Consider the following 118,810-nt stretch of genomic DNA (forward strand, 5'->3'; position numbering starts at 1 on the left):
AATGTAGCGGTTATTAATCAATTTATGGATGAAATATGAATATAATAATTCATAAGGTTATGAATAAATTATGATTCATATATCGACCCAACGGGGGATTAAACATATATTGTGAATCAATTACAACGAATTATAATCAATTACATATATGATTAGTTCTGGTTTAATAATTATTTAGAGAAACTGTTCGTTTGTCCAGCAAACTAAGTTCCTCACAGAATATTATAAACAGAGTTATTATCTGGCCTTGAAAACAACCTGCTATTATAGCATCAAAGCATAAAGCGATCGAAAAACGTTAAAGTGACTTGGTTTTCAGCTGAAAGAACAAACAGAACAATCGAGCGTGAATAACGTTTTAATATATGCAAACTACGAATGCAGAGGTTATACATCTAAATATATATACAAGAAAATACACACCTATGTACAAGAATAGAAGTAGAGAAGGAAAGAGAGAAGGCAAGTAGCAAACTCACAACCAGTCCTAAGCCAGCACGGAAATCAGTTTCATCATCTAAGATTGAGAAACGGCAGTATACTTGCATTGGTTGTGTGTGTCGAATTTCAGGCTAGCGCTGGTGCAGTTCGTCGGCTTCCTCCGTTACGCGGGAAAGTTCGAACTGAGGACGAGAGTGAGTTTCGCTGGAAGATGGCGATCCCGAAGCTGAGCGCGATGGCAGCGCGTGGTCACCGGAGATGTCCGGGAAAAACGTGCACGAGAAGCTAGTGAGACAATCGGGAGAGAACACACTGGAGATTCTTGGTGTTCCTTTTTATGACAGATAGGCCGACACACCTCCTTGAGGTGGCATAGCCAATGACAATGATGCAAAGTTGGCGGGCAAGCTCTTTCTTTGTTGGTCTCCTAGCTGAATTTGCATATTTAATGACTATCAGATCGGATTTCATGCTGGAGTACGTTCTTCACAGTATCATTAAACACATCGAAAAATACATTTGTCAGCGGTGTGACATGTCTCAGTGAATAGCTCGTGTCTGGAGCTTTACAGAGAGACCAAACTCGACAGATCAGAAAGGCATAGACAAGAAGTTATGGTTTACAGACAGAATTCCACTATTAAAATGCACACTAGCACAAATACACTCATTTAAACACTAGGAAACATGCATAGGCCCTAAAATATATGAAATATATATTTCAGCATAGTGGTAGTTTACAAATACAGTTCAAAATGTATGATTGTGTATTTCTGTGTGTGTCTGTGTGTGTGTTTTTGTGTGTCCCTGTGTGTGTGGGGTGTTGGAATGTGGATCTGGTCAGTCTCTGGGGGGGTGCTCCTTTTGAAGTCACCAAAGTGAGGAAGTTGTCGTTTTCTGTTTACTCTCACAGGTCCACAAACCTGCCGAAAGTCACAGTCGTCCAGAGCCGAGTTAGTGATTAACAAACAAAGTTCATCAGGTTAAAAGCGTTTAAAAACTCCAAAGTTTATTGACTCTGAACGGATCCATCCAGACGTTACAAAATTGTAGTGTTGCAACTAATGATTATTTTGATAATTGATTAGTTGGACAAAATGCCTAAATTATTTTTTTAATTTATTAAAAAACCCACACTATTCAGCATCCTGCTCAATGCTGTCCTTCAAGCAAATGTACCAACTGAATGCTATGCAAATATGTATATAGTGAATATATCTATATCTACATTATATGCGATCAGCCAAATCGTCTGAGTCACAAGATTTAAAAATGGGGTAAGATTTTACTGTGTGAGTTTGTTACTGGTTAAAAGAATGAGACTTAAAAAAATGATCAAAGTTAAATAAGAATTGTGTATTTACAATATTCACAGGAACTTTAAAACAACACAATAAAACCAGGAAAACTCAGTCTGTTAAATATAATTACAGTATTTGTTTCCTAAATGTTTCATTATAAGCAATTGTTATTTTTTGCTGGTGTTTTGAAATGATAAAATGACTTGCATTTGAATAAGAGTGTTTTGTATTAATTGCTCTACACAGACTATTAAATTCTCTAAAATAATATTTGATCACACATTTCTCTGTGAATTAGTTATATTGAATAAACCAGCTTCATCTATCAACAACATATACAACTTTTTCTCATACCTCTCTTGTTTGAATAATGTCTTCATATTTACTGTAATGACTTTATTATTCCACAGGGTAGATCCATGTGGTGTGAAGTTAAAAGTAAAAATTGTCTTCCAGAAGTGCAATATCTGCTTGTAGAAATAAGAACTCACTCTTGAATGCACGCTTTGGTATATGAATAATGGAACCTGTCATCATGCCGATGGATCTATTGATGTTTTATGGGGAAATAATGTTTATGGATCAGTGAATGCATTCATGTTTTTAACATGACTGTGGTATAAAGTAGGGCGAGGCCGAGAATCATGGGCACAATTGCTAATGAGAGACAAATATCAGTGCCACATTCAAGTCTAAGGGGATATAAAGGAATGAGGACATTTAATTCTACCGAACTACTCGCAAAGCTGAAATACTACACACACAGATACGTTTTTTTTTTGACAAATTAGAATTGTGAGGTAACACAGCGCTGTTTCACTTGGTATAATGCTACCATACTTAACTGCATTTGAATGTGTTACAAGTTGTAATGTTATTCTATGTATTAGTTTATTGGCTGTACAAGACTAATAAACATATTAAAAACACATTTTAGTTCATATTTCATGGTGTCTCAAAATAGCACAGTTGAGTAGACTTATGTTCATAAGATTATCTTAAGAAGTACTAAAGAAGAATTTTTAGTATATTAAAGGGATACTTCAGGATTTAGCATTAAGCTTTGTATTAGCAGAATACCACTAGTATTTTCGAATTACCGTGCTTTCCCCCTTCATATCAGCCCGAGATGAGAGATTTATGCACTTTTATTCTGTAAAAAAAGCCTCTGATGACGCAAAAATCGTCATTTTGCGTCATCGGAGGCTTTTTTGGCCAGAGGCTTAAAACTACAGCCAGTAATAGCAGGTAGTTCCGCATTTTTTCACCACGTCCATACATATGCGCGTTTGAGCTCACGGACACAGATCAAAGATTTTATCAAAAGTGGGTGTCAATTATATTTTTAAGCTTACAGTAATTAACTTTATTTTGTCTGCACTACATCAGTGGTTCATCTCGCAAATTTATCGGTCTCTGCAGTCATCTCAACCAATACAGTAACAGGCTTTTGTGGTAACGTTAGCATAAATAGATAAATAAACTCAGTTTTACAGAACAGAGGCTTTACTTTGATGACAGTCAACTTATATGGAACTTATATGTAATTGTCTATCTAACGTTACTTTGCTAAGTTTGCAGTTTTACTGCTACCTACAACACTACATATAGGCTCCTGTGTTATCAGTCTAGTATCAGCGAGTCTTACCTCTGGGCGAATACGCTTAGTACCAGATGGCCCAGGCTGTTTGTCCTCTGGGAAAGTGAACATCGATGGTATCGCGGTGTCCTTCAGGATGGTTCTCTTCATTGCAAAGATATTTGGTTCGTAGTCCTCTTGCTTGAAATGGAGACTACATATTCTGCGTTTTTTTAGGTTTTCTATAACGGTGTCATCTCCAAACTTCGGGTGTTTGATGGCCCGCAGCCACTGTTTACATCGCTCCAAATCTTTAACTTAATCGGAAAATGATGGAAACTTACTTGTCTTTTCCTGGTTTTGGGTGTACATTCAGGAACAAAGCAATTTAGCACCATTTCGCTGTAAATGTATGAACTCACGATTTATTTGTTTGAATTTTCCTGGTAATGCCGCCTGTAACCGATAGGCGTGGTTTGGGCATGGCCTCGCAAGGGCAGCAAAACAAGTGCATTCTGGGAGTTGTTGTCTTTCATCCACATTAGTCAAAAATACATTTTCTGCCTTTTCTCAGTCTAGAAAGCTCCAAATTCAAAAATAATTTCACATTTCTACTACATAAATGGCCAATTTTAAATACACATTTAGCTTTCCAGGGGTGAAGTACCCCTTTAAGTACAAAATTAGTAAGTACATTTTAAGTACATTGATGAAGTGTACTTTTTTCACCTGGGAATGCAAACAAACAAGTGTATTCTATGGCAAAGTATGTACTTTAAATAATGTTTAAATGGTGTAATATTTATGAATTTTACTTTACTCATTTCATTGTATCTGCTGTGCTCTTGCCACACTGTCTTCTGATTGGCTGTGGTTTTTAATTTATTTTATCGCTTCTCATTTTCGTGTCGTGTGTAGTGTGAACAGTCAAATTGCTTGTCACTGCTCTTATCGCATCACGCCTGGTTAGGTCACGGTGTGACATTTCATCATGTTGAGCTATATAACATTGATTTGTCTTATGTACATTTGCTTACCTGTCTATGAAGTACAAGCGGAAACCAGGGATAACGTAGACATTACATCATTGACAGGCGACAAGTAACAATGGATGGGCACTATTTAAAATTGTGAATTTCTCTGAATTTACAAATTCTTGGATGCATTTAGGATAATGTAAGCACACAATTGAATGAAATGCATAACACTGTGCAAGTGCTTTTTGGATATTTTAATATAAAAAAAAAATTACATATTGTGCCTTTAAGAGAATAAGAAAATACGAGAATTTTCTGCTTAAGTCAAAAGGATTCTGCCCAAAAGATCTCTCATAAGCCAAGGATTAAGAGATATTTTCTTACTATCTCTTCTTTCTTCTTTATTTACTAGTACTTTTGTATTTGAGTCAAGGTATTTCACTTCAGATTTAACCAGAATAAATTCTATACTTTACTCATCTCATGAATACAGAGGTAACAATTCACATTTTCTCTAATTTAGACAAGATGCTCTTGAAAAAAAATAAAAAAATAAAAAAATAAAATAATAATGCCGCTGGAGGTCAAATGTGTGCAAAAGCAAAACAAAAGCTCCTGGAGACTCAAACTGTGCTGCAACTCCAGACTAAACCATGACTTGATCGAGCAACATTAGAAGAAATGTGACGAATCTCACCTTCTGCTTCTAAAGCATCCAGAACGCTCAGCTGCTTTCATGGGAAGAGCATCACTGGACTCTTATTTTCTGCTCTTTGTTGAAATGATTTATTCACTCCAGCTGAATAATGTTGAATCTGACAGATGTTGTCGAGGCTTCGTTCAGGTGGCCTGATGTTGGAGGAAGACTGAGACTGTTGTAGAGACATGAAGCTCAGAGAACATATTCTTAAATATCTGTGCTTCAGCATTATTATACAACAAATCAGATTTCAGCTGTCTTCTATCAGGAGAAATAAAGGAAAGGATCATAAGGACACAGAAATAGTGCTAATGACATAGAAGTGGCACAACTTACCCAACATTAGGGGTAAAGTATGTTGTCACTGGGGAATTTGAATTTAGAATAAATTAATAAAATATTAGTTTTTTGTGCATTATCCCATGACAGTCTTACTTTACAGCACATTGTTCAGAATGTCTACCATTCAGAATATTTTCCATGCAGTGAAATATCCAAATTATTCCAATGTTAAATTCTGAGACAACAAAATAAAGTTAAAAAAAAAAAAAAAAAACATTTTATTAGAAAAAGAAAATATTTAATGTTTCTCATTACAGTTTATCAAAATTTTGTGTGTTTGCAGAGAAATATTATCACATAAAAAGATCTGGATTATATTTGCCACAACTATCCTTTTTAGACACATTCTACATTTCATACTTTATGTAGAGAAAAGTTTGCTCACCAAAAATAGAAAAATATTTATTTTATGTTCTCACCACAGGTGGCGCTTCGAGCTTAATGGCTCTTCATCAGTCAGTGAACACAAGAGCTGCATCTAAAATCACATACTTCCCTACTATTGAGTAGGTGAAAAACACTGAGACAAAAGAAGTGTGTCTGAATTCACTGTACTCATAAAACAATATCAAAACATACCCGGATGACCTGCTACATCTGGTGAGATTCTGAAGTTTGCAAATGATGGACACTTTACTATCCCATGAGGCCATGGGAGAGGATATATGAATGGCAGTGAAGTGATGTAACGTCACATGGTAATGACAACATGGCGAATGTAGCATGTCCAGATTACATTCATACTATAAAGAACATATGTTTTATCTGTCGTGAAGTAATTACTCATTAAAAATAATTACCTACTCAAGAGAGTGTGTGATTTCGGATGCAGCCATACACTGATAAGCCCTTATACAGACAAACCTAGATCACATGATCCCACATGACAACAAAAAAGGGCAACAAACAAATCACATAACTAGAATAAAAGTGAAAACATCAATTATCTGAAAACAAATATATACATATCAAGAAATACCTGACTGCAAAAAAATTCCAATTAGAAAATGGCTGACTGCAAGAAAACAAAAGAAAATACCAACAACATAACGAACATAATGCAATAAATCCACACATACAGATCAATAACATAATTAAAGAAAAGGCTGAATATCAAATTCTTCATTGAGACCGTTAGATTATAATAGATTCAAAGTGTAAATCCAATATGCTTCACGTTTTAAAATCTTTTTTTAATATATATATATATATATATATATGTATAGTTTAACAGTATATTTATATTATTTATATATACATATTTTTATATTGATATATTCATTTAATAGTTTAAAATGTAATTTATCAACTTAAAAAAGTGTTGTTCACTGGACTTCTAGGGTTGTGATGCCTAATGACAATTCAATGTTCAGCAATATGAGTTTTAAGCTATCTGCTCGGTTTGTCCATGAAAATCCAGAAGGGCAGTGTAACTTATAAATGACATTTGCTGTTTTACAGGAAATCGTTCCTCGAATCTTAAAACTTTTTCATCTGAAAGATCTCAGTGCATAACCCAGAGTACACTGACCCTTCACTGATGTCTAGTCCACACTCCTCAAGATCTTCTTTGTAGGAAATCAGATTACCTTTCTCCAGCTGTTTAAAGGCCAGTTTCCCAAGATTCAGAAGAATATGATCAAATGACTTGGCTTTAGGTTTAGGTGCAGGATGATCATGGTATTTTGTTTTCATTTGTTGCTTCTAAGAAAGTAAGAATTTTTACTGTCCTCTGTAGTTGAGCCTTTGAGAAAGAGGAAAAGTGATAATAGGTCAAAGAGTAAGAGATCTCACAGATTTACAATATTGAACTGTGTTTTGACTGAAATGCCGTTACATTATTTTTTATATACATTTGTAAACAAACATTCTGCTAAAAGTCAGTTATTTAAAGTTACTATATACAGTTCCTATTTAAACCTTCAACACTATACAGTACCTTCATTGATCCTTGTTGGTGTATTGTGTACTGCAGGGTTTCAGCTGTAGTTGATGTTTAATGGGCCTGTGATAGTGTTTCTAGTGAGTACAGGAGCATTTACACTTGCACCTGTGTCAGCTGTTACACCAACACTGTCTCCAGTGGGAGTGTTACTGCTCATCTTCACTGAAATAGAGACAAAGGCACATATACAAGCTTCTTAAAGTGATTTCATGACATTAAAATTAATGATAATTCTCTTTATTACCATCCTTGTGTTTGTTCTCTAACTGTTTAGAAAAATAGTTCTGGTTCATCTTTCTCAGTGTCTCAACACACTCTGAGATGCTCCAATCAGGATTTTTACAGCAGATACTGATCTATTTAAATGACTTAAGAACATACTGACAACATCGAACGTTCAAGAAAGCGTAAGAAAACTGATCAGAGGCTTTAATAGTGTATGGTATTCTCTTGAGTGGGCTTTTTCTAAATGCAGTATGATTTCCATTTACATGATTGTGACTCACACTCAGTAACTATGTTTAGCGCTGCAGTTGTTCATATCGTGTACTTGTCTAATTTTCATTTTTGTAACTATATTGTTACAAAAAAATGTCTCTGTTACGTATGTAACCCTCGTTCCCTGAAGGAGGGAATGGAGACATCTCGTCGAAGAGAACCGATGAATTGAGATCTCGCTAGAGTGACCAATCTGCTTGCGTGCTGAAGTGATGTTGTTAAGTATCTCTTGGGGTAAGTCACCTAGAACCTCTGCGTCCCATTCAGGGGCCAGACATGGAGTTTCCAGAGGTCTGGGTGTGGGTGCCACAGGGGGCCCCGTCTCTGAGAAAGAATATCTTTCCTCAGAGGAATCGGTCAAGGAGGGGTTGTTGCGAGGAGCATCAGATCTGGGAACCAGGTCCAGCTGGGCCAATAGGGTGCAACTAGCAAGACCTGCTCCTCGTCCTCCCTGACCTTGCACAGTGTCTGTGCAAGAAGGCTCACTGAGGGAAATGCATATTTGTATAGACCCCGGGACCAGCTGTGTGCCAGTGCATCCGTGCCGAGTGTTCCACTGGTCAGGGAATAGAACAAATGGCAGTGGGTGGTTTCTGGAGAAGCATACAGGTCTACCTGTGCCGCTCCAAAACAATGCCAAATCAGCTGGACAGCCTGGGGATGGAGTCTTCATTCTCCTGGGAGCACAGCTCATGATAGCCAGTTGGCCACATGGTTGAGTATGCCAGGAATGTGAATGGCACAAAGTGATCTCAGATGCTTCTGACTCCAGAGGAGGAGATGGAGGGTGAGTTGCAACATGCGATGGGAGCGTGGACCACCCTAATGTTTGATGTACACAATTGCCACAGTGTTGTCCATCCAGACCAGCACGTCTTTGCCCTGTAGGTGCTTTTTTAGGAGGCTCAGTGCAAGACGTACTGCCAGAAACTGTTCCAGGGGTACTCCTGCCCACAGAAACAAGGATTCTGACCACGGCTAAAAGTTTGGTGACAGGCCGGTGTGACTTTCACCTGGTGACTGCCGCATTGCCATTCTTATCTCGGGACCCCAATGTCTTCATGAAAGTCACAGAGGCGGCCCTTGCTCCCATGAGAGAGCGTGGGGTTCACATCCAAGCAGTGTTACAGCTGCTGTGGCTGCCATATTCCCCAAGATCCTTTGAAAAAGTTTCGCCATCCTGACTTTGAACATGTTCAAGCAGTTTAGCACGTCCCTATGTGAGATGTGCTGTCCGTTCGACTGAGTCCAACTCCATACCGAGAAAAGAGATCCTCTGCACTGGCAAGAGTTTGCTCTTTTCCCAGTTGACCCAAAGTCCCAACTAGCTGAGGTGACTGAGCACTAGGTCCCTGTGTTTGAATAACTGATCCTGGGACTGTGCTAGTATGAGCCAGTCATCGAGATAGTTGAGGATGCAAACCCCACGCTCTCTCTTGGGAGCAAGGGTTGCCTCCTTGACTTTTGTGAAGACATTGGGGTGACAGGGACAGCCTGAAGTGCAGGAATTTGTACTGATATGCGCATGAAAGACCTGTGTCGAGGGAGAATCAAGAAATGTAAGTACACATTCGTCAGGTTGGTTGCTACAAACCAATCTTGGGGACGGATGCATTCAAAAATGCGTTTATGCACCAACATTTTGAACAGTAGCTTGTGTAAGGCTCAGTTCATAGTGTGTGAGAAGGCTTGGTTGTGTCTCTCACTGCTGCCCGCTGGCAACAGAGGAGAATGAGAGTGGTCCGGTTCTGCACCATCCACTGTTCTCTGTACCCTATTGGGACTAAGAGAGGAAGGAAACTGCTCTTTTTTTTGACAAAGTGGGAACTGCTGACTGTGGGGCCAGTGGCGGAAAAGGTATGCGTGTACCCCTTGACCATCCCACAATCGAAATTTTTTTAACCCCCTGAATGAGATCTGGGAAGCGCTTATCAAATAAATTTACTTTACCTGCCTCACTATTCAGACGTTGCTCGGATCTCTTAGGATTTATCTGATCAAGTTCATCTTTCTCAATTATTGCAGTCCAGGCAGACTTCTGATCCTCTTCTCTGATAAGAGTCATTTCAAAATCATTCTCCAGACGTGTCTTTACCTTGAAGAAGTTTGGGTCAGTTTCTCTTCTGAGTGTGATCCCTTCTTTGGGATGGATAGTCAAGGCACCTGGAACGTTAAGAATGTGTGGCGTTTTCATCCGAAATGGCCTGTCAGGTCTGGGATGCGGGATTGGGTAACTTGACTTTTCATTCTTCTCAACTTTTTCTTTTGCACAATCATCAACCGGAAAAAAGTAGACATGTAGAATGAGAGGAACTTTAGAACGCATGTAGAGAAGAAGATCGCAGTGTTCATCCACTCGCATTATCCAACTTATTATTAATGTTTTAAGAGAGAAGGATGGTTGGACAATCTTAGCATGGAATCGGGTCAACTGCACAGGTTCTGTTGTTATTCCCTCATCTTTTACGGTGAGGACTTTCACAGCATCTTTGAGAGAGGGGTCAGACTCTCCTAAACAGGCGTAATGGGGCAGATGAACTTCCTCCAGTTTCCCTGAGATCACCGTCACGTCAATCACTGGAGCGATCCGGTTACACTGCAGCCTCTTCAGCTCTTTGTTGAGGAAGTGTCCGTCTACAGTACAGTACTGAAGGGTAACTTCATAGTCACAAACCCATCGCATTCTGGTCCTGACACACTCGTAACGGCCTGGGTCAGTGCTGACCCTGAACTTTGACCCTCCTTCATCTGTACAGGCCGACGGCTCAATCTGAACCCACTGATCAGAATCAGCTATATGGACACAAGACTGACAGTTCAGCAGTGGGTGAATATTGAGCCCAGAAGGTTTGGGGTCAGAGAACCTGTGAAGAACCAGAAGAAGGAGGAATGAAAGAGTCAGATGGTTTTAAACAAGGTAAAAAATTAAATGATGAATAAACTAATAAATAAAACTCAATACTTGGCTGGTGACTTTATCTACATAAGTTAGCACAAATTAACAATAAAAATAATAGTGTTTAATCTAAGTTAATGTTAATTTCATTGTTTATTAATACATTATTGAAATCAAAATTTGTATCTGTCAATATTATTTAATGAACCTAAAGTAACATTAACTAACAATGAACAATTTAATTTTTATATTCCATTTGATAAAAATCTCATTAAAACCATAATAAAATCAGGTTAGTATAAAGGTAGTGTATAATGCTGTGACTGATGCCTGTTATGTCTGTCACTAATAACAAACATATATTTATAAACAATCATGCATTTTCTAAATGAAAACTATACAATAGTTTAAAAACAAATATAGTTTAATGAGGGTTTAAGATATTTTTTATGTAGGCTCTATGTTTAACTAGTCTGCATGAAATTTATGTTTAAATGAACTCTAAATATGTTATGTATAGCTAATTGCCACACCTGCTTAGCATTTATAACGTAAACAATCTTTATTGATATGAAAATACCCCAAATCAAAAGAAAAAACACACAAATCATATACTTTCGTAATTGTGTGTTTATTAGCTTCTTGTTTCACATGTAGAAATGTTTCCTCATTTTGTTTTTCATGGAGCTCAGAATGAGGAAGTGTGCATAACAAAGTCATGCAGGTATATGGTTATGCAATATGATTGACAGCTCCAGACCGATGCTCACTGTCATAATTCATGCAAACCCGGAACAGGAAGGAAAAATATATATTTATTGGTATTGTATGAAAATATATTGAAAAATATCATATCGTGCATCACTAGTGTTTAGTGATGAATGAAGAACAGAGGATTGAACTATTAATCACAGTCTGGAAAAATTCTTCACTAAGACACAGTATATTTCACTCACCCAGTTGTGTGTGTATCACTGTCGTTTCTCACAGGAGGTTGTTTGATGTCACACAGAAACACTGAGGAATTACACTCATAAACACCTAATCCAGCATAGAGAGATTCAGTGAACGTGGTGTTGAATGTGTGTAAGTGTGTGAGTGTATATATGTCAGAGACGCTGTAGAAGGACAAAGTGCCGGCCGACACGTCCACATACACTCCTACTCTATTAGAGGATGAACTGATGTCAGGTATCTTAGTGCTGTTCTTATTGTGACACACAGAGAATCCATTATCAGTGCAGTTCAGACTCCAGGATTTGTCATTGTATCCAAACACACAATCTTCACTCCATCCTTTCCTGCTGATTCCTTTATATGTCACTGATATTTCAGCATGTCCACTCCATTCAGCCTCCCAGTAACAGAGTCCAGGCAAACCCTCTTCACACAGAACCTGACACCACTTCTCAAATCTCTCTGGATGATCAGGATACGGCTGATTCTTTAACACACATGTCACCTTCCTGTTCTTATCAGACAGAATGAGATAAGTGTTTGCTGTGTTTGGATCCAGTGTGAGATCACAGGCATCTGAACACAAGAAGAGAGAAACATTTCACTAAATGAGACAAATCAAAATCAAAACACTGAATGATTGTGTGTGTCGACCTACATTTTTGTGGTCCTGCTGTAATTCTGCACTCTCCACAATGATCCACACTATATAAAAAAAAAACATGTCATTAATTTTCTAAAAGTAATACAAAAAAGAAAAAGAAACACTCACAATATGTTGTGTGACGCAAACTTAGTTCACCAAAAAATGACTGATCGTTTAGCCTGATGTTGTTCCAAACCTGAATGACTTACTTTCTTCTGGGGAACATATAAGACAAAAAAAGAGACATTTCTCAAAATTTCTCCTTTATCTTTATTAGTGTTACTGGATCTTAAGTGCTGCATTTGACACTATCAACCACAACATTCTTATATGTATATCTATACTACGACATATGCTCTTAATGACAAATGCAGAACAGTTAGTTCATGCGTTCATGGCCTCAAGGCTAGACTACTGTAACGCTCTACTGGGTGGTTGCCCTACACGCTTAATAAACAAACTCTAGCTGGTAAAAAATGCAGCAGCTAGAGTTCTTACTAGAACTAGGAAGTATGACCATATTAGCCCAGTTCTGTCATCACTGCATTGGCTTCCTGTTAAACATCGTATATATTTTAAAATCTTGCTTATTACTTACAAAGCAATAAATGGTTTAGCTCCCCGGTACTTGAAAAAGCTCTTAACACATTATAGTCAGGGGTGCACATACATGTTTTGGTCTGGTTCTCGAGGGAGCACCTGAAAATGCTGCATAGTACATACATACATGCTACAAGCTGCCTAAATGTAAACTAACACTATTTGCTCACTGTAGAAATTAAATATAGGTTTGTCGTTGTTAAAGCTGTATTTTTTTTATTTTATTAATATTAACGGCATGGATGACAGCAGGAATATTAGGCTGCTGTCACTTTAACACCAAATGCACAGACCGAATATACTGACACACATCTGGTTTCTTTCTCACTGAGCAGCAGTGGACTACAGTAAAATAACACACCTTCAAGGTGTGTATAATTTACACTACTTTATTAAATGAGTCCTAACTGATTGGCACTAACACTTTTCCTGAAACTCTAACCTTCATTAAAGCGCCAGGTGAAGGGTTGCCAGATATCACAAAACACCTAAACAAGCCCTTAAAATGTAATATTGCAAAACTATCAGTGGAACGAATATAAACAATATAACTAGTATTACATCCTACAAAGTTAAAAGGCTGGAAATGTAGTTTATTACAAATAGAACAGTTCAATATAAGATGTTCACATATTATAAACTGATTGAGGATGAGATTGAAAAATAATAATTCAACAAAACTTTACATTTTAATTATAAATTGTATTTAATATCAACCGAGGGCACAGGATTTCTTACACATGGGGGTGGGGCAAGAATCGATTTTGAGTCAAATTATGACCCCAAGAATCAATATGAATTGAATAGTAAGATTCCAAAAGATTCCCACCTATAGTGTATGTGTCCATTCAAGCGCAAGTAAATGTGAAAGAGGACTCAATAAGGTGTTCAAGCACTGTCTGAAATGTGTCTATCTCTCTCTGCGTGCACGGCTATGCGCACAGATAACAACGTATGAGTCCCAATTTCCACCTCTTCTTCTGCATTTAAAACTGTTAAATGTGTAAATTGGCAAGACAAAACATGTTCAAATGATCAACTTTCACTCCCTCATGTCCCATTTATATCTGAAGGCCATATAATTTCTGTGATGCAGAAGGAATCGCGGAATCCAGTCATGAAAATGGAATTTACAATATAATGCAGATGACACATAAAATGCGCAAATTATTGGATGGTTGGATGAATAATAATAAGTAATTAATTTTGCGACATGGTCTGTGAAAGCGCAAAAGACTGCTATATAAATATATAATTTGCTTGTTCTGCATGTCTCAGAGTGAATCAGTGGTGCTGTTTTATCTATTACATACTCAAGAATGCATTATGCTCATGATGTTTTCAGCATCTGCCGTCTCACAATATGAGGGCGTGAACACATGAACATATCCAGAGCTGCTCTGAGAGAATGCTTAATGAGCATTTCATCACTTTATTTGAGAAAAACCATTGTCAACTACACTCTGAAACTCAAAGGTCTTCATTACAACCTTTCTGGTGTGCAGACGCAATCGCACTTCGGCCGCAAGTCTTTGGGGCGGGCAAAGCACTTTCAACAGTGTTTATTACTACGGGACAAACAACACCAACACAGTTTGGCACAGAGCTCTTGCTAAAGATCAAAAAGCTATCTCTGTTGTGCCAGCGTCCCTTTATAGCTTCTTTGCATGGCGTCACATGCTATGTCATAAGTTAGCACCAATAAGGATTGGATTATTCATGCTTCAGGCACTCTACGCTGAGGGCATTCCCAAAAAAGTCTTTACAGACTTAGTGCAAGTTCCCTCACAAGAATTGTGAAAAGTGTTGATTTTTGCATTATATTTAGATCTACTCCTATCACATAGAAGGTTGCAGCAATGAGCATTGAGCAGATCTTGTGAATGTAGTTAAAAGTGCTTGTTTACCAACAGGTGTCACAAATTGTCTACTATGTGTGGCACATTTTCCATGTTATCTTTGTGAATGAAAATGAGAAATGTAGATCTTTAAATTGAATATTACTTCAATATAATGTTGATGTGAGGTTGAATTGTAAATGGATGTTGTTTGGATTGTAGTCAGAGATATAACCTGACAACATGATCATTCGTAAATAAAATAAAGGTTCTGAATAAAATATTTCATATTAGAAATTAAGTGTAGGTTTAAAGTTCTGCATGTAACACAAGTAATCATATTTTTATGAAAGCAGGGATACTGTTGGAATAGCCTCTTAATGCAATATAATGACTGTGTTCAGATGAGTGAATGTTTCTCATAGCCTATCTTGTGCTTTTGTTCTTGTTTATTATTTTTATTTAGTCATTTCAAATTCTGCTTTAAAATGGTTGCACAATGTACAGCATAGTCTACAGATTTGTTTTCATAGCCTTTATATTACAGATTGTTTGGAGAACAACATTGGGCAGGATGTGGAATAATAATAATAAAAATAAATAAATAAATAAGTGATTGAAATTAAATTGTAGTTTTGGGGTTTTTCATCTTACTAATCAAAAAAGTAATAGAAAAATTAATCAATTATCAAAATAATTGTTTATTGTGGCCCTATTACAAATCTCATCTCTCTGTGTGAATTCAGTGTTTTTGACTCCCATAGTCTGCCACTACAGGTTTACACCTACCTGGGGTCAGAGGTCACTGATTTAACACTGAGTTTAGGAGGATCGTACATGAATCGGTCACTCTTCAGAGACACACAGTGTTTTGTAGGTGTAGATTTTCTCTTTCTCTTCTCCATAATGACAAACTGACTTCAGACCTGCATATGGAAACACAGAGAACAGCAGTTTGTGGAGGATCATTTTCTTCTGAAGTCCATAAAGTACTGGTTTACTGACTGTGGCCAGATTTACTAACAGCTTGCGGTAGCGCAAATCCTCTTTTGGCATTAAAAACCACTTTCGGGATTTACTAAAGACACGCAGTGTAAAATCAGCGCTGAAAAGGTGTGGACTGAGTTGTTTTTGTGGCTGACCTTATTGCATGTGCATTTGTAGGAGTTTCCCTTTCAGACGCAAAATTTATGGGAGGAGAGTATTTAAATGATTCACGCAACGTGATTTACTAATGTTTCGCTCATCAGTTTACTGCTATTTGCGCCATTAGTTAATGCCCAAAAAAAGCATGTCTTAACCCAGTTTGCGACATGGCTGCAGTTGTTGCTGCTGGGAAGAGACACCGCAAAAAACAGAGAGCACGTGGTAGAAGGGAGAAATTATTTTCCACTCGTTTTCATTTCTTTGGAATAGCAGAGGAAGACGTTATCATTTGCCAAGCCATGTTAGTCTATAGATGTGTGCGTGTTTGTCAGATTACATGAAGTGAAATGGCGAAGAAGTGAAGTGAAGAAGTGGCGCCCGTGTCGACCCGCACCTGATGAGCATCAGCTCTGCTTATTTGCATCCCAACTCTCATTTGCGCTGCTCTTGTTAGATTGCGTTGGAGCCTGTTACACTTTTCTAATGCTTAATAGCTGTTCTCCCTCCACAATAATGAGTTCCAGTGTATTCAATTGATGCAGTTAAACAATCAGATACAAAAGCAACAACTATGAATCATAATATGATTCCAACAGATTTATTATCATTTGTAGTCAAGTCATCTTCATTTACGTATGTAGCACTTTTTACAATACAGACTGTTTCAAAGCAGCTACACAGTAATAATAGGAAAATTTCTTTCTTTACAAATTGACATTGCCAAATTACTTGTCTGGCCCACATAATACAGAATTATTAGTCGTTTCCATGGATCTATGTGAACTGTAATAATTTTGATAATGTTCTATCTATACATAGGGAAAGGAAAGGAGGCCTTTGCAGGGGATAGATTAGTTGACGCAAAAAAAAGACGACAAGCAAGTATGGCAGGTTAACAGGCTAGCGAAATGCAAGTGCGTTGTGCTAGCGATAATGATTTAGATTAAAGCTAGTGATTTCAGATTAATGTGATATTAGACAATATCTGATACTATGGTGATGAGTAAGCTATATTTAACAATATAAACAAGAAGGAATGATAGTATATAGAGAAAGCTAAACGGAGCTTACAGACACAAAAAAAATGTGCCATACACATAACACATTATCTGCTTCTATAATTCAATTCATGTAAATTGTTAGGCTGCATAGATGAGGTCAGCCGGAACCGGGAACACTTCCCATAACACCTGATGTACTCGCTACATCATAAGAAGAATGGCATCTACGCTAATATTAGTCTCTCTCGGTTTATCCTGAGGTTTGCCGCAGTCTGCCAGATCCAGGCCGTATCCAGATGAGATGAAGGACCTGCGCCTAGACATGATGAAAACGCAGCCCTGATGTTTCAACTAAATTATCCCCTGTGAAGGGGATGTTTCCCATTTCCCTTTCCTTTCCCTATGTATAGATAAAACATTATCAAAATTATTCCAGTTCGCATAGATCCGTGGACACAACTAATTTTTCTGTATTATGCGGACCAGACAAGTAATTTGGCAATGTCACTTTGTAAAAAGCGTCTGCGCACATACACATTCAGACGCACCTATAGGCTAAACACGTTAATGAATGGCAAGAACGCATTTAAAGTCTTCTGTTTTTAGTTAAAAGGTGTCATTTAAGCGGCCTCTAAGTTAATAATTAACGATTTTTACAACAGAACTGATTCAATCAACAACCATCTTTAGCTTTATAATAACTTTTCCCTAGAGCTGCTGTAGAGCCAAAACAATCTCTCTCCATTAATTTTCCTATTATCACTGTGAAGCTGCTTTGAAATAATCTGTATTGTAAAAAGCGTTATATAAATGAAGATGACTTGACTTGATTTGGCAAAACACTCAGCAGCGAGACAGGAAAGCGTGTGGTGTGTGGTCTCTGACATCCTGCAACTCTTTCTATCTATCTTAAATACTTCAGATGAAGAATTTCATCTTCAAGACAGATAAAGACCCTAAGGTCAACAACAGAATGGCTTCAGAAGAAGATGATCATCAATGTTTTGGACTGACCCAGTCAGAGCTCAGATCTGAACCCAATCAAAAAACTTGTGCAATGACTTGAAAAAGGCTATTAAGGTCCTATGAAACCAGTTTTACACAAACCAGCCATCAAAAATACGTCAGTATGTCATAACCGATCTTCTTACTAAAGCTGAAAGTCTGTGAATCGACGCCTGGAAGTATTTAGTATTTACTGTAAGTGTTTACTTTCCACCTTTGTATATTTCAGATTGTAAAGAACCCGTAAATTAATCACAAGTAAAAGCAGAATCCCTAGAGCTCGATATCGTTATAATCCTAAAGATGAACTTGAGCACTTTTACAAGTGTCACAACTCCATAAAATAAACTGTTAATATTTGAAGATCGAGTGCTAAAATACGAAAATATTGTACAATAATATGACATGATAACAGAAGCAGATAAATGAACTTACGGTAATGTGATATTTATGTCTGTTTCAAAACTTCTGAAGGCGAATTTCCATTTCCTTTACTTTCGTTTTCTGCACAAAGGTGTTTCCCCAGAATGCACATGCACAGAGGCCCCAATAAACCGCACCCATCACTCTGCTTCTTTTAGTTTTCACTGCATGAAGAGAGGTGTATCCGGACTAGCAAACTCCTGTATACACCACTGATTTCTGAAAGTATCCACAAGTACTCCTGACCTTATATATCAAGTTCCACCTGTCCAGATACTTGTAATGATACATGCAACAGCCATTTGTAATCCCCATGGCAAATTATCCTCTCAAGGATTTTGTCCGGGGACATTTTCACACTTAAACCAGACAGATATTGAGCCACTGAGCACACAGACTTTCCTAAAAAGTAATTTCATTGGTCAACTTGAAATTTATCCCACCCAAAACACTTACAGCAAAGTGACTTCATTGCTTTTCTTTAAAATATATCCCTTCCAGAACCATTAAGATGAATGATTTGATTGGATCTCTTTAAAATATTTCTGTCTCAAAACCCTTAAGGTGAATGATTTGCTTGGTTTTGGTGGGTTTAATTCTATCATGAAGGATGTTTAGCACCACCTACTGTATACTGGAGTGTGTGACAGAATGACTTCCTCGATCTCTAAACCTTACTTCCATCTCTTGAAAACTGACCATAAAACTCCATCAGTTAGGTCTGAGCCCATTGCTCTGCAACTGGATTCAAGATGTCCTTACGGAGCGCTCCCAGGCAGAGAGACTGGCCCTTATACATGCTCCACTATCACTGGTACTCCTCAGGGGTGTGTGCTCAGCCCCATTCTGTACTCTGTGCTCTTCTCCCACGACTGCATACCTGCATTTCACACCAACACTATAGTAAAGTTCGCACATGATACAACTGTAGTGGGGTTGATCACAAATAATGATGAATCAGCTTATAGAGCGGAGGTGCAGAAGTTGGCGGATTGGTGTTTGGAGAATAATCTCTTATTGGACACTGGGAAGACAAAGGAGCTCATCATTGATTTTAGGAGATCCCAGGATGGGGATTATGCTCCAATCTTCATGAGTGTAGAGAGGGTGGAGAGGTGGTCCAGCATCTGTTTCCTTGGAGTTTATATTGCAGATGACCTTACCTGGGCCACAAATGCCACTGCTCAATTAAAAATGGCACAGCACTGGTTGTTTTTCCTGAGGACAATAAAAAAGGCCAGTCTGTGAGAGGAATTGCTGGTAACCTTTTACCGCTGCTCCATAGAGAGCATCATCACATACTGCATCTCTACATGGTTTCTCAGTTGCAATGCAGTGGATAGAAGATCACTTCAATGTGTCGTTTTCTGCGCACAAAGGATCATTGGAATTCGACTACCAGCACTGGAGGATATATATAGCACAAGATGTCTCAAAAAAGGCAACAAGTATCTGTAAGGACTCCACACACCCAGGTCACCATCTCTTTGAACTGTTATATCATGAACATACGTGCAATTTTGATGCTGTTTAAAATTATTTCTGCATTACCTCACTTTATGTGGCAGTATACTTTGGTTGCACTGCTGTTCATACTGTTTAATATATTGTTTAGACTATACTGTCTATTGTTACTGTTATTTTATTAGTTATTCATTACTTACTGTTTTAGGCATCTTTTAGAGTTAGAGCTAATTAAATTTCGTTGTTGTGTACTACAGTATGCATACAATGACAATAAAGATTCTTAATCTTATTCTTAATAATCATCTCTCAGCCTTTCTTCTTGACCAGGAGTGAAGGAGGATCCTGACGACTGAACACACTTCTGAATCTGCTGCTGAACACACAAACACCTGTAGAAATGACATTAGATTTCAGAAGACTCCATTAATAACTGAGAGAATGAAAAACACAAACTCCACATAATCCAAGAAAGACTCAATAAGGCCGAGTCTGAAACTACAGCCTCTACTGAGAATCAAAGCTTGAGATTGAAACAAACACTCACTGATATCTGATGTCTTCCTTCAACTGATTCTGTCCAATCAGAGGAGGATTCATTATGATCAGAAATATTTCATTCATTCAGTTCGTCAGATTGACCCAGAACACCTGATTATAAATACATGCAGATATCAGCTTTACTTTGGCATGAACATTAACGGATATTTTAGTCAATAAAATTACTAAAACTAAAATAAACAAAATAACTCAATGATATTATTTTTTTTTAAATATAAAACGTAATAAATAGTACAAAAATGTAATAATACTAAAACTGAAATTCAGCTGAAAATAATATAAAAATAAAATCTAATGTAAAATATCAGTCCTATAATAAGATCTCTTCACAGTGTGCAGTAATTATATAAACGATACTGTCAGTCGCCATAGTTGCACAAATGAATGAGATCACTGCATTTATTTACATTCAGAAAGTCTTTTTGCTGTCTTTAGATCAGTGTAAAGATCAAAATAAGCACACACACTATTTTCACTGTGACGGTCTCGAGCTCTCAGTGTGTCTGAATGTGCTGTCAGTGTAAAATATTGATTTTAAAAGAGCCGTCTGGAGACGCAGCGGTCTGATCCTTTCATCTGAAGCCCGTCTGACTTACACTCTCTCTAGAGTTCATGTTCCTGTGTGTTTCTATCAGCTCAATGATGACAACAACTCTCACAACTACAACAGTGACAGATGGAGACTCTACTGGACTCCTTTCTCTAGAGTTGTTGCTGAATTTCATGACATTTTAGTCCACAAAACTGAAGCAAAGCCTAAATGAGGCATTCAATACAACATATATTAGATTATTACTGCTCAACAGGTTTCATTCTGTCTCATTTCATCTTCAGGTTTCATCTTCTGTCTCATTACAGCAGCTGCTTTTACATCAAAGTCCATTTAAGACAAGTTGTTTCACTCAGCGGCCATATTTGAAACGCCTCTCAGGCTTTGGTGGGAGGTGCACGCGCAATCTGCGCGATATCCATAAGTTATTAAAGGATGGTTTAGTAGGCTATTATTATATTTATTAATTTAATATAAACGTGCGAACTAATTAATGGTCTAAATGAACGACTACTAGAAAAATCTTTAGTTGGGGCAGCTCTTGGCACAAGGAACCGCTCCACTTTAAAATAAAATTCGTAGCATTACGAAAAGTGCAGTAGCTGCAAATCATGTCATGCATGCGTAATGAGTCTTTTTTATATATATTTGTTCATTTTATTATTAACTTTTTATTAAATATAACATTGTAACATAAAATTGTAGGGGTGCTATGGGGGTGCTTTGGTATGTCTTGGGAGTGCTGAAGCATGCCAGTTGGTGATTGGCTCTTATTTAGACGGCAGAACTTATTCCGTCATATTGAGCGTTGCACATTCTCCCATTCAAAACAATATGATTGACGCGTCTTGCGTTATTCTATAGTCTTTGTTTTACATCCTGTGAAAACATAATCAAGTGATATGACGTTTTTGATCCGCCTGCATTGAAACTATTGTACGCGAACTACATTAATAACTATTGATTTTTACAATGGAATGAATCCATATCGAATTTATTTAAGCTGGACAATGACACATAATTTCTGCTCTTTGTTGAAATAATTTATTCACTCCAGCTGAATAATGCTGAATCTGACAGATGTTGTCGAGGCTTCGTTCAGGTGGCCTGATGTTGGAGGAAGAATTCATAATAAATAAAAAAAATATATGTCTTACTTTACAGCACACTATTCAGAATGTCTATCATTCAGAATATTTTCATGCAGTGAAATATAAAAAAATACCCTAATGTTAAATTCTGAGATCTTCTCATTGCAGTTCACCAAACTGTCATGATCCTGGTTTTTTCCCCTCTTTCTCTGTCTCCCTCTTGTGGTCACACACTCTCACGCACACACTTCCACTTCTCCGCTCATTATCTCTTTCAGCTTGTTCCCCTTTCATTCCCTTCTCCTCACCTGTCCCTGTTTCCCTCTTGATTTTCTCTGCTTCTTATTCCTTCTTCCTAGCCCTGTCTTGTTTTCGGATTATTCAATGACCTCTCGTGAGAAACGCCAGCACTTGTTGTCTTGTCTTGTCCCGTCTGAAGTTACTATTTCTGCTGTGAGAAATAAGTCTGTGTATTACCCAGCTGTGCCTGTTTGCAGAGTACCTGTTCTGCGCTAGCCCTTGGCTGTTCACCCTGGCTGCTGTCCTCATGGTTTTCAACCGGCTGTACGCATCTCGGGGTCCCTGCCTCTGTCCTCGGGGAGGTTAAGACAGATTTCCTTTGTTCCAGTCGTTCTGGCAGTTTTTTGTTCTGGCTCTGTTTAATGCCAGTGTTTTGTGTTTAATCTGACAACCCTGTGAGGACCATTTACGTTTTTCATTAAAGACTGTTTATTTCTTCCACCCCTGGTCTTCCATAATTTCCGTCTAACAGAATAATCCGACCAAAGATGGACCAGGCGAGTGGTAACCCCCTTCACAGTGCGGTAGAGCTCCAGGGTGCTCTGCTGGGCAAACATGAGGAGGATTTATCCGCCGCGAGACACGCCGTTGATTCCCTGACGGCCCAGCTCTCGGATCTTACCCAGCAGTTCCAGCACTACCGTCACGAGACCTCTGCTTCAGCTGGACAGCGCGACTCTTCGGAGCCACGTATAAACAACCCGCCGTGTTACTCTGGTGAGCCTCTGCAGTGCCGAGCCTTCCTCACCCAATGCGAGGTTGTTTTTTCCCTCCAGCCGTCCACCTATGCCAAGGACCGATCTAAGGTGGCTTATGTGATTTCTCTTCTCAATGGACGAGCTCGAGAGTGGGCGGCAGCGAACTGGGAGGCAGAGGTGGACTGCATTTTTAAGTTTTCTCTTTTTAAGGAGGAGATGATCCGAGTCTTTGACCGGTCAGCACACGGTCACGAAGCATCCCGCCTCCTATCCACCTTGCGCCAGGGAAAGAGGTCAGTCACTGATTTTTCTGTTGAATTCCAAACCCTGGCCACAACAAGTGGATGGAACGAGCCGGCACTCATCGCTCGTTTTCTCGAGGGCCTGAATTCTGAAATTAAAGATGAGGTCCTGGTTCGAGAGGTTTCTGACACTTTCGATTCCCTAGTCGAGTTGGCTCTCCGCATCGAGAGACGCTTTGAGATGCGACGAAGGGCTCGCAGAATGGAGGTTTCGCTACTTCCCGCCTCCTCGGCGACTCAGCCACCACTATCATCCGTTGCTGAGCCCGAGCCGATGCAGCTTGGAGGGCTTCGTATATCCACACAGGAACGCCAACGCAGGATTATAAATCGCCTTTGCATGTACTGTGCTGCCGCTGATCATTTTGTCTCTAGGTGCCCAGTAAAAGCCAGCGCTCGTCAGTAGGCGGAGGGTTGCTGGCGAGCGCTACATCATGGGTCTCTCCGCCTAAGTCCAGTACCTCCCTTCCTGTACACCTCCGCTGGCCGGGATCGTCAGTTTCCTGTTCTGCCTTACTTGATTCGGGGGCGGAAGGGAACTTCATTGATGAGACTTGGGCTTTGGAACAAGGTATTCCTCTCTTAGATTTACAAGATTCCACCCCCCTATTCGCCCTAGATGGCAGTTCCCTTCCTAGGGTACAGAGAAGGACCTCTCCATTGACTCTTACAGTTTCAGGAAATCATAGAGAGACTATTTCTTTTTTTATTTTTCATTCCCCTTTTTCTCCAGTGGTTTTAGGCCATCCGTGGTTAGTTCTCCATAACCCCCAGATTAACTGGGCGGAGGGCTCTATTCTCTCTTGGAAAGTGTCTTGTCATGTCGATTGTCTGTCTTCTGCTGTGTCCCCTGTCTTGTCCGTAACTGTTTTTCAGGAAGAGCCGGGTGATTTGTCTGGGGTACCGGAGGAGTATCACGATTTGCGGGAGGTCTTCAGCCGTTCCCGGGCCACTTCTCTCCCCCCCCATCGCCCGTATGACTGCAGTATTGATCTTCTCCCAGGTACAACGCCCCCTTGGGGAAGACTATACTCGTTATCCGCTCCCGAACGGGAGGCGCTCGAGAGTTACCTTTCTGATTCGCTCAACGCCGGTACCATCGTTCCCTCCTCATCTCCAGCGGGGGCCGGTTTTTTCTTTGTTAAAAAGAAAGACGGCTCCCTGCGTCCCTGCATTGATTATCGGGGTTTAAATGATATCACTGTCAAGAATCGTTATCCTTTGCCACTGATGTCATCTGCCTTCGAAGTCTTGCAGGGAGCTAAGATTTTCACAAAGCTCGATTTACGCAACGCCTATCACCTAGTGCGCATAAAGGAGGGGGATGAATGGAAGACCGCGTTTAACACGCCCCTTGGGCACTTTGAATACCGGGTTCTTCCGTTCGGATTGGTCAACGCCCCCGCGGTCTTTCAAGCCTTAATCAATGACGTCTTACGGGACATGCTCAATGTATTTGTGTTCGTCTACCTCGACGACATTTTGATCTTCTCACCATCACTCCAGGTGCACGTTCAACATGTTCGTCGTGTCCTCCAGCGTCTTCTGGAGAATCGACTTTATGTAAAGGCCGAGAAATGCTCTTTCCACGCCTCCTCAGTTACGTTTCTAGGTTCAGTCATCTCGGCAGAGGGGATCGGTATGGACCCGGCTAAGGTCCAGGCGGTCACTGATTGGCCTGTGCCCGAATCTCGCCTCGCGCTTCAACGTTTTCTCGGGTTTGCAAATTTTTATCGTCGTTTCATACGAGGTTTTAGTCAAGTAGCCGCTCCCCTTACGGCTCTGACCTCAGTCAAGTCCAAGTTTAGGTGGTCAGAATCTACGCAGACAGCGTTTGACGTTCTCAAGTCTCTTTTTACTACCGTGCCTATCCTTCTTACTCCTGACTTCACTAAACAGTTTATAGTCGAGGTCGATGCCTCTGAAGTGGGAGTCGGGGCTGTTCTTTCCCAGCGGTCCGCCGCTGACGGACAGATACACCCCTGCGCTTTTTTCTCTCACCGTCTTTCTCCTGCTGAGCGCAATTACGACGTGGGCAACCGCGAACTGCTCGCCATCCGTCTAGCGTTAGGCGAGTGGCGACAGTGGCTTGAGGGAGCTCCCGTACCTTTTATTGTCTGGACTGATCACCGAAACCTAGAGTATATCCGCAAGGCCAAGAGACTAAACGTGCGCCAAGCCCGCTGGGCTCTATTCTTTACCCGTTTCGATTTTTCCATCTCGTATCGTCCGGGTACCAAGAACGTTAAGCCTGACGCACCCTCGCTTTTATCCGTCAGCGCTTTTGGTGGTCGTCTTTAGAACGAGACGTGCGACGGTTTATTGCCTCCTGCGATACGTGTCGCCTCATTGGGTCATCCGTTAGCCTTTCGTCCGGGTTTCATCCCAAGACGAACGGTCAAGCAGAACGGACTAATCAGATTGTCGCCCGTATGCTGCGCAGTCTCACTCATCAGAATCCCGCGTCCTGGTCACAGCAACTATCCTGGGCCGAATACGCCCATAATTCGCTTCCCTCCTCTGCTACCGGTCTTTCGCCCTTCCATTGCTGTCTCGGCTATCAACCTCCATTATTTGAGTCCCAAGACTCTGAATCTAATGTTCCGTCAGTGCTAGCTTTTATTAGCCATTGCAAACGCACCTGGAGGAAAGTGCGATCTGCTCTCTGTCGAGCTAGAAGACGCATGACAGTTTCGGCTAATAGGCGCAGAATTAGAAGTCCTCACTACGTTTGCGGCCAAAGAGTGTGGTTATCCACTTCAAACTTACCTCTCCAGTCTGAATCACGTAAGTTGTCTCCCCGCTTTGTTGGACCATTCCGCATTGTAAAGGTCATAAATCCTGTCGCAGTAAAGCTCCTCCTTCCGCCTAATTTACGCCGGTTTCATTCCGTGTTTCATGTCTCTTGCATCAAACCAGTCATCCGTCCTCCTTCTCGCCCGGTCCGCGTCCCTAGTCTTGTCGATGATACCCCTATCTACAGGGTTCGCCGGATTCTCGACATGCGCCGTCGGGGACGCGGCTGTCAGTATCTTGTCGATTGGGAGGGGTATGGTCCTGAGGAGAGAAGCTGGGTTCCCTCCCGGGACGTCCTGGATCCTTCACTCATCGATGATTTCCTCCGGTCTCGCCAGTCGGCCTCAGGAGCGCCAGGAGGCGCTCGTTGAGTGAGGGGTACTGTCATGATCCTGTTTTTTTCCCCTCTTTCTCTGTCTCCCTCTTGTGGTCACACACTCTCACGCACACACTTCCACTTCTCCGCTCATTATCTCTTTCAGCAGGTTCCCCTTTCATTCCCTTCTCCTCACCTGTCCCTGTTTCCCTCTTGATTTTCTCTGCTTCTTATTCCCTCTTCCTAGCCGTCTTGTTGTCGGATTATTCAATGACCTCTCGTGAGAAACGCCAGCACTTGTTGTCTTGTCTTGTCCCGTCTGAAGTTACTATTTCTGCTGTGAGGAATAAGTCTGTATATTACCCAGCTGTGCCTGTTTGCAGAGTACCTGTTCTGTGCTCGCCCTTGGCTGTTCACCCTGGCTGCTGTCCTCATGGTTTTCAACCGGCTGTACGCATCTCGGGGTCCCTGCCTCTGTCCTCGGGGAGGTTAAGACAGATTTCCTTTGTTCCAGTCGTTCTGGCAGTTTTTTGTTCTGGCTCTGTTTAATGCCAGTGTTTTGTGTTTAATCTGACAACCCTGTGAGGACCATTTACGTTTTTCATTAAAGACTGTTTATTTCTTCCACCCCTGGTCTTCCATCATTTCCGTCTAACACAAACTTTGTGTTTTTGCAGAGGAATATAATCAGATGAAAAATTGTGGATTCTATTAGCTACAACTATGCTTTTTATTAAAATTCTACATTTCATAATTAATATACAAAAATGTACATCAATTTACCAACCAGTATGAAATACACAGACAAATATAAATATTGCTATACATTTACTTTGACATTTAATTTGCTTTACCTTTCCTGTAGAACATTTGCTTAGATGTGCAAAAACTTAAATTTATTTGTAATGTAACTATGAATCAATATTTTGAAAGACATCTCATTGCTGCACCACATATATTTTGATAACTTCTGATTAACGTCTAATGTATCATCATTAGAGAAGCCTTGGGTTTGACAGATGTTGCTGTTTTAAAACAGTTTAAAAAGATGCTCCTTGAGCTCAAAGTGTGAATCAGACCAATGTTCAGAAGTGGTAAAGCTTCTCTTCCTGAAGAACTGAGATGAATTTAGCTTTCACATCATCTCTGTGTTTGCGTATAATGTCACAGATCTTTCTCATGCTCTCCTGACTGGTTAAACTCTGTGTGATTTCTGAATATTGTTCCTCATGAACCAGTTGCTGCTGTCAAAGTTTATCTGCAATTATCTTAATATTTTCGACTTTCAGAATGAGATGTCTCTGATAAGAGACATTTGAAGATCATTCTCCAGATGTGTCTTGATCTTGAAGAAGTTGACTCACCAGGGCCGTGCACAGACCTTTTGAGGGGCATGTGCTGAAACTGAAAAAGGGCACCCCCCCTCCCCCCTCCAAATAAATAACACAAAACAATAGTTCCCTTTCAGTCGGTCACGTTCGACGTACGTCAGTAGTGGCCGACGAATTGGGATATCGCTTAGAGAGCCCTATCATCTTCGTGTAAACTAAAACAAGCCAATGGAATTGGCGTGCGATATTTGCATAATGCGCACCGCCCCCGGCAGGTGTATATAAATAGGAAGCAGATGCAATCGCACTCTGTCTTTCGCTTCGGAGCCATTCACTGGTGTCCTGTTTTAGAAGACTCCTTTCTTCGTTTGTTTTATTCTAAAACATTGCCTCAGAAGAGGATTACAGCGAGCTTCAGTGCTGGTGAAGAGGGCACGTTCAGCGAGGTCGCGAGTGTCCGAGGAGCTGAGCTATAAGCTCTAAAACTGCTGGTTTCCGCTGGGCCCTCTACGGACTGTCCAGCCGTTACCTTTGTTGTGCCGGCGGCGGATCGGATGTCGATCGCTGCATCGGAAGGTGAGTCCTCCGGGGATGATTCGGACGTGCTGCCGCCCGGGACGGTAGCGTTGCCCGAGTCGGATCCCGAGCTTACGGCTGTGCTCTCCCGGGCCGCCTTGTGCGTCGGGCTTGAGTGGAACCCTCCACCCTGTCCCGGCCCATCTCGGTTGGACGATTGGTACTTGGGGGGGGGGTCGCGCTGGTCAAATCTAGCGTCCCGCCCCAATGCCTTTCTTCCCGGAAGTACACGATGAGGTGACCAGGTCTTGGCAAGCTCCGTATGGGGCTCGTACAGGGCCTGGTCCCTCGTCCGCCTTCACCTCCCTGGACGGCGGGGTAGCCAGGGGGTACGCGAGGATCCCGCCAGTCGAGCGGTCTGTTGCGATGCAGTTGTGTCCAACGGCCGCTGGCTGGTGCGGTGAGCCGCGTCTCCCGTCCCAGGCCTGTGAATTCTCAGCCGGTCTGACTGAGAAAGCTTACAGTGCCTGTGGGCAGGCTGCCTCTGCCCTGCACGCGATGGCCCTTTTGCAGGTCTATCAGGCAAAAGCGCTGTCGCAGATGCCCCAGGAAGGTCCTGACCAACAGCTGCTTGGGGAGCTGCGCGCTGCCACTGACCTTGCCCTCCGGGCAACGAAGGTGACAGCGCGTTCTGTTGGCCAGGCGATGTCTACTCTGGTAGTCCAGCAACGCCACCTCTGGCTGACCTTGGCAGACATGAGGGAGACCGACAAACATCGGTTCCTGGATTCCCCCGTGTCTCCGGTCGGCCTTTTCGGCGACGCGGTGGAGAGCTGTGCCCAACAGTTCTCCGCTGCACAGAAGCAGGCTGAGGCTATCAGACATGTCATGCCATGGCGGTCCGCTGCTGCCTCCACCCAGCCGCCCGTGGCTCAGCCTCAGCCCGTTCGTCGCCGAGGGCGCCCGCCTGCGTCTTCCTCCTCCCCTGCTAAGTCGGCAAAGCAGCAGCCTACACCAGCCAAACAGCAGGGTGTCGGTCGCGGACGTGGTGCCCAGCCCGTCTCTGCCAAGCCAGGTGGCAAGCGGTCTGGAAAAACTCGGCCCTGAGACGGGCGACCTGGAGCGGAAGGTTCCTGCCCTTTGGGAGAGTATTCCATCTGCTCTCCCACCCCCGGAGGAGGGCCGGGGGGGATTTTGTGGCGGCTGTCCATCTACCGCCGCTGGCTCTCCGGAGTCCACTTTGCCACAAAAGAGCAGTTTCCTCAAACTCCAGGTCACAACAAGGGGTGTCTGCCAGTGTGCCAGGCTCCGCCTCACCGCTGACTGCTCCCTCCCCATTCGCCAGCAGGTGGCAGTGTGATGGTGCAGACCGCGTCCCGTGCGCTGTCTCCCATGCACACTGCTGCCTCGCAGAGTCCGACCCCACTCCGGGCCGCCCCCAAGCCCTCCGGGTCGGGTCCCTCTCTGCCTTGCTGCCCCACCCCCGGTGCGTCTGTGGTGCCTTTGGTCCTGCTGGCTCAGTGTCTGGAAGCGTGGATCACGCTCCCCAGCCTGTCCAGTTGGTTCATTCGTACTATCAGACTCGGCTATGCGATTCAGTTCGCCCGGCGTCCCCCGGTCTTCAGGGCTGTCCACTTCACTCCGGTGTCGTTGGGCAGTGCACCTGTTCTCCGGGTGGAGATTGCTGTCCTCCTGGCGAAGGGTACAATCAAGCCGGTCCCTCCAGCCGATGTGAAGTCGGGGTTCTACAGCCCCTACTTCATTGTACCGTAAAAGGGCGGTGGGCTACGGCCAATCCTGGACCGTCCCCAGGATTGGTTTGCAGCAATAGACCTGAAGGATGCGTACTTTCATGTCTCGATTCTGCCTCGACACAGACCCTTCCTAGGTCGGTCTGCGTTCGAGGGTCGGGCATGTCAGTACAAAGTCCTACCCGACATGGTTGTAGCTCCCAGCCGGTTGGGTCTTCAGGTCAACTGGGACAAGAGCAAACTCGCCCCCGGGTAGAGGATCTCTTGTCTCGGTCTCGAGCTAGACTCGGTCACACGGACTGCGCGTCTCACCGAGGTGCGCATCCAGTCGGTGTTGAACTGCCTGAGCTCGCTCAAGTGCAGGACAGCGGCTCCACTGAAAGATTTTCAGAGGCTCCTGGGGCATATGGCATCTGCAGCCGCGGTAACGCCGCTCGGATTGCTTCATATGAGACCGCTTCAACACTGGCTCCGCGGCCGGGTCCCGAGATGGGCGTGGCAGTGCGGCACGCTCCGTGTCCCCGTGACACCGAGCTGCCGTCGCACCCTTGTCCGGTGGTTGGACCCTTCGTTCCTGTGGGCCGGAGTACCCCTCGAACGAGTGTCCAGGCACGCTGTGGTCTCCACAGATGTCTCTGCCACGGGATGGGGGGCCACGTACAACGGGCATGCAGTGACAGGTCTTTGGACGGGGCCTCAGCTGCATTGGCATACCAATTGCCTCGAGTTGCTAGCGGTTCGTCTTGCGCTGGCCCGCTTCAAGAAGCTGTTGTCAGGCAAGCACGTTCTAGTCCGCTCACAAAGCACTGCGGCCGTTGCGTACACCAACCGTCAAGGTGGTCTACGCTTCCGTCGCATGTCGCAACTCGCCCGCCATCTCTTGTTGTGGAGTCAGAAGGATCTGAGGTCCCTTCGGGCCACTCGTGTCTCAGGTGTGCTCAACCGTGCAGCCTACGAGCTGTCACGGCAGCATCTACTTGCGGGCGAGTGGCGGCTCCACCCCCAGGCGGTCCAGCTGATTTGGCAGCGTTTCGGCGAGGCCCAGGAAGTCCTGTTTGCCTCCCCGGAAACTGCCCTCTGCCAGTGGTTTTATTCCCTGACCGGCGGCACGCTCGGCACGGATGCCCTGGCACACAGCTGGCCCCCGGGTCTGCGCAAACATGCGTTTCCCCCAGTGAGCCTTCTCGCACAACTCCTGTGCAAGGTCAGGGAGGACGGGGAGCAGGTTCTGTTAGTGGCTCCGTACTGGCCCACTCGGACCTGGTTCTCAGACCTCATTCTCCTCGCGACAGCACCTCCCTGGCCGATTCCTCTGAGGAAGGACCCCCTGACTCAGAGACGGGGCACCCGGTGGCACCCGCGTCCCGATCTGTGGAACCTCCACGTGTGGTCCCTGGACGGGATGCGGAGGTTCTGAGTGATCTCCCGCAAGCGGTCGTAGACACCATCACTTCCGCTAGAGCTCCTTCCACTAGGAATCTCTACGCGTTGAAGTGGAACCTGTTCGTCGAATGGTGCGCCTCTCGCCGAGAGGACCCCCGATCATGTTCGGTCGGATCCGTGCTTTCCTTTCTGCAAGATGGGTTGGAGCGAAGGCTGTCTCCCTCCACCCTCAAGGTGTATGTTGCCGCTATTGCCGCACATCACCATGCAGTTGAGGGTAAGTCCCTGGGGAAACACGATCTGATCGTCAGATTCCTGAGGGGGCCAGGAGACTGAATCCTCCTCGCCCTTCCTCCGTACCCTCTTGGGATTTGACCCTGGTTCTCACAGCTCTCCGGGGTCATCCCTTCGAACCTTTGCAATCAGTCGACCTGAAACTAATGTCTCTTAAGACGGTTCTTCTGGTTGCATTGGCTTCCCTGAAGAGGGTAGGGGATCTGCATGCATTTTCGGTCGACGAAACGTGCCTAGAATTCGGGCCCGGTGATTCTCACGTCATCCTGAGACCCCGGCCTGGATACGTGCCCAAGGTTCCTACCACTCCCTTCAGAGATCAGGTAGTGAACCTGCAAGCGCTGCCCTCGGAGGAGGCAGACCCAGCCCTAGCTTTGCTCTGTCCCGTCCGCGCTCTGCGTGTTTACGTGGACAGAACGCGAAGCTTCAGAACCTCAGATCAGCTCTTCATCTGTTATTGAGGCCAGCAGAAGGGAAAGGCTGTCTCCAAGCAGAGGATGGCCCACTGGATAGTGGATGCCATCGCCTTGGCGTACGAATCCCAGGGCGTGCCTTGCCCGCTCGGGTTGAGAGCCCACTCCACCAGAGGGGTGGCCTCTTCCTGGGCGCTGGCTCATGGCGCCTCGCTGACAGATATCTGTAGAGCTGCGGGCTGGGCGACACCAAACACGTTCGCTAGGTTTTATAGCCTACGTGTAGAGCCGGTATCCTCACGTGTACTCGCATCCACTAGTCGGTAGACATGTTGTACCCACTCTAAGTGTCGGCTTGCAATGCCATTCCCGCCACTGGCCGGATACGTGCATACCTTCACTACAGTCGCGTTCCCCGCTTGGCGAACCCTGTCGAGTTCCTCCGCCTCCCCCTTCGGCTCGGACATTGCGGAGTGTCTGATGCCAGGCCTACATCCGTCGCTGACGCTGTCTGTTGGCTGGGGCCCATATGTCGTGACCCCTCTACGTGAGCGGTCCCATATGTGTATTTTCCACGGTTTAAAACTCCCTACGGGCCGAGTCCGTGTCTTTCCCTTAGCAGAGCCAGCTCTGCTGTCACCTGTCAGATGAGTCTCCCCCTACCAGGTGGAGCCATCCCAGGGACTCCATATGCGTACTGCCCCCCGGGCCAGTCCATGTGTGTATTTCCCACGTAAACTCCTCCCCCATTGGGTAGGTAGTGGTCTCCGCAGCGTCCCTTACGGGTTCGCTTCCCCAGTGTGTCTAGTTTACTTAGTGGGTAGTGGTTAGACAGCAGTAGACTCTCTCGGTGTAAGCTCGCCCCCTTCACCGCCAGCCGGTGCTTTGGGCGGCTGAGCTTGTGCTGGGCACTGGAAGGGGTTTCGTAACTGTGGCGCTTTAGTTGGGATCCCAATTCGTCGGTCACTACTGACGTACGTCGAACGTGACCGACTGAAAGGGAACGTCTCGGTTACGTATGTAACCCTCGTTCCCTGAAGGAGGGAACGGAGACGTACGTCCCGTCGCCACAGTTTCTGTACCCTCGCTGTAGTGCGGACACCAGTTGTCTCCTCAGCGAAAAACAGAGTGCGATTGCATCTGCTTCCTATTTATATACACCTGTCGGGGGCGGTGCGCATTATGCAAATATCGCATGCCAATTCCATTGGCTTATTTTAGTTTACACGAAGATGATAGGGCTCTCTAAGCGATATCCCAATTCGTCGGTCACTACTGACGTACGTCTCCGTTCCCTCCTTCAGGGAACGAGGGTTACATACGTAACCGAGACGTTTCAAAAAGATTTATATTTATTCACTATTAATGACAGCTATATAGATAATATATAGATATACAGGGTTTCAGGGCTTCTTTAAAACTAATTACAACAGCAATCTTCTGTGAGCCATGTGCTTGAAGATGTTTATGACTTCACTGTGATCCACTGGCATGTCCCTCTCAACAAACATTAATACACACACATTACATTCTGCATGTTAAAATATAAACAAGCACAGTGACCTGATGATTCTGTAATGTTATTTAGTTACTACAACATTACTGTAGTAAAACCATGTTTTACTATGTTTATACATGTGAAGACGAGCGGGGAGTATACAATACTAGATTAAAAAAATTATCTAGCGAGCAAATACACGCATATTAACATCGTAAACATTAACCATACTGTGTGACCATATAAGTTGTAATATGATTACGTTAAATTATAATGAATTGAGTGTATCAGCAGATAGCCATCAAAAATCAAATAAGAAATTTCTTAGAAATATATCGTACCTAGCTGACGAGGAACTCAAACTCAGCTGATGAGCTGTGTCAAACTCAAATGCAGTTACACCGGGTTATTGACCAGCGAATATGAGCATATACAATTTGTCCGTCATTAAAACGATGGTATCACATTAGGCTACGTCATCATAGGTTAACTTATGAGCGCTCAGTTTTTCCGTTTGTAAAATACGTTTGGCCAAAATCTCAATTCATAAAAGATGTAGTACTACTGTATGCACAGGCTATTTGGCTATTGGTATTGGCTATGACTAACTTAGATGGCAAATGGCAAATAGACATACTAGTGTTTCTTTCGTAAAGACAACGTTGTACTTATTCAAAAAACAAGATATTTATTTACCATTGCAAGACATTCAGCTGCTCTGCTGTGGAACTTCAGTTCGCTGCATTCAGGGGGCAGAGTTAAGAGGTCTGACTGACAGTTTGAGCGGAACCAAAACCATTTTGTCACAAGCTCTTTTTAATACCTTTATTAGGCTAAATATATTTACAAATCAGACAGACAGATGTAAAGGGTGACTGATATCATTGATTTATTGAAGAAAATAAATAAATAAAATAAAACACCTCCAAAAAAAGGGCACTTCGGAGTATAAGGACAAAAAGGGCATGTGCACTGCACAGGTTGAGCATTCTGGTCCTGACACACTCGTAACGGCCTGGGTCAGTGCTGACCCTGAACTTTGACCCTCCTTCATCTGTACAGGCCTACGACTCAATCTGAACCCAAAGATCAGAATCAGCTATATGGACACAAGACTGACAGTTCAGCAGTGGGTGAATATTGAGCCCAGAAGGTTTGGGGTCAAAGAACCTGTGAAGAACCAGAAGAAGGCGGAATTAAAAAGTGAGATGGTTTTTATGCAGAGTGTACAAAATTAACTGTTGAATAAACTAAATAAAAATTGTCGGTTGAATGGTGACTTTACGTTACTTAGCATGAACTAACAATGAAAAATACTAAAGTGTGTATTGAACTCAAATTGCAAATATTAATTTTAAAATTTATTAATACATTATTAAAGTCAAAATTTGTATCTGTCAATATTGTTTAATGGACCTGAACTAACAAACTAACAATTTAGAGTTTAATTTTTATTAACTAACGTTAACAAAGATTAATACCTTGGATCCTAAAGTAAAGTGTAACCAACAATTCAAAATCAACAACATACTAACAGAAAATTAAAAGCATTAGTTTAAGATTTACTTTAAAACAATTTTCACTCAGAAATTGCTGGTAGATTCCATAAATAATTACAAAAAATGGCAAATAACAGTGAAAACAGTATTTTCTTGTAAAACACACTCTTGGGATAACTTTTAGGGCGTTGAATATGGCAGAACTCCATGTTTTGACATATATATATATATATATATTCCACATGACAAAAATCACATTAAAAACATAATAAAATCAGGGTTTTTCATGACAGGCAGTTTCACAGAGATAAAGTATAAAGCTAGTATATAAAGCCTCAACTGACACCTGTCATGTCCTTCACTAACAAACACATATTTATGAACAATCATGCATTTTTTAAATATAGTCTATATAGTTTAATCATTGGCAAGTTATTTATATGTAGGCTCTATGCAAGCAGTCTGAGGTGGCACAGGAATGTTCATTATCCAAACATAATAGTTTATAAGAGTTTGACTATAAAGAATTGGACTGATTTAGTGCTTACAACACAACTGTCTACAGTTAATTGTGCTTGATTGTGATTGAGGGAGTGCTGGAATAGATCAAGTAATACAGAGTGAATTTTACTATTTTTGTCTTATTCCTCACCTGCAGGCATATTAATAGAAAAGAAGCTCACACTACAGCTAGAAAATTACAGAAAATTAATAGCAAATTAAAGTTTAGTGATCATGTGTGATCAGGAGCTTGAGAAATACTGGTAAAACAGTCAGAGACCTCCAAACTCTGAAATTGAATGAAAAAATAGTTTTTGCTCAAAACTAACTAAAATGAAAATTAATTAGTTTATAGTCCCTGCAGGAAAGACTTGGTGTTGTTTCCAAACAAAGGAAAATATATTTATTGGTATCGGCATCTGCTATCAGCCAAAATATGTTGAAAAATATTGGCATATCAGGTATCAGCAGAAATCTAATATCGTGCATCACTAGTGTTTAGTGATGAATGAAGAACAGAGGATTGAACTATTAGTCACACTCTGGAAAAATCAAGACAAAGTGTATTTCACTCACCCGGTTGTGTGTGTATCACTGTTGTTTCTCACAGGAGGCTGTTTAATGTCACACAGACACACTGAGGAATCAGGATAAAGCCCAAATCCAGCATAGAGGGGTTCAGTGAATGTGGTGTTGAATGTGTGTAAGTGTGTGAGTGTGTGTGTGTCAGAGACACTGTAGAAGGACAGAATGCCAGCCGACACGTCCACATACACTCCTACTCTAGTAGAGGATGAAAGGAGAGCAGGTATATTAGTGATGTTTTTATTGTGACGGACAGACAATCTGTTATTAGAGCAGTCCAGACTCCAGGATTTGTCATTGAATCCAAACCAACAGTCTTTCCCTACTTTCCTGCTGATTCCTTTATATGTCACTGATATTTCAGCACGTCCGCTACATTCAACCTCCCAGTAACAGCGTCCAGTCAGACTCTCTTGACACAGAACCTGAGGCCACTCATCAAATCTCTCTGGATGATCAGGATACGGCTGATTCTTTTCCACACGTGTGATCTTCCTGTTCTCATCAGGTAGAACAAGTTCAGTGTTTGCTGTGTTAGGATCCAGTGTGAGATCACAGGCATCTGAACACAATAAGAGAGAAACATTTCACTAAATGAGCCAAATCCACAACAAATCACTAAATGATTGTGTGTAGACTTACATTTTTGTAGTCCTGCTGTAATTCTGGTCTCTCCACAATGATCCACACTATAAAACACAAACATGATTCATATTCATTTTCTTAAGGTCAGACAAAAAAGAAAAAGAACCACACACAATCTGTTCTGTGACACAAACTCAGTTCACCCAAACATGATCGATCATTTAGCCTGATGTTTTTCCAAATCTGTATCACTAACTTTCTACTGTGGAACACAAATGAGCTGTATTATACTGTGTAAATGCATATAAATGCCACTTCAGTGCAGCTTCTCTGTTTCCTCTGCTTTGCAAAGATGAATTTAATTGAAATATATTTAATTTGATTGATAACAGCCCTATTGTGTCTTATTATGCTAACTGAACTACTGATTACATGTAAGAATTTGACACAAAAGATTATGCATACATTTAATTAGGTTAGAAAAATGGCTTTATAAGAGAAAAATTACTATAAATGGTAAAAATCAATTTAAACGTATTGGTAAAGACCATTTTTATCACTGCTGCAAACTGACCACCACAAAGAATATGAAGAATATCAAAAAACTTTAGGAGTCAGCATAGGCCTGGGCGATAAAACGGTATCGATATTTATCGACGGTACGTCTTAATCAATAGCTATAGAAAAAATGTTTGATATAACTCTCGATATAGTTTCACTTAAATGCATTAAAATATAAAAAGACATGAAATTTGCTTGCATGAACAACTCTCAAGCTCGCTCTGTCCCTGGGTCACAAACAAACGCACTACTCTGTTCAAAATGAAACACTGTATCGTGATCATTTTTTAGCTATATCGCCCAGCAAATGTGTTAATTTGTGCCATCGCTTGCAATTTGATTATTTGTTCTTTTTTTATTACTCTCACTTCAGGACATAAAGTTATTACAGAGAAGAAAAATTGAACCGTTACAACATTGTTAGCTTATTTTGTTCCACCCAATAAACAAAATAATGAACTTTTAAAAAATGGCAACATATGATCCCTATAATAATAACTACATTCAAATTAGAGTAACCGTTTTGTGATCAAAACACCGGGCCTCTTATTGCCCCACATACTAGAGTATCTGCAGGGAGCAGTTTGGATCCTTCAGTTTGTCAGAGAGCAGCATGACTCCTGAATCTCCAGGGTGATTGTAGCTCAGATCCAGCTCTCTCAGGTGTGAGGGGTTTGAACTCAGAGCTAAAGACACATAACCACAGCCTTCTTCTGTCACCATACAGCCTGATAACCTACAGACACACACAGTCCGATCATCTACAGACAAACATCAACATTATGACCGGCAGACTGTAAATAATATCTCATATGCTCTTTATACCTCAGTATCTGCAGCTGACAATTTGGGCTCTTCAGTCCATTAGAGAGCAGCTTCACTCCTGAGTCATGCAGGTCATTGTTACTCAGATCCAGCTCTCTCAGGACACAGTTTTGTGTAGAGCTTTGTAGAGCTTGAGATTGTAGAGCTGACGACACAATTTCACAATGCTGACCAGTGAGATTACAGCCAGAAAGACTAGACGAGAATAAATACAGCACAATAAATTGAGGTTCAGGGTGGCTTCCTTTAAAGGGCAGCAGTAGGTCCTTAAAAAAAACTAGAAAAAATAAATAAATAATTGTAAATACAAAAATACAACATAGATGACATATCAAATGTTTAAACTGAGAAAATGTATCATTTTAAGGGAAAAATAAGTTGATTTTAAATTTCATGGCATCAACACATCTCAAAAAAGTTGGGAAAAGGCCATGTTTACCACTGTATGGCATCCCTTCTTCTTTTATAACAGTCTGTAAACGTCTAGGGACTGAGGAGACAAGTTGCTCAAGTTTAGGAATTGGAATGTTGTCCCATTCTTGTCTAATACAGGCTTCTAGTTGCTCAACTGTCTTAGGTCTTCTTTGTCGCATCTTCCTCTTTATGATGCGTTTCTATGGGTGAAAGATCTGGACTGCAGGCTGGCCATTTTAGTACCCGGATCCTTCTTCTACGCAGCCATGATGTTGTAATTGATGCAGTTTGTGGTCTGGCATTGTCATGTTGGAAAATGCAAGGTCTTCCCTGAAAGAGATGACGTCTGGATGGTGATCCTCTTCCCATCTTGACTTCTGAGAGACACTGCCACTCTGAGAGGCTCTTTTTATACCCAGTCATGTTGCCAATTGACCTAATAAGTTGCAAATTGGTCCTCCAGCTGTTCTTATGTACATTCAACTTTTCCGGCCTCTTATTGCTACCTGTCCCATCTTTTTTGGAATGTGTAGCTCTCATGAAATCCAAAATGAGCCAATATTTGGCATGACATTTCAAAATGTCTTACTTTCAACATTTGATATGTTATCTATATTCTATTGTGAATAAAATATAAGTTTATGAGATTTGTAAATTATTGCATTCCTTTTTTATTCACAATTTGTACAGTGTCCCAACTTTTTTGGAATCGGGTTTGTATAATATAATCCATACAACATTTACAATTTAAAAAGCACTTATTCTACACTAACATTTTCAGCAACAAGAAGTGTATTCTTCACTTAGTGTAGAACAGTGTTTCCCAACCCTGCTCCTGGAGGCACACCAACAGTGCACATTTTTGATGTCTCCCTTATCTGACCCATACATTTTTAGGCCTTGCAGTCTCTACAAATGAGCTAATAAGTTAAATCAGGTGTATCTGATTAGGAAGAGTTGGAAAATGTGTAGTGCTGGTGTGCCTCCAGGAACAGGGTTGGGAAACATTGGTGTAGAAGATGCTTCTGATTATCAAGCTGTAAAAGCAGCAGTGTTAAGGGCTTATGAACTGGTTCCAGAAGCCTATCAACAAAGATTTAGATCCTGGAAGAAAAGTGAAAAGCAGACGTATGTTGACTGTACATAATATCTTTGTCTATTTTAATCGTTGGTGTGTAGCTTCTGATTTAACCCCCCTTTTTCTTTTCTATAGTTTAATTCCCATCAAAGAAACTGAAAAATATCACAACTGTTACAGTCCTCATGTTTCTGTTTCCCCTGTGATCTATTTTTCCCCAGTCTGTTTGATTAGTTCATTTGATTCACCTTTGTCTAGTTAAGTATCTCGTTAAGTTCCCTTTGTTTGCCTCATGTATATATACCTTGTGTTCTCCTTCAGTCTCTGTCCGTTCTCATTTGATGTATGTCGTGTGTATGCTGAATTTCTGAGTTTAGTTATTAAATCCTGCCTTCATTGTTCTTCTTTGTCTGCCTGATGTTTTATACCACACATAACGTAACAACAACATTATGCTTTGCTTATATTATTGTGTTTTAAAGGGGCTTGTTTAGCTTTAATGTGATATCTAGCAAAGCTTCACTGGAGCCTTAAGAAAGGGGGAAGAGTTCAGAAGAGTGTATATGGAGAGCAGACAATCAGGCATTGTTTGTTACCATGGCAAACGCTGAACTTGCTTCTCGTGTGCAAAAATATAAAAAAAATGCTTGACGTCTGCCAGACTGCAGGCAATTATACATTATTAAAGGTGCCCTAGAATCTATATTTCATAAGATGTAATATAAGTCTAAGGTGTCCCCAGAATGTGTCTGTGAAGTTTCAGCTCAAAATACCCAATAGATTTTTTATTATACCATGTTTTAACTGCCTGTTTTGGGGTGGGATTAAAAATTGGAAAAATTGCACTCATTCGAGTATAAGCGCGAGACATCACTGCCATGGTCAGAGTGCGATCAGACCTCAATAACCGAGTGCTGAATGCAGTTGGACATTGTGGTGTTTTAGAGGTAAAAAATGCTATAAATACTGTTCAGTTTCTCGCACAAACTGATCGTTTTGTGTCTTAGGACACCAATGTGTCGTCACGAGCCACAGAGTTTAATTTGGATTTGTCTATGCAAGTTTTATTTACTCTTATATACGAAGTTCATATTGACACACATTATACGGCTGACAGACGGCAACAGTTGGAGTTAAAAATCATCAATTGTGTTCTACTGAAGAAACAAAGTCACCTACATCTTGGATGCGCTGGGGGTAAGCAGATAAACAAAATTTTCATTTTTGGGTGAACTATCCCTTTAATACTGCCTTGCCTAGAACATGGGCTGGCATATGCAAAAGTTGGGGCGTACATATTAATGATCCCGACGTTGCGTCACAGTCTGTTTTTTGTTTAGAATCGCCTGTTTTTCTGTGGTGTTTTTTATGCATGAGATTTACATATGAAGGAGAAAACAATGGTGTTTGAGCTTCATGGTATGTCATTTCCATGTTCAGAGCTCTAATTATTCAACTATACCAAGGTAAATTCAATTTTAAATTCTAGGGCACCTTTAAGGCTATTTTCTGTTCATTAAAATATTAATATTGAATGATTGATATGATTTTTACCCCATGCATAATTAACACTCACAGAGCTTTTGTGCAGTTGATCACAGCTGGTATCAGTCTTCTTCTCCCCTCATCTGATGTGTTGTATTTCTTGAGGTCCAGCTTATCCAGCACCTCCTCTGACATCTGAAGCATGTAGGCGATTGTTGAGCAGTGAGCAGGAGACAGTTTCTTCTCTGACTGTTTGTGTGATTTCACAAACTCCTGAATCTCTCTGGGCAGAGTCTGATCTTTCACTTCCAGCAGACAGAGGAATAGATTGATGGATAGACTGTCTGAGAGATTATGAAAACCATCTGGATCTTTGATCTTCTCTTTAATGTCCAGCGTTATTCCTCTGATACTCTCTGAGCTGTTCTCTGTGTGTGTCAGTAGATCTTGTAAGAGTCTCTGATTGGACTCTAGTGAGATGCCCAACAGGAACCGCAGAAACAGATCCAGGTGACCATTCACACTCCTGAGGGCTTTATCTATTGCTGATCTTAGAAGAGAATACAGAGAGAACACATCAAATCTGTAAAATCTAAATTCAAGCAGTGGCTCATAGTTCTTGACCACATGTGAGAAAAACACATAGAAAGCAGCGAGAAACTCCTGAAAACTCAGATGAATGAAGCTGTAGACTTTTCTCTGATGAATCACAGATTCCTCCTTAAAGATCTCAGTGCAAATCCCAGAATTCACTGAGGCGTCAGTGACGTCTATGCCGCTCTCTCTCAGGTCCTCCTCATAGAACATCACATTGCCCTTCATCAGCTGCTTAAAAGCCACTTCAGCAAGTTTTACAATCACTTTTCTGTTGGACCTGAGCAGTTCTTTTGTTTTTTTCTCTTCATACTTCTGATTCCTTGTGTTGATCTGAATCAGCAGGAAGTGGATGTACATTTCAGTCAGAGTTTGAGGTATTTCTGCACTCAGATCTTCTTTCAGGAGCTTTTGAAGCACAGTGGATGAGATCCAGCAGAAGACGGGTATGTTGCACATGATGTGGAGGCTTCTTGCTCTTCTAATGTGTGAGATGATTCTGCTGGCTTGATGCTCGTCACTGATTCTCTTCCTGAAATACTCCTCCTTCTGAGGCTCATTGAATCCCTGAATTTCTGTCCGACGGTTGATGTATTTGGAGGGGATCTGTTTGGCTGCTGCTGGTCTGGAGGTGATCCAGATGAGAGCAGAGGGAAGCAGCTCTCCTTTCATGAGGTTTGACATCAACACACCCACTGATGAAGTCTCAGTCACATCAGAAACTTTCTGAGCATCTGAAAACATCAGTGTGATTCTGCTTTCATCCAGACCATCAAAGATGAACACAACTTTACACTCCTCATAAATCTTTGAGTCCAGATCTTGAAGTTCAGGATGAAAGTCCAGCAGAAGTCTGTGAAGACTGTACTGATGATCTTGGATTAAGTTCAGCTCTCGAAATGGAAGCACAAACATGAAATCTACATCCTGATTGTCTTTTCCCTCGGCCCAGTCTAGAATAAACTTCTGCACAGTGACGGTTTTTCCGATTCCAGCGATGCCTTTAGTAAGAACAGTCTTGATTTGGTCTTTCTCCTCACATCCTGGTTCAGGTGAGGATTTAAAGATGTCATTGCAGTCGACTGGAGTGTCTTGTGAGTGTTGTGTTCTGGCTGTTTTCTCCATCTGTAAAACCTCATGTTCTTCATTCACTCCTTCACTCTCTCCCTCTATGATGTAGAGCTGTGTGTAGATCCTGTTCAGGAGGGTTTCATTCTCTTGGAGTTTCATTCCCTCAAATAATCTCTCATACTTGTTCTTCATGCTGGTTTTGTGTCTGTCTTTGACTCTCTGTAGTTCAACATTCACTGGTTGAAGAGAATCCTGGTCTCCAGTCTGATCATCTCTATTCACACTAAAAAAAAAAAAAAAGATCAAATAAAAAAATGTAGTACAATTAAAGGCTTTAAATGTATAAATACATTTTAAATATTAATCACATAGTAAATTAATAGAAGTGTCAATATTGTATTCTCTGTACATTTAGGGACAGATTTACTAAAGGGGGCAAATTAGCGTGAGAACGCAATTCCACAAATGCGCCGATGGGAGTGGCCAGTTTTGCGTGCGATCTGCTGACGCACAAAGTAAAGATCACAGACGCAGTCAAATCATTTACATAATGACCAACGCAATCTAACAATAACAGTGCAAATTAGCATTGGAACACAAATAAGCAGAGCTGATGACCAAGGTTATAATCGTTAACGAAAACGAACGAAAAAACGAAAACTAGGTGGGAAAAAACATTGTCGTTAACTGAAATAAAATAAAAACGAGGCATTACAAAAAACGATAACTAACTAAAACTGTAATGTGTGTTTGGCAAAACTAACTAAAATAAAATAAAATTATAGATTAAATGTCCTTAGTTTTCGTCTTTATCAATGTCTTTCATAGAGCAAATAACGTTCAGCTGCATTTCCTTTCCCTGCGTCTCTCACATACACGCGCGCGCACACACACACAGCCCCTCCCGTCAGTGCACGCCGCGTCTCCATGAGAATGAGTGTTGGACTTTGAAAACAAGTTCGCTAAAGGTTGGTATCTCGTGAACACCTTTACACAAACACACATTAAAAAGTGGTATAAAAATATTTTTAATTCTGAATATAACTTTGTCAGCGTGTTAATGTCGACGCGAGAAGCGATTGCTACTATAGCAAGTTAACTAGTCACAAGTTTGAGGTAAAATGCACTTGGGATGTCGATGTCAAAAGACTATATAAGCTGTGATTCAAATATTAAATAATGTCATTTTTTTACTCTTACACTGAATGTTTGCTGCTTCAATCCAAATGTGTTTGCATAGTTCACCCAAAATGAAAATTACTGGGAGAAAAAAATCAAGTTTACAGAGTTTTAGTGTCACTGAAGGTAAACCTGCGTTGCTCATGGTGGTTAACATTACCTCTCTTAACGTGCTCTTGCTGAATGGCAAGGATTGCACTATGGACTATTGTAGCTTTTGTATGTTTTCATTTTTTTTTTTTTAACTGTATTTTATTTTTTATAACGAACAAGCTGCGATGTCACATTTCCGCTGCTTTGTTGTGTGTGCGTGAGGCGCGGGCGCGATCAAACAAGCTGTCTTTGCAGGGGACTTGCCTCATCGTCATGGCAACGGTTCGTAGTCAGGTCAGATTATGTCAGAGTTGGTTGCCGTTTGTTGGATGCTCAGACTACCAAACTAACGCCGATTAAACATGTTCAGTCCGGTGAAAACCGACTCAGACCAACGCCAACAGGGGTATCGCACCGATCCAATCAAACTCCAACAGACGAGTGAATTGGCCTTTACACTGAATGTTTGCTGCTTCAATCCAGACGAGTAGGCTATTGTAAATGTAGTATAGGGTGTGAAAATTGTACAGCTGTGGTATTTGTATAGGGTGTGAATTCTGTATAGAAGATGTGTAGATTTTTTGGCAATTTTCTGAAGGTGTCACACACACTAAAAAAATTGAAAAGCTGTATTTAAATTGTTTTGTTTTTTTTGTTATTTGTCATGTTCTTTTCTCAGATTGAGCTCCCTGACAATCTGACAGAAATGTCTTGTTGTGGCTTAAAAATGGGTTGAATATATGCGGTTCATGTGTCTTCTTTAGTCTGTTGGCTCTTTAGGTTTTTTACTGGCACACGTCACTTACACATTTTGCACTTACTGCGGAGTGTTGAGACTGTTTACATATTTGTGCCCATATGTACATTTTATGTACTGGTTTTATTTTTGAATGAATATTTTCTAAAATTGTATGATGTTTTTGTTGAGTTATTATTACACAATACTTTTTCTGACCTTTTTGAATCTTGCCCCTGACAAATAACCCAAATTACAAAAAAAGACTAAAACTAACACTAAAACTAATAAAAACTAAACTAAAACTAAGCATTTTCAAAAAATAAAAACTAAACTAAACTAGCAAACCCACTTTAAAAACTAATTAAAACTAAACTAAATTTGAAAAACAAAAAGTCAAAACGAAATAAAAATAAAAACTAATGAAAAATGCAAAACTATAATAACCTTGCTGATGACTGATGCTGATGCTTACATCAGGTGCGGGTCGACACAGACGCAACTTGTTACATACAGTACAGTCCAAAAGTTTGGAACCACTAAGATTTTTAATGTTTTTAAAAGAAGTTTCGTCTGCTCACCAAGGCTACATTTATTTAATTAAAAATACAGTAAAAACAGTAATATTGTGAAATATTATTACAATTTAAAATAACTGTTTTCTATTTGAATATATTTCACAAAGTAATTTATTCCTGTGATGGCAAAGCTGAATTTTCAGCATCATTACTCCAGTCTTCAGTGTCACATGATCCTTCAGAAATCATTCTAATATGCTGATCTGCTGCTCAAGAAACATTTAATGTGTACAATTGTACAAAATATTTGTGTACAATATTTTTTTTCAGGATTATTTGATGAATAGAAAGTTCAAAAGAACAGTGTTTATCTGAAATCTAATCTTTTGTAACATTATAAATGTCTTTACTGCCACTTTTGATTGATTTAATGCATCCTTGCTGAATAAAAGTATTCATTTCTTTAATTTCTTTTCAAAAAAATAAAAATAAAAATTCTTACTGACCCCAAACTTTTGAACGGTAGTGTATAATGCTACAGAAGTTTTGTATTTCAGATAAATGCTGTTCTTTTGAACTTTCTATTCATCAAGGAATCCTGAAAAAAAAGTACACAACTGTTTTCAACATTGAAAATAATCATAAATGTTTCTTGAGCAGCAGATCAGCATATTAGAATGATTTCTGAAGGATCATGTAACACTGAAGACTGGAGTAATGATGCTGAAAATTCAGCTTTGATCACAGAAATAAATTACTTTGTCAAATATATTTAAATAGTACACAGTTATTTTAAATTTTAATAATATTTCACAATATTACTGTTTTTTACTGTATTTTTAATTAAATAAATGTAGCCTTGGTGAGCAGACGAAACTTCTTTTAAAAACATTAAAAATCTTAGTGGTTCCAAACTTTTGGACTGTACTGTATATAATCTGACAAACACGTACACATATATAAGTCTAATATCGTTTTCCAACTGTTGGCCTAAATATATTAAATATATATATATATATATATATATATATATATATATATATATACATTGGCTAACATGGCTTGGTAAACGATATGTTTGGATAACATCTTCCTCTGGCATTCCAAAGAAAATAATTTGCGTGGAAAATATCTTCTCCCTTCTACCATGCATTCTCTGTGCCATGCAGCCATGTCACAAACTGGGTAAAGACATGCTTTTTTTGGGCGTTAAATAATGGCGCAAATACCAGTAAATTGACGTGAATCATTTAAATACTCTCCTCCCATAAATGTTGCATCTGAAAGGGAAACTCCTACAAATGCATATGCAATAAGGTCAGCCGCAAAAACAACTCAGTCCACACCTTTTCAGCGCTAATTTTGAACTGCGTGTCTTTAGTAAATCCCGACAGTAGTGTTTTAACGCCAAAAGAGGGTTTGCAAGCTGGTGCAAGCTGTTAGTAAATCTGGCCCTTAATGTATTTTATTTCAATTTAACTTAAGTTAAAAGTTAAAAGATTTTTACAAAGAAAAAGTTAATGAGACATCAGAAACTTTTGTCTGTAGATTTGAGGCTAAATCAAAAAATACAAAAAATAAAAGCTCATCTCTCTTTATGCATTCAGTCTTTTGACACCAATTTAGCACGTTTATACTCATGTGGGGTCAGAGGTCACTCTTCGGTCACTCTTCAGAGACACACAGCTGGGTTCTGGAGATGAAGCTCTCTGATGCCAAAGACTGAGAAATCAGAGAAATAATTCTTCCTTTAGTTCTGTCTGTGGTTTCATTTGTTATGATTAAGTCCAGGGCTCTGAACCAGTTCAAGGAACAAAAAATGAAAAGCGGAAACAAACAAAATGTTGACCGGAACATAACCAGAAATGGAAACAAAATCAAATTTAATCGTTATGAACAGAAACGCTAATTTGAAATGGCCATTAACCAGTTAATAACGTTATTTTATCATTCCATTTAATATTTTGATTTGGCAGTCAACCAATAACGAATTCATATAGTACAGCCTATGCAAATGTGACGCTGAGGCATCCAACATGACTGAACTGCAGGATATTAGAACATGAGTTCACACAATGTCACCGCATGTACCTGCAGCGCTTCTGTGAATGGAAAAAACAGAAAAAAACTACATAACATATATAAAAATAAAAAGGAATGTTTAGGCCTATAGGCTACGTGAAATATATTTCACTTAAATAATAAATAATTAGGTCTACAAATAAACAAAATGAAAGAAAACATGCAAGCTTTGGTTCATAGTGGCACACTACAAAGATCTAGGAAAGGACACTGAGACATTCTGCTTGTTTTCGTTATTTGACTGTCTTTTGTAAATGTATGAATGATGTCTTGCTTTTACCCATATGACCATAAATTACTGAGTACAGTTTACTGTTTCTTAGAATTAAAAAAAAAATCCAGTGGTCACGTCTTCCTTCCGCACTTTCATGATGTAATCCTCTGCGTAGCTCGCAAACTTGCGGGCTCATCTGAAGTGCACATCGAGGGTGCATATTGGCCGCAAAGGGGGTGCTCGCGAGTACCCTTCGGAAGCCTAAAATCGACAAATGGGTCACCCTACGGTCTCATGGACTTAACAGACTGAAAGTGGGTAGAAGTATGCCATTTGGGACAGGGCCTATAATAGAGTGGTAATGAGTCTGGGATGAGAAGATGATGGAGACACAAACAAGCAGGAAGTCAATGGAGACACAAAGGATCAGGAGAGACGCAGGAGCGATGGAGCATGGAGGTGAGTAGGTCAGGTAAGTGAATCCTTCTTGAAGTTGAGACCAGACAAAGTGCTGTGGTGAAGTGTGCTTGTGATGATGAGGTGATGACGATCAGGTGCGGGTGATTAGTACTCTGATGATTGTGACCTCTGTGATTGGGTTGTGATGGAGCCTGGCCGGTCTCTGACAGTACGCACTGGAAGGGAGTCAGTCCAGTGGCAGCTTGGCAGAGGGAGTTCTGCACATACTCGGCCCAGCCTAGGAATTGGTTCCAAGAGTTCTGGTGGCCATGGCAGAAGGTTCTCAGGAAGCACCCAATCTCCTGAATCTTCCTCTCAGCTTGCCTGTTAGAATGTGGGTGGTATCCTGAAGACAGGCTGACGGTCACACCTAAGAGCTTGAAGAATGCCTTCCATACCTGGGAGATGAATTGTGGGCCTCTGTCTGACACAGCGTCCTCTGGGATACCATAGTATCGGAATACATGATTGAAGAGGAGTTCCTCTGTTGTCATGGCAGTAGATAAGCCCTTCAGAGGAATCAAACGACATGATTTAGAGAATCGGTCAACGATAACTAGGATACATGTATTACCTTCCTATGGAGGTAGGTCGGTGACAAAGTCTACTCCTAGGTGTGACCAAGGGTGCTGTGGTATGGGCAAGGGAAGAAGTTTGCCTGATGGAAGATGGCGTGGGCTTTTGGAGATGGTGCAGTCCTGGCATCCCTGGATGAACCTTCTAACATCCCTGGCCATGTTGGGCCACCAGAAGCGATCTTACAGCAAAGAGAGGGTGCGGTTGGCCCCTGGATGGTCAGTGCCCATGGTGGAATGAGCCGAGTGCATGAGGTTATTGAGTTGAGCTCTGGGAATGTAGGTGCAGCCGGGAGGACACCCCGGTGGAGATGGCTTGGAAGCATTGGAGGAAGAGATCTGTTGGTCGAGGGACCACTTGATGGGACAGAGAGTGATTTGGGTAGGCAAGATGGGCTCAGGCTCCTCGGTGCTCTCCTCCGGGGTATGGAGACAGGATAGAGCATCTGCCTTGAGGTTCTTTTGTTTATTTTCATAAGAATAAAGAATTTGTAAGTTCACCCCAAGGTGACCCGTCTTCTCTTTCCACATAACAAACCTGGTCACAAATCAGGCATTAGAATTGACAGTTACTTACATGATGATGTATTACTGTCGTAAAAGTCTGTTTGCAAAGCCTGCGCCAAAATGCGATTGATTTACCAAAGAATACACAGTAAAAATGAACCGAATACAAATAAATAAAGCTCAACTGAGACATTCACGTTGTTGAAAATAAATAACACATTCCTAGCATTAGAATTCTTTGGAAGGTAATGTTATTTTTAGTCCAGTAATCCTGTATTGATCTTCTATCCTGTGTCATCTCACTAACAAGCCAATGGGTGGGGTCAAAGTTGCAATGATGAAGTAGGCATTGATCTTCTTCTACAGGCTGCAGTCTTTCACCTACCTATAGGCACATTCCACAACAAGTCGTTCTCTGGGCTTGGTTACAATAAAAGCTGTTATTTGTTTTACACTAAAAGTCTTATGGTAACAAACACAGTAGACTTTTTAATACTGTAAGACTTTTTTTTTGTTTTTAATAATTAATGTTTCTAATAGTGGATTATATCTCACCTAGTGTCACGATACTGGAATTTCCAAATTCAATATGATGCCTTGAAAAATATCGATATTTGATACCATTTTCAACACCGCTGGGAAAACCGCCATTTATACCGCCATAAAGATAATTTCTCTCTCTCTCTCTCTCTCTTTTTTTTAATTTTTTTATTTTTTTAAAAATTTGGTCATTTTGTTGTAATAGTTTATACACAGCACAGGGAGACTTTATCTGATTCGTTGAACTAAATTTACAACAACAAAACAGACAAGTAAATATTAATAAACAAATTGCAAACGATAGCACAAATAAATACAATAGAATAAAGAGACAAATAAAATAAACATGGCCTTAAGTCTGTCAGGTGGGTCTAACAGTAGACTAGTACTCAGATAAGAAATTCTACAGAAATTAAAGTAATCAAATGTAAAATAACACTGGATAATCTTTATTGTAAAAAATAAAAAACAGATGAATACTTACAATTAAAGTTACAAAAGTTATTCAGTCAAAAGCAGTTAGTGGTTTTCTTTGTTTTTTGTTCTTCGATTAACATGACAGACAGCAGGTTTATTAGGCTGTTGTCACTTTGAGAGCTTATGCACAGATCCAGTATACTGTGACACAACATGTGTTTTTTCTAAACTACTTACATACCAAAACTGAATATATTTACCTAAATACTAGGCAAGACGGACCTTTTGACATAATTTTGTAAGTATTTGACCATTTAAATGCAATTACCAACAAAAAAGAAGTCAATTCAGTACTCGCAAGCTGTTTGAGAGGTGGATTTCTATGAGTCACTTACATAGATCAGTGGTGCATGCACTTTTGATGTGAGTGCGAAACCTACAGGAATTACTAAAATTATGCACAAATACCCACAACCCCAGTGCTGAAATTCAGGCCAAAGCTATTCAACCAGAGCGAATGAGACGAGTGAGTAAGAGGAGGGTTTCAATTCACCATCGGAGAGAAGAGAGAGTGAAAACATGCCGCTGATATAGGTTTAACGATACTGCAGAAAAAGAGTATTGGAACCATTTTCATTATTGCTACATACTGAAATATAGATAATTTTGACAACACTAATCTCACCTGGGGTCAGAGGTCACTGGTTTATCACTGAATTCAGGATGATCATGCATGGATCTGTGACTCTTCAGAGACAGACAGCTGGGTTCTGGAGATAAAGATCTCTTCCTCTTCTCTCTGTTCTCCATAATGAGAAACTGACTTCAGACCTGCATATGGAAACACTAAGAAAAAATCATACACAACATTATTATTCCAGTAAGTGAAAACAAATCTTAATTCTACACACACAATGACATTCTAGAACAGAGGTGTCAAACATATGGCCTGCGGGCCAAATAAAGGTGTCCAATCCGACCCGGGGGATGATTTGAACAATAACAAAAAATAGAGATGCACTGGTCCACCGGCCATCCGAGTTTTATTTTATTTTTTAAACTTTTCTTGCACTTGAATCATGGCATCAGATGTAAGCAGTGCAGAATGACATTGACAGCTTTGTCCTGAGATGTCGCCCCATCAACAGCTGTGCAGGAGACAAACCTATCCCTTCGATTGGAATGTTACTCAAATAGCACAACATATGGGTCACTGTTTTGACTTTAGATTTCTTTAGCAGATTCTTCACAGTTTGCACAGTCCTTTCTGCTTGACCATTTGATTGTGTGAAACCAGGACTGGATGTTACATGCAATCTTCTCCCATGGTCGTCCAGCCCAGGTGAAAAAAAAAGTACACTTCTATAATGTACTTAAAGTGCTCTATTTTCACGCACTAATTTTGTACTTAATATACTAAAAATTCTTCTTTAGTTCTTCTTAACCCTTTAACTGCCCGCTCGACCAAATGGTAGAGCACATTTTGAGTCACTATATTTCACTGAGAGGAGTACCTAACTTAACTCAAGCTGATTGAGCCATCTCTACCATCTGGTTGAGGTATGTTATGCCAAAAAAATCCACTAGATGTCAGAGTGTCAATCAACAGCACTTGTCACAACACTTCCTCAAACATGGATGTCAGAAACAAAGAAATCACTCCTGCCATGTGAACTGTTCTTGGTGAAAATTTGCAAGGTAAGCACATTTTTTTTGACATATTACACTGTAAGAGCCCTAACTTTACAAAATTATGTTACTTGGTGCCATTAAAACACTTTAGTATGTTTCAAATAATTTTTCAAAAACATGCTCAACCAAACGGTTGATTTGACACTTAAAGGTAAATGCAGAAATGTTTTCAGATCATCCATTTCTGCAGTCAGAATGGACAATTTGCTGAGAAATATAAACTTCTGATCATTATTAGCTATGAATATGACAGCTATTGTTATTTCTTCATGAATATGCTGACATAATTTCTTAAATATGTATTTTTTTGCCAGTTTTGCATATTTTTTGATGTAAATATAATGAATTCATTGAATTAATGTGTGGAAATCATAATTATCAGAGGCAATTACTTCTTAAATGACATGCTGGTGAACTAACATTACTAAAATTGTAAGAGATTGTTATTTATTTGTTTGTTGTTGGTTTTTTTACAGTTACTAGATGGATGTCAACAGTTTCTATGGTACAAGAACATGCACTTTTCAGGCCCTTGCCCCAGAAAACCCCCCAGATTCTGATGCTGAGCTCAGTGATGATGATGACCCAATAGAGGATCCAAATTATCACCCTGTCTGAGAAGAGAAATGTTCATATGTCTAAAAAAAGAAGGAAAATCCTGTTGGACTACCACACTTGATGGCGTTTCTTGAATCATAAAAGCCTAAAATGCCATTATATTACTATCTTTTGCTATTTTGTTTCTAGTTTTTGAATGCAGAAAGAATGTAATGTCTTTAGTTTTGTTACTTTTAGTTATTTGTGTTATTTATTTTTGTTTATTGTTAAAAAAAACAAGAAAACGTAATTTTCTGTCATAAAATGAAAATCTGAAATATTTTATAGAATATTTCAATAAATAAACAAGATTCAATATATAAAACTATTTTATTTTGATTATGTTTTAAATAAATTAGTATTATAGTTCATATTTTCTGAATTTCATAGTATGTGTATGAATTGTTTTATTTTACCTTTAAGTGCCATCTCAACCATTTGGTAGAGGCCGATATTTTAAAAATTATGGGATGTATTGAAAAAAAATACAGTGAGTGTGATAACTAGTGACATAATGAGATAAAAAATGCAAACAAAAAATTTTTCAAATGCTTTCTTCTTGGTGGGGCAGTTAAAGGGTTAAGATAATCTTAAGAACATCTAAGTGTACTCAACTGTGCTATTTTGAGACAGCATGAAATATGAACTAAAATGTGCTTAATATACTATCTCTACATGTAAAACATGTATTTAGATACCACTTATAGTACAATTGAACCCACAGTGTGCTACAAGTGGTAAATAAATATATATTTTTAAATACAGAATTAGTATATCTTTTGTACTCACAGGTGAGCGCTTTCTTGCCTAATGGCTCCATCTTGTGGCCTGAGTAAGCAACTAGCTTGCAACTAGATTTTTGCAGCCTCCCTTTCATGTTTCCCTTCTCTGGGAAGTGAAATATGTTACAGACTTTAATCGCTTCTTTTCCAGCTACATGCAAGAACGTTGCACACTGCACCTTCTCGGATTTTTCGGCTATCATGCTAGAGAAAAGTTCAAATCTGTGAATCCAGCTCTTCCAATTTTCCAAGAGATTTCCTTGCAGGTTTAGCACCAGTGGTGGCTGTAGTTATGCCATTGTATCTGTAAACTCTTATACCGTTACTTCTGACAGCATGTTATATTTTATATTGATGAGAGGACTAGAACTCAAGAGGCAACACTTTGATACTTTTTGGGTAACAGCCACTAGATGGCGCTCCGGTAGCGCAGCCGCCATTATGGGGTGAAAATACCAACTGGACCATTGAATCCTTCACATCTTACGCACCCAAAATCTGTGAATTTCACTGACAAATCAGAAGCGCAATAGAACAGTTTTTTTAATTAAAGGGATAGTTCACCCAAAAATGAAAATTTGATGTTTATCTGCTTACCCCCAGGGCATCCAAGATGTAGGTGACTTTTTTTCTTCAGTCGAACGCAAATTATGATTTTTAACTGCAACAGCTGCCGTCTGTCAGTCAAATAATAGGAGTGATTGGGAACTTGAACAATAAGAGTCGAAAAAACTTCCATAGACAAATCCAAATTAAACCCTGCGGCTCATGACGACACATTGATGTCCTAAGACACGAAACGATCGGTTTGTGCGAGAAACCGAACAGTATTTATATCATTTTTTACCTCTAATACACCACTATGTCCAACTCTGTTCAACTTCCGGTTAGTGAGGTCTGATCGCGCTCTGACAACGTAAGTGATGTCTAGCTCTCATTGAAGTATATGGGCGAGACATCACTTCCGTCATCAAAACGCGTTTTTTGACCTCACTAACAGGATGCTGAACGAAGTTGGACATAGTGGTGTATTAGAGGTAAAAATTATATAAATAATGTTCGGTTTCTCACACAAACCGATCGTTTCGTGTCTTAGGACATCAATGTGTCGTCATGAGCCGCAGGGTTTAATTTGGATTTGTCTAAGCAAGTTTTATTTACTGTTATAGTTGAAGTTCCCATCCACTGCTATTATTTGACTGACAGACGGCAGCGGTTGCAGTTAAAAATCATAATTTGCGTTCGACTGAAGAAACAAAGTCACCTACATCTTGGATGCACTGGGGGTAAGCAAATAAACATAAAATTTTCATTTTTGGGTGAACTATCCCTTTAAGTCACCAGTAAATTGTATGGCTCCTACAGTAAATGTTGTATTGTTTTATATATGTTTTATTTTACCAGTTGTGGAATCCAACCATTCATCCATCTGAGGTGCCTACTTTATTGAGTATTTCCATTTTATGCAACTTTACACATTTATTACTAGTAAATTAATAATTAACAAATTTAAGATCATCATGTTTGCAGCGAACAATATATTTCAGACCTAGTGGAGTAATAGTAATAATATCTAGGTCTGAATTGAAATAGGCTATATTGTACGTTTTAATGGATCACGCTACAAACATAATGATCTTATAATACATGATGCATTGCTGTGTCCGTTACCACATAATTCACACTTTTGGACACTTTTGCTTTAACGGACATTAGACAACACTGCAAAATCAAGCTGTTATATTCATATATTTATTGTCCAACATTCACAATTTTTCTGATGCATGTCCTTAATTTAATTCCATATGTTGGTAATAATTCAGTGTTTATAAGCCTTTTAAATAATTTTAACCCAAACTGACTGGGTCTCTAGAGAGCAAAGGTTTTGTGACTTAAACACAAAGTGTGTAAAATAAACTGTTAAAAGGATTTGATGATCGCTAGTGATAGTATTTTATTCTGTTTTGTCATCATTCAGGTTGGATTTCAGCTTTAATGTGTTTTTTGTTTTAACAAAGCTGATGATATTGCCATAGAAACTAGTGGACTGACGACTCACTTTCACCCCAAAATGGCGGAAACGCAGGGCTGCTGCTGGGCGCCGGTGCTGCAATGGAACCTTCTATTGAGTATCGCTTCTTGTTAGTGAATATTCTCTGCTCTTGCTCAGATGCCACCAGAATCTTTTTATTTTCCTCCCGCTCTCCCCTCACGTGACAACTACGGATGCCCCATGGGCACACTGCATCCACATCCACACATGCAGTCAAACCAAATCAAATGGCTATTCTGTTTTGCAAACAAAACCGAGTCAACAAACGAGTTAAAGGAACATAACGACATAATGAAATCAGTATACATAATTAAATCAGAAGCAAATAACTGACCGTGAAGTGTCATTTGTTAAAGTTTAAAGTCTCGAAATGGCGTCTTGTCATCCATTAAGTTTTTCACTTTTTCTTTCGATTTCAGACAGTCGCTATATCAAGTGGATTCACTGAAGACTGTCTAGTTTCCACACCGGAGTCAAACGGAACGTTCTGAATTAAATTGTCCTTCGCGTCAGAAACAGTGAAGAATACGAAAAAAAAAAAAAAAAAGAAACGGGGAAGTGTGAGAAATACGGAAATAAGCGCGAACTTGACTTACCATACATCAACAGCAGGAGCTGAACCAGCGCTAATGAGGGCTGATGATCTGTTCCGTTGTTTCTACAAAAAATGAAAGAGGCGCAACTTCCTTGTGTTGACTCCAGATTTCCTCATATGTTAATAATAATAATACATTATAATGCACTTCATATTTAAACAAAATCCCAAAGTGCTAATATATATATATATATATATATATATATATATATATATATATATATATATATATATATATATATATATATCTTTTTTAGTTTTTTTTTTAAAATTTAAATATAAAAACTGTGTTCAGTAATGACATACCATCAGTCACAATAGTTACACAAATGAACAAGATCACTGCATTTATTTACATTCATAAAGTCTTTTTGCTCTGTCTTCAGATCAGTGTAATGATCAAAATAAGCACACACACTATTTTCACTGTGACGGTCTCGAGCTCTCAGTGTGTCTCAATGTGCTGTCAGTGTAAAATATTGATTTTAAAAGAGCCGTCTGGAGACGCAGCGCTCTGATCCTTTCATCTGAAGCCCGTCTGACTTATGCTCTCTCTAGAGTTCATGTTCCTGTGTTTCTATCAGCTCAATGATGACAACAACTCTCACAACTACAACAGTGACAGATGGAGACTCTAATGGACTCATTTCTCTAGAGTTTCACAGCATCATATTTAGACTAACAGAATATGAGATATTTCAATATAAGCCTCATCTGTCAGCACATCATGATCTGCTTTTCCTCTGAAACAGTGAAATGCAGTTCATTGCAGTTCTGTGGATGTTTTCCAGGTGTCGCTGGAGGTCAAACGTGTGCAAAAGCTCCTGGAGACTCAAACTGTGCTGCAACTCCAGACTAAACCATGACTTGATCGAGCAACATTAGAAGAAATGTGACGAATCTCACCTTCTGCTTCTAAAGCATCCAGAACGCTCAGCTGCTTTCATGGGAAGAGCATCACTGGACTCTTATTTTCTGCTCTTTGTTGAAATGATTTATTCACTCCAGCTGAATAATGTTGAATCTGACAGATGTTGTCGAGGCTTCGTTCAGGCGGCCTGATGTTGGAGGAAGACTGAGACTGTTGTAGAGACATGAAGCTCAGAGAACATATTCTTCACTATTAAATATCTGTGCTTCAGCTGTCTTCTATCAGGAGAAATAAAGGAAAGGATCATAAGGACACAGAAATAGTGCTAATGACATAGAAGTGGCACAACTTACCCAACATTAGGGGTTAAGCACTGTATGTTATCACTGAGGAAAATATTAGTTTTTCTGTGCATTATTTCATGACAGTCTTACTTTACAGCATTCAGAATACATACCATTCAAACCATTCAAAATATTTCCATGCAGTGAAATATCCAAAATATCACAATGTTAAATTCTGAGACAACAAAATAAAGTTAACAAAAAAAAGACCTTTTATTTGTTAAAGAAAATATTGAAGGTTCCTCATTGCAGTTCATCAAACATTGTGTGTTTGAGAGGAATATAATCACATGAAAAAAGAGCTGGACTCTATTTGCCACAACTATCCTTTTTAATAAAATTTTACAAAACATTACATTTCTTTATGTACAAAAAATATACATCAGCAATTCACCAACAATTCACCAGCTTCATGTTCAGACTAAACTTGCCAATTCACAACATTAAAGGAATGCATAGCTGATATAAAAATTGGATGACCAGTAATTTACTAAATTCAGAAGAAACAGAGATTCTAATTATTGGACCAAAAACCTCTGCTCATAATAACCTAGAATACTGTCTAACACTTGATGGCTGCTCTGTTCAGTCTTCGTCGTCAGTCAGGAACCTCTTTGACACCAATCTTTCATTTGAAAGCATTCATGACATCACTGTTTTCTCCAGAGCTGCTGTATCGATAAATGAACTAAGGGTGTTTACACGACAATGATGAACTAAAAATAGGAAAGTTTCTTTTTTTTCTCCTCTGTGCAGATGAAAACGTTATCAAAATATCAAAAACATAATACACGTGTGTATGCCATCACCGTTTTTACATATTCACATTTTCGAAGTTTACACGGAGATAACATTATCATTTTCAAAACTCATTTCAAAAACTTGCACTTTGAAACCTCTTTCAAATTTTGCATTCTCAGGTCACCAAACGCTGTTGTCATGTAAATGAATGGCCAGAACGCATTAAACTGTGAGTTGCAGGTGGCCAATGCATGCAGGGCAGAAATTTGCCTCCATACTGCCTAAGTTCTTTGACCTACATGAGATTAAGTTCATGACTTGAATATGATTATGGGGTAAATATGTATTTCACTGTACAGACAGTGATCATTATTTACCCTCGATCTGTTTTGAATCAGCTTTAAAAGTGGAAGTAGGCTTCACATCGCCCTCAGTCTGAGCGGTGAGAGAAAGATGAAACAGAATGAAAGTGACATCAGATTACACAAACACATCAGCTGAGCAAAGAGGAAAGTTTGAGTTTAACAATTACTTCGTTCTTCACACTGAATCCATCACAGTACTAAACAGTCACTCCTAACAATGAAAGAAAACATTCAACTTAATTTTAAAATATTACCTTCCATGTTCCTTGTTTTCTAACTGTTCAGCCAGAAGGTTCTGGTTCATCTTCCTCAGGATGTTCACTGTGATCTTCACAGCTTCTTCTGGTTCAAAACACGCCACCATTGTGTCCACTGTGTCGAAGATATCTGCATTCTCCATTTCAGAAGTTGAAATTCGGTCATGATTCTTCAAGTGCCACTGAAAGTGCTTCAGTTCATCTTTTCCTAGTTCCCTCAGTGAATTCATGAGCAGCTCTTTAACAGACGCAATCATCCTTCGCTGAATCACTTCTGCAGGACAAAAAGAAAACAATCTTCAGTATTTTTCACTCTAAACCAGTGGCGTAGCGTCTGGGCATGCAAGGTATGCACGTGCATATGGGCCCGGGCGGATTGGGGGCCCGATACAGTCTACCCCAGTGTAGGCTATACTTAAGGCGTCCGTACAATAGAGTGAATTGAGTGCTTGAAAACAGAAGTCCACTAGATAGTGCACAGCGCACACGCCGAACACGTCTTTCTGCAGCTAAATACTTTCAAAGGCTCGCACGCACCTCTGTGTGCGAGAGCGAACCCGTGTACATGTTCAGAAAAATGAAGTATAATAGAAATAATGTTGTCAATAACTTTCTATAGTCTATCTATGTTAAATATACTGAAAATAATTAAGAATCTTAATAAATGCCATGTCTTAGCGATGATCTATTGTATTTGCCCAGTATTTGCTTTCTGAAAACTTATGCATGCAGTAATGTAAGTAGTACAGAATTTTAAATGAGTCATATTGGTTTTCTGAAAAAAACGACTACGTCTGCACATTTTAAGATACTGCACAAGATGTGAATAAATGTAACTCGTATACTCGTTGGGGTGGATACTCTTTATTCAACGAAATAAAATGCACATAAAACGTGATGGAAAAATATTTAGAGAAGAAACTTATAGTAAATTTATTAGGAATAAAATGTGCTTAAAAAAATTAATTAATTCATAACTGGAATAATCTTCGGACTCATCGCATCTGAAATGATGCTATGATCATTCTGAAACTCCAAAACAAGAGTCGAATTGGTCAAATTCAAACGTAGACTGTGTTGAAAAGCCTTTTTATCATTCCTATAAATGTTTTTACCATTTCTGTCTGCATGTTAGTGATAATATCTTATTTATATTAAAGTCGTGGGACTCTATAAGACGACCCCCCCTCTTTTACACTCTTTGACCACAAGGTGGAATTGTGAGCAAATGAAGCCTCCAGAAATGAACCCTTTTGTGAACCACTTGGCTGAAAAGCTTCAATGCTTCATGAGTCTTCATCTCGCCATCACTAGGTTCTTCCAAAAATATTCAGGAGCCACTTATAGAAGCTTCACTTAATTTATTGCCACACTCAAGTCACAGGTGCAAATAGGTGGGAAAAAAATAAAATTAGTAAATAAATAAATCACAAATCAGAGTTCTGGGCCTCAGATGTTTCTCATGGGATTCCTCACCAGAACTGACTCAACATAAATAAATTCACAAATAACCTGCCTGATCTGTCTCAGCTGCTCATCGTACCTAAACACACGAAAAATCTTGAGAAAATGACTAGCAGTACGTGCATCATTTTCACTAGTACATTAGATACTGTTGCACCGATGAGATTAAAAAAGGTTAGAGAGAAAAATACTGTACCTTGGTACAACAGTATTACTCGCGCTATCAAGAGAGAAACTCGTAATCTAGAACGCAAATGGAGTCAAACTCGTTTAGAGGTCTTCAGAATCACATGGAAAGACACCTCGTAATGATGACATTATGAATTTATTTACTGAGAAAATCGAAAGTATCAGAAATACAATTGTAAATGTACAACCTTTAACAGAGTTTTATGATTCAACCTCAATTATTGCCCCTCAAGAACAGTTGCAGTGCTTTACAACTATAGGAAGAGCTAAATAAACTTATCACTGCGTCTAAACCAACCACATGTTTGTTAGATCCAATACCCACTAAACTACTGAAAGAACTGTTACCTGTAGCAGAAGAGCCTCTTCTCAATATTATCAACTCGTCTTTATCTCTAGGTCACGTTCCCTGACCGTTCAAGCTAGCAGTTATTAAGCCTCTCATTAAGAAACCACAATTAGATCCAAACGTATTAGCAAATTACAGATCCATCTCAAATCTTCCATTTATGTCTAAAATACTAGAAAAAGTGGTGTCGGTCCAATTGTGCTCCTTCTTGCAAAAAAACTCTATCTATGAAAAATTTCAGTTAGGATTCATATCTCATCATAGCACATACTCCTAGATCAACTACAAAATTACGGTGGTTTAGGTCGTACCTTTCAGACCATCACAATTTTGTCTATCTAAACGGGGAAAAATGTAAGATAACTATAGTAAATTATGGAGTGCCGCAAGGATCAGTGTTAGGCCCTCTGCTATTTTCAATCTACATGCTGCCACTTGGTGTTATTATAAGAAAACATGAAATTAGTTTCCACAGCTATGCCGATGATACTCAGTTATATATTTCAACACAACCAGATGAAATCTCTAAATTATCCAATCTGACAGACTGTGTTAAAGAAGTAAAACATTGGATGACTAGTAATTTTCTTCTATTAAATTCAGATAAGACTGAAATATTACTTATTGGACCAAAAACCTGTACACAGAATCTCTCAGACTACAATCTGCATTTAGAAGGATGTACTGTTACTCCATCCTCGACAGTTAAAGACCTGGGTGTTATATTAGACAGCAACTTGTCCTTGAAAAATCATATTTCATGTGTTACAAAAACAGCCTTCTTCCACCTCAGAAACATTGCTAAGATATGGAATATGTTATCTATTTCTGATGCAGAAAAGTTAGTTCATGCTTTCATGACGTCTCGACTAGATTACTGTAATGCATTATTAGCTGGTTGTCCTGCGTCCTCAATAAACAAGCTACAATTAGTACAAAATGCAGCTGCTAGAGTTCTTACCAGGTCAAGAAAATGATCATATAACACCAATTTTATCATCTCTACACTGGTTACCTTTTAAGTTCCGTATCGATTATAAAGTATTGCTAATGACCTATAAGGCTCTAAATGGTTTAATAGCTAAGTCCACTAAAGGAGGGAGAGCGTTTTCACATTTGGCTCCGAAACTCTGGAATAGCCTTCCTGATAATGTTAGGGGCTCAGACTCGCTCACCCAGTTTAAACCTAGACTAAAGACACATCTCTTTAGCCAAGCGTTCACATAATGCATCTCATATCAGATTGCACATGACTTAATGTTATGAACAGCAGTTACGCTAATAATTCTCCATTTGCTTTTCTGTTTTATCTTTGGACGCCCGTCCTGCAGTGACTAGAGAGGACATCAGCTTCAGTTTGGATCCAGCCTCTTAAGAAGACCTCAGATGGCACCAACTCCTGCAAGGACTTCAGATGAAATTATATGTATTGTGAAAAGCGCTATACAAATAAATGTGAATTGAGTTGAATTTCATTGCAAAGTTAAAAGTAATAAATAATAAATATCTTGATAGTCATTGCTGTTTTAGAGCAATGGTGTAGAATAGTACAGATGTTCTAAAAGGTAAAGCTCCTCTCTCTGAAGAATTGAGATTAATTCATATTTTACAGCGTCACTGTGCTTATGTATAATGTCACAGATCTTTCTCATTCTGTCCTGACTGGTTGAACTGTCATGTGTGATTTTTGACACAGTTTATCTGTAATGATCCCAACAGTTTTAAATCCTTGAATGAGATCTGGCCAGTGGTTATCAACAAAATGTGTTTTACCTGCTTCACTATTCAGATGTGACTCGTCTCTCTTAGGATGAATCTGATCAAGTTCATCTTTCTCAATTATTGCAGTCCAGGCAGTCTTCTGATCCTCTTCTCTAATAAGTGTCATTTGAAGATCATTCTCCAGACGTGTCTTGACCTTGAAGTAGTTTGGGTCAGTTTCTCTTCTGAGTGTGATCCCTTCTTTGGGATGGATAGATGCACCAGGAACGTTAAGATTGTGGGGCGTTTTCATCCGAAATGGCCTGTCAGGTCTGGGATGCTTGATTGGGCAACTTGATTTTTCATTCTTCTCAACTTTTTCTTTTGCACAATCATCAAATGGAAAAAAGTAGATATGTAGAATGAGAGGAACTTTAGAAAACATGTAGAGAAGAAGATTGCAGTGTTCATCCACTCGCATTATCCAACTTAATATTAATGTTTTAAGAGAGAAGGATGGTTGGACAATCTTAGCATGGAATCGGGTCAACTGCACAGGTTCTGTGGTTATTCCCTCGTCTTTTACGGTGAGGACTTTCACAGCATCTTTGAGAGAGGGGTCAGACTCTCCTAAACAGGCGTAATGGGGCAGATGAACTTCCTCCAGTTTCCCTGAGATCACCGTCACGTCAATCACTGGACCGATCCGGTTGCACTGCAGCCTCTCCAGCTCTGTGTTGAGGAAGTGGCCGTCTACGGTACAGTACTGAAGGGTGACGTCACAGTCACAGACCCATCGCATTCTGGTCCTGACACACTCGTAATGGCCTGGGTCAGTGCTGACCCTGAAATTTGACCCTCCTTCATCTGTACAGGCCGACGGCTCAATCTGAACCCACTGGTCAGAATCAGCTATATGGACACAAGACTGACAGTTCAGCAGTGGGTGAATATTGAGCCCAGAAGGTTTGGGGTCAGAGAACCTGTGAAGAACCAGAAGAAGGAGGAATGAAAGAGTGAGATGGTTTTGAACAATGTACAAAATTCAGTGTTGAATAAACTAATAAATAAAACTTGCCGGTTGACTGGTGACTTCGACTACGTTAGTTAGCATGAACAATGAAAAACACTAAAGTGTTTATTGATCTCAGTTATTGTTCATTTCAATGTTTAGCAAATCATTATTAAAATCACCTGTCAATATTATTTAATGATCTGAACTAACAATGAACAGTTCAATTTTTATTAACTAAAGTTAAAGATTAATACTGCCACAAATGTATTGCTCAGTATTAATGCATTAACAAATGTTAACTAATGGGACCTTACTGTAAAGTGTTATAAACAATTCAAAATCAAGAACATACTAACAGTCTACTATGAAAAAAACCTAAAGAGTAAATCTGTCACAGTTCACACACCTTCTAACAACTGTCGTTGTGGAAAATGTACCATCATGTAACAATGGCGATCGAGTCGAAAGGGTGGCAGATCCAAAAGCAAGCTTTATTAAAAAAAGAGTGAAGTCAAAGGCAGCAGGTCAAACACCAGCAAACAGGATCAGGAGAGGCAGGGCAAGGAGTAGTCAAAAATACAGGCAATGGTCAGGGCAGGCAGCAAACAAGCAAAAACAAGGAGTGAGTCCAGGATCAAAACACATATAGGCAAGGCAGAACACGGAAAGACATCTACTAGGAAATAAGCCAACAACAGGGAAAACACAGAGCCAACAACGAGGAAAAACACAGGATACAAACAAAAGACAAAACAATACTCAGCAATGTCTGTCTGAGGAAGTGCAGCTTATAAAGTGTTCCTGATGGGAAACAGGTCCGTGTCCCCAAGGAGTGGCTTCCAGACACTCCTAAATCTTGGAGCGAGGTGTAGCGGAGGTGGAACAGGTGCCAGGATGGAGGGCCGGGTCCATGGAAAGGAAGACGGCCTGGAAACTGAAACAGGGCAGTGGCCAGGGTGAAGAAGGCTGGACAGCCGACCAGGGCAACAGACTTTAACCCTCAGGGGTCTGAGAATTTTGGGGCCTTGGAGAAGTTTTGACATGCCCTGACATTTGTGCTTTTTTCAGTTGTTCATAAACATATTAATGGAAAAAGTGTCATTACACTGTATTCAGCACAAACTAGGCTACAATAATATGTGAGGAACATGTATGTACATGTTTGTGTTTTTGAAGGAATAACGTTTATGTGTGGTTATTGAAAAAACAAAAAACTTAAGTCACTGAAATAAGGCCAAAAAAATTATATTAAATCTGTGTTCACAAGACTTCTGGGTATTGGAGATTGTAGACTAGAGTTTTTGCTTCAAAATTATGTAAAAATTATCCTTCCTACTCCTTCATATAAAACAATAGAGAGATTTAAATTTTCTAAAACATCTTTGGTCAAGAAACACAGTATGAGTGGAGGCGTGAATCCTCATGTATAATGGGTGATTCTCACCTGAGAAGACAAAAGAATTGCATAAAGAGCTCTAATGAGCTGCATAAATAATGAGGCCTTTCAGTCAGGTAGGCTGTGAAAAAACCCTCTGTTGATCATGTCTCAAATCTCATCATAATGCAAATCAAACATACAGAAAAAATAGCAATACTGTGAAATATTATTACAATTTAAAATAATGGTATTCTATTATATTCTTTAAAATATAATGTATTTCTGTGATGCAAAGTGTCTGAACAATTATGTTACCTCTATGGCATTTCATATAGGCTTTTAGTTTAAAAGCATAAACATTTGGAGAAATACTGATGGATTCTCATATGTTTGTCAATTTTCTATACAGAGGAGTAATATTTATTCAGGATTTATTGTCATTACTATGAACGCTGGATACTGTTTTTACAATTCATACTTGAAGCCGGAGGGCGCTCTGTACACCTTTAGTCCACAAATGCCTGAGCACTAAAGAAGAATAGGCAATCAAGGAACTAACCGAACTAACAGAGGCCAGAGATCGCTAACTATGGCTATTCAAAACACTTTTCAAGAAAATAAATACACGATTGAGACGATGAATGCATGTATTGACTGAATTTGCCTCTGAATAGCGCTGGCTCCGTGGGCGTGGCCGCATTAGCGGATAATAATCACGGATTTCTGACATGGCTCTCTTTTCATACAGATTACTTAAACACAGAATATTTGTTTTCGATTTGACTTACACGATTTAAAACCTGACATTTCAATGTTTTTTTAGACATAAGTCTAATTCTTTTGTCATTAGTATTCACTAAGTTACAGTTCATTTTCTGAGAACTATCAGATTGGACTTCAGAGGGAGACGAGAGATCACGCATCATGTTAGTTTTCTTTATTTTACAAAAAGCACAACATTTTGTTGTTACTCTGAGTGTACACAAATAAAAGAAGATATTCCACAGATTAATATGGTGTATAACTCTTAATTGTATGTGCAACATTGACAGAGTATTTTGAGTCTCTTTCACACTGGTTAGAAAAAAAACGCGGTGATCACGCCGGCGTGACCGCCGACCTGAGAGTGTTAAGACCCCCACGGTTGAGCAGACGACCACCAAATCAGTTCAGATTGGCTTGAAGTCCACTATGACAGAGCAGATGACCACCATTGCAGATCAAACAGGCTTAAGAACTCCCACGGCAGAGCAGATGACCACCATTGTAGATCAGATGGGCTTTAGAACCCCCACAGCAGAGCAGATGACCACCATTGCAGATCAGACAGGCTTAAGAACTCCCACGGCTGGATAGGGGAATCATAAATATTGAAAACAGTTCTTAGAGCAGGGAACACAGTGAGTTTGTGAATTATCTCTTTGGCGGGGTGGATACAAGACAAGAGTTTATAGATGGCCTCCATGGCCATAACTGGAGAGTTAGAAAGTTCCAATACAGCCTCTGTGGCTGGACTGAGACAGGATGAGAGTTCATCGACTGGGAGTGCGTCACTGGATGCTACCACCGCACAAGGAGCTGAAGCGAGTGCTACTGCTTTGTGAGGTTCTGTAGTATAAGCCACCACCTCTAGGAAAATTGCAGTAGCCGCTGTTACCTCCAAAGTTTCGGCAGCATCAGCCGCCGCATCTGGAGATTCTGCGGTGGTATACACAGTCCAGATACACCATAGAGCAACCCCCATTATAAGGGGCGCAGAGGACAGAGGAATTATCTCAGGATCAGAAGAGTTAAAATTAGTGGGTTTAGGGATACCAGCTGTGCTTACTGGCACCAGCGGTGGATCTTCCATGCCCTTGATGTCTGATGGCAGGTTCCCCTGACAGAGCATAGGAGGATTGGGGTACGCCAACTGCCCTAGGACGTTATGCAGGGATGGGAGACAAGACGTGGAGAAGAAGGTCTAGAAGGTCTAGAAGAGGCTCAAGAAGATCTGATGAGACAAGGCTCTGGAAGATCTGTTGAGATGAGACAAAGCTCTGGAAGATCTGACAAGGCGAGACAAGGCTCTGGAAGATCTGATGAGACTCTGGAAGATCTGACGAGATGAGGCTCTGGAAGATCTGATGAGATGAGAAAGGGGATCTGGAAGAGCTGTTGAGATGAGACAAAGCTCTGGAAGATCTGACAAGGTGAGACAAGGCTCTGGAAGATCTGTTGAGATAAGACAAAGCTCTGGAAGATCTGACAAGGTGAGACAAGGCTCTGGAAGATCTGACGAGACTCTGGAAGATCTGACGAGAAGAGACAAGACTCTGAAAGATCTGATAAGACGAGGCTCTGAAAGTGACGTGGCTCTGGAAGATCTGACGAGACGAGATGAGACTCTAGAAGATCTGATGAGGTGAGGCTCTGGAAGATCTGATGAGATGAGACAAGGCTCTGGAAGATCTGGCGAGATGAGATGAGACTCTAGAAGATCTGATGAGGTGGGGCTCTGGAGGATCTGGCGAGACGAGACGTGGCTTTGGAAGATCTGACGAGACGAGATGAGACTCTAGAAGATCTGATGAGGTGAGGCTCTGGAAGATCTGATGAGATGAGACGAGGCTCTGGAAGATTTAATGAGACAAGGCTCTGGAAGATCTGCTAAGGCAGGAGCTCAGAAAAACCCTCCATGGCGCTGACTGTAACATCCTTTCTGGTCATGTTAAGATGGAAAGGAAACTCTGGGATGACCTCCGTGGTCATGTTAAGATGGGTAGAAAACTCAGGGATGACCACGAGTCTGGATTCTAGGACTGGACCAAACTCTGGACTGGACTCATAGATTAAAACAAGCTCAGGAGCAGATTTAAGGACTGCAGCAGGCTTTGGAGCTCATGGACTGGAGTTGATGTGTGCGCAGCCCACATACACCCAATAGCTGTGGCCATAATGGCCAACGCTGTAATCTCTGAGGGACCAGTAAATGATGGCGATTGAGTCGAAAGGGTGGTAGATCCAAAAGCAAGCTTTATTTAAAAAAGAGCTAAGTCAAACAGTCAGGAGGTCAAACACTAGCAAACAGGATCGGGAGAGGCAAGGCAAAGAGTAGTCAAAAATACAGGGAATGATCAGGCAGCAAACAAGCAAAAACAAGGAGTGAGTCCAGGATCAAAACACAGATAGGCAAGGCAGAACAAGGAAAGACATCTACTAGGAAATAAGCCAACAACAGGGAAAACAGAGCCAACAACGAGGAAAAACATGGGATACAAACGAAAGCCAAAACAATACCAAAGAATATACACTAACATAAAGTGACACTTAACGGAACATTATTGAAATGGAAACCTCTGGTGGGGAGTGGAAGGAAGCAGCAGTGGGCGGAAATGTGACATCAAAAGATTTTGAACATTAAACAAACTGGTATAGTTTAATTTGAACTAAGAACTGGACTGTTTTAGTGCTTACAACACAACTGTCTACAGTTAATTGTGCTTGATTGTAATCGAGGGAGTGCTGGAATAGATCAAGTAATACTGAGTGAATTTGATTATTTTTGTCTTATTCCTTACCTGCAGGCATATTAATAGAAAAGAAGCTCACACTAGTCAGAAAATTACAGAAAATTAATAGCAAATTACAGTTTAGAGATCATGTGATCAGGAGCTTTTGAGAAATACTGGTAAATCAGTCAGAGACCTCAGAACTCTGAGAAGAGACTTGATGTTGTTTCCAAATAAAGGAAAAAATATTTTTTATTATTGGTATCGGCATCTGTTTTCGGTCAAAAAATGCTGACAAATATCATCATATCAGGTATCAGCAATAGGTGCATTTATATGGAGCACTGTAATCGGTTGTTTCAATCCTAATGAAAATGCTCCATATAAACACCTCAATCATAATAAAAATGCCCAAACTGAATGAAATTGTAATCGGTTTGAGAGAGGTGGGATAAACCTTTCTATAAACTGAACAAAATAAAAAGTCTGCCATGTAAACGCGTTAAACTGATTACTTTGCATCTATATCATCACGTCAAGTGGTCAGTTGTCGTCAGAATGTAAAATGTCTGCGGCAAAATCAAACTAGAGTAAAACTGAAAGAACACATTTATTAAAAACACTGAAGGAACTCAGTGAATCATTAATACGAACCTTCATCCACAAACTTCTGCTTTACTGAGGAGGGAGGGGTAGTATTGAGATGCTCGAGAGATGCACAGCCACCAAACAGGTCAGCTTCCTGTTCCCGTCTTTTCCTCATACCATCCAGCAGTAATATGCTTCAAATTTCACGCTGTTGCTTGATTAAGAGCAACACTTTACATTAAACTAGCGCGCATAAGAAATAACTGAACTCCATGTTGACAGGAATAAAAGGCGGCAAACAGGACATAAGCTAATGTGCGCCTGTCACAGAGTCATTCAGATTGAAAGCGACGGTACATGTAAACACCATATCGGATTAGATAACGTCTCATGTATACACTCCACTGAATCTTTCAATCGTTATGATTTTAATCGGAATGACAAAAAAATCCAATATCATGCATCCCTAGTGTTTAGTGATGAATGAAGAACAGAGGATTGAACTATTAATCACAGTCTGAATCCTTCACTAAGACACAGTATATTTCACTCACCCGATTGTGTGTGTATCACTGTTGTTTCTCACAGGAGGTTGTTTAATGTCACACAGACACACTGAGGAATCAGGATAAACCCTAAATCCAGCATAGAGGGGTTCAGTGAATGTGGTGTTGAGTGTGAGTAAATGTGTGAGTGTGTGCGTGTCAGAGACGCTGTAGAAGGACAGAGTGCCGGCCGACACGTCCACATACACTCCTACTCTCTTAGAGGATGAAAGGAGGAAGGGTATATCAGTGCTGTAATATTTGTGACGGAAAGAAAATCCGCTATCAGTGCAGTTCAGACTCCAGGATTTGTCATTAGATCCAAACCAAGAGTGATTCCATATTTTCCTGCTGATTCCTTTATATGTCACTGATATTTCAGCATCATATCCACTCCATTCAACCTCCCAGTAACAGCGTCCAGTCAGACTCTCTCCACACAGAACCTGAGGAACAACAAATCTCTCTGGATGATCAGGATATGGCTGATGATCTTTCACACCCGTCACCTTCCTGTTCTCCTCAGACAGAATGAGACGAGTGTTTGCTGTGTTTGGATCCAGTGTGAGATCACAGGCATCTGAACACACGAAGAGAGAAACATTTCACTAAATGAGACAAATCAGCATCAAATCACTGAATGATTGTGTGTGGAGACCTACATTTGTGTAGTTCTGCTGTACTTCTGAACTCTTCACAATGATCCACACTATAAAACACATACATGATTCATGAATAATTTTCTAAAGGTCAGACAAAAATGAAAAAGAAGCACACACAATCTGTTCTGTGACACAAACTTAGTTCACACAAAAATGATCAATTATTTAGTCTGATGTTGTTCCGAACCTGTATGACTTACAAAAAACATAAAGACATCTCAGTTTTGTGAAAACTAAAATCATACAGGTTTTCAGTGCCATGAAGGTAAAGTAATAGAACTAAAACTTAGAAATCAATATGTAACTTGGGAGAATACAGTTTAAATGTCATGGATTATTTATTTTAATATGCGCCACCTACAGGTCATGAGATCTGAAAATTGGATATTTTGGCCAATAACCTATGAACAATTTGTCAAGATTATGGTGTCTATGGATTCCTTGGGTCATTCCAAATCCAAAGATTTCAATTTTGTTAATATCAGATGAACCGTCAAAAATTGCGATATCTTTTAAAGGTGTCCTAGAACCCTTTTTCACAAGATGTAATATAAGTCTAAGGTGTCCCCTGAATGTGTCTGTGAAGTTTCAGCTCAAAATACACCATAGATTTTTTATTATTCAATCAAGCCCCCAAGCTTGAAACTCTATAATACATTGGATAAATAAAGTTCACACAGCTAATATAACCCTCAAAATGGATCTTTACAAAGTGTTATGCAGCATGTCTAATCTCATAAGTATGGTATTTATTTGGATGTTTACATTTGATTCTGAATGAGTTTGATAGTGCTCCGTGGCTAAAGCTAACATTACACACTGTTGGAGAGATTTATAAAGAATGAAGTTGTGTTTAGTTGTTGTAATTATACAGACTGCAAGTGTTTAAAAATTAAAATAATGATGTCTCTGGTCTCCGTGAATACAGTAAGAAATGATGGTAACTTTAACCACATTTAACAGTACAAAAAATTACAAAAATGTGTAAGACTTGATTTTCCTGCTAAACAAAAATAGAGATCAAGCATCCTGCAATAAAGCAATAAAACTCATTTGGAGAGAAGATTTCAAAGAAGTAGTAAAGGACAACGTCTTGCCCTAACCCCAAAAGGACGATGCCTCCCCCGCCACACACACAAACACACCTTCCCTTCCCCCTGACTCAAGTCACTGAAAATTCTTCAAGACATATAATGTAACTTGTATATATATTGTTTTTCCCTTTCATGTTTGGTATCATTTTAAATGTCTCAGTGCAATTGGTAAAATGGTCTCAATTTCACAGCAGTCACTAGTATTATGAAGAAGATTGAAAACTAAGGAAAATTCCGTCCTCTTTTTGGGTGGTGCTTTTTGTGAAAACCCACTCCTCTCCCCTAAAACATGTGTTGATGTAATAAAAATGTACAATCCTTTTGTTCTGGTCCTGGTATAAAACATAAAGTGCAAAGCAGTCAGGGGGGATCTTCTGTAGCCAGAGGCCCCCATACAGGGTGTATATGCATTACTTTGAGTAATCGATGTTATGCATTTATCATTTCTGAATTGGCTGTAATTGGTTATTTGTGTAATTGGCACAATACACTTTTTTCTGACAAATAAAATGTTATATTTGATTTACTCTGGATTCTCCTGATATCATTATTACCAGTAAATTATCGGAGGCTAATGCTGCCATAAATCTGTGTCCAGGGTAGAACAAACTGAAGGCGCATGAATGAAGGAGCAGTAGGCACTTCATCTGAAGATTTCTGTTTTACCGCTGATTAACAGGTCTGAGGGTATCGCCGGTGTAACGATTGCGGACTCAAGGTAAGATCCAAATGCAGCTTTATTAAAAGGTGAGCGTGGTCGTACAGGCAGGGGTCCGATAACAGCAAACAGGTACAGCAAGGAACAGGCAGAATCGTAGTCAGGAACAAGCAGAGGGTCAGGGCTGGCAGATATCAATCACAGGTCAGTATACAAAGCAAAGGTCAGGACAGGCGACACAGGATCGTAGACGGGAAACAGACAGGCAGACAAGATATAAACGCTTGGAAATGTATCACAGGGAAAACAAGACCTCGCTGTGAGGTGGTGTGTGTATGAGTCTTTTATAGTCCAGGTAATGTGTGGCAGCTGGGTGTGGTGATTAGTGTGGAGTGATTGTGAAGTGAGTGCAGGTGATAAGCAATGGAGGATCATGGGAAATGTAGTCCGGGATGTGACAGGAACAGACGTGATCATGACATAACGCCCCCCTCCCGGAAGGCGCGTCCTCGCGGCGTAAAAGGAACAGCTAGGGAGGGGGGGTGGGTGCATTGGAGACTGGTATGTCGACAGGAACGAGGTCCCCAATGCAGATCCAGGAACCCGGGCAGCAATGGAGGGTCAGGAGCCTCGGGCGGCCACGGTGGGTCAGGTGGTTCAGGCGGCCACGGTAGGTCAGGTGGTTCAGGCGGCCACGGCAGGTCAGGTGGCTCAGGCAGCCACGGAAGGTCAGGTGGCTCAGGCAGCCACGGCAGGTCAGGTGGTTTAGGCAACCACGGCAGGTAAGGTGGCTTGGGCAACCACGGCAGGTTAGAGTCCATAGATGACCACGGAGGGTCAGAGTCCATTAATGGCCATAAGTTGCAGTCCATAGTTTGCCATAATAGTTCTGAGGCCATTATAGGCAGTGACCGGGCAGGAACCCCACCCACAAACTCCCCACCCCTAGGTCTACTGCCCCCCCAAAAAAGTTCTTGGGGAAATCAACGGAGGACGTAGTGGGTTGATGGGCAAGGAGCTCAGGTGGTGCCAGCAGGGTGGAGCAAGGGGACTTCGTGCCCGTATCCGAGGAAGCGGACAGCTCGGTGACGGCCTCCATGGGCGTATCAGGGAAAGCGAGCAGCCCTGGGATGGCCACAAGCTGTTCTGGAACGGCAGCGAGCCGCTCAGTGACGGCAGCAGGCTCGGGCTGGTAGACTGGTCCAGAGTCAATACAACTTGAGTGCATCCTCCAAGCACGCAAGAACGCCAAGTAGTAGAAGGCCAAGACTGTCCTCCAGGCCTTGACTGAACTGACATGGAGCTCGGCCTGCTCTGGGACGACAGCGGCCTGCTCTGGGACGACAGCGGCCTGCTCTGGCTGGCAGAATGCTCCAAAGTCCATAAAGTTCGAGTTTCTCCTCAACGCACGCAGGACAGCCAAAACATAGAAAGTGAGCACAGCCCTCTGGGCCAAAACAGGACTGACCAGGAGAGCAGGCTGCTCTGGAGTGGACTCACTGGCTGGAACGCCCCCTAAATCCCTACGCATTGCAGGGGTGGCCATCTTGCCCGTGGGCACTGGCAAGGCAGCCATTTTGTCCATCGCGTCCGAGGCGCTTGAGTGCGTTGCAATCGGCAAACTTGAGAGCGTTGCAACAGGCGAACTTGAGAGCGTTGCAACAGGCGAACTTGAGAGCGACACGGCCGGCTGGCTTGGTTGTGAAGCGGCCGGCTGGCTTGGGTGCGAAGCGGCCGGCTGAGGCTTAGGAATGCCAACCGCTCGTGTTGAAGTCAGTGGGGGATCAGCCACACTGGAACGCAACCCTCTCCGCTCTTTGACTGATCTAGAGACGTGACGTGGCTCTGGGCGATCAGCAGAGACGTGACATTGCTCTGTGCGATCAACGGAGGCGGTGACTGGTAACATAGTGACCGCCATCTTGTGAGTACTCTCCTGAGCGGCAGCCATTACGTGACACAGCGAACTGTCGTGTTCCTCCGCAACCCCCACAGTAAAGGAGGATCCACTCAGTTGCAAAGCCTGTTTAATATACTGTTCTAAAGTCCCGTCGTGATCATGTAACGGCATGATGGCACTGAGCGGGCCTGATAGTCCACCACGGAAGAAAATCATGAGACACTCCTCGGTAAAGCAGGTCAAATGCACCAGTTCAATAAAGTCTGTTACATAATCCTCAATGCATCTATCTCTTTGACGGAGACCGATCAACTGAGCGGATGGATTTATGGTGGTAATGACCGGAGCACTCACGAAAGCTGCTGGATCTGTGTTGGCGAAGTCTTCTGTAACGATTGCGGACTCAAGGTAAGATCCAAATGCAGCTTTATTAAAAGGTGAGCATGGTCGTACAGGCAGGGGTCAGATAACAGCAAACAGGTACAGCAAGGAACAGGCAGAATCGTAGTCAGGAACAAGCAGAGGGTCAGGGCTGGCAGATATCAATCACAGGTCAGTATACAAAGCAAAGGTCAGGACAGGCGACACAGGATCGTAGACGGGAAACAGACAGGCAGACAAGATATAAACGCTTGGAAATGTATCACAGGGAAAACAAGACCTCGCTGTGAGGTGGTGTGTGTATGAGTCTTTTATAGTCCAGGTAATGTGTGGCAGCTGGGTGTGGTGATTAGTGTGGAGTGATTGTGAAGTGAGTGCAGGTGATAAGCAATGGAGGATCATGGGAAATGTAGTCCGGGATGTGACAGGAACAGACGTGATCATGACAGCCGGCGATATCACCGCGGCTTTTTTCTTACCAGTGTGAAAGAGACTCAAAATACTCCGTTAATGTTGCACATACAATTAAGAGTTATACACCATTTTAATCTGTGGAATATCTTCTTTTATTTGTGTACACTCAGAGTAAAAACAAAATGTTGTGCTTTTTGTAAAATAAAGAAAACTAACATGATGCATGATCTCTCGTCTCCCTCTTAAGGAAGTCCAATCTGATAGTTCTCAGAAAATGAACTGTAACTTAGTGAATACTAATCACAAAAAAATTAGACTTATGTCTAAAAAAACGTTGAAATGTCAGGTTTTAAATCGTGTAAGTCAAATCGAAAACAAACATTCTGGGCCCTATAATACACCCGGCGCAATGCGACACAAGGCGCAGCGCAAGTGTGTTTGCTAGTTTGCGTCCGGCGCCGTTCGCGTTTTCCCGTTCAGCGCCACGTCCTTAAATTAGTAAATGCATTTGCGCCAGTTAGTGCGCCCATGGGCGTGCTGGTCTAAAAAAGAGGTGTGTTCAGGTGCATTGCCGGCGCATTGCTATTTTAAGGAGCTGAAAATAGACTGCGCCATAGACCAACTCAAACCTGGTCTAAAGTCAATGGCGCAATATTTTTTTGTTAGAGCGCGTTGGTAGAAACTGCGCCTCTGGGCGCGTCCACAGTGCGCGTTGACTTTGTTTATTACACACAGGGATGCGCATCACACAAACATGCCTAATATTAAAAACAAAAGGATTACAGTGTAAAAGAATATTATTGTGTAGGCTACATAAATATAAAAATGTAATGATGAATAGTCATTGCGTGTATTAGAATTAGGCTACCTATTTTCAATTCAGCCTATTACTACTTATAATGATGGCTAATTAATTGAACAATCGTGCCAATACACACACACATATATATTAACTGACTCATCGCGTGTACGCCATGTAAATAGCAATACGCCATGGCGCGAGCGCATCTCTTAAAGGGAATGGGAGATGACACTCTGATTGGTTTATTGAACGTTACGCCCATTACTCATTAAGAGAATAGGGACAACCCATTTTAAAAATACGCCCCTGCGCACGGACCGTTTTTCCGTCGTTAAAATAGCAAAAGTGGATTTGGACACGCCCTGAGTGCACCTGCGCCGTGCGCTTTACACTTTGCGTTTAGATCGTTAAAATAGGGCCCCCAGTGTTTATGTAAGCTGTATGAAAAGAGAGCCATGTCAGATATCCGTGATTCAGCTCATTATCCGCTAATGCGGCCACGCCCACGGAGTCAGCGCTATTCAGACGCAAATTCTGAGTCAATACATGCATACATCGTCTCAATCGTGTATTTATTGTCTTGAAAAGTGTTTTGAATAGCCATAGTTAGCGATCTCTGGCCTCTATTAGTTCAGTTATTTCCTGGATTGCCTATTCTTCTTTAGCATTGGCATTTGTGGACTAGAAGTGCACAGAGCACCCTCCGGCTGCAAGTATGAATTGTAAACACAGTATCCAGCGTTCACAGTGACGACAATAAATAATGAATAAATACTCCTCTGTATAGAAAATTGACATAAACATGAGAATCCATCAATATTTCTCCAAATGTGCATGCTTTTAAGCTAAAAGCCTATATGAAATGCCATAGAGGTAACATAATTGTTCAGACACTTTGCATCACAGAAATTCATTATATTTTAAAGAATATAATAGAATACCATTATTTTAAATTGTAATAATATTTCACAGTATTGCTGTTTTTTCTGTATGTTTGATTTACACCATGATGAGATTTGAATCATGATCACAGAGGGTTTTTTCACAGCCTACCTGACTGAAAGAGCTCATTAATATTATGCAAGTCATTTCAGGTCATTATTATGTGATTCTTTTGTCTTCTCAGGTGAGAATCACCCATTATACATGAGGATTCACGCCTCCACGCATACTGTGTTTCTTGACCAAAGATGTTTTAGAAAATTTAAATCTCTCTATTGTTTTATATGAACAAGCAGGCAGCATAATTTTTACCTCATTTTGAAGCAAAAACTCTAGTCTACAACCTCAAATACCCAGAAGTCTTGTGAACAAAGATTTAATATATATATTTTGGCTTTATTTCAGTGACTTAAGTTTTTTGTTTTTTCAATAACCACACATAAACGTTATTCCTTCAAAAACACAAACTTGTACATACATGTTCCTCACATATTATTGTAGCCTAGTTTGTGCTGAATACAGTGTAATGACACTTTTTCCATTAATATGTTTATGAACAACTGAAAAAAGCACAAATGTCAGGGCATGTCAAAACTTCTCCAGGGTCCCAAAAATCCTCAGACCCCTGAGGGTTAAGCAAGTTGTATGGAAGTGGCTAAATTAAAATACACTTTTGTTCGAGTGAGCAGTAGGCAACCGACTAAAGGTATTAGCCAACTTATTACACCCTCTGACGAAGATCAGACTGGCGAGTTTATGTCCGTGAGTTTACCGCAAAATCCCGGGGCGAGTATCTCTGTGCGGCATCGGGTCCCTGATGAAAGAATAATTGAAATATGGGATACCCAGAATCATCAAATATCTAAATTAATGCATAACTAATGATTCATTTTTAATTGGAAACACAACCTAAGAGTAATAATCATTTGAAATTTGAGTCAGATTAAACAAGTGAAATTAAGTGAACATTCAGAGGTGCTGAAAAGGCATACACGCGTTAGCCTTTGCCCAGGCCGTCGGATTCCGTTTTTGGGCCGATGGGGGGTTCCTTACAAATGCTACTACTCAGTCATGTATTCGGCTACAGTAAAGCTTTCATCAGGATAAAACTAAAAGCTAACAAACTGCAGTGACAGCATATCTAAACACTTTGACACAAATACTAAATGAAATACCATTCATAAACGTCCTTCAAAAGCCGAGGTTGCAGCTCTTCATCTGGGTCTGATTCAGCTCAATTTGATACAGCAATATAGGCGCTTTTATTTACATTTCCACTGAAGCACTACCTACGAATGGTAAGGGGCGTGGCATTTCCAGACGCTTCAGAGAATTATGATACACTGGGCCAGCTACCAACCTGCTAACCAATCTGAGCACATTGCGTATTTCAGAGGAAGTGGCTTCATAGAAGCAGGAAGTCAAACGAGCTGTTCATATGACAGTGGAAACAGAGGTGTAGAATAAAGGTAAAATATATGAAAAATACAGTGTTTTCAAAAAAAGAAGCATTAAGACATGTTAAACTGTGCCCCAAAAACACAATCGAGCCTAGAAAAAAAAAAAAAAAAAAACACTGAACCACCCCTTTAAACAATTGGATATATATCCACAAAAATTGGTACCTGAGAAGTTTCAACACAGTGCCACCTAGTGTTCCACAGATAAAACAATATTTGCAAAAACGCTTATAACTTTTGAAAACATTGTCCAAATTGTATTGTTTGTCATTTAATTCCCTGGCTTGTGCCGATTCCGATGATGTGTCATTTGTCATTTTCCTTAAATGTACCTGTCCTCCATATTAAAGTAAACACATGTTCAATTTTGTCCAAAATCGGCTCAGATGATCTTTGGAATGAGCCGCACAGAAATGACTGAACAGATTTTTTGATGTTCGCTACCGTTCCCAAGATATTTATCTCTGAATGTGACCTTGCTTATGTTTTATTGTCTTATGTAGGTTAGCTTAGCATGCTAATTCCTTAACATGCTAACCAGTTGACATTCTTTCTAATATGGCTCTCCAGCTATCAGGTTATCCATAAGCTTCATTAGCATTAAGTTAGCTTAGCATGCTAATCTGGTTAACATGCTAAGTATGCTTTTTTGTATAATCTTTCTCACACTAAATGTTCTCTTCAACAGCCGATATGCTTCCTCAAGTAGCTCAATGTGTAAAGCTACCTTATACAAAGATAGTGGTTTTTAATCTAGGGTGGAGTGGTTTTATCATGTTCATCTAATTGCTGCTGTAGAAGAGGAAAGTCAACTGCGCCATCTCCTGGACACTTTTAGGCATTCAGGTTAACAAGCATCCAGGCCACCATAGTTATCATACACTGATCACGCGAAGGAACAGCCAATCAAACCACCGCATTGTAGGGTGACTGTTCAAATAGAACCGTTAGTTTCGTTTTTGCTCAGTCAGAAAGAGATGGTTCGTGTGTTATTTTTCTGCTGATTCCTGTCGAAGTTGTGTGCGTTAATGACCAAAAGTAAGTGTTTATGCACCTTGTATAGTGTTGTTAATTTTGATTAAGATTATTTGTCGAGTTGTTTATAAAAGTAGACGGATGCGCGGAAGACCCACGGTCTGCATTAGCGATCGTTTATGTAAACAAGCACTCTAAACCAAATATGTGTATGTATAAAGATAATAATTCAAGTCATTAATGCGATTGTGAGATATTTCCGCCTAATTTAAAGAGTAGTTAATTCAGAAGTGTGGTTAATTTGTCAAACTTATACTTAATGTATACATACTTTCATTTATATGCTGTTCAGTTTCGAAAGCTTATATGCTTAAGGATGCACATTATATATGTATATATATATATTGCATTACAGTACTGCTTACAGTTTACATTTAATGATGTTATCTGATAGTTTACACGTGATAATCTTATCCTGTTTGTTCCAAATCACTTAATTTATGTAATTTTATTTTTCCTTTCCTTTGTTTAGACCACACTTATACAACTATACACAACCATGCTCAAGATTGTATACCAATGTAACCTGTGAACTTGAAGAACATTAAAGTAACCTAACTGGACTTCCTGTCTCCGTGTCCTTACTGACACTCCATGGCGATGACCAAGTTAACCTAAGAACTAGCACACCTTTCCTACAGCTGCAGTCTTTTTGCTCTGTATTCAGCTACAGCCCCTTCAGTGGCTTGGTCCCGCGTCGGTATTGGTATCTGCTATCGGCCAAAATATGCTGACAAATATGGGCATATCAGGTATCAGCAAAAAATCTAATATCATGCATCCCTTTTGTTTAGTGATGAATGAAGAACAGAGGATTGATCTATTAATCACAGTCTGGAAAAATCCTTCACTAAGTCACAGTATATTTCACTCACCCGGTTGTGTGTGTATCACTGTTGTTTCTCACAGGAGGCTGTTTAATGTCACACAGAGACACTGAGGAATCAGGATAAAGCCTAAATCCAGCATAGAGGGGTTCAGTGAATGTGGTGTTGAATGTGTGTAAGTGTGTGAGTGTGTGTGTGTCAGAGACACTGTAGAAGGACAGAGTGCCGGCCGACACGTCCACATACACTCCCACTCTCTTAGAGGATGAACGGATGAAACGTAGCTCAGTTATGTTCTTATTGTGACAGACAGTTAGTCTGTTACCAAAGCAGTCCAGACTCCAGGATTTGTCATTAGATCCAAACATACAGTCAATCAATCCTTTCCTACTGATTCCTTTATAGGCCACTGCTATACGAGCATGTCCACTCCATTCAGCCTCCCAGTAACAGCGTTCAGTCAGACTCTCTCCACACAGAACCTGAGAAACATCATCAAATCTCTCTGGATGATCAGGATACGGCTGATGATCTTCCACATATGTGATCTTCTGGTTCTCCTCAGACAGAATGAGACGAGCGTATGCTGTGTTTGGATCCAGTGTGAGATCACAGGCATCTGAACACAAGAAGAGAGAAACATTTCACTAAATGAGACAAATCAGCATCAAATCACTAAATGATTGTGTGTGGAGACCTACATTTGTATACTCCTGCTGTAATTTTGAACTCTCCACAATGATCCACACTATAAAACACAAACATGATTCATGAATAATTTTCTAAAGGTCAGACAAAAAGGAACAAGAAACACACACACAAAGTTCAGACAAATATGATCGAACATTTAGTCTGATGTTGTTCCAAACCTGTATGACTTACTTTCCTTTGTGGAACATAATATATACAGGGTGAATTAATAGTGACAGAATGTGCATGTTATCAAGCACAACTGCTGATCTTTGTGTAATTTAGGATGATCATAGGACAGAACAGAAGCTCCTGATGCAGCATCTTTTGTGGTTGTTAAGTGACGGGTGTATCAAAAAGGCACAAGGACAAAGGCGAATACGAGAAGTAGTATTTAATTAATCAAGCAAACAAAGGAAACTTAAAATAATGTATGGGACACAGGTGAATCAAATGATTAAACAAACAGAATGAGGAAAAATAGGTCACAAAAAAACACAACATGACAGATCGTCCCCTGCCACCTGTGAGCAGAGGGAGCCAGATGATGACCCAGGCCACAGTCAGCAAGAGGGTGGAGCCATGGAGGAGACTTGGTGGAACGAGCCAGGGGTGCTTTCTCCTGCAACGCTGCCAGCCGTGGTGGAGAACCAGACTGAGCTGAAGAGACACAGAGCCTGGGTGGCACTGAAGGTCCGGAGGGCCAAGGTGGAGCTGACAGCCAATGAAATAGAGGCGGAGATGGGGATACGAAAGACCGCTGTGGAGCCAGTGCGACCAAGGATAATGGAGGAGCTGGAGGGAAGGCGGAGCCCGGTGGAGCCAGAAGGATTGGAAGGCAGAGGTGCAGCCAGCAGCCAAAAATACCGAGGTGGTACCACAGTAATGCCTGACCAAGGCGCAACCAGTGAGATGAGGAAGCCTGGTGGAGCGGGTGGGATGATGTGCCACAGTGGAGCTGAGGGCGCAATGAGCCAAGTCGAAACTGATGGATCAAAGGACCCAGGTGGAGTCTGGGTTTCTGTGGCTGGAGGAGAAGACAGGGGATCCTCACGCCAAGGCCAGCCTGGAGACTGGAAGCACCATGGGGAATCCGCAGTACTGCAAGGAGGAGACAAGGGGTAGACAGGAACCAGAGGAGTAGCAGATATAGAAATAGGCTGGTCAAATAGAGGAGGGGGGAGAGGGAGGCTGGGCGGGTATCTGCAGACATAAGAGGTGCTGGAGATAAGTGGGGCACAGAAGATACAGGGGTCACTGGAGATACTTTGAGCACAGGAGATACAGGGGTCACTGGAGATACAGGGGTCACTGGAGATACTTGAAGCATAGGAGATACAGGGGTCACTGGAGATACAGGGGTCGCTGGAGAAACTTGAAGCACAGGAGATACAGGGGTCGCTGGAGAAACTTGAAGCACAGGAGATACAGGGGTCGCTGGAGATACTTGGAGCACAGGAGATACAGGGGTCGCTGGAGATACTTGAAGCACAGGACATACAGTGGTTGCTGGAGATACTTGGAGCACAGGAGATACAGAGGTCACTAGAGATACTTGAAGCATAGGAGATACAGGGGTCACTGGAGATACTTGAAGCACAGGAGATACAGGGATTACTGGAGATACAGGGGTCACTGGAGATACTTGAAGCACAGGAGATACAGTGGTTACTGGAGATACAGGGGTCACTGGAGATACTTGAAGCACAGGAGATACAGGGGTTACTGGAGATACAGGGGTCACTGGAGATACTTGAAGCACAGGAGATACAGGGGTTACTGGAGATACAGGGGTCACTGGAGATACTTGAATCATAGGAGATACAGGGGTCGCTGGAGATACAGGGGTGAAAGACATAGGGGTGTCTGCATAAATAACCTCGGTAAACCAGTCTATTAAATCCTCTAAATAACCAAATTGTCTCCCAGTGTCCACATTGCACTCACACACAGTGGCGGGAGTGTGGGTGGGGCGTCCTTCCGGAGCCCTCAAGCTCCACTAAAACTCCCTCGGGGATGGGCATTGTTGCTGACTCGCGTACCTGGTCAGACATCATAATGGACTCTGGCTCCGGGGTGAAACACGGCTCAGCAGGGCTTGCTGGCACTTTCTCCGTGGCAGGCGCAGGCTCCGGAATCAGGCTTTAGCTCCATCTGGCTGGGCGTAAGCTGACTGGGAGCTGCGTTAGGTAGAGTGGTGCTGATAGGCTCTGCTGGGCCGATGGTGAATGCCGAGTTGTTGTTTAACAGCACCCAATCCACGCAAGCGGTGAAATCTTCACGAGGACTGCTCCCTGGGAGGCGTGCCCGGGACCGCTAGCTGAGGCTGGAGATGAAGAACACACAGAGCAAGCAGTCAGGATAGTGTGTGAGGCACGCCAACTCCAAAAATTCCATGGTGTGTAACTCCAGGGAGCGGTCCTTCTGCTCCAGGCATAATAGGGCAACCGCAGGGTCCATAGTGACGAAAAAATAAATATACTAAAGAAAACACCGCAATATAAACTGTGTTGGTGAGTTCTTCTGTTACGTGACGTGTGTATCAATAAGGCACAAGGACGAAGGCGAATACGAGGAGTAGTATTTAATGATAGGAACAGGCAGAAAACTCAAAATACACAGATAGTGATAGTGGGTTTGAATCTAGGGTGGAGTGGTTTTATGAAATTTTGTGTTTTGATACCTTTATTGCCTCTTAGATTAGAAATAAATGTTTTGTATTCATGCTGTGTTCATTCTCATTTTGGTTCATTCTGACATTTGATATTCAACAGTGGTTTTATCTGCCTGCATTGACACCATTGTTTAAGAGCTGCTATGCAGCCAAAATTATATACCAGTTATCACCATAAAGCTGCTTTGACACAATCTGCATTATAAAAAGTACTATATAAATAATGGTGACTTGTATGGGATCAGATTCCCGCCAATAGTATTGCAGTCAAGGATCAAAAAATGAATCAAAAATTTAAAAACACATGTAAAAATATATGGCACAAACTTAAAAAAATAATGCAAAATGATCGGAATGGCAAAGAATGTGGTCAAGGATCAAAATGTAATAAGCGTAAATCAAAAAATTAAAAGCATGTTTCAGAAAATAAGCATGAATCAAAATTTTAAACACATCAAAAATGATATTGCACAAATCTTAAACTTGTGTTTATGTGTTCTTAAAATATGTTTTCCTTGCTTTTATTACTCTTTTCTTTCTGCTCTCTTACATTTTCTGCTCATATTTTACTCTTTTGTGCTCTTGTGCTGTTTTTCTCTTTGCTCTTCTTTCTACGTTTTGCTTTTGCGTTTCCAAATGTTGCAGTTCGAGTTTCATGTAAATTAGGCTGGGCTTAAGTGCCACCATTGGTCCACTAGTTCTAGATTGACAGCTCCTCCTCTAGCAAATCAATCAAAGAGAGGGAGATGAAATCCCTTCAATGCGACTCATGGCTGCTGATGCTCACGCTCACACAGGAGAAGATAACCATCACAGCTGGCAATTTCCGAGCTGGGGTAAACTGCCTGAGCAAATCGCGCTACACACTGCCATTCCATACCTGCACATTTAGCACTTACTAGCATGAAGAACAGCCTGGCACAAAACGGGCATAAATATCAATTTAAGATTCAAACTCTTGATACAAAACATAGCCTACCTTTTGTGAGTTCCTGTTTTTAATGTTGATAACATTATACGAGCAAGAATGCAAATCCAAATATCTACACAACAGTTCAACAAGTAATATTAAGTGTTATTCTTCACAGTATTGTCAGTATTTGCACTATTTTCCAATGAAAACAACAGCAGGATTACAACACGAGAACGAATCTGCAACTTTGAACGAATTGTTTGTGAAAGTCATGATTCAATGATTCATTCATAAATACAGCCACTTGCTTCTTTGAATGAATGACTTGATGATGACTCACACATTAAGACAGTGACTTACCATCGATCTACTGCCGGTTTTAGTATTTAACATAATCACTTTTCACGTTTTTAGCATTACATATTACTCTTTTGAACATTTTTTTTTAATTAAAAACATTATTAATGTTGTAATGTATTCATGAAGATTAAACACTGCACTAGAAAGGCAATTTAGGGGGCAAATATTGTCCCTTAATGGAAAATTTACAATCTAAGTGGAAGAGAGGGGGTACGCAGAAGGATGTAATGTCTCAGGGGGTACTCCACTCTGAAAAGTTTGGAACTGGTTTAGATCATTGTATATTGCTCGGAATTGTAAACTGTGCATATTTTGTCATGTATTGTTTTCCTGTGAACAGATTTATAGATTTTGTCTTCCTTGTACAGTATGTCATTGACATGGGTGTTGGTTTATGAATTTGATCACATTTTAACACTGAGATTATAAAATTATAAAGTTAAGCAATAGCCTTCACATCAGTGTTTTCCCCAATATTAGAACAATTGAAAATATTTATTGAGCTGTTGTATAAATCAATATAGCTGTATGTTAATTTTGAGTGTGTTTTTGCACTATTTTGATGAAAGGAGTATCAAACAAAGTCACAGCAGAACAGCTTCGCTAGTCTCTGAGCAACACAGCAGTGTTTCATTAATGAATTCCAGATGATGTTGTCTATCCCTGATCTATAAATTTGTTTTTATTTATTTTTATTTAAAACATTAATCTTATAGTATTGTGCAATTATGTAGTTGTAAATAAACACAATAAATGTGTGAATAAATCACTGCATATCAAATTCACCTGGTTTCTGTATCTTCTCTGTAACACTATCGTAGTCAATGCAGAGACGATAGATTCAGTCTTAGAATTAATTTACCCATGATCGTTTAACAACAATTAAGAAGTATATTAGCTACAGTAGCCTTAGCATATTAGCACCATGAGCCAAGAAGCCTAATATTTTAACACCAAATACCATTATGAACATAAAGATTAACAATTATAAGTAGACAATAAAAAGAGTATCTCAAAAAGAGGAATTATTTGTCTATAGTTCAGATAACTTTACAGATTTAAAGTCTTTATAAAGTTTCAGATTAAACTGTTATCTTCTCTTGTATGAGTGTGAGCATCAGTAGCCATGAGTCGCATTGAAGTGATTTCATCTCCCTCTCTTCGATTGATTTGCAAGAGGAGGAGCTGTCAATCTAGAACTAGTTGACCAATGGTGGCACTTAAGCCCGGCCTAATTTACATGATACTCAAACTGCAACATTTGGAAACGCAAGAGCAAAACGTAGAAAGAAGAGCAAAGACAAAAACAGCACAAGCGCACAAAAGAGTAAAATATGAGCAGAAAATGTAAGAGAGCAGAAAGAAAAAAGTAATAAAAGCAAGGAAAACATCTTTTAAGAACACATAAACACAAGTTTAAGATTTGTGCAATATCATTTTTAATGTGTTTAAAATTGATTCATGCTTGTTATTTTCTGAAATATGCTTTTAATTTTTCAATTTACGCTTATTACAATTTGATCCGTGACCACATTCTTTGCCATTCCGATCATTTTGCATTATTTTTTTAAGTTTGTGCTATATATTTTTACATGTGTTTTTACATTTTTGATTCATGCTTATTATTTTTTGATCCGTGACCGCAATACTATTGGCAGGAATCTGATCCCATAGACTTGACCTATACTTCTGAACCAGCTGTTTGTCATGTTCATCTAATTGCAGCAGTTTTTCTCTTTTTGCTCTGTATTCAGCTACAGCCCCTTCAGTGGCCCCGCATCAGTATTGGCATCTGCTATCGGCCAAAAGATGCTGACAAATATGGGCATATCAGGTATCAGCAAAAAATCTAATATCATGCATCCCTTGTGTTTAATGATGAATGAAGAACAGAAGATTGAACTATTAATCACAGTCTGGAAAAATCCTTCACTAAGACACAGTATATTTCACTCACCCGATTCTGTGTGTATCACTGTTGTTTCTCACAGGAGGTTGTTTAATGTCACACAGAGCCATGGAGGAGTTATGATAAACAGCAAACCCAGCATAGAGGGGTTCAGTAAATGTGGGGTTTAGTGTGAGTAAATGTGTGAGTGTGTGTGTGTCAGAGACGCTGTAGAAGGACAGAGTCCTGGCCGACACGTCCACATACACTCCTACTCTCTTAGAGGATGAACAGGCAAAATGTATCGTAGTGCTGTTCTTATTGTGACAGACAGTTAATCTGTCATCAGAGCAGTCCAGACTCCAGGATTTGTCATTAGATCCAAACATACAGTCACTCAATCCTTTCCTGCTGATTCCTTTATAGGCCACTGCTATACGAGCACGTCCACTCCATTCAGCCTCCCAGTAACAGCGTTCAGTCAGACTCTCTTGACACAGAACCTGAGAAACTTCATCAAATCTCTCTGGATGATCAGGATACGGCTGATGATCTTTCACATATGTGATCTTCCTGTTCTCCTCAGACAGAATGAGACGAGTATATGCTGTGTTTGGATCCAGTGTGAGATCACAGGCATCTGAACACAAGAAGAGAGAAACATTTCACTAAATGAGACAAATCAACATCAAATCACTAAATGATTGTGTGTAGACCTACATTTGTGTAGTTCTTCTGTATTTCTGATCTCTCCACAATGATTCACACTATAAAACACAAACATGATTCATGAATAATTTTCTAAAGGTCAGACAAAAAGGAACAAGAAACACACACACAAACTGTTCTGTGACACAAACTTAGTTCAGACAAATATGATCGATCATTTAGTCTGATGTTGTTCCAAACCTGTATGACTTACTTTCTTCTTGGAACATAATATATACAGGGTGAATTAATGGTGACAGAATGTGCATGTTATCAAGCACAACTGCTGATCTTTGTGTAATGTGCGATGATCACAGGACAGAAGCTCCTGATGCAGCATCTTTTGGGGCAAAGAGGAGAAGAACAAAAGTCCAAGGGGGAGTGGAGGGTGGGAGGAGCCAGAGGACAGCCAGGAGCAGAGGGAGACGAATGATGACCCAGGCCACAGTCACAGTCAGCAAGATGTTCCTTGGCGGCGGCGCAGGAGGGAGGAGCCATGGAGGAGACTTGGTGAAACGAGTCAGGGGTGCTTTCTCCTGCGATGCTGCCAGCCGTGGTGGAGAACCAGATGGAGCCGAAGAGACACAGAGCCTGGGTGACACTGAAGGTCCAGAGGGCCAAGGTGGAGCTGACAGCTCATGGATATGGGGATACGGAAGACCGCTGTGGAGCCAGTGCGACCGAGGATTACGGAGGAGCTGGAGAGAAGGCAGAGCCCGGTGGAGCCGGAAGGATTAGAAGGCAGAGATGTAGCCAGCAGCCAGAAATCCCGAGGTGGAACCAGGGTGATGCTTTCCCTCCAGCTCCTCCGTAATCCTCGGTCGCACTGGCTGCACAGCAGTCTCAGGCTCCACTAAAACTCCCTTGGGGATGGGCGTTGTTGTTGTCACGCACCTGATCAGACATCATAACAGGCTCTGGCTCGGGGGTGAAACACGGCTCAGCAGGGCTCGCAGGCACTGTCTCCGTGGCAGGCGCACTCTCTGTGTCTGCGGTGGAATCAGGCTTTAGCTCCGTCTGGCTGGGCGTAAGCTGACTGGGAGCTGGGTTAGGTGGAGCGGTGCTGATAGGCTCTGTCAAGTCAAGTCACCTTTATTTATATAGCACTTTTTACAATGCAGATTGGTTCAAAGCAGCTTTACATTGATAACTGGCACATATTTTTGGCTGCACAGCAGCTGTTAAACAATAGTGTCAATGCAGGCAGATCAAAGCATTGTTGAATGTCAAATGTCAAGTCAAATGTCAAGTGTCCCCAACTAAGCAAGCCAAAGGCGACAGCGGCAAGGAACCCAAACTCCAACAGGTGACATCAGGTGGCAAAGTGGCAAATAGTTGTTAAAATGGAGAGAAAAATACCTTGGGAGAAACCAGGCTTAGTCGGGGGGCCAGTTCTCCTCTGGCGAACAGTGCTTTGTTAAGATTCAGATTACTATCTATAAGTCTGATAGGATTGCAACATTCAAGGTATTTATTTCAGTTCCATCCAGTTGAGGATCGTATTCATCACGCCGGTATGGACGGTTTGTTGAGGAACTGTGGCACTGGCTGTCGTGTTGATGATGTCTTCACAATGGATGATCAAGTTGACTCGATCTCTGCTGATACTTCAGGGCTGCGTTGTGGTCGTGTCAGGGCGCCGGTCCTCGATCTCACCTAGATATGGCCCGGATCCAGTTGACTACGGAAAACCTCGTAATAAAAAGAAAGACTAATATTAGCGTAGATGCCATTCTTCTTCTGATGTAACAAGTACATCTGGTGTTATAGGAAGTGTTCCCGGTTCCGGCTGACCTAATTTATGCAGCCTAATAATCCTTTAACGGATTTGAAAATATAAATTGATAATGTGTTACGTGTATGCCAGGTTAAAGAGATGCGTTTTTAGTCTAGATTTAAACTGACAGAGTGTGTCTGCTTCCCGAACAATGCTAGGAAGATTGTTCCAGAGTTTAGGTGCCAAATAGGAGAAGGATCTACCGCCTGCAGTTGATTTTGATATTCTAGGTATTATCAGCTGGCCTGAATTCTGAGATTGCAATAGACATGAAGGACTATAATGCATTAAGAGCTCGCTTAGGTACTGGGGACCTAAACCATTTAGTGCTTTGTAAGTAATTAGCAAGATTTTAAAATCTATACGATGTTTAACAGGAAGCCAATGCAGTGTTGACAGAACTGGGCTAATATGGTCATACTTCCTAGTTCTAGTAAGAACTCTAGCTGCTGCATTTTGTACGAGCTGTAGTTTATTTATCAAGCGGGAGGAACAACCACCCAGTAGAGCGTTACAGTAATCTAGCCTCGAGGTCATGAACGCATGAACTAACTGTTCTGCATTCTTCATTGAGAGCATATGTCGTAGTTTAGATATATTTTTAAGATGGAAGAATGCAGTTTTACAGATGCTAGTAACATGGCCTTCAATCGAAAGATCGGTCAGGATAGTGTGTGAGGCACACCAACTCCAAAAAGTCCATGGTGTGTAACTCCAGGGAGCAGTCCTTCTGCTCCAGGCATAATAGGGAAACCGCAGGGTCCATGGTGACGAACAAAATAATTAAACTAAAGAAAATGGCTCAATATAAACTGTGTTGGTGCATTCTTCTGTTACGTGACATGTGAGTCAATAAGGCACAAGGACGAAGGCGAACAGGAGGAGTAGTATTTAATGATAGGAACAAACAAACGCATGCTAAGTAATGCTTTTTTATATATTCTTTCTCACACTAAAAGTTCTCTTCAACAGCCTGTTGAATGTGCAGTTTTTTCTCTTTCTGCTCCGTAATAAGCTACAGCCCCTTCAGTGGCCCCGCATCAGTATTGGCATCTGCTATCGGCCAAAATATGCTGACTATCAGTATGGGCATATCAGGTATCAGCAAAAAATCTAATATCATGCATTCTAGTGTTTAGTGATGAATGAAGAACAGAGGATTGAACTATTAATCACAGTCTGGAAAAATCCTTCACTAAGACACAGTATATTTCACTCACCCGGTTGTGTGTGTATCACTGATGTTTCTCACAGGAGGTTGTTTAATGTCACACAGAGACATGGAGGAGTTATGATAAACTGCAAATCCAGCATAGAGGGGTTCAATGAATGTGGGGTTTAGTGTGAGTAGGTGTGTGAGTGTGTGTGTGTCAGAGACGCTGTAGAAGGACAGAGTCCTGGCTGACACGTCCACATACACTCCTACTCTCTTAGAGGATGAACGGACAAAATGTATCGTAGTGCTGTTCTTATTGTGACAGACAGTGAATCTGTCATCAAAACAGTCCAGACTCCAGGATTTGTCATTGTATCCAAATATACAGTCTTCAATCAATCCTTTCCTACTGATTCCTTTATAGGCCACTGCTATACGAGCACGTCCACTCCATTCAGCCTCCCAGTAACAGCGTTCAGTCAGACTCTCTCCACACAGAACCTGAGAAACATCATCAAATCTCTCTGGATGATCAGGATACGGCTGATGATCTTCCACATATGTGATCTTCCTGTTCTCCTCAGACAGAATGAGACGAGTGTATGCTGTGTTTGGATCCAGTGTGAGATCACAGGCATCTGAACAAAAGAAGAGAGAAACATTTCACTAAATGAGACAAATCAGCGTCAAATCACTAAATGATTGTGTGTAGACCTACATTTGTGTAGTTCTGCTGTAATTCTGAACTCTCCACAATGATCCCCACTATAAAACACAAACATAATTCATGAATCATTTTCTAAAGGTCAGACAAAAAGGAACAAGAAACACACACACAAACTGTTCTGTGACACAAACTTAGTTCAGATGTGAACAAATATGATCGATCATTTAGTCAGATGTTGTTCCAAACCTGTATGACTTACTTTCTTCTGTGGAACATAATATATTCAGGGTGAATTAATAGTGACAGAATGTGCATGTTATCAAGCACAACTGCTGATCTTTGTGTAATTTAGGATGATCACAGGAGAGAAGCTCCTGATGCAGCATCTTTTGTGGTTGTTACGTGACATGTGTATCAAAAAGGCACAAGGATAAAGGCGAATACGAGGAGTAGTATTTAATTATAGGAAGAAAATTCAAAATACACATTTAACATAAACAAGAACAGACAAGGAATGAAGAACACAAGGTATATATATATATATATATATATATATATATATATATATATATATATATATATCAGGAACAACTAAAGTCCACAGCAAAACAAAAAAAGTCCAAGGGGGAGTGGAGGGTGGGAGGAGCCAGGGGACTGCCAGGAGCAGAGGGAGCCAGATGATGACCCATGCCACAGTCAGCAAGATGTTCCTTGGCGGTGGCACAGGAGGGAGAAGTCATGGAGGAGACTTGGTGGAATGAGCCAGGGGTGCTTTCTCCTGCGACGCTGCCAGCCGTGGTGGAGAACCAGACGGAGCCGAAGAGACACGGAGCCTGGGTGGCACTGAAGGTCCGGAGGGCCAAGGTGGAGCTGACAGCTCATGAGATAGAGGCGGAGATGGGGATATGAAAGATCGCTGTGGAGCCAGTGCGACCAAGGATAATGGAGGAGCTGGAGGGAAGGCGGAGCCCGGTGGAGCCAGAAGGATTGGAAGGCAGAAGTGCAGCCAGAAATCACGAGGTGGTACCAGGGTAATGCCTGACCAAGACACAGCCGGTGAGACGAGGAAGCCTGGTAGAGCGGGTGGGATGACGTGCCACAGTGGAACTGAGAGCGCAATGAGCCAAGGCGAAACTGACGGATCAAAGGACCCAGTTGAAGTCTGGGTTTCTGTGGCTGGAGAAGAACACAGGAGATCCTCGCGCCAAAGCCAGCCTGGAGACTGGAAGCCCCATGAGGATTCCGCAGTACTGCGAGGAGGAACCAGAGGAGTAGCAGCTATAGAAACAGGCTGGTCAAATAGAGGAGGGGGGAAAGGGAGGCTGGGTGGGGAATCTGCAGACATAAGAGGTGCTGGAGATATGTGGGGTACAGGAGATACAGAGGTCACTGGAGATACTCGAAGCACAGGAGATACAGGGGTCACTGGAAATACTTGAAGCACAGGAGATACAGTGGTCGCTGGAGATACAGGGGTCACTGGAGATACTTGAAGCACAGGAGATACAGGGGTCACTGGAAATGCTTGAAGCACAGGAGATACACGGGTCGCTGGAGATACTTGAAGCACAGGAGATACAGTGGTCGCTGGAGATACAGGGGTCACTAGAGATACTTGAAGCACAGGAGATAACAGTGGTCACTGGAGATACAGGGGTCACTAGAGATACTTGAAGCACAGGAGATAACAGTGGTCACTGGAGATACTTGAAGCATAGGAGATACAGTGGTCGCTGGAGATACTTGAAGCATAGGAGATACAGTGGTCGCTGGAGATACTTGAAGCATAGGAGATACAGTGGTCGCTGGAGATACAGGGGTCACTAGAGATACTTGAAGCACAGGAGATAACAGTGGTCACTGAAGATACTTGAAGCATAGGAGATACAGTGGTCGCTGGAGATACTTGAAGCATAGGAGATACAGTGGTCACTGGATATACTTGGAGCACAGGAGATACAGTGGTTGCTGGAGATACTTGGAGCTCAGGAGATACAGAGGTTACTAGAGATACTTGAAGCACAGGAGATACAGTGGGCGCTGAAGATACAGGGGTGAAAGACATGTCTGCAGAAATATCCTTGGTAAACCAGTCTATTAAATCCTCAAAATAGCCAAATTGTCTCCCAGTGTCCATATTGCACTCACACGCAGTGGCGGGAGTGTGGGCGGGGCTTCCTTCTGAGCCCTCAAGCTCCACTAAAACTCCCTCGGGGATGGGCGTTGTTGCCGACTTGCGCACCTGGTCAGACATCATAATGCGCTCAGCAGGGCTCGCTGGCACTTTCTCCGTGGCAGGGACACAGGTAAATCAAATAACTAATCAAACAGAATGGGGAAAATTAGGTCACAGAAAACATGACACATGTGACAGTGGTATTGTTTCTATCAGTCAAGTCAAGTCACCTTTATTTATATAGCGCTTTTTACAATGCAGATTGTGTCAAAGCAGCTTTACAGTGATAACTGGTATATAATTTTGCCTGGAGAGCAGCTCTTAAAGAAAATGCCTCAATCCAATCCAGATATAACTTCCACAAACATCTACGTCACAATGTGAAATATTAGCAAAAGGCACAAGCAAAAAAAGAAGATGAGGTTTCAGTATAGTGAATTAATTGTAGTGTTATCACCATGTCATGGAGATTGTTTGGATAAGAAAGCAAAACCTCTTTGTTTAGCCTTGCAAAAATTGACAATTTAAGGAATCAGTGTTTAAGATTAATTTATAACACTCTTTCTGAGAAGTACAACTAAATGGTTTAGCTCCCCAGTACCTGAGCGAGCTCTTAAAGCATTATAGTCCTTCATGTCTATTGCGATCTCAGAATTCAGGCCAGCTGATAATACCTAGAATATCAAAATCAACCGCAGGTGGTAAATCCTTCTCCTATTTGGCACCTAAACTCTGGAACAATCTTCGTAGCATTGTTCGGGAAGCAGACACACTCTGTTAGTTTAAATCTAGACTAAAAACACATCTGTTTAAAGGTCCCATGACATGCTACTTTTTGGATGCTTTTATATAGGCCTAAGTGGTCCCTAGTACTGTATCTGAAGTTTCTTTCCTGAAATTCAGCCTTGGTGCAGAATTGCAGCCACTACAAGCCAGTCCAACAATGAGCTTTCCTCACGACGCGCTATTTCTGGGTCTGTAGCTTTAAATGCTAATGAGGAGAGAGGCAGGGCAAGGTGAAGGGTGGGTGTGGCCTTAACCAGTTTACCATGCGCTAATGTTGACAGTGGATGTACCGCAATGGCTCGTAGACACGCAGTTGTTCAAGCTTTTCAGTTTGACCAAAAAATCTGATCCGGATGGAGAAGCACCGGATTGAAGAAGTTGCAACTCAGCGGTTACAGCAGGACGTCTCCAATTGGTTAGTTTAAAACATTGTGTCTGGATTCGGTACTTTAGTTTGTTTATGTATGCTGTTACAGTTATTATCATGTAGCTAATGCTAGCCTATGTTGTCGGCTTTTCATGTTGCTCTGATTTGCTATCGTATATATATTTTATATATAATTATCAGCTATAGACACTAACCAGTGCCACTAAATTAGTCAGACCTCTGCCATTATTACAAATACCTTTTCGGATAGGTGCCGTTGTGGAAAATGTGCTACCATGCCAACATCATTTATGTGTTTACACATAATATCTTAACCCTGTAAAACACAAATGTAGAAAAAAATTAGAATTTTTTTTTTGACCTCTCAGATATTGTTTTAGGAGGCCTCTGATGTAGAAATGAAAGATTTTTCATATTTTTTACTTTTTAGTAAGTTTTTAGGGAAATGTTGTAATATTGCAATGCTGGGCCTAGTTAGGAGCAGAATTTCTGTATTTGTACTCACTTTGTCTGAACAGATATACAGAGCATTTAAGCATTCATTTGCATGGTTGATTACTTACTTTGCCCCAAAACAGTATATATCATGAGTAATAATCACACAACAATCATATTTTTATGAATAAGCATTTATTAATAAAAATATTGAAAAAAAATTGTATTTACAAAACTTTTTCTTCTATCACTTTCAATGCGGTTTGAATGAAGTCTGTGTTTTGCATTTTTTAGTCCCTAAGACAGTCCCTAAGTTCTTTTCATCTGAGAAGCACAGGCGAACATTGCACTTGCTACAGTGTATTTGTGTATCCATTATTGCAGTGTCTGCAGCGTCCTCTCTTCTTTACTGGGAAATGTGCAGTCATGTCGTTGCATACATCCAGTGGGGGGTATTCCAATGACATCTTGGCATTCTGAAATGGAAAAAGTAAAAAAAAAAAAAATAAGTGAATAATACAAAGGTCTTATATTGTAGATAAACTGAAAGAATAGACAGGGTGTTAGACCATGTGTCGAGGGTAGAGATCTAAGTATATTATCCATCAAAGTATTATAATTTCAATGCATATCCTAATCAAAATTCCACTACTACATTCAAACAATACTGTCTGTCTGGCCTATTATGCTCTCTACTTATCATACTAAAGGAACACATGCATCCCCCCAGAGCACTTACAGGTTCATGTTCAAGACCATTCACACCTGTCTCTGAACAATGCAACAGGTATCCCCCCCCAAAATCATTCAGAGCTCCTAATGCTATAAACTGCTACTAAGGCAATACTCATAAAAAAATATCTCAGGATCATTTAGAAGTTAAAAAACACTTATGGTATAAAATTATGGTAAAAGCTAAACTAAGTACTAAGTAACTAAGTAATTTCAAATCTCAGTTTAAATTTCTATTCATGACCATGTGAGAAGTGCAGTGTCCTTATGTAATGTGTAGGAGCACAGGCTATTTTGACTACCACTCTGACCCAACGTTGTAGAATTACAACACCGACTTAATCTCTAAATCAAATTTAATTAATGTTTTCCAAAATAACTAAATATATCTGTGTTCTAGACATTGTAGTAAACACAAAAGAAATGTGTAATGAATTTTACTTACTTGAATCTTGACAAATCCAGTCATGTAAAAAAAAGGAGATGAGCTTGACGCGAAATCTGCAGGTACTTCTTATATCCAATAGCATTGTGAGGACAAACAATAGAACCCATTAACTATGTAAATGTGGTCTTGAGAGAAAAAAAAAAATTTGCAGGCCTTTTTTTTTTTAATTGTTGAAAGTGATGTTGTAATTCTGCAACAATGCGCTTTAAAGGGTTAAAGGTTTTTACAGTCTTTCTTATTACAATTACATCGGCTCTGCAATCTGGAAATGTGGATATCGCGTGCGCCAACAGCAGAACGGTTATCCAAACAACAAAGAAATGTACAACACTCGCGTTACAGTGTGTGCATTCACACACACACACACACACACACACACACACACACTTGATGCTGTCTACCTTTACATTAGCGACAGTAACTGGGCTGTATTGGCCCACGTTGAGGAAACTGTCGTCGGTGAAATTGTATTGGCGCATTACCAGAGAAAATAAAATTAACCCACTGTTTCTTCATAGGCTCGGATGAAGGAACTAAAAAATACTAAGGTGTTCATTTGTACATCCAAACACTGAGCAACTGCCATGATTCGCTCGTTTACCAGCCATGATGTGTCTCTCGAGGAAAAAAAAAATATCGTGCTCGAATCTCACTGTAGTAGCTCATTTTCTCATGGGCGGGCAAAGCAGAGAAAGGGGAGGTAACCTTTCCCCTGATGCAGAGGTGTAAAGTACTTGAGTAATTTTACTTGATTACTGTACTTAAGTATTATTTTTGGGGATTTTTACTTTACTTGAGTACATTTAAAAATCAATACTTTTACTTTTACTTGATTACATTTTTTGAGAAAAAAAGAGTACTTTTTACTCCTTACAATTTTATTTACAGTCAAAAAGTACTTATCTTTTGGAGATCACTTCATTCAATTTTCTTTTGCTATTACCAAACCAATTGAATTGCGTTGATGACCAGTTTAATTTAAAGGTTATTTATTCAATGAGATTCATTTTCACATTCCATGAAATTGGTCAGACATGTTCATTGGTCCTTTGGAAGTGATGTCATGTCACATCAATTACCACAATGCACAGCACCTTGACCTCAAAGAATATACACTAACAAGAAGCGACACTCAACAGAATGTTCCATTGCAACACCTGCGCCAGCAGCGGCCTTGCATTTCCGCCATTTTGGGGTGAAGGCGACTTGGCAGTCCACTAGTTTCTATGGCAATATCAGCTGCTTTGTAACAAAAAAAAAAAAACTTTTTTCACAAAACCTTTTTGCTCTCAGTCAGTTTGGGTTAAAACTCTTTAAAAGATCTAGTATTAGTATTAGACTTATAAACACTGAATTAATACCGACATATGAAATTAAATTATGACATGCATCAGAAAAATTGTGAATGTTGGACAATAAATATATGAATATAACAGCTTGATTTTGCAGTGTTGTCTAATGTTCATTGAAGCAAAAGTGTCCAAAAGTGGGAATTATGCAATAACGGACACAGCAATGCATCATGTATTATAAGATCATTATGTTTGTAGCGTGATCCATTAAAACGTACAATATAACTTATTTTAATTCAGACCTAGATATTATTACTATTACTCCATTAGGTCTGAAATATACTGATTGCTGTAAATATGATGATCTTAAATGTATTAATTATTAATTTACTATTAATAAATGTGTAAAGTTTCATAAAATGGAAACACTCAATAAAGTAGGCTAACTACGTTACCTCAGATGGATGAATGGTTGGATTCCACAACTGGTAAAATAAAACATATATAAGACAATACAACATTTACTGTAGGATCATACAATTTACTGGTGACTTAATTTAAAAAAAACTGTTCTATTGCACTTCTGATTTGGCAGTGAAATTCACCGATTTTGGGTGCGTAAGATGTGAAGGATTCAATGCTCCAGTTAGTATTTTCACCCCATAATAGAGTGCCCCAGGGATGACGCGTTTTTGTAGGCAAAACCCAGAAGCGAGTTAGCATTTTAGGACTTCCGGTTCCATCGCCCTAAAGTCTATGGGCTTTTTGAATGGGTTTTTGCTAAATCGCCTGAAATAAGGTCTGTGGTTAACAAAGCCTCTAAATACTTTCACGTTTTGATCTATGACATAAAACACACCAGTTATAACCCACTTGTGATTTTTTTAAAACTTTTACTGTGTCTTAAAATCGGCGGTTGCTAACAAGTTGCTAAAAGAGATTACTTCCTTTAGACGTCATCATTAAAAACGGGACATTTGGACAGCATTTCTCATGAAAAAGTGGATAAGTATTCATAAACAGCGCAGATCATAATCAGAGAGCATGTTTGTAAATAAAGTTGTTTTTTAAATGCAGTTTGAGGACGCTTGGTGGTGACGACGTTGATCCGCGACCATGGTGTGCTGTAGTCCGTTTATAGCCTACTGTTAGCCTTTTATATCTGACCACTTTATTTAGGCTTCAAAATCTATAAATGTTGTGTTAACTTGATAGACTAAACTTGAAGATTATCTTGATTGACAAAACGTGTAAGTGTCATAACCCTTTGTTAAACACAGAGCTTATTTTCTGCGATTTTCCAAAAGTCTATGGGAAAAATGCATAGGCTTTCAGTCGAGGGAACCCGTGCGCCGCTAACTTCCGGGTTGGCCTACAAAAACGCGTCATCCCTGGGGCACTCTATGGCGGCCACGCTACCGGAGCGCCATCTAGTGACTGTTGCCTAAAAAGTATCAGAGTGTCGCCTCTTGGGACAACACATGAAGCCAGCAAAGAGTTGGATGGATATCTGGCCTGTGTTTCAGACACCAGTGTTTCAGGCACTGCAGGATTGATTTTTAGGCCCAAAAGAGCTAGGCTTGACACTCACAATTTTGAAAATCAGCTTCTGCTTAAGTTAAATCCGAGGTTTTGCAGCTTTGAGTAGCATGTTGCATACTGGCATTAGGTAGTAGTCTTATGGTTTGATAATTAAATACAATTAAACACAAACAGTTCTAAAGGAGTATAAAACTTTGTATGTGGTTCATTCACTTCATGTTTTTAGAGATTAAAAGCTTAAACAAGAATCTCTAGTTTTCATTCTTGCTGTTCCTTTTACTTTTTTAATACTCAAGTACAATTTTAATGTAGTACTTTTTTACTTTTACTCAAGTATGATTCTGGCCAGATACTTTTACTTTTAATTGAGTAAAATTTTCACTCAGTACTTGTACTTTCACTTGAGTAACATTTTTGAGTAGTTTTTACACCTCTGCCCTGATGACGACATATGGGGAAGATTCCAGATTGGGCCATATGAGCTTTCATTTTCTCAAACGCTAAGCTAAATACCCAGAGCACGATTTACACCCATCGCCTTTTCTAGCCACTGGGGGACCATAAGCAGGCTAGCGGAACTCATAATAATGTTATAAAGGTTATAAAACCTCATAAAGTGAAATTTTCATGTCATGGGACCTGTAAACTTGCATATCAAAATTATTCGAGTTCGGATAGATCAAACACACAAACCTATAGACTAAACATGTAAATGAACAGCAAGAATACATTAAAGGTCTTCAGTTTTCAGTGGGAATTTAAGTGGCCCCTAAAGTGATAATTAACCATTTTTATAAGGGAAGTGTTTATTAAAAAAACAGCTTTAGCTTGATAAGAATTTTCTGTGAAGCTGCTTTGAAACAACTTTGATGGAAATCTATCCACCCCCACTCGGCCCCCTGAGAAATATAAATGAAAGTATAACTGATCAAATACACTAAACTTATTATCAATATTAAGTGTCTGTATAATATGTGTTCTTTCAATTCTCAGGGATGATTTTGATTCTTCTATAGATGACTCAGCTGAACAGGCCAGTAAGAGATTATTATTCCTTTTAATAATACAAATGTCTCCTTAAAACATCTAGTAATGTATAAAGATCAGATCAGAGATCAGGTATAAACTAGATTATGGTTCAAAAGTTCATCACTGGGGGGCGATCTCATGATGACCTGGTTCAGAGAGAGATTGCCTCCTGTGGGGTGAACCATTGAAATTTTGAAAAGTTTTGAAACAATTATGACGTAACGGAGCCTCATTTACTGGAGTCACGTGACTTTGGCACTTTCATGAAGCAGGGTTTTGTAGACAATGCTGTGTTATAATTCCTACGATAGACATAATAGGCACGATAGATCCCCTTTAATGTCTTACAATTCAAGTTCACTTTAAATATTAGTTAATTATATTAAAAAAAATGTCAACTTTACATCACTGAATTTTTGTCCGCAGATTTGAGGTGAAATCAAATCTCATCTCTCTGTGGACATTCAGTGGGTTTTGGGGTGGTATAAAAGCAGTTAAATTACCCATGTCAGGCTTGCACTAACCTGGGGTCAGAGGTCACGGCTTTATCACTGAATTCAGGAGGATTATACATTGATCCATCACTCTTCAGAGACGAACACCCGGGTTCTGGAGATGAAGATCCCTGACTCTTTTTTTTAGAGATACTGAGAAAACAGAAATAATTATTCCTTTAGTTCTGCCTGTTTTCCAGTGTTTCCAGTGTTTCCCTCCACTGCAGCTGTCAGTCATTCTCCATTCAGCATTCAAACAGCGTGCCGCGTTCGGTTACGACAGTCAACACAATAATCTCTCTTCAATGTTCCTATTATTATACTTGATCTGTACACAAAGGTCTATGGTTTTGCATAAAAGGACTTCATCTTGCAGGAGTTTATTGCCGTTTCTCCCGGGTGACTGTTAGATCACAACACTGGAGTAGAGAGCAATATGAATTGTTCTTCACATGCACATCTCACTTTGTGCTTTGAATTTTTCAATGCTGTGACTCCATGTTTCTTCAAGCGCATCATTCTGCACACGGGATGTGCATAAGCACTTTGTGTCACTCTGTATTGGAGCCCTTAATTTAATAATACGTTTGCGCAATGAAAGACAGTCTATCTTGTTCTGTTCTGTCTATCATATGTTGCTGCTTCATTAAAAAGCTGCACTATACATTTAAAAGAAATGTCTTTTAATTTTATAGTAAATAATTTTATATTTATAAATATATTCACTTAAACGCAGCCATTAGTTCACCCAAAAATGAAAATTATGTCATTAATTACTCACCCTCATGTCGTTCCACACTCGTAAGACCTTCGTTCATCTTCAGAACACAAATTAAGATATTTTTGATGAAATCCGATGGCTCAGTGAGCCCTGAGCAATGACATTTCCTCTCTCAAGATCCATTAATGTACTAAAAACATATTTAAATCAGTTCATGTGAGTACAGTGGTTCAATATTAATATTATAAAGCCACGAGAATATTTTTGTGCGCCAAAAAAACAAAATAACGACTTATTTAGTGATGGCCGATTTCAAAACACTGCTTCAGGAAGCTTCGGAGCGTTATGAATCTTTTGTGTCGAATCAGCGGTTCGGAGCGCCAAAGTCACGTGATTTCAGTACATTAATGGATCTTGAGAGAGGAAATGTCATTGCTGTGAATGCAGGCCTCACTGAGCCATTGGATTAGGGCTGCACGATTAATCGTATTTTAATCGCGATAACGATATCTGCTTCTCTCGATTGATTTTAAATAATCGTCACTATATTGGCCCGCTCATTATTGATCCGGAAAACGTGTTTTTCTTTGGGATATGCTTGTGGTTGCCAGATGCAAAGAGCTTAAATCCCCCAAATAGAGCTTTTCCCTTAAAAGGATATACTTTCTTCCCGGTGTTTTACTTTTGTGCATTCTGCGCTCCCTTTAAATGCGGAAGCAGCGCTGATGATCTGAAAACAAACACGTGCCTTCAGCAATGAATTTCAACAAATGCAACACTGATCTCCACCGTACTGTTTGCAGAATGCACTTTTGCAACATATGTGACAATTCAATCGGGAAAATTAACATCATTTGGAATTACTGGAAATAATATTATGAGTTTCACCGTTTTATCTTTTGAAGTTCCTAAAGGTTACCAGTTTTCATCATGTTAATCAGTTGAAAATGATATACAGCCAGGGATATAAAATCTAATGTGAATACAGATTACAAAGCGCTCACCAAACCATGTTTTGCATTGATTTACCATCCAACGAAGTTATCATAGTTGGTTAAATGAAGTCGGTGTGCCACCTACAGGCCTTTGGGGTGAAGTGTAGGTTGGTAAAGAACTTGCAAAATAGCCATAACTGCATTACCCTTTTTGATAGAATAATCCTGATTATAATTTTGAGCAAAAATAATTGTAATTATCAGTTTAACCATTATCGTGCAGCCCTACATCGGATTTCAACAAAAATATTATTAGCACTTATTAATATAGCACTTTGAGATTCTCTGGAATGAAAAGCGCTTCATAAATAAAATCCATTATTATTATTATATCTTAATTTGTGTTCTGAAGATGAACGAAGGTCTTACGGGTGTGGAACGACATGAGGGAGAGTAATTAATGACATTATTTTCATTTTTTGGTGAACTAACCCTTTAAATTAAAGGCACCCAGGATCCAAGTTTACCTCAATGCTTTTTCCAATAGTAGAGCCACAGTCCCTCGTATCTGTCAATAATAAGACCATCTCTTGACTGTGCCTCACCTGGGGTCAGAGGTCACGGCTTTATCACTGAATTCAGGAGGATTATACATTGATCCGTCACTCTTCAGAGACGAACAGCCGGGTTCTGGAGATGAAGATCTCTCACTGCTCTTTCTGTTCTCCATAATGAGAAACTGACTTCAGACCTGCATATGGAAACACGGAAAACAAACCAAACACAACATAATTATTCTAGTAATTTTCATAAAAACACATCCCACTGCTATATACATTCTAGAGAGGAAATACAGTCATCAGTGTCCAAACCAAATGTTGCACACACACAGAGTAAGTGATTTGTAATTTATTTTATTTTATTTTATGAATTCAAAGGTATATACACTTATGAAGATCATATCCTCAATCCATAAACCAGATAATTAACCAAATATTTATTCATTTCCATGAATGAGGATAGATGCAGCAATGTGGGGTCGGCACTCCAAGTTATTATGGGCTGGTCGTGTGGATAAATGTTCTGGATCGATAACAGTTCATCCAAATAAGGCTCCTGGAATATTTGTTCAGTTTATCTCAGTATGATATTGTCTCATGTTTTCTTATTCTTCAACAGTTTATCGATTTCAATCTCTTCTCTGAATAGGGATACCGTACAAATGACCCCTCGGTGACGTCACACATGATGAACCCACGTGACTGACAAAGACCAGTGTTGGGGAAGCTACTCTGAAACTGTAGTTTGACAAGCTACAAGCTATTCATAAATTAAAGTAGTTGAACTACAGTCAAGCTACCCTTCTGAAAAAGTAGTTAGGTACAGTGGGTACGGAAAGTATTCAGACCCCCTTAAATTTTTCACTCTTTGTTATATTGCAGCCATTTGCTAAAATCATTTAAGTTCATTTTTTCCTCATTAATGTACACACAGCACCCCATATTGACAGAAAAACACAGAATTGTTGACATTTTTGTAGATTTATTAAAAAAGAAAAACTGAAATATCACATGGTCCTAAGTATTCAGACCCTTTGCTCAGTATTTAGTAGAAGCACCCTTTTGATCTAATACAGCCATGAGTCTTTTTGGGAAAGATGCAACAAGTTTTTCACACCTGGATTTGGGGATCCTCTGCCATTCCTCCTTGCAGATCCTCTCCAGTTCTGTCAGGTTGGATGGTAAACGTTGGTGGACAGCCATTTTTAGGTCTCTCCAGAGATGCTCAATTGGGTTTAAGTCAGGGCTCTGGCTGGGCCATTCAAGAACAGTCATGGAGTTGTTGTGAAGCCACTCCTTCATTATTTTAGCTGTGTGCTTCGGGTCATTGTCTTGTTGGAAGGTAAACCTTCGGCCCAGTCTGAGGTCCTGAGCACTCTGGAGAAGGTTTTCGTCCAGGATATCCCTGTACTTGGCCGCATTCATCTTTCCCTCGATTGCAACCAGTCGTCCTGTCCCTGCAGCTGAAAAACACCCCCACAGCATGATGCTGCCACCACCATGCTTCACTGTTGGGACTGTATTGGACAGGTGATGAGCAGTGCCTGGTTTCTCCACACATACCGCTTAGAATTAAGGCCAAAAAGTTCTATCTTGGTCTCATCAGACCAGAGAATCTTATTTCTCACCATCTTTGAGTCCTTCAGGTGTTTTTTTAGCAAACTCCATGCGGGCTTTCTTGTGTCTTGCACTGAGGAGAGGCTTCCGTCGGGCCGCTCTGCCATAAAGCCCCGACTGGTGGAGGGCTGCAGTGATGGTTGACTTTCTACAACTTTCTCCCATCTCCCGACTGCATGTCTGGAGCTCAGCCACAGTGATCTTTGGGTTCTTCTTTACCTCTCTCACCAAGGCTCTTCTCCCCCGATAGCTCAGTTTGGCCGGACGGCCAGCTCTAGGAAGGGTTCTGGTCGTCCCAAACTTCTTCCATTTAAGGATTATGGAGGCCACTGTGCTCTTAGGAACCTTAAGTGCAGCAGAAATGTTTTTGTAACCTTGGCCAGATCTGTGCCTTGCCACAATTCTGTCTCTGAGCTCTTCAGGCAGTTCCTTTGACCTCATGATTCTCATTTGCTCTGACATGCACTGTGAGCTGTAAGGTCTTATATAGACAGGTGTGTGGCTTTCCTAATCAAGTCCAATCAGTGTAATCAAACACAGCTGGACTCAAATGAAGGCGTAGAACCATCTCAAGGATGATCAGAAGAAATGGACAGCACCTGAGTTAAATATATGAGTGTCACAGCAAAGGGTCTGAATACTTAGGACCATGTGATATTTCAGTTTTTCTTTTTTAATAAATCTGCAAAAATGTCAACAATTCTGTGTTTTTCTGTCAATATGGGGTGCTGTGTGTACATTAATGAGGGAAAAAATGAACTTAAATGATTTTAGCAAATGGCTGCAATATAACAAAGAGTGAAAAATTCAAGGGGGTCTGAATACTTTCCGTACCCACTGTACACTACAAGTTACTATCAAAAAGTAGCTAGCTACATTGAAAAAAAATGCAATGATAAAAATAATAATAAGCAATGTAAATGCAGACTAGAAAAATATTAGAATTTTTGTATCAATATTTTTATAATTCTATTCCAATTATTTGTAAAATGACTTAAAATCTTAAATGTCCCACTATGCATTGCTATTCTTATTATGGTGGAGCCGTTGTTTACACATTACATTTGCACTTTACTATAGCTCATTTATTTCAGAAGTACCCTCAATGATTTGATTCTGGAACCGGACCTGCACTTAAACCGAACCGGAACTTAAATTGGATGCACAGAACACATGCAGTGATAAAGCTTTGAGACGCGAATCATGCGCTTCTCGCATGAACATTCTTATAACCGAGAAAGCGATTTTATTAGATCAGCCTTTGTCGTGCGATGAGCGCCAAAGCTATGTCACGATTTTGTTTTCTGTTCAGTTTACGGATGCTTTGCCAACGCAATGACGCAAAACACCGCGTTAGTGATCTTATGCTCATTATAAAACAGATTAGACTAAGGCGGGTCACCACTGTAATAAAATAGTTTGCATAGACTGCAATAAAGCAGGACGATCCATTTAAAAAGGCTATTTATTCACCTGTATGTGCTTGAAGTCTTCGACACAGACAGCATTTTAATCATTTGTTTATAAATTAAGCGTAACCTTTACTAATCGATTCGTGCAGTGTGAACCCACTCCTGTCCTTTACATAATCATCAGACGATCTCTTCTTGATGAACTGCTGATGAACTGATAAAGCTGCAAGATGAGGGATATAACAATAGATGGTGCTAATGCATCGCAGAACGCAAATCGGAATGTAGCTTGTAGCTTTGGTCGCGATACATCGCTTCTTGCTGGAAAATGTAGTTAACTACTGGAAAAGCTACATTTTTTTAAAAGAAGCTGAACTATATACAAGCTACTGAAGAATGTAGTTAAACTAGTAGCGCCACTACATGTAGTTAACTACTCCCCAACACTGACAAAGACCCATACAAAACTGCAATGGAAACCATTAAATATAAAATAATAAACCACTGATTCAAAACAAAAGATTCATAAAGATTCGAAGCTTCATGAAGCAGTGTTTTGAAATCATCACTAGAGATTGTTGAATAAAGTTTTCATGTTTCTTCATAACATTAAGGTTGAAGCACTGCAGTCACATGACTGATTTAAATATGTCTTTAGCAGCTTTCTGAACAAAAGAGGCCTCACTGAGCCATCAGATTTCATCAAAAATATCTGAATTTGTGTTCTGAAGATGAACGTGTGAAACGACAAATGATTAGTAATTAATGACAGAAGTTTCATTTTTGGATGAACTAACCCTTTAACAGCTGATGGTTTGTAATGGTTTTGTAGTGGAAATCATCAGCATTTCTGTAATGATTTATATTGTTTGCTTGTTTTCTCCAGCATATTATTTATCTTGTTATATTATTAATATTTATCCTTTAAATAACACAATAACACCTCACTGGAGAGTAGTTTTTATCAAACACACATCAGTGTGTCATAATCGATCTTTCACTGAAGCTGATGGTCTGTGGATCGAGTCTATGATTAATCTCAAATAAAAGCAGAATCCCTAGAGCTCGATATCGTTACAATCCTGAAGATGAACTTTTGCAGTTTTACTTCAAATAAACTGTTAATATTTGAAGATCGAGTTTAATATGATAGTGACGCGAATGAGAAAACATTCAATAATATGACATGATATGCTGATAAATGAACTTACCGTCATGTGATATTTATGTCTGTTTCAAGACTTCTGAACTGAACTTAGACTTCCTAAGGATACTTTCTGTTTCGAGACACATGTGTTTCCTCAGAATGCGCATGCGCAGATGTCTCAGGCGTCAACAGCAAATAAACCCCGCCCATCTCTCTTCTTATAGTTTTCTAGTGTGTTTCTATTATTAAGGATGTTTAGCGCCACCTGCTGATTACTGGAGTGAGTGACACTACCTTGCTACAGTTCCATGTTCCATCCTTCACACTCAAACTCTCACAGAAACCTTTGCTCTGATTGTTTATTTAGCCATTTGAATTATGGGACAGCTGGGACGCCCTCATAATGTAGGGATAGAAACCTGAACACATTTACATTATCACACTATAAGTGCTTTAAACCAGTATAAGCACACATACTCAGAGGAACACCATCTTAACCATGGTAAAATCACTGTAATGCTCATCCTCAAGTGTCTTAATTCTTGAACAACAGACAAATAACAACAGTGATATTTATGATTCATAATCATCTCTCAGCCTTTCTTCTTGACCAGGAGTATAGGAGGATCCTGACGACTGAACACACTTCTGAATCTGACACACAAACACCTGTAGAAATGACATTAGATTTCAGAAGACTCCATTAATAACTGAGAGAATGAAAAACACAAACTCCACATAATCCAAGAAAGACTCAATAAGGCCGAGTCTGAAACTACAGCCTCTACTGAGAATCAAAGCTTGAGATTGAAACAAACACTCACTGATATCTGATGTTTTCCTTCAGCTGATTCTGTCCAATCAGAGGAGGATTCATTATGATCAGAAATATTTCACTCATTTCAGTTTGTCAGATTGACCCAGAACACCTGATTATAAATACATGCAGATGTTTCCAGGTGCCGCTGGAGGTCAAACGTGTGCAAAAGCTCCTGGAGACTCAAACTGTGCTGCAACTCCAGACTAAACCATGACTTGATCGAGCAACATTAGAAGAAATGTGACGAATCTCACCTTCTGCTTCTAAAGCATCCAGAACGCTCAGCTGCTTTCATGGGAAGAGCATCACTGGACTCTTATTTTCTGCTCTTTGTTGAAATGATTTATTCACTCCAGCTGAATAATGTTGAATCTGACAGATGTTGTCGAGGCTTCGTTCAGGTGGCCTGATGTTGGAGGAAGACTGAGACTGTTGTAGAGACATGAAGCTCAGAGAACATATTCTTAAATATCTGTGCTTCAGCATTATTATACAACAAATCAGATTTCAGCTGTCTTCTATCAGGAGAAATAAAGGAAAGGATCATAAGGACATAGAAATAGTGCTAATGACATAGAAGTGGCACAACTTACCCAACATTAAGGCTAAAGTATGTATGGGGAATTTTAATTTATAATAAATAAATAAATATTAGGTTTTTTTTTTTTGTTTGTTTTTTTTTGTACATATCCCATGACAGTCTTGTAAGAAACCCCCCAAACACAATCTGACGGCCTGGGTGAAGGTTTAACGCGTTTATGTCTTTTCAGCGCCCCTGTGAAGTTCACTTAATTTCACTCGTTTAATCCGTCTCAAATTTCAAATGATTATTACTCTTAGGTTGTGTTTCCATTTAGAAATTAATCATTGGTTATGTATTGATTTAGATATTTGATTATTATGGGTATCCTGTACTTTTAATTATTTGTTCATTACGGACCCATATCGCTTAGAGTCACACGCCCCGGGTTTGCACGGATCTTACAACACAAATTTGCCAGTTCTGATTTTTAGTCAGAGGGTGCAGAGTTTACTAATGCATTTGAGTCGAACCGCCACATACTTGTTCATACAAAAACACAGTTTTTCTAGTCATGATACTGCAACTTGCTAAGTCAGTGATAGATAGAAATCTGAAGGTTTCACATAATGTGCCACATGCTCCTGTCACTGAGCCTTTAGTTTGAATCTATTCTGACGCAGATTTGCGGAAATATGGACTCCAATAATCTACTGGTCATAATGATTTCAGAAGAATCCAGAGTAAATCAAATATAACATTTTATTTGTCAGGTAAAAATGTATCATGCCAATTACATAGTTAGGCAATTAGACACTGCATACTGTAGATGTGTGAGGACAGTTTAGGGCAAGGCGTTGTCCTGTGCTATTTTTTTGAGATCTTCTCTCCAGATGAGTTTTATTGCTTTATTGCAGGGTGCTTAATCTCAACTTTTGTCTTAGCAGGAAAATCAAGTCTTACAGTCTTATAGTTCAGAACAGTCTTACATTCAGAATATTTCCATGCAGTGAAATATCCAAAATATCCAAAATGCAATATATACAGTAAATGTTAAATTCTGACACAACAAAATAATGATAAATGTCTGATGTATCATCACTGGAGAAGCTTTGGGTTTATCAGATGTTGCTGTTTTAGATCCGTTTAAAAAAATGCTCCTTGAGCTCAAAGTGTGAATCAGACCAATGTTCAGAAGTGGTAAAGCTTCTCTTCCTGAAGAACTGAGATGAATTTAGCTTTCACATCATCTCTGTGTTTGCGTATAATGTCACAGATCTTTCTCATGCTCTCCTGACTGGTTAAACTCTGTGTGATTTCTGAATATTGTTCCTCGTGAATTAGTTGCTGCTGACACAGTTTATCTGCAATGAACCCAACATTTGTAACGCCCTGAATGAGATCTGGCCAATGATTATCAAAATATCTTGCTTTATCTGGATCACTATTCAGATGCGACTCGTCTCTCTTAGGATGAATCTGATCACTATTCAGACACAGCTCATTTTTCTTAGTTTGAATCAGATCAATTTCTTTTTTCTTAATTGTTGCAGTCCAGACAGTCTTCTGATCCTCCTCTCTGATAAGAGTCATTTGAAGATCATTCTCCAGACTTGTGTCGACCTTGAAATAGTTTGGAGGAGTTTCTCTTCTTAGTGTGATCCCTTCTTTGGGATGGATAGAGGCACCAGGAACGTCAAGAATGTGTGGCGTTTTCATCCGAAATGGCCTGTCAGGTCTGGGATGTGGGATTGGACAACTGTACTTTTCATTCTTCTCAACTTTTTCTTTTGCACAATCATCAAATGGAAAAAAGTAGACATGTAGAATGAGAGGAGCTTTAGAACACATGTAGAGAAGAAGATCACAGTGTTCATCCACTCGCATTATCCAACTTATTATTAATGTTGTAAAAGAGAAGGATGGTTGCACAATCTTAGCATGGAATCGGGTCAACTGCACAGGTTCTGTGGTTATTCCCTCGTCTTTTACGCTGAGGACTTTCACAGCATCTTTGAGAGAGGGGTCAGACTCTCCTAAACAGGCGTAATGGGGCAGATGAACTTCCTCCAGTTTCCCTGAGATCACCGTCACGTCAATCACTGGACCGATCCGGTTGCACTGCAGCCTCTTCAGCTCTGTGTTGAGGAAGTGTCCGTCTACGGTACAGTACTGAAGGGTGACGTCACAGTCACAGACCCATCGCATTCTGGTCCGGACACACTCGTAACGGCCTGGGTCAGTGCTGACCCTGAACTTTGACCCTCCTTCATCTGTACAGGCCGACGGCTCAATCTGAACCCACTGGTCAGAATCAGCTATATGGACACAAGACTGACAGTTCAGCAGTGGGTAAATATTGAGCCCAGAAGGTTTGGGGTCAGAGAACCTGTGAAGAACCAGAAGAAGGAAGAATGAAAGAGTCAGATGGTTTTTACGCACAAACAAGGTACAAAATTAATGAATTAATAATAAATAAATGTCGATGACTAACTACAGTAGTTAGCATGAACTAACAATGAAAACTACTAAAGTGTTTATTAATCTAAGGGATCTTACTGTAAAGTGTTACTAACAACTCAAAATCAACAACATACTAACAGTCTACTATAAAAAACCTAAAGAGTAAATCTGTCACAATTCACATGCCTTCTAACAACGAACTCTATATTCTCCATCAATGAGCTCAAGTTAAATAATGTCTCAAGTATTCTATAAATCAGTGTTTTTAACTGTGGTGAAGCAGGATATTTTCACAGAGGTGGACAGATAAAGGCCAGCAAGCAGTCTGGGGTGGACAGAAATGTTAAATAAATGAGTTTGACTATAAAGAACTGGAGTGTTTTAGTGGTTAAAACACAACTGTCTACAGTTAATTGTGCTTGATTGTGATTGAGGGAGTGCTGGAATAGATCAAGTAATACTGAGTGAATTTGATTATTTCTGTCTTATTCCTCACCTGCAGGCATATTAATAGAACAGAAGATCACACTACAGCTAGAAAATTACAGAAGATTAATAGCAAATTACAGTTTAGAGATCATGTGATCAGGAGCTTTTGAGAAATGGAGTTTGAGTGACCAAATGGAATTCAAACGTAGTTCAGGCAGAATATTTGGGATATATATTTATATATATATATATTTAGGATGGATAGTACAAACCCGATTCCAAAAAAGTTGGGACACTGTACAAATTGTGAATAAAAACAGAATGCAATGATGTGGAAGTTTCAAATTTCAATATTTTATTCAGAATACAACATAGATGACATATCAAATGTTTAAACTGAGAAAATGTATCATTTTAAGGGGAAAATGATCTTGATTTTAAATTTCGTGGCATCAACACATCTCAAAAAAGTTGGGACAAGGCCATGTTTACCACTGTGTGGCATCCCCTCTTCTTTTTATAACAGTCTGCAAACGTCTGGGGACTGAGGAGACAAGTTGCTCAAGTTTAGGAATAGGAATGTTGTCCCATTCTTGTCTAATACAGGCTTCTAGTTGCTCAACTGTCTTAGGTCTTCTTTGTCGCATCTTCCTCTTTATGATGCACCAAATGATTTCTATGAGTGAAAGATCTGGACTGCAGGCTGGCCATTTCAGTACCCGGATCCTTCTTCTACGCAGCCATGATTTGTAATTGATGCAGTATGTGGTCTGGCATTGTCATGTTGGAAAAAAGTCCTGAAAGAGACGACATCTGGATGGGAGCATATGTTGTTCTAGAACTTGGATATACCTTTCAGCATTGATGGTGCCTTTCCAGATGTGTAAGCTGCCATGCCACACGCACTCATGCAACCCCATACCATCAGAGATGCAGGCTTCTGAACTGAGCGCTGATAACAACTTGGGTTGTCCTTGTCCTCTTTAGTCCGGATGACATGGCATCCCAGTTTTCCAAAAAAAACTTCAAATTTTGATTCGTCTGACCACAGAACAGTTTTCCACTTTGCCACAGTCCATTTTAAATGAGCCTTGGCCCAGAGAAAACGCCAGCTCTCATGAAATCCAAAACTGGCCCGGATGGTATTCCTGGTCATGTGCTTAGGGCTTGTGCAGAGCAGCTTGCAGGGGTCTTTACAGACATTTTCAACCTGTCCCTCACCCAAGAAACTGTGCCAACATGCTTTAAGTCCACATCCATTGTGCCAGTGCCAAAACACTCCTCCCCAATGTGCCTGAATGACTTCCGTCCTGTAGCACTCACACCTATTATCATGAAGTGCTTTGAGCGTTTGGTTCTAGCACACCTCAAAGACTGTCTCCCACCCACACTGGACCCACACCAATTTGCTTACCGTAAAAACAGGAGCATAGAGGATGCAGTATGCACAGTGCTGCACTCTGTACTCACACACTTGGACAATAACAACACATATGTACAAATGTTGTTTGTTGACTTCAGCTCAGCGTTCAATACTGTCATTCCCTCCAAGTTGTCCACAAAACTTAGAGACCTGGACATTAACACCTCCCTCTGCAACTGGATTATGGACTTTCTGACCAATAGACCTCAGCATGTTAGGTCAGGCCACACCTGCTCCACCACCATCACACTCAACACTGGTGTACCACAGGGCTGTGTGCTGAGCCCATTCCTTTACTCCCTCTACACCCACGACTGCAAGCCTGTGCATGGATCCAACTCCATCATTAAGTTTGCTGATGACACCACAGTGATTGGCCTCATCAGAGACAACGATGAGACTGCCTACAGGGAGGAGGTACAGTACCTGGCCACATGGTGCACTGACAATAACCTGCTCCTTAACACCAGCAAGACAAAGGAGCTCATTGTGGACTTCAGGAAGAAGAAAAAAAAAGCATGCATGACCCCATCCACATTAACGGGAGGGTTGTTGAACGTGTTTCCAGCTTCAAGTTCCTGGGAACCACCATCTCGGAGGACCTGTCGTGGACCACAAACACCTCTAGCCTGGTCAAGAAAGCCCACCAACGCCTTTTCTTCCTCAGGACACTGAAGAAGAATCAGCTGTCTCCAGCCATCCTGGTGAATTTTTACCGGTGTGCGATCGAAAGCATCCTGACCAGTTGTATTACAGTCTGGTATGGGAACTGCTCAGTTGCTGACCGCAAGGCACTGCAGAGGGTGGTGAAAACAGCCCAACGCATCACAGGGACACCACTATCTGCTATTGAGGACATACAGAGAAAACACTGTCTTCGTCGAGCTCGCAGCATTCTTAAGGACTCCTCTCATCCTGACCATGGGCTGTTTATCCTCCTGCCCTCTCAAAGGCGATTCAGGAGCCTCCGGACAAGGACCAGCAGATTCAGGAACAGCTTTTTCCCTACAGCTGTCTCCTTACTGAATTCTGCCCTCTGACACCCCCCAAGCCCCCCACACCCCCACACCCCCTCCCCCAACACCACACACATAGACTCTTCACTCCTCCTTATCACTACATATGATTTATAAATAAGAAAAAACAACTGTAAACTTAATATTACTTGCACTACTGTCTGTTCATCCAGTATTTCGAGTAATCCATTTGCACTGAACTATTTCTATCCACTTTACTGACCATTGCACTAGTGTAAATGCTGCTCTATGTTCATAGTTTTGCTTATAGTGTACATACACTTATACATAATTCATCTGTATAGTATGTTCATAGCACACCTATCTGTCTATTGCACTGATAGTATTTAAAATCTGTAAATTATATCCATAATATTGCCTTATATATATATTTATTGTACATTTGTAAATATTGCGAACACTGTATATTCTGTACTTACTGCTTATTGCACTTCTGGTTAGATGCTAACTGCATTTCGTTGCCTTGTACCTTACATGTGCAATGACAATAAAGTTGAATCTGAATCTGAAAATGAGCCAATATTTGGCATGACATTTCAAAATGTCTCACTTTAAACATTTGATATGTTATCTATATTCTATTGTGAATAAAATATAAGTTTATGAGATTTGTAAATTATTGCATTCCTTTTTTATTCACAATTTGTACAGTGTCCCAACCTTTTTTGGAATCGGGTTTGTAATAGAACAGAAGCTCACACTACCGCTAGAAAATTACAGAAAATTAATAGCTTATTAATTAATAGTTTAGAAATCATGTGATCAGTCACAATAATTCCTGCACAGGAGAGACAAAAAATATATTATAAAAAATTTATTAAAAAATATATATTTATTGGTATCTGCATCTGGTATCGGCCAAAATATGCTGACAAATATGGGCATATCAGGTATCAGCCATAATCCAATATCATGCATCACTAGTGTTTAGTGATGAATGAAGATCAGAGGATTGAACTATTAATCACAGTCTGGAAAAATCCTTCACTAAGACACAGTATATTTCACTCACCCGGTTGTGTGTGTATCACTGATGTTTCTCACAGGAGGCTGTTTAATGTCACACAGAGACACTGAGGAGTTATAAGAAACCATAAATCCAGCATAGAGGGGTTCAGTGAATGTGGTGTTGAATGTGTGTAAGTGTGTGAGTGTGTGTGTGTCAGAGACGCTGATGTAATGAATGCTGAATGAATGCTGATGTAATCGTTAATGATACTGTCCTTGTAACTTGCAGGTTGAAGACGTGGATGTCCAGACGGAGTTGCTGGCAGACGACACTCACACACAGCACAGGAACACAGGAGGGAGTTCGGAGACACAGGAGACAGGTAAGTATCAACAGGAGTCCTTGAGGTAAGCATGGAGGTAAGTATCCTTAATGCAAACGAGACCGGACAAAGTGCCTGTGTGTGTGAGTGCCTTTTGAAATGCTGGTGATGATGAGGTTAATGAGGTGCAGGTGGCGGTGATTAGTATTCGGGAGATGGTGCGCGCTGTGATTGGATGGTGCTGGAGCCTGGTGTGTCTGTGACAGCCAGAGTGGTAGTCAAAATAGCCTGTGCTCCTTACATATTACATAAGGACACTGCACCTCTCACATGGTCACGAATTGAAATTTAAACTGTTAGATGATTAATTGTAACTAAGTTAGTACTTAGTTTAGCTTATACAATAATTAAACACAGGAATAAATTGTATGTGGAATTTGAAACTCCATCATCTAGAGCAGTATCTGAAACTCCCTGTATCTTTGTAGTTTTTTAACTTCTAAATGATCCTGAGATTTTTTATGAATGTTGCCCAAGTAGCAGTTTATAGCATTAGGAGAAAGAAAAACAGGCTATGAATGTTCTGGATTTTTGGGGGGGATGCCTGTTGCATTCTTCAGGGACAGGTGTGAATGGTCTTGAACATGAACCTGTAAGTGCTCTGGGGGGATGCATGTGTTCTTTTAGTATGATAAGTAGAGAGCATAATAGGCCAGCCAGACAGTATTGTTTGAATGTAGTAGTGGAATTTTGATTAGCATTTGCATTGAAATTATAATACTTTGATGGATAATTCTTAGATCTGTACCCTCGACACATGGTCTACCACCCTGTCTATTCTTTCAGTGTATCTACTACAATATAAGACCCATATGTATTATTCACTTATTTTTTTACTTTTTCCATTTCAGAATGCCAAGATGTCATCGGACCACCCCCACTGGATGTATGCAACGACATGATTGCACATTTCCCAGTAAAGATGAAGAGAGGACACTGCAGACACTGCAATAATGGATACACAAGTACACTGTAGCAAGTGCAATGTTCGCCTGTGCTTCTCAGATGAAAAGAACTGTCTTAGGGCTATCACTGCAAAACACAGACTTCATTCAAACCACATTGAAAGTGATAGAACAAAAAGTTTTATAATTACAATTTTTTTTCAATATTTTTATTAATAAATGCTTATTCATAAAAATATATAATTGTTGTGTGATTATTACTCATTATATATACTGTTATGGGGCAAAGTAAGCAATCAACCCTGCAAATGAATGCTTAAATGCTCTGTATATCTGTTCAGACAAAGTGAGTATAAATACTGTAACGAAACGGGACTCAGGCAGGGATCCAATTGCAAGCTTTTATTAAAAGTGAGCGTGGTCGTACAGGCAGGGTCAGACAGGAACAAACAGGAACAGCAAGGGACAGGCAGAATCGTGGTCAGGATACAGGCAGTAGATCAGGGCAGGCAGATAGCTATCACAGGTCAGGAAACAATACACATTCCAAAGGCAGGCGGCAGAGAATGGTAAACGGGTAACAGACAGGATCGGTAACAGACAGGCAGACAGGATAATAATGCTCGGAAATGTACACAGGAGTAAACAAGACCTCGCCATGATGTGTGGTGAATGAGAGTCTTTTATAGTCCGGTTAATGTGCTGCAGCTGGGTGTGGTGATTAGTGATTAGTGTGATGTGTGTAGGTGACTGGCAGGGAGGATTATGGGAACTGGAGTCCGGGGAATGACAGGAATCGTGACATAATGCCCCCCTCCCGGAAGGTGCGTCCTTGCGCCATGGATGGAACAACTGGGGAGGGGGGGTGGGTGCCCTGTAGACCTACTGGCAGGTGAGGGTGGATGTACAGACGGGTAAGGAGGTCTCCAGGGCAGGACCAGGGACTCTAGGCGCCACGGCGGGTCAGGTGCCTCGGGCAGCAGTGGCAGTTCAGGAACCTTGGGATGCCACGGAGGGTCAGGAGAGTCGGGCAGCCATGGTAGTTCGGGAGCCTTGGGACGCCAAGGCGGGTCAGGAGAGTGGGACTGCCATGGTGGGTCAGAGGCCGTGTGTGGCCAGGATGGGTCAGAGTTCGTGGGCGGCCATGGTGGGTAAGAAGCTGGTTTGTGGTGGGCTGGAGCTGGTTTATCAAAGGCCAGAGCGGGCTTGTGGGCTGCTAGATCGAGCCCTGGTGCAGAGTCTGGAGCTGTCTCGGGCTCTGGTGCGGAGTCTGGAGCTGTCTCGGGCTCTGGTGCGGAGTCTGGAGCTGTCTCGGGCTCTGGTGCGGAGTCTGGAGCTGACTCGGGCTCTGGTGCGGAGTCTGGAGCTGACTCGGGCTCTGGTGCGGAGTCTGGAGCTGACTCGGGCTCGGCGAAGACTGGAGCAGACTCGGCGAAGACTGGAGTAGCCATCTTGTCCGTAGACACTGGCGGAGTGGCCATCTTGTCCATAGACACTGGCGGAGCGGCCATCTTGTCCATAGACACAGGTGGAGCGGCCATCTTGTCCGTAGACACAGGCAGAGCGGCCATCTTGTCCGTAGACACTGGCTGAGCGGCCATTTTGTCTGTAGACACTGGCGGGCTTGACTGCGTTACAACCGGCGGACTTGAGTGCGTTGCAACCGGTGGACTTGAGTGCGTTGCAACCGGTGGACTTGAGTGTGTTGCAACCGGCGGACTTGAGTGTGTTACAACCGGCGGACTTGAGTGCGTTGCAACCGGCGGACTTGAGTGTGTTGCAACTGGCAGACTTGAGTGTGTTGCAACCGGCGGACTTGAGTGTGTTGCAACTGGCAGACTTGAGTGCGTTGCAACCGGTGGACTTGAGTGTGTTGCAACCGGCGGACTTGAGTGTGTTGCAACCGGCGGACTTGAGTGTGTTGCAACTGGCAGACTTGAGTGCGTTGCAACCGGTGGACTTGAGTGTGTTGCAACCGGCGGACTTGAGTGCGTTGCAACCGGTAGAGGCTTCGGAATTCCAGCTGCTCGTGCTGACGTCAGAGGTGGATCGTCCACACTGGACAACAATCCTCTCCACTCTCGGACAGATCCAGAGATGTGACGTGACTCTGGTCGATCAGCGGAGACGTGACGTGACTCACGAAGATCATCTGTGACTTGACTTTGCCCATGAAGATCAACTGTGACTTGACTTAGCTCCTGAAGATCAGTTGTGACTTGACTTTGCTCCTGAAGATAAACTGTGACTTGACTTTGCCCATGAAGATCAATTGTGACTTGACTTTGCTCCTGAAGATCAGTTGTGACTTGACTTTGCTCCTGAAGATCAATTGTGACTTGACTTGGCTCACGAAGATCAACGGTGACTTGACTTTTCTCATGAAGATCATCTGTGACTTGACTTGGCTCAGGAGATTTAACTTGGACTTAATGTGGCTCAGGAAGATCAACTGTGGCTTGACTTTGTGTTGTTGTTGTGACCGCCATTTTGTGAGTGTTATCTATAGCGACACCCATTACATGAGGAGATGAGGTGTCGCATTCCTCCGTGACACCCACAGTAAAGAGAGAGCAGCTCAGTTGCAATGCCAGATCTATACAATATTCTAATGTCCAACTAGGGTCGTGAAAAGGCAAGACGGAACTGAGCGGATCAGACAGTCCTCCTCGAAAGAAGATCATAAGACACACCTCATCAAAACATGTTAAAGGCGCCAGTCCAATAAAGTCCTCGACGTAATCCTCTATCGTTCTGTCTCTTTGACGGAGACCTATTAATTGGGCAGATGGATTCATTTTGGATGAGACAGACACACTCACGAAAGCTGCTGGATCGTGGTATGGCGAAGTCTTCTGTAACGAAACGGGACTCAGGCAGGGATCCAATTGCAAGCTTTTATTAAAAGTGAGCGTGGCCGTACAGGCAGGGTCAGACAGGAACAAACAGGAACAGCAAGGGACAGGCAGAATCGTGGTCAGGATACAGGCAGTAGATCGGGGCAGGCAGATAGCTATCACAGGTCAGGAAACAATACACATTCCAAAGGCAGGCGGCAGAGAATGGTAAACGGATAACAGACAGAGGGGCAGACAGGATAATAATGCTCGGAAATGTACACAGGGTGAAACAAGACCTCGCCATGATGTGTGGTGAATGAGAGTCTTTTATAGTCCAGTTAATGTGCTGCAGCTGGGTGTGGTGATTAGTGATTAGTGTGAAGTGTGTGCAGGTGACTGGCAGGGAGGATTATGGGAACTGGAGTCCAGGAAATGACAGGAATCATGACAAACACAGAAATTCTGCTCCTAATTAGGCCCAACGTTGCAATATTACAATATTTCCCTAAAAACTTACTAAAATGTAAAAAAAAATAAAAAATCTTTAATTTCTACATCAGAGGCCTCCTAAAACAATATCTGAGAGGTCAAAAAAAAAATTGCTCATTTTTTTCTATATTTGGGTTTTACAGGGTTAATGATGTCAGGTTTGCGGGGTGATGGAAGCAATGAGGACCCAATTGCAGAAGAAATAATGGGCTTTTATTAATAATAAAAACAAAACAAAACACAACGAAAACTACCCAACTGGGAAAACAAGACTAGACTGGACTTCTTGACTTGAGGGAAACACACACGAGGGAAAATATCACGACAAACCAGCACAGGACTGCAAACACAAGGAGAACAAGTAGGAGAGCAAACAATACAGATGTGTGTGCTGTTTAATGTGTGTAACGTGGTCAGTAGATGTGGGAAGAAGGAGGCGGGAACCGGCGAACATTCAACAAAAGTTTAATTCAAAATAAACAAAGAACAAAACGAAAGTAATGCCGGCAGACCCTCGCGGACGTCTGCCGGCCACACAAACATAATAAAACATAAAATAATATCCAGGCCTGGTCCTCTCTCGTCCTTCACTGTAGTCGCTCCTCCTTTTATGCTCCCGGAGCTCCTCCGTGAGGGACTCAAGGCCGGTGCGCCTCCCAGGTGAAGCTCATTAACACTCGCGCCACCGGCCTCGCGCCGTTCCCTCACGGCTCTCGCCCGCCCTGGTCGCCACATAC

General features: G+C 40.8%; 3 protein-coding genes across 16 annotated transcripts; all 3 read right to left on the minus strand.

Moving 5' to 3' along the window:
- Positions 1–5,622: 5,622 nt before the first annotated feature.
- LOC137032012 (NACHT, LRR and PYD domains-containing protein 1 homolog) lies at positions 5,623–18,436 on the minus strand. Its single transcript, XM_067403468.1, has 7 exons — positions 18,308–18,436; positions 15,510–15,646; positions 12,295–12,341; positions 11,636–12,212; positions 9,734–10,647; positions 7,280–7,447; positions 5,623–7,084 (listed from the first exon to the last, which is right to left on the minus strand). Exons 2-6 carry the CDS (start codon positions 15,623–15,625, stop codon positions 7,320–7,322), a joined length of 1,782 nt encoding a protein of 593 aa, XP_067259569.1. The 5' UTR covers positions 15,626–15,646; positions 18,308–18,436; the 3' UTR covers positions 5,623–7,084; positions 7,280–7,319.
- A 15,998-nt stretch (positions 18,437–34,434) lies between these two features.
- Positions 34,435–55,821, minus strand: LOC137032009 (protein NLRC3-like). 8 transcript variants are annotated; one of them, XM_067403461.1, is made up of 8 exons: positions 55,798–55,821; positions 50,763–50,923; positions 41,184–43,040; positions 38,116–38,310; positions 37,853–38,026; positions 36,787–36,833; positions 36,136–36,706; positions 34,435–34,729 (listed from the first exon to the last, which is right to left on the minus strand). In XM_067403461.1, exons 2-8 carry the CDS (start codon positions 50,885–50,887, stop codon positions 34,624–34,626), a joined length of 3,075 nt encoding a protein of 1,024 aa, XP_067259562.1. In that variant the 5' UTR covers positions 50,888–50,923; positions 55,798–55,821; the 3' UTR covers positions 34,435–34,623. The 8 variants fall into 8 exon arrangements, 6 of the variants coding, with proteins under 6 accessions (XP_067259562.1, XP_067259561.1, XP_067259563.1 ...); XM_067403460.1 differs by lacking the exon at positions 55,798–55,821 and adding an exon at positions 55,536–55,718; XM_067403462.1 differs by lacking the exon at positions 55,798–55,821 and adding an exon at positions 55,208–55,512.
- A 996-nt stretch (positions 55,822–56,817) lies between these two features.
- On the minus strand, positions 56,818–105,988 carry LOC137032008 (uncharacterized). Of its 7 annotated transcripts, none has more exons than XM_067403452.1 (15): positions 105,881–105,988; positions 101,686–101,831; positions 99,455–99,577; positions 96,815–96,844; positions 90,154–90,200; positions 89,500–90,073; positions 86,515–86,561; positions 85,864–86,434; positions 79,971–80,017; positions 79,318–79,888; positions 69,757–69,803; positions 69,104–69,674; positions 62,150–63,060; positions 58,372–58,648; positions 56,818–56,945 (listed from the first exon to the last, which is right to left on the minus strand). In XM_067403452.1, exons 2-15 carry the CDS (start codon positions 101,808–101,810, stop codon positions 56,846–56,848), a joined length of 4,041 nt encoding a protein of 1,346 aa, XP_067259553.1. In that variant the 5' UTR covers positions 101,811–101,831; positions 105,881–105,988; the 3' UTR covers positions 56,818–56,845. The 7 variants fall into 7 exon arrangements, with proteins under 7 accessions (XP_067259553.1, XP_067259554.1, XP_067259555.1 ...); XM_067403453.1 differs by lacking the exon at positions 105,881–105,988 and adding an exon at positions 102,758–102,916; XM_067403455.1 differs by lacking the exon at positions 56,818–56,945 and adding an exon at positions 57,333–58,187.
- Positions 105,989–118,810: the final 12,822 nt, after the last annotated feature.

Source organism: Chanodichthys erythropterus, chromosome 12 (assembly GCF_024489055.1).
Source record: "Chanodichthys erythropterus isolate Z2021 chromosome 12, ASM2448905v1, whole genome shotgun sequence".
In the NCBI taxonomy this organism is placed as follows: domain Eukaryota; kingdom Metazoa; phylum Chordata; class Actinopteri; order Cypriniformes; family Xenocyprididae; genus Chanodichthys; species Chanodichthys erythropterus.

What these genes read in the sequence shown, in the direction of transcription:
- LOC137032012 (XM_067403468.1), bottom strand. Translation starts at nt 15,625, where the DNA reads ATGGAGAAGAGAAAGAGAAAATCTACACCTACAAAACACTGTGTGTCT. An exon ending in TACAGCAGGACCACAAAAAT is followed by an intron (nt 12,213 to 12,294) that starts GTAGGTCGACAC and finishes TCTTGTGTTCAG; the next exon opens with ATGCCTGTGATCTCACACTG. An exon ending in AGTGATACACACACAACTGG is followed by an intron (nt 10,648 to 11,635) that starts GTGAGTGAAATA and finishes GGTTCTTCACAG; the next exon opens with GTTCTCTGACCCCAAACCTT.
- LOC137032009 (XM_067403461.1), bottom strand. Translation starts at nt 50,887, where the DNA reads ATGGAGAACAGAGAGAAGAGGAAGAGATCTTTATCTCCAGAACCCAGC. An exon ending in ATCAACTGCACAAAAGCTCT is followed by an intron (nt 38,311 to 41,183) that starts GTGAGTGTTAAT and finishes ATTCTCGTCTAG; the next exon opens with TCTTTCTGGCTGTAATCTCA. An exon ending in TGCTCCCTGCAGATACTCTA is followed by an intron (nt 36,834 to 37,852) that starts GTATGTGGGGCA and finishes TGTGTTTTATAG; the next exon opens with TGTGGATCATTGTGGAGAGA.
- LOC137032008 (XM_067403452.1), bottom strand. Translation starts at nt 101,810, where the DNA reads ATGGAGAACAGAAAGAGCAGTGAGAGATCTTCATCTCCAGAACCCGGC. An exon ending in TACAGCAGAACTACACAAAT is followed by an intron (nt 69,675 to 69,756) that starts GTAGGTCTCCAC and finishes TCGTGTGTTCAG; the next exon opens with ATGCCTGTGATCTCACACTG. An exon ending in ACATCTGAATAGTGAAGCAG is followed by an intron (nt 58,649 to 62,149) that starts GTAAAACACATT and finishes TTTGTCCTGCAG; the next exon opens with AAGTGATTCAGCGAAGGATG.